General features: G+C 38.7%; 6 protein-coding genes across 11 annotated transcripts in view; 4 read left to right on the forward strand and 2 right to left on the reverse strand.

Moving 5' to 3' along the window:
* Positions 1 to 3,362: 3,362 nt before the first annotated feature.
* LOC121324414 (ADP-ribosylation factor 1-like) lies at positions 3,363 to 10,907 on the forward strand. Its single transcript, XM_041266256.1, has 5 exons — positions 3,363 to 3,467; positions 7,988 to 8,147; positions 8,374 to 8,484; positions 8,732 to 8,856; positions 8,966 to 10,907. Exons 1-5 carry the CDS (start codon positions 3,375 to 3,377, stop codon positions 9,125 to 9,127), a joined length of 651 nt encoding a protein of 216 aa, XP_041122190.1. The 5' UTR covers positions 3,363 to 3,374; the 3' UTR covers positions 9,128 to 10,907.
* An 8,157-nt stretch (positions 10,908 to 19,064) lies between these two features.
* Positions 19,065 to 63,533, reverse strand: LOC121323873 (G patch domain-containing protein 8-like). 5 transcript variants are annotated; one of them, XM_041265179.1, is made up of 9 exons: positions 59,330 to 59,397; positions 56,420 to 56,455; positions 49,673 to 49,745; positions 42,924 to 42,965; positions 39,940 to 40,007; positions 38,771 to 38,857; positions 36,941 to 37,084; positions 27,787 to 27,917; positions 19,065 to 23,584 (listed from the first exon to the last, which is right to left on the reverse strand). In XM_041265179.1, the coding sequence occupies exons 5-9, from the start codon at positions 39,964 to 39,966 to the stop codon at positions 19,942 to 19,944; spliced, it is 4,032 nt and encodes a 1,343-aa protein (XP_041121113.1). In that variant the 5' UTR covers positions 39,967 to 40,007; positions 42,924 to 42,965; positions 49,673 to 49,745; positions 56,420 to 56,455; positions 59,330 to 59,397; the 3' UTR covers positions 19,065 to 19,941. The 5 variants fall into 5 exon arrangements, with proteins under 5 accessions (XP_041121113.1, XP_041121110.1, XP_041121111.1 ...); XM_041265176.1 differs by lacking the exons at positions 42,924 to 42,965; positions 56,420 to 56,455 and adding an exon at positions 63,452 to 63,533 and having other exon boundaries at positions 59,330 to 59,404; XM_041265177.1 differs by lacking the exon at positions 42,924 to 42,965.
* A 4,821-nt stretch (positions 63,534 to 68,354) lies between these two features.
* Positions 68,355 to 72,828, reverse strand: LOC121325042 (60S ribosomal protein L27). The gene is made up of 5 exons (XM_041267345.1): positions 72,725 to 72,828; positions 71,711 to 71,793; positions 71,243 to 71,412; positions 70,200 to 70,310; positions 68,355 to 68,428 (listed from the first exon to the last, which is right to left on the reverse strand). The coding sequence occupies exons 2-5, from the start codon at positions 71,789 to 71,791 to the stop codon at positions 68,380 to 68,382; spliced, it is 411 nt and encodes a 136-aa protein (XP_041123279.1). The 5' UTR covers positions 71,792 to 71,793; positions 72,725 to 72,828; the 3' UTR covers positions 68,355 to 68,379.
* A 2,543-nt stretch (positions 72,829 to 75,371) lies between these two features.
* psme3 (proteasome activator subunit 3) lies at positions 75,372 to 89,882 on the forward strand. Its single transcript, XM_041267147.1, has 11 exons — positions 75,372 to 75,516; positions 78,120 to 78,152; positions 81,682 to 81,744; positions 83,368 to 83,472; positions 84,058 to 84,112; positions 84,967 to 85,085; positions 85,330 to 85,398; positions 85,487 to 85,554; positions 85,753 to 85,807; positions 86,891 to 86,977; positions 88,936 to 89,882. Exons 1-11 carry the CDS (start codon positions 75,475 to 75,477, stop codon positions 89,014 to 89,016), a joined length of 777 nt encoding a protein of 258 aa, XP_041123081.1. The 5' UTR covers positions 75,372 to 75,474; the 3' UTR covers positions 89,017 to 89,882.
* Positions 89,883 to 93,734: 3,852 nt separating this feature from the next.
* nbr1a (NBR1 autophagy cargo receptor a) lies at positions 93,735 to 118,100 on the forward strand. Of its 2 annotated transcripts, XM_041266353.1 has the most exons (19): positions 93,735 to 93,999; positions 98,226 to 98,288; positions 98,839 to 98,857; positions 99,856 to 99,878; positions 100,383 to 100,580; positions 100,918 to 100,995; positions 101,505 to 101,722; positions 102,234 to 102,389; positions 102,781 to 102,984; positions 105,366 to 105,522; positions 107,444 to 107,519; positions 109,311 to 109,421; positions 110,936 to 111,103; positions 111,616 to 111,735; positions 112,470 to 112,860; positions 113,576 to 113,664; positions 115,620 to 115,698; positions 116,470 to 116,569; positions 117,461 to 118,100. In XM_041266353.1, exons 1-19 carry the CDS (start codon positions 93,886 to 93,888, stop codon positions 117,635 to 117,637), a joined length of 2,541 nt encoding a protein of 846 aa, XP_041122287.1. In that variant the 5' UTR covers positions 93,735 to 93,885; the 3' UTR covers positions 117,638 to 118,100. The 2 variants fall into 2 exon arrangements, with proteins under 2 accessions (XP_041122287.1, XP_041122288.1); XM_041266354.1 differs by lacking the exons at positions 115,620 to 115,698; positions 117,461 to 118,100 and having other exon boundaries at positions 116,470 to 116,563.
* Positions 118,101 to 140,945: 22,845 nt separating this feature from the next.
* Positions 140,946 to 144,179, forward strand: part of LOC121324720 (glucose-6-phosphatase catalytic subunit 1-like) — a 6,255-nt gene continuing 3,021 nt past the window's right edge. Inside the window, exons 1-3 of the mRNA XM_041266855.1 lie at positions 140,946 to 141,269; positions 142,722 to 142,831; positions 143,576 to 143,687. Coding sequence (XP_041122789.1) covers positions 141,040 to 141,269; positions 142,722 to 142,831; positions 143,576 to 143,687 — 452 coding nt within the window. The 5' untranslated portion in view covers positions 140,946 to 141,039. The remainder of the gene's footprint in view (positions 141,270 to 142,721; positions 142,832 to 143,575; positions 143,688 to 144,179) is intronic.

The following is a 144,179-nucleotide window of genomic DNA, read 5'->3' on the forward strand; positions in this document are numbered from 1 at the left end:
AAAGAATATTATGAAATGAAAACAGTTTTGTCTTTAACATGAATGCATTTTATGTTTCTTCCTACCAAGAATTACTTATTTGGAATGTTACTGAGTGTGACGATGACCCATGCAGTTGTGGTTTGCAGAACAGAATAAAATCACCCCAGAATAAATGTAATAAAGTATTTATTTTAGAAAAATTACACCGCTAACAAACAAACTTACTGCAATCTGCAAAATGCATTAAGTACCACAAGGGGTTTTCTAATTGGTGTCTGCTGCTACCGCTTCCCTTGCAAAAACGACAATGAACCTCCTTCTCCTAAGATCAGGTAGTCCTATATATATATACCTGGATGGACCAAACTCCTCCCATACACAGAATACGTAGCATATTGTTTGATCTATATTACGTAGGTATGTGTTAGTATACCAGATTTAATATTCAATGTCCAATCTTATTAATAACTAGTTGCTCTATACAGTCCCGACGGCAGCACACTGTCGTTTAGTATTATTCTTTTGTAGACAGTGAAGGAGAAAGATACTGTTTCCCCTCACATCGAGTTAGGGGAAAAAAAAAAACATACTGCTCCGTATCGGCAGATTTATATAGCACCATTTTAAAATGAATTATCCCCCATGTTGTTTATTAGGTTATTATAGTAGACTTCTAGACATCGTGTGCATGTTGTGTATTTATTATATGTGTATATTGCTTGTATATTAATATCTATTATATTTGTTGTATTATAGCATATTCTACATATCACCAGATTTATATAGCACCATTTTAAACATGAAATTAATTATCCCCCATATTGTTTATTGAAGTTATATGATATTGCAATTAATACAGCACCTGCCAATTTCAAGCACGACAGAGTTGTAATTGATAGGAAAACATTTTTATGGCAATTGTGGTCCACAAAGGGGAAACCATCAGCCATGTAATATAATACTATATAATATATTAATAATATCTTTATTTTTATATATCGCCTTTCATAGTGGACCACCATCATTAAGCGCTTTGCTATGTTGCCTGGGTACGAAACATGAGCAATGGTTTCATTGTAATGATACGCAATGCACACAGTGCATCAGACTATTTAAATTCTTACATGATCTTTCCAGAGAGCGTGGACAAAGCCATGCAAGATGAAGAATAACTGCCCTCAGCACTACTGTTCATATTTGTCCTCACCTCTCCAGCCTCAGGTACCCAGTCGTTGCTGTCCCCACCTCTCCAGTCTCAGGGGCAACTGTTTGCTGTCACCACAGGGGGCAATGTTTGCTCACTAAAATCTTTAGTGTTTTTGCAAAGAGGGGGTGATAACCTACCTAGGAATACCTCGATATTTAGTGAGCAAGGCGTCTAAGGAGGTAAATGGGGCAAAACAAGCGGGTAATATGAATATGAAATGATCGACCTGAGTCTTCCCCAACCGTTCCCAAATGCGCTCCACCATCTGAGGGTGGAGTCGCCACTCTGACGGATGCAGACCCTTCCTGGAGAGGAGGTCCGCTGCCCATTTCACCACTCCGGGAATGTGTGTCGCCCGTAGGGACACCAAGTTCCTCTGAGCTTACATCAATAGCCTGAAGGCCATGCGATGCAACCCTGGGGACTCTAGACCACCCTGGTGGTTGACATACGCCACCACTGTCGTGTTCTCCGTCCGGATCAATGCGTGTACTGCTCAGCACTGGGAGAAAGTGGTGGTGAGCAAGGGATACCACTTGCAACTCCAGCATATTTAAGTGCAGGGATGTCCAGCGGTCCAGCCAGGATCCACATACTCCTCTGCCTTCTCAGACCGCTCCCCAACCCAAGTTGGAGGTGTCTGTCGTCACCATTTGGCGGTTCAACACTCCTCCCATTCGCACACCTTTGCGCAGGTGAGAGGTCGTCCTTTGCATTGTTGATGGTGAGGCCCAGCCTCGCCAGATGCTCTATCACAACCACCACTGCTCTCTCTCATGACTGGGAAGAGATCAACCAGTCGTTGAGATAGTTTATTACTCTGATCTCCTGCAGCCACAGGAGAGCCAGGATAGCTTCCATGCACTTTGAAAATGTATGAGGAGCTAGGGAAAGGCCGAAAGGCAAAACACCAAAAATGCCTACTCTAAACACGCGGTCACATACACCTGGTAAGCGCGTACCGGGGGGACACAAGGCTGAAGTTGAAGCAGACAGCAAAAACACGGTAGAAAAATAGTATTGGGGAGTAGTATCACCGAGGTGGGCGGGGCCTATGCAGCCGGCAGGGTCTACCGTGGAGGAGAGCGTGGCTGGAAGAGTCATTCAACAGCAGGGCTACGGCAAGGCCTAGCCCCGTGGAGGAACTCAAAGAAAAAACAGACAACCACTTGCGGATGACTGCACAGGCGGTTGCTCACACACGACAGACATGTAATGAAAAGCGGCCTACCATGCAAGTGAGGTGGCCGCTGAAAGACAGAAAGGCAAAATGGCTTTGTCTTTTCAAAGTGGCAAGCCAGATTTCAGCACGAATGCAAGGGAAATATAATCGACTCGATTCGACTTGAAGCTCTTTTCAATCAACACGCTTAGCTCAACACAGAGGTCTTACCATACCATCTTGAGAAGGAAAAAGAGAAAACGCTTCCTTTACCATCTCCTCGGTTGGCGGGACAAAGTGCATCATCCCAGGAAGGGGCCTATCGGTTGCTCTGGTATAGAGAGCTCAGCAATACCTACCCAATTGACAGGCATATCCCATATGTAATGTCATTGGTGGTCGTCTTCGAATTGAAAGGGAACTTAAACCCCAAGGTTAAAAGAAAACGAGTGTGGGTGAGTGCATAATTCTCTATCTTTTCATACATATTGTTTACCATATAACATTTCAAGCAATATGATTTTAATACTTGTTATGATGGTCTCCGGATAGAATCGCCACCGCAATTAAACAACTGAACACATTTACGCAGGTCACTTGTTGATTTAAGATCAATTAATTTGTGGTTTAGTGGCGGTTAAAAAAAATAAAAAAATAAAAACTGACCTGGCTTAGTGTCCGTAAATTCTGGAGCCAGGTGGCAACCCTGTCCCGTCCTCTCGGTGGGCCTGATCATTGAACACATTTCAGAGTGCTGTGAATGTGCGTTGTAAATACTCCCCACATTTTTTTTTTTTGGGGGGGGGGGGGGGGGCGGTGTTATGAGCGTATTACAGCTGGAACCGGATAAAGGAGAAAGGGCAGGGCTATCTCTGTGATGCGGCAGTCCTGTGGGTTTATGACTAGTGTGCATGTTTTAGACAACACTCAACCAACCTCTTCAACTTTAAAAGCCACGTGATTGGGTACAGTGCAGTGTAGGTGGCACTCTGATTGGCCTGGATTGTGCAATGGGGTGGATGGATGACGCGTCTTCTCCTCTGGCAAGAAATACGCCATTTTGTCGTAAAGGTGAAGAGTAGCTCGAGAGAAAGATCTAGAAGTCTCTTCCCTAAGGTAAATCTAACACCTTCATTTAAGCTGTATTAATATTATTATTATTGGTGTTATATGATATTACAAATTCGCAGCTGCCAATATTGGATATCAAACGTAATCTCTAGGTAAAATGGGTAATGGTGATTTCGGTACCGCAGTAGACGCAGGCACATTGGTATTTACCAGGGGCTGGTAACAGATACTTTCATTTAACGACTTTAACATGTTTTAAAACAAAACGAAACAAAAAACTGCTCAGGGGTGTGAGAATACATTATTTTGTAGTATATATGTTTGTGTTACATATCAGAGTTTTTCTATTTACAAGATAGTTGTAGGCGCTTATTTGTCTTCGAGCAAGCCTTCATTTATAGTGACTGCAGTACTGATTAAAAAAAAAAAAAACACGGATACAACTTAAATACCCCAAAACTGGTTATAAATATAAATAGTTAATGCCATAAAAAGAATACAAGGGTATTATTATAATAGTTGATGGTAGTAAGGCATGTCTAGTTGTATATTTGAAGTGTCCAGGTACAACAAAAAGTACATCCTTTGACAAGAAAACAAAACTCGAATTGTGTGGTTTTAAAAACAATATGAACTACGCTTAATCGTTTCCGCATAGCGGAAGCTGACCAACTACCCTCTGTGGTGTCAATAGTGTATACCTGGCAAGACGGTGGCACTACGTTTTGTATTACAAGCTTGGTACTACAAAGCTCATACCTCAGTAACTCCACCTCAGTGACGAAATCGTCAAGCCCTCAGTGATCTCACCCATAGGAAGTTTTTTTGTTTTTTTTTTTACGGATTCTACTTTCCTCCTGTATTCTCAATATCGTTATGTTTGTATTGTTAAGTCTCAGACACCAACTAAAGTGTAATATGCCAATTTTGTGGGTTTTACAACTAATTAATACATCGTCGTATTTGTAGAACCTAGTCTATCAATTATTTTATGTTTACTGTGAACTAAAATATCACCTAAATTAGCCTCTCTTGAATGCTACAACTGGGGCCTTAAATTTTACTTTTTTTTTTTTCAATTTTTCTTAATTATGTAGAATCCGCAAGTGTTTCCAAACTATCTTAGAAATATTGGGCAAAAGTTTAGAGTAAGTAATTATTAATGATACTCTTGATTTTATTATCTCGATTTAGTCTCTGATTCTTTCTTTGTATTCTATTTTTTTAAGATTTGTTTTTAATACATTTTGTTTTACACAGTCACTTTCTTTAGAGCATATTCTTATTCCTAGACCCTTTAGGGTTGCCCATTTATTGTGTATTGGATGTGCAGAGGACACTTGTAAATCGTGGTGCATGTCAGTAGGTTTACAGTAGAGGTCAGTCTCAATTGAACCTTCAAGTTTTACATTGGTATCTAAAAATTATATTTCTTTGCTTGTTCATCGAAGGTCCGCCTTAATATTACTGTGTTTTTCATTTGCCATTTTATGAAACTGGAAAAGATTCTTCTCCGTGTGTCCAAACCCCGAAAATATCATCTACAAACCAAATGTATTCTAAAGGTCCTCTCTCCGATTTTCTAAGTAATTGATCATCCCATTTCCCCATGTATTTACTGGCAAAATGCATTCCTAATTGTATAATTTTTTTTCTTTTCTGTAGCTGTTAATTTGCAGCACGCACAGAGTGAATTAGATGGGGTATATTCACCCCTGGACAGGTTCCAATTTAACTAAAAAGTCCCTCCCTGCTTGTGCTATTGTTGGTTGTGTCAAGTTTTTATTACAAAAAGGAGTGCTAGGTGGAACCACTCCAATTCATAACATCAATCATTTTCTTTTAATGGGCACTTAAAGTAACTTTATTCTTTTACTACTTTGTGTAATTTAGCATACTTTTAGATTGTGTAGCAACAAAGTCTTTTGTTTATTCATCGTTCTGAATTAAAATCTTTTCTTCAGGAAGTAGTTTTCTTCTATTCAGTAGCTGTGTTTTGTTTTTGGTGTGTGAAGCTGGATTGTTATGGTGATGTTAAGTCTTGCCAGTGATTTTCAGTACGATTGTTTACACACTTAGTTGTTTCCATGTTGTTATGGTTTTTTTTTTTTTTTGAGCATTTTCTGTGCTCAGCAGGAGTTTAAATAACTAGGAAAATGGGTAGGGCATAGTTAAATTTATCTTATTATTTCATCATTATTTCAATGATTGGTTGTTTTGAATGCAAGCACGATTACATCATAACTTCACGAGCGTACCTCCCCTCTTTCTAAAAAATCACTGTAAATCTTACAAAGTACTTTGTTAAAATATTATTTTGTGAAATAAAATTCTCACAGCAGGGGATAAAGTTTAACAGACCAAAAATGGGTTCTTCTAGTTTATAATACACTTAAGTCTTGCATCATTCACAATAGTCCATGAGCTGGCTGGGGTGGACAGTACCCCCTGGAGGGGCAAAAAGACATTTATACAGTTTTTATTCTCTGGGTATGAAAACAAAATCGGCATGATAGCATTTCCAGTTGAGCAGCATTTATATGTAATAACGCTATTATTGTATACCCAAAATCCATTGCATGTCGCCTTTATTCATGGGCAAAGGTTAAGATATAGGTGATACAAAAAGTTTTACTAAAGTTTGGAAACTTATTTTAAACAAATGTATGCATGGCTTTAATATATTAGATCATAAATGTTTCCTGTGATTAATTTCAGTGTGTACTGGTCTCTGGGTATAAAAATAAATTAATATTATCTGAATATGTACAGTCAACTGACATTTCTCACAATATAATTCCTTCATAAATGCATATATTGTCTCTTCAGATAGAGTAGTTTTAGCAGTAGAAATGGGAGGTGATGGTGAACCTAAATGTGACAACGGTTGTGGTTGTGGAGGTGTGGAAGGACCTTGGCCATCCAGAAGGGCAAGACAAGTTTCATTATGTATTAATCACTGCAGCAATGAAGTTTCAAGGACTAATCTCACTTCACCAAGAGACATTGCTTCTTGGAGTACCCTGGTCAAGGCTGATGAAATTTCACTCCTGTTCTTGATATTGCCAAAATTACACCAAAGGATGAAATAGCAAATATTTCATACCACAGAAAGTGCCATAGCTTGTTTTTTACAGAAGGACACAAGAGAACCACTAACACAATGTGTTGTTGTGCTCAGATGAGGCTGTGTGATAGGCTGCAACAGAGAAACTGGACAGCAGAATACTTGCCTTTGTTTCCAGGAGTTAGTGGCTGCAGAAGCTTGTACTATAGATCATGCTGTCGCGATTACAAACACAGTTACAGTCAAATGATGCTGATATAGATGCCGACACTGTACGCCAAAACAGAATATGATGCATAGGAGAAACTGTTCAAATTCATCAGAAATGACTTTGAGTTCTAAAGCTGACAGAACTGACAAGCATGTGCCTTACATGGATGAAGGATGCTGTGATACACGAAGTTAGTCAACCAAAAAGCATGTTCAGAGAAAACTGAAGGCTGAGTTTGAGACTGTCTGTCTACACATTCTTTGTGACCAGAAAAGGAAGATACTGATATATCCAGACAGTTTGTTCGTAGATGATCTGGCGATGGAAAATATGAAATTGAAGGAGACAGCTTCAAAGATGTAGAGAGTCTGACGTTTAATGTAGTGCTCAGGAAAGCTGCCATTCATCTACAAACAGTAATCAAAGATCAGGGTCTGGTAACATTGTGGCCACCACTACCACCATAACTCAGGCAGTTTTTTTACATACCTGGTTGATTGAAGATGTTCCTGCAGTGTCTTCTATTGGGGGAGCAGAAGACACAGAACCCATCAAGTAGTTCAATGCCTTGTGGATTCAGTTGGTCAGGACCTAGTCTACGGTGTAACCTGTGCAAAGCAAAAAACTCTGAAGCATATTTTTTTTGCCTTAATGTTGTACGTATCTTTCTCAAGGGAGCAAAATGTTGGACTTTGTTTTTTGGTGATACATATTGTATATTTAAATCCTGCCGATGCACAGTCCTAAGGGGCGGTCTGCATTGGGACTTCTATGAAAATATGATGTTGTGGTATTCTCGGCTGAGGTCACCAAGACACTGTCCCAAGTTAATATAACATGAATGTATTGGCACCAGGCACAGGGCTTGACCGTCCCTTCTGAGTGCCTTATTAGAGGCAGTAAGAATGTAGCCCTTTTAGAGAGAATGCTGTGCAGTGTGAAACAAGAAACTGCAGTTCACGATTAATAAGAGTTGTATTATGAAGACTACTTGAAAGATGGTGTTCAGTTTTTAGTGGTACAGTGATCTTTGTTGCAGAGAATGTTATTTCTAACCAAGAGATGAGCAGTGATTTGTGCTTTTGGCTGATCGTTTTCAAGCTTGCTGTGATTTTTTTAACATTTTTTATTATTACTATTTTTAAAAATAAATCCAAAATAAAAATGTGAAAATGGCCTATAACTAGAGAACTGTACTCCTTATCATATTTAAAGAGAGTAGCTGATCTAAAAGCAATGGTATTTCAGGTAAAGCTTCTAACCACATTCATTTTGTATCTTTTCCAGGTTCAAACTACAATGGGGAATATAATTGGGAACCTGTTTAAAGGCCTTTTTGGGAAGAAGGAGATGAGAATTCTGATGGTGGGGTTGGATGCAGCCGGAAAAACAACAATCCTTTACAAACTGAAATTGGGAGAGATTGTAACTACTATCCCCACAATAGGTAAGTGGGTAAATAGGTAAAGCCTGTATAGGGACCCATTCAGAATCAGATGCACAAAATACTCAGTTTATTCTGTGATTTTGTAGGATATTTTGTATTTCTGAAAGTGCAGTCTTTTTCGGATTTATTTTTAGGATATCTAGTATGCATTAGCTGTAACATTTTAGGATAGGCAAAAGCTTTTACTTTTTCTGAAACTTTTTTTTTTTTTTTACCTCTTTTGAAGGTTTTAATGTAGAGACAGTCGAATACAAGAACATCAGCTTTACAGTGTGGGATGTAGGCGGTCAAGACAAAATCCGACCTCTCTGGCGCCATTACTTCCAGAACACACAAGGTCAGTGTCCCTGTGCTTTTTTCAGTTTCAGATATGTGCATCAGGAAGTCGGGAAAATGTTTGTTTTCTGAAGAAAGTAGTATAAAAAAATGTATTGGATGATCTTTTGCTTTTAAACATCTGGGTCAAAACTATTCTTTTATTGCTTGTTAAGACCTGAAGTTGTTGTGATTTGTGAAATTACCAAAGAAGTTTAGTGTGTTGTCACAACTCCTCACATTGACTCTACCTCCTGTATTTTGTGCAGGTTTAATTTTCGTGGTTGACAGTAACGACAGGGAGAGAGTAAACGAGGCGAGAGAGGAGTTGACGAGAATGCTTGCAGAGGATGAGCTGCGGGACGCTGTGTTGCTTGTTTTTGCAAACAAACAGGTAGAAATAGACTGCTTTTTACTACCACTTCTGTATTTCTTTTAAAGTGTAGACAATAAAATAACAAATCAAGAACTCCCACCACAAAATCACTGACTTGTTCTTGCAGGACCTCCCCAACGCCATGAACGCTGCTGAGATCACAGACAAGCTGGGGCTGCACTCCCTGCGCCACCGGAACTGGTACATCCAGGCCACCTGCGCCACCAGCGGTGACGGCCTATATGAGGGGCTCGACTGGCTCTCCAACCAACTCAAAAACCAGAAATGATCCATTCCATAGGTCGTGTGAGACGGCAGCACCAGTCCCGGCCCCTCCACCCACCTGGGGCCCTGGCTGGTACAGCCCTGCATATATGTGTGTGTGTGTGTGTCTGCGTGTCTTTGAGCTCTGAGTGGGAGCAGCCCTCATGCACTGTGCCTTACACCTCCTGTGGAAACAGTATTGCGGTTGTCTAAAGAACACTACCTGCCTTTTTGTCTCTAACTATGAGAATTTTTTAACTTGGGCATTGAAATTTACTGGGTGTACTGGCAGTCGGTCAAGAATAGATTTTATTACAACAAACTTGGTGTCCTCTTTCTATGACGATTATGATTGAACAGGGCTGTAGGAAAGAGTGTCTACTAGTTCGTGATTGTAATATAGGGATTAAAAAAAAAAAAGTGTCTGCCATTCCACAACACAGGATTTCAGTAAGGCTGCCTGCAGGACCTGTAGCCATTTTCATTTTCTAACTAGAAATGTTACTTGTGCATAAAAACACTTAGAAGATTGGACATCCTTTTGGGCCCTTTTTATTTTGGTAAAGTAATCTTTTAAAAGCCCCCTTTTTGTCTGACCTATTGGACACTCTTTGTTACAAATGTTTCACTAGATATAGATTTTGGTATTTGTCCATCTATGATCTGTTTTATTGTATTAAACACTAGAATCCAGCAATGTTACATGTAGAAGAACATACAATGAACTGTGCTTGATTATTCTTGACCATAATTTATTAAAGTATAAAAACCTAGAATGATGCTGTTTGGCAAAGGATTGTTTAAAATTCTCATAGTATTTTCAGAAACTATTACCTTTTTTTTTTTTTTTCCTAAACTGCTAAATAGAGAGGTTTGCCAGTTATATGGGGGTGGGACAGAGGAGGGGATTGTAGTTTAAAAAAAAGAAAAGCAGAGTGGGTCACGTATTTAAGGTACAGCTTGCTGAATTCAGGTTGCTGCATTGCATGCCTATAAGCTAGAGATCCTAAAAAATAGTATGGGTGCACAAAGGCCTGGGGATGGAAAGGCCTTTACAGAGAGCTGCTGCCACTCTTGTTTTTGGACAGAATACTTGACTCCCAGATGGGCTTGCTGCTGGGAAGGAAGGTGTACAGTTGCATCTAATTGCAAATCTAACCCATTTTGTCTTGATTTAGGGTAGTTACTGGAATGGGGTGGGGGTTGTGAAACTGACTTTTAATGCAGTGTTTGTGTGTTTCTTGAAACTGCACTGAAAGTCTGGTTTGAGCTGCTGTATGATGGCTTGCAAAAAGTATTGTATTTGCCCCACAATGTTGTTAAAAAATGAAATTGCATACAACAAAGAATGTTGGGCATCAAAGAAGACAATCCAGACATGCTGTACCAATGACTGATAGCACAAAGATTACATTTACATATTACCATTTTGTAATGTACACAAAGGGATTCCAGGGAAGGTGCGCTACAGGAGTAGACATGCATAGGGACATATGGGCACATAATTAGGTAAGCTTGAGCTGCAATGAGGACACGCCTAAACACCAAAAAAGAGCTGAAGGATGTGTTTTGGCCTTTGTTGTGCTGGGAAAATAAGACCTGAATTGGGGCAAATACCCTAAATTGGCAAAATGGCTATTATCAAAAAACAATCGTAACATATGTATCAGCTGTATGGAGAGAATAACTAGTACTCCTGCAGCTTAGAATACAGACTGATCATCTCTTTACAAAACACTTGTCGTAAGTGTCATAAGATGGCAAATATCATCTTCTGTTGCTCAAAGAATACTAGGATTTGTTATGTGTAAAACTGATTTAGGCATGTAGTCAAACATACCCATTGTTATTTTATTTATTAATTGCATTTATGTAGTGTTTTTTATACAAAAGTATTGCAAAGCACTGTACAGTACATGGCAGTTAAAAAAATAACAAACCACATGTATTTGTAAAGCATGTCACACTAGAACTGCCACAATCAGACCATTTAAATAACTTTGTACAGAATCAAAAGCAGCAATTTTAAAGGTATGTTAAAACCCACTATAAAAATAAAAAAGCCATTTTATGAAAGTGTGTTTGTAGTCTCTACTTCAAAACTAATGGTCCCAGGCTCCCTGACAAACTAAGGCAGAGTATTGCATAATTTTGGAGCTCTACAAGAAAAAGTCCTACCTCCTTTGTTGACCCTAGGAATAACCAGCAGCCCCGTATCCTGTTTTAGTCAGAATTCTAGCTGCGGTATTCTGAACAAGGAAAGCGGGATACCACGCGTTTTGGGACACCAGAAAAAGTGCATTACAATAATCAATTCTAGATGAAACAAAGGCATATATTAGTGTCTTTGCATCAGATATGGAAATCATTGACTTGCTATATTTCTCAAATGGTAAAAATATATTTTCCTAATATGAGAGATCAGTTTCAAAGATGACCCCCCAAACTCTTAATTTCTAGTTTGTTTTGATGAGAGACTGCAAGCGTCAAGTTCATGTTGTCCCACATTTACTTTTGGTTGGTTCTGTGAGCCCACTAGCAAACCTATGTTCTTATCTGAATTCAACATTAGAAAATTCTGTGACAGCTAACGGTTGATGTCTCTAAGACAAGTAGCTAATAACACCCAGGGAGCAGAAATTCCTGCTTTTAGGGACAAATATAGCTGGGCAATGGAAGTTCACTCTGTGGATAATGTCACCTAACTAGCATATATAATGAAAACAACAAGGGACATAGAATGGAGCCCTGTTGAACACCACAGACAACTTCTGATAATGCCAATTTTACCTCCCAATAGGGAGACGAACTGAAACCTATCAGAACGATCAGATTTGAACCAGGATAGGACAAGCCCAGACTGTGCTTTCAAGACGATTCAGTAGGATGGAATGGTCTACAGTTTCAAAGGCAGTACTTAGAACTAGAAGAAATAAAATGATGTCACCCGAGTCAGCTTATCAGCAGATCATTCACGACGCTGACAAGGGCCGTCTCGTTGCTATGTGCAGCGCAAAAACCAGACTGAAACTTCTCGAAATATATGACTAAGATTTTAGTGTTTTTAATTGAATTGAGACAACTCTCTAGAACCTTATCTGAGAGTTGTAGGTTGGAGATTGGGGCTATAGATAGTGAGAACTACTTAAGTGCTGAGGGAACTATACCATGTAGCTAGAAACATCCTAGTATTGCATGTGCAGATCTGGAGCAGATGGTGGACTGTTGTACCCACATTGCCTCTGTCCTTTTGGTATTTGGGTTACCAAAAATGTGTGTCAAACCCAGGGTCCTACACATGAACACCATGTCCTTGATGCTGGACTGGATTCAAAACCAGCAAGGTTAAGATGGTTGAGCACTGTACCTGCTGGTTATGATAGTCAGTTCGTGTCTTCACAGCTAGGCCCATTAGTCATCCTGGACTGGGTCAGGTGGTAAGGTAGTGGCTGCCTCTTCTCTTCATAGTACACATGATACTACAGTGCAAAGTTTTATTCAGTTTAGGTGTAGGCAAAAATGTATCCTTATTTCAAGTCATCATTTGCTGAAAGCCCCATCTTGCTGAGCAGAGGTGGGGCAGGGGGCACATTGTGTCTTGATCAATAAAAATATAATTGGGTAGTTCTCATTCCAGATTTCCAATGTAAACCATATTGTATATCTGTGTGTAACAAGGAACTGAAATACCTTGAAACTGCATCCACATGCTTTTCCCAACTTTTAAATCTCCCTTTATCTCAGAATGGCTTGTGTCCATCAGAAGTTGACTTTCACAAAAATAAAATACAAACTTCCCACTGGTTAAGACTATAACCATGCCTTGTTTTTACTGTACTCTTCTAAGCAGGTTTATCCTCTAAGCAATTGGAATACTGATACTGCAGTTCATTTCCAAGAACACCAAAACTGAAGTAAAAATTGTCAAGGATACTAAAGTCAAGTCCTACATATTTGAACTTTATAAACTAGGCAGTATTTCAAATACCCTTGTTAAAATGTGAAGCTTTAAGTTTGAAACCCCTTTCTGTATAAATTGACTTATACAAAACAAGTGTGCAGATATGATTTTTTTTTTCCTTAAAACCTGATCTGATTCTTGGATTTTTAACCATGTTGTAATATGTCTTGGAAATGCACTATAATTAATAAATAGAGATCTCTATTCAATATATTGTTTCTGTAAAATCATTTGTTTCAACTCTTGCAGTTGAATTTCACATTTTTTTTTAATTATACCTAGGGCTTCTGATTTTTGGTTTTAACCGATAAATGATAAAGCACCCTTGATAAAAAAATCTAAAATGAAAGCGGTGTATAGTCAATAATCACCGGAAAAACTGGAAATGGTTACTCGATTCACGTTGACTTCACTGGTTTCCCATGGGGGTAGGACGACCTACTTAAAAAAAAAAAAAACACACTACTACCGTTCTGTGCAGTTGGGCAGGGTCCCACCTTCCTGACTTGTGTCAATCATTGATTTGTTTCAATACTTTACTACTGAGTGGCATCAGATTTAAAATGAGATTACAGTTTCAGTATAAGGCATGTTCGTGTGATTTTAAAGCTATATTTGAGAATTTAAAACAATTGTGGTGAAATGTAAATAAATGCCTAGACACAAAAACCCCAGAAGAATGTGCCCATTACCATATGGATTTTGTTGTTGAAGACAGCAAAGGAAAGAAGGTAAAACTAGTGTGTAAGTACTGTCGAGTTACTACTATTGTGACAAAATAAAACGGTCAAGCATTTTCGAAAAATAACCGACAACAATAATCTCGTGCTACAAAGCACACAAGATACAAAGCACAATGACTTCAGTCCTAGTAAGAGCAAATACAAAACACACTACGATTTCGGGGCTGTTGAAGACCAGATAAGTGTTGATAGTTACATCAGGGTTAGATACAAGTGCAGGTGAAATACAAAATACTACAGATTGGGTTAAGTGCAGGATTAACAGTAAAATAGGGAGCAGATAAATTCAAATTAAAGTGCATTAAAGGCAGAGTGCTATATTGTCCAGAAAGGAAGGGCTGAGTTTTAAAGGTGTTGTCTGAAGAGGTGTGTTTTGAGGAGGTGTCGGAAGGTGGTCAGGGACTGGGCAGTCTTGACATCCGTAGGAAGATTGTTCCACCACTGCGGGTCAAGGGTGGAGTAGGATCTGGAGGCAGGGGAGCATAGAGGAGGTACAGCCAGTCTTCTAGTGCAGGCGGAGTAGAGAGGTCGGGGTCTAGAGGTAGCTGGGTGCAGTCTGGCAAAGGCATCGGTAGGCAAGTACAAGAGTCTCGAAATGGATGTGAGCGGTGATCAGGAGCCAATGGAGTGAGCGGAGCAGTGGAGTAGCGTGGGAGAAACAAGGCAGAGAGAACACCAGGTGAGCAGTGGAGTTCTGGATGAGCTGGAGCGGACGGGTGGCGAACGCATGGAGGCTGTCCAAGGGAGTTGCAGTAGTCTTGACTGGAGAGTACCAAGGCCTGAACTAGGAGTTGCGTGGAGTAGTTGGTGAGGAAGGGTCGGATTCTTTGTATGTTGCTCAGGAAGAAATGGCAGGTGCGTGCTACAGTGGAGATGTGCTGGGATTAGGAGAGGCAGGGGTCCAGGGTTACTCCGAGGTTCTTGGCTGAGGAGGGGGGAGAGAGCATGGTAGATTCCAGAGGAAGAGAGACAGAGATTAAAAGGAGGAGGAAGAGGAGGAGGGCAAGGAGGTCAGATTTAGAGTGGTTGAGTTTGAAGTGATGCAAGTGCATCCAGGAGATATCAGACAGACAGGTAGAGATATGGTAAGGGATGGAGAGGAAGATCTGAGCATCATCGGCATACAAATGGTATGAGAAACCATAGGATGTGATGAGGGCCGGCCCAGGGAGCGGGTGTAAAGAGAACAGGAGGGGACCCGAGACTGATCCTTGGGGGACTCCTGTTGAGAGAGGGTGAGGTGTAGAGGTTGAGCCACACCAGATTGCCTGGTAGGTGTGATCAAAGAGGTAGGAGGAGAACCAGGCCAGAGCAGGACCAGAAATTCCCAGGTCAGCAAGAGAGGATAGGAGAATAGAGTGATCCACAGTGTCAAAGGAACACAGCAGAGTTTTTCCACCCATTTTTTAGCCCTAGCTACTTGTTATTGGGGTTCAGCATGGCAACACACAAAGCAGCCTCGGCTTAGACTTGTAGCATTCCAGTCATTCTGCAATATTGCCCTTGTGATGGCTTTGATACACAATCACTCATACGATAATGGATACATTTCGTACTTGAAAGGGAATGTTAGGTTATTATCATAACCCTGGTTCCTTGAAATAGAAATGTAACCATTAACCTTCAAGGTCACATGATTGCAGCAGGCTTGGAGAAAAAATGATGCGAAGATCTGTGAGCGCCATACTTGTATGCCCTCGGGGGCGGGTTGTGACTGCGGCACAGGCTCTGCAAGCAGCTTTGATATATCTTATTCAGATTTTGTGTCTTTCAGAGGTAAATACCCATACCGTAATGGTTACATTTATTTCAGGGAACCAGGGTTATGATTATAACCTAACATTTTTTTTTCAGTCTGCAAAACCTCTCAGCCAGAACGATCAGCTCTGGACACTGTTGGGCATTGCTGGAATTTCTATTATGGTACCTAGCTAATTAATGGGAGTTTGGGTTTCATCACAGACACCAGCACAATGATGTTCTGCAGGTCCAAGCTGGTGAAATGGAACCTTCAGCTGGTTGTTTTGAAAACAGCAACACAAACTGAAGATCCCTTTACTGGTGCACTTAGAAGTATTATCATTTTTCCAGTTTTTATAGATTTACTTATTTCCACACAGGTTATTTAAATGTTGCACACTGATACAATGTATAATGGCTAGTAGTTTATTTTATAAAGGTGTTATTTGTTAACTAGAGCAGAGGTTCTTAACACTTTTGATTGGAGGACCCCTTTTTAAAAACAGTTTTGAATTGGGGAAACTGAGGAGTAGGGAAATCAAAACTATAAGAAAGGATTCACTACAGTGAACACAGATCTCTATGAGGCAGCATTGTAGTGACAGCAGATGTCTTATTATTAGGAACACCTGTCATTATAAGGAATGCCTGTCTTATTATAAGGAACGTCTTGAGCAAAGTTCTTACTGCACCTTAAAAATGAAGGTCCAAACAAACGAAACCAGGTGCGTAAATCCCCAAATACATGTAGTAGCAGAATTCAAAAAGTATCCGCACGCTGTGATCAGGACAGTGGTGACAAGGAAACCACTACATAATCAAAGTGAAAAAACATTATTTTATTAGACCAAAGAACAAGCAAATAAAGTGCTCATTATTAGGAACACCTGTCTCACCATGGAGCTAGAGGAGGCACTTAATTATTCTCTATAGTTCCTGGAAGCTTGAGCTCAAAAACATTTTTTTATGCTCTATCCAACCCAGGAGATGGACATTACAAGTTCTGTATTCACACACAACAGCACTTTTAAAATCTTGTCAATGTTTGCGACATTGAAAAAAAATTCTAGTTGAAACTTTTGTAATTGGATTACGTTTGTTTTAGTGTTTCTAACATTAAGACTAGGCGGAATGGCCGTGTGCCTGACACTAATTGGCAATTTAATTGCATGAGATCAATGCTTATTCCAGGTTTGCTTACAAGCAAGCAGCAACTCCTGACCCACGTGATGCTTGATGCGAAGGGGGTATACTGCATTGCTGCCACTCCTGTAGTTTCGTTTACTTCTCCTGGCAGTAAGTAGGTCATGTGCTGTCAACCGATAATCACAAGCATTACATTCACCACAAAATCAGAACACACTCCAACATATTTATAAATCTTTTTATTATAAAGGGATTGTATTTTACAGCAATATACTGTCTGTGTATGTGACAAAGTTAAATACAACGGGCCAGTTGCTGTCCTTGTTAGGAATTCCATTCCACTGCATTATTTAGTTACAAGAAGCTGGAAGCAGAACTACTAAAAACCAGTTCTCTTCATTTTAGGTATCCAAACAGATTTTTTTAATTTATAAAAGAGGTCACTGCATCACCATATTGCCAGTTATGCCGTTTCTTTTTTATTTTTACTTAATAAAAATTATTAAAGTATTAATTTATAATGAACCAAAAAAAAATTATAATTATCTGTAAACACAAGCTGCAGGATTTTAAACATACTGAATTTCACTACATTAAAAAAAAAAAAATCACACTTATCTAGAAATGGCTCTTTATATTAGAACTAAACTTAATTTCTTTACTGAGGATTTGAAATTCTAGTGATTAAATGTTTGATATTACAGCAATTCAGGTTCATAATTAAGTCTAAGTATGAATTTAAAAACAAAAATCATGGAACTAATGAGAAACAGTTAGGGAGGAAAAACAGATTTAATAAAAATACATTTTAAATAAAAAAATGAGAACTCTAAGATACTGCATAATGATACTTTCTCAATGATTATAATCAAGTACATTAATTCAGATAAGACATTTAGTGTCCAAAAGCTGCAACAACACTTTCAGAATAAAAAACTATATATATAAAAATATATAAGTTTTTTGTAAGTTAGTTAAAGGATTTATCTAAGCCTTGCACAAGGCACCTTGCTTTCCACAAGCTAAAAACCACAACAGTCTGCAACCAGAAAAATCTGGTGTGTGTGTGTGTGTAATATATATATATATATATATATATATATATATATATATATATATATTGTTCTTGCCCATTCACCCATGCACTAAAAATGTAAAAACAAAATTCAAACCATGTAGATTACTGAATACATCTCAAATGCAAAACTTCTAAACCAAGAAACTTTATAGATTTTTTTTTTAATACATAAAAACTTCTAAAATACATGGGTTCTGATAAAATCTACATGCTAGTACTTTGTTTTGCACTTACCAGAAATTACAAACCCTAACCTTTACAAGTAATTTAAACTACAGCAGACATATTTACATTGAGCCAGACAATGTTAAGAACCAAAATGTAACCCAAACCAGAGTGTTAGTTTGAAAAATAAAATATTGCAGTATTCTGCAATCACGTAACTCAAAAGCAGCATTTCAGTATACAGTTTAGTGCAATTTATTACAATGCAAATGAAAAAAAAAAAAATGCCAAACAAACATTCACAAACTTCCAACAGTCAACCACTGATTAGTTCAATTAAAAAACTCTGGGAGTCGAGGCATTGATATGCAGTTTTCATTTTTTTTCTTCTGCAATTTTAGATACAGCAGCTTAAGTTTAGTTATCAGACAAGCTGCACTCCAGTATTCTTTCAGTGTTAGGGATTGTGAGGGAGACACTTACAATAACTAGTATCAGGCAGCCCAGAGAGGTATCTCAAGGTTAACTAACAGAACAGGTGAAATATGGCCATTGGCAATGAAGAAGGCATGGCTTATCTTTTAATTCCTTTATTTTATATTATATATATATATATATATATATATATATATATATATATATATATATATATATATATATATAATTTTAAAACCACACAGGCTGATTCACAACCATTGCACCAGAGGGTACAAATATTACCATTGAACATGTCTTTTTAGTTTAGTTTCACGTTTACACTTCCACACCAAGTTCTAAGTTAGTAATGGATCTGATGCAGCCAAGAAGTTGTGCACCAAGACAGGAGAATGGAGGGGCTCAATTTGAACATGCAGCTCTGTAATCATGTTTTTATTATTTATGAATCAACATGTAGATGTACAAAGATACTCACATGAATAACTGCCTCCACTCAAAACACACAAAGCATGGTAGTCCATTGTCAAAATTCCAACACTCACTGTTTAGCTCATAACCACGCTTTTAGCTTGTAATTCTTTTGAACACCCCTTTGTTACTCTACTGAAATGCAAGGAAACCTGGTACTTACATTTCATATTTTAAAGCTCAGTCAATTTGAAAAAAGGGAAAACACCACACACACAGAGGATTACAATTTATACACTTCATTTATTCTCAGAGATTCCTCAATCATGTACAAGCTCTTTTAAAAACTCCCAAATCTTTTTTTGCAATAGACAATGCAGGTGAAAAGTAATCAAAATGGTTAATGCATTAACACAATATTCCCGACCTCAAGGCAGAGGGATGAATGAGGTCACCTGTGGGCGCAGTTTCAGCAGGGCACACATGCGGAGGATTGAAGGATCTGGGTTTTACAAAGAAAAGATTGCCTGTCCTTACCGACACACATAGCAAGTCTGCAGTCCCTTCATATGGATGTGAAAAAAACCCCAAAAAACTTTGAGTCTCTGTAAACATGTTTCCTGGCTGTGCGATCACTTCACCCCAGCACAGCCCTTCCTTAACTCTCACCTTTCAGAACCCTTTTCTAGGCCCTGCCCAGAATCCCACAAGTTCAGGAGCTCAAGGACCCTATTGGTTCAGTTTATATGGATGCCCCCCCCCCCCAAACAATTAGGAGGAGCCTAATTGTTTAGCCCCTCCTAACTGCTTAGGGGGGTGCCTTGTGCTTCCTCTCGTGGGTTACGTGATTGTTTCAAAAGTTTAATAAGTGCAATCAATCTGAGCACTCCTCACAGCTTCTAAGATGCCACCTATGGTGAACACAAGCTGTCATGCACGATCATGCTTTGAACTCCTGCACTCAGAAAATATATTTAGACATAAAAGAACCCTGGTTTGATTGATGAGCTGTGCTCTCTTCTTACTGGTAAGAGTTGGGTGTTCTCTACAGTGACAGGGAGGGAGTTCTGATTGAATGGGACTCAATTGACGTGGGCTTAAAGCTAATTCTGCTTGAGCTGAGCCTGGGGGGGCTCTTGCCGTGAGAGAGTTGCCGTCTCTCAGGAGCTATGATTGGGGAGGTGCTGCAGGTCCTGCCCCGAGAAGACGGGGTGCAAGAGGGGGTGAAGGTGCATGGCAGCAGCGGCAGCAGCAGCTGCGGGTCGGGGGGCAAACAGGGTAGGGTAGAGGGCAGTGTGGGGGACATGGTGCAGTGCCAGCTGGGTGTGGTGGATAGCTGAGGCTGGGATGATGTGAATGGGATGGCTGGACAGAAAGGCTGCATGGTGGGCTGGGATAAGAGAGTGGCCAAGCGGGGAGAGGGAGAAGGGGGTTAGGTGGTGCTGGGGGATGTGGTGTACCTGGGCCAGCTGCTGGGGGTGATGGTGGTGGGGGTGCGGGTGCGGGTGGAGGCCGATGGCAGCTGCAGCGGCGGCATGGTGCTGCAGGATGGCATGCTGCACAGTGGTGATGGAGGTAGCTGTAGCTGTGGCTGCTGCAGGCTGCTGGATGTGGATGGGCTGTAGAGCTGGGGCAGGTGCTAGGTTGGCAGCCGCTGGGAAGCTCTTGACTTGCTTGGCAATGAGCTGCTGCTGGATGTGCTGCTGCGCTGCCATCTGAAGCTTGCTGTACTTTTCCATCTCCTCTGGGGTGAAGGTGATAGGCTGGCTCTCCAGGGGTGCCAAAGAGGAGTCCTCTTCTACTTCCGGCTCCTCTTTCTCCAGGGGTTGGGGAGTGTACCCTGGAAAAGGTTGCAGCTCGGGAGGGAAGGGCTCCAGAGGAGTCAGTGTTTTGGCACGGTCCTGGCAGGGCTCAGAGGGATAGGGCTGGAATAGGTGGCCAGGCTCTGGTTCAAACAGGCAGGAAGAGGCTTTGGTGGGCATCCCCTTCTGGGGGGCTTGTCCATTCTCCCCAAGCTGTGGAGGGGGCGGCAGAGGAGGAGGACGGGGGGGGAACTCTCGAATGGGCTCCACAAATACCACCTCCCTAGCAGCCGCATCTGCCTCAGGAATTTCCATCTCTTCTGCCCACTCGGATGCCAGTCTGTCTGATCGGCACATCAGAGGGTTTTTGACCACAGGCAGCTTCCCAAACAAAGGAAAAACAGCCTTGTTCGAGTGTAATGGAGGGAGCTTTGGGCCAAAGTACCCCTGTGGAGGATCCATGAGTTTGATCCCTGCATTCCCAGATGCCGTAGGACCATCTTCTGGTCCCTTGTGGGACTGCACTTTCTCTAGCAGCTGCCTGGGGGTCAGCGAGTTCCTCTCTACTACAGTTTTTGGTTCAGGGTTGGTCAAAGCTGCTCCTCCTCTAGCTGCCGTGTTCCTCTGAAGGGAGGTGGTGGTGGTGCTGCTGCTGCTGCTGCTAGTCCTGGTCTCCTCCCTCCTTGCTGGGGTGCGGGAGGAGCAGTGTGGGGACTGGGAACGGTATATTTTGGAGCGGTTGAAGTCCCTGCGACGCCGTAGCTCAGAAGATGACTCGCGATGCCGGTTCCCCCCCCTGGAGGACCCCTTGGTGGAGCTGGATGACCGGCGGGACCGGCTGCCTGAACTGCAGCTGTAGCTGCTTTGGCTTCGTTTCCAGCTGGGGCTGCGGCTGCTGCTGCAGGAGCTGCGATGGTGGCTGCGCCTCCAATGGCTATCCCGGCCCCTGCTATTGCTGCGTGAACGACTGGACTCTGATGAGGAGTGCTGGCGCCTGTGAGAACGACTGTGTCGGGAGCAGTCAGAGTCAGAGGTAGGAGAGTGTTTGGAATGGCTCCGCTGCCGCGAACGCTCACTGTAGTCACTGTAACTGTCCGAGGAGCTGCGGCCACTGCGTCCGCTGTAGCGACTGCTGCGCTTCGAGGAGCGGCCCGAGCTGCTGGAGTCGGAGCGACTGTGTGACGAGGCTTGCTGGCTGTGGCAACGCCCCCCTCTCCGGGAGGACCTGCTCAGAGAGCATTCAGAGTCCTCCTCACTGTAGTGCTGGTGCTGCCGCGGTGTCCGCGAGCTTGACGATTTCCTGCGGGAGGAGTCACCGTCCTCACTCTCGTCTTCCTCGCTGATCCCATGCTGACTCTGGCTTCTACCCCGACTGGAAGATCGTTTCCACAGGGAAGAGGAGGAAGAGGCCACAGCGACTGGGTCCGATTTGTGTCGCTTGGCATCATTGTGCTCTTCTGAAGAGCTGGTTGTCTCGGAGCTCTTGGCCTGGCTGCCTCTACTGCTCTCCTCGGTTGCTGTCCTTTGGTGATTTCTCTTGCCTCCTCCTGACACCTCTGTAGCCTGAAACCCTTGGCTCTCCCTCTCCTCAGATACCCTACTTTTGCATTTCTTCCGTTTGTGCTTCTTCCTCCTCTTGCATTTCTCATCGGGAGCCTCTTTGCTCTTCCCTACCCCGCTGCCCCTCTCCTTCCGCTTTGACCGCTTGGATGACTTTTTGTGTTTCTTTTTCTTTTTCTGCTTGTGTGACTTCAGCGTTTTGTCTTTCTTTGGGGCTGGGCTTGTTAATGCTGGCTCTGTCTCTCTGTCTCCACTTGCCGCAGCTGTTTGCTCCGGTTTGTTCCCTGTGCCCTCTCCAGTATTCCCCGTTGGCTTCTCAGTCTCCAGTCTGGCTTTTTGGCTCGCAGCTTGCTGCTCTCTAGCATGAACTGGGACAGACTCTTCTACGGCTAACTTTCCCTGGGCATTTTTTTTTCGTGAGAGTTTAAAATCAAAGTAGAGAGGGTTGCAGCTGTAGGAGAGGGAAGGCTGAGCCCGAGTGAACTCCAGCAGCTCTGATGGCCACTGCAGGGTGGTACTCTCATCTTTACTCAGGACTGGAAAGAAAGGGCCAGAGGGCTGACGGGGGCTATCGTTTGCAACAGTCTTGTTGTATTCCACTGGTTGCTTTTCAGAAGAAGTGACTTTTGGGGAGCCCACTTTCTCAGTTACTTTGACCATGTTGGACACTGGCTCTGCAGTAGCTGCTATCTGCCGATTGTGAGAATTGTGTTCCTCTTTATGCTTGCAATCAGTTCGCTTGCTATCTCTTTGCCGAATCTCCTTGGGTTTGATATCCCCTGGTCTGCCTTCCCCCTGTTTGCTGCTCTCCCCTCCACAGCTGCTCTGATCGGAAGCCCTCATGAACAGCAGGAACTGAAAGTTGGGCTTGACCCTGCAGTGCGCTGGTGGGATGTAATGGTAATACTGGGGTTCTTGATGAGAAGCGCCCTCCTCTCTTTTCATCATCATCTTCAGTTTGGAGAGTGTGGAAGCCAGCGCTCCCCCCTCAGAGTCTTGTCGTTCCTCCTCCCCCCCACTGGCTGCCTTAGCCTGGGTGCTCAGAGGGCTGTCTCCGCCAGGGAATTTAGGGGGTACTAAAGGGTCGCATCCACCTTTCTCCTCTTCCTCCTTTTGAGACTCATCTGCCAAAACCTCCTCTCCCAGCTCCTTGAAAACTGATGCTGTGGTCTCCAGCTTCACTGGAACCTTCTTGGCAAAGGAGAAGGAGAATCCCACTTTGGGCTGGGGTGTTGAAGAGTTGTTTTTGATAGGGAGAATGGTAGTTGTGGCTGCCTGCTTGGGTGAAGCCACACTAACAATCTGACCATAGCTGGGGATTCCCTTTTCCTCTGCAGGCACCCCCTCACCGGCTCCAGCCAAGACTGGGCTCCCATCTTCACTGCTCTCCTCATCCACTGCCACTGTGGTGGCTTTGAACATGGGACCACTCCCTGGGGCGCTGCAATACAGACAGACAGACATATCAAACTGTATTGAGTGGGCTGGGTTACAGCAACAGACAAATCAGACTACACTGAGTGGGTTGGGTTATAGTAACAGGCATTGTTTTGAATATTATGGACCACCTATTAAGATATGGGCTGATAATCCCAGGTAGCCATTGCATTTAAAAGCCTAATGCCGTTGTCCAAATATTTTTTTAAATAGAACAGGGAAGGTTCTTTGAGTCCAACTCCTAGTGCTGTTACTGTTCAGATTGGCCATCAGTCATATATTTTACCAGAAACATCTAAGTAACTATTTAGTTTTTCAGAAGCATATGTTTAAAACACCTTGAGGGAGTCGATGTTTCACTTAAATGTTCTGGTAACTTACAGAACACTAGTGGTAGCTTCACAGTATGCAAAATAATGTATTCTCAAGTTTTATCACATTTGGAGGAGTGGTTCTAAAGACATCATTAACCCTTAGCGGTCCATTTAGTCAGTGCTTGTCAAGTCCAATTTATTTTCACATGCGCTGTTTATTTATTTATTTATTTTTTTAAACACTTTTTTTTTTTAAAAGAATAAAACAAGTTTAAAAGGCATTGAATTGCAAAACGACACTAGTACTGCATCTCCAGCTAAGCCCCACCCTTTGTTCGCTGTATTTTCACATACCACTTTATAGGACATAATGACAAATCATCTCCCGATCACTCGTTATATCACCAAACTCCTCAATAAATGTGATCCAAGTCATTATTTTATTACTATAACATCTCAAAAAGCTCTGCAAATGTCTGTGATATTCTTTAAGCACTGGATGCAGAAGCAGCTACCTCCTTTGTTATGTAAGTGATATCTGTTTTGCATTGGGCTATGAGATATGTCCTTTTTTTGGGTTTCATTCAGCTCCTATCAGTCTCACTCGGCCACTGAAAGGTTCTCTCAGCTTTTTCTAGAGAAAACACAACTAGAGACCTGTGCTTTACGACTTTTTGATGAAGTTGGAGAGGGTCCAACATCAGGCTGGAAAGGGAAAATTGTAAAGTCGGACCTGGTCCGACACAGGACCGCAAATGACTAACTTTCATTAACCTAACCAAGAAGAGGCCTGAAGGTCCCTTGATTCCCATATCAATTAGTTGTACAAATTTGTGCCATAAAATGTATGTGGTACACGCTTACAAATGCGCTGGTGCCTCTATTACATCCCCAGTCATCTAGGAGGTGAAAAAAACTTTGGCACTCTGATTAAAAGGGGCGCTTGGGTCAGTCTCCATGGCTGGCCGCTTAGAAGCCACAGTGTAGAAAACCTGAGTCCTGGGCCAAAAAAGGGGCTACTTGGAGCACCTTGGCCCAGTCTAGCCTGATTTTCTCCAGACAAGTGGGAGCAGGGCGAACGGTGGGAAGGCATATAACAGTTGTCTCGGCCACTGCTGTGCCAAGGCATCTACTGCCAGTGGGTCCCCGCCTCCTATTATGGAGAACCAGAGGGGACAGTGGGTTGATTCCTGAGAGGCCAAGAGATCTATCTCTGCTCTCCCAAACCTCTCCCAGATGAGTCTCACCACCCCGGGGTGAAGCCTCCACTCTGAGGTACTGGGAATCTCATCCACCGTGGATCCAAACGTATGCCCTGGTGTAATCGGGGTGTCTAACAGCGGTGCTTTGTCCCTGCCTGGCATGGTGCCTAGGAAAGCCAAAGCTGCCAATGTGCAGCTACCAGAACAGCCAGATTCCTGCCCACAGCTTTAGACTCAAGGAGCAGGTTCTTGTTAACCAGGCACAGCTCATCCAACTGCTGTGGTGAGGGCCTGTGGTTCTCAGAAAGGGACTTCAGTAAATGGCACTGGTAGGCTACCAGAATGCTATTATAATTGCCCAGCCTTGCTTGGAACTCTTTGTTGGGGCAGGAGCTCTAAATTAGGACAAAGCCAGCAATAGAAGCCTCCGCCGTTGGAAAGTGGGCCAGGCCCAGCTATCAAGGAGGCAGTGTGGTCCAGGGGTTAAAGTCCAGGGTTTGTAACCAGAAGGTCACCGGTTCAAATCCCACCACTGCCACTGACTGACTCACTGTGCGAACCTGAGCAAGTCACTTAACCTCCTTGTGCTCCATCCTGTGGATGAGATGTTAAATAAATGTCCTATTGTAAGTCACTCTGCATATAATGCACAGTTCACAGTAAAGTGATTTGTGATGGTGGTCCACTATGAAAGGCGCTATATATAAATAAATATATTATTATTATTATGCTGGGTAATCCCAGCAAGACTGGATTTCAAAAAGAAAATTGGGGTGCACTGTGGGGGGACACGGCAGAGAGATGGTAGGCACATCATAGAAGACAGACTGCCTTGTTACACCTTCTATAGGCCAGGGCACTTGCAAAATTACAGTGGCCCTTTTTATCAGTGGTAGACGCTCTGCTGACAGGGAGAGCTTAACTACAGGGGATGTGCTGTCAGATTCCACCTCCTCAGACGGGAACGTGAGTTCTTCTTCGCTCGGCTCTTCAGGAGACGGCGATGGACAGTACGTCCTCCTGCAGCCAATCGGTAATGGTAGCCCCCTGGGGCCCCCTAGGGGGCAGGAGGAGCTGAAAGTTCCTGCAGTAATTCTGCAAGAAGAGTTCCTTGGTGGGGAAACAGCCCAGGGCTTTTCCATCTGCTCCAAGTCCACGGATCGTTTGGAACAACGACAACTCTTCTTCCTTGGGCATGGGCTTCCTTCCCGGGTGTATCATCCGGTCTCCCTTAACACAGAGCCATGCGGTGAGGACGCAGCTACCTCTCTAACAGACGGTGATGAAGAAAGGAGTGAGGGCTGCAGGTGAGAAGTTTCTCCCAGCGTGAGCTTAGAGAAATGTGCATAAAACCCACAGAAGCTGCTGTTCACCACTGCCTCCTTGGCGTGCTCCCAGGCAGGAAGAGCACATGCCGTGATTGTCCTCAACAGGTAGACTGGCCTTGCATGTCTCACCAGGATAAAACTCAGTCATCATTCAATCAATGCAGTGTACAATATACAGATGTACAGGTGCTGCCTCAATCTGCTTTTAGGTACCGGACCGGTGCCGTGACCACCAGTCGGTAGCAGGCCACGTAGGACTGGGTAGAAACTGGAATGGTTCTGTACCAGGTCAGTGACTAGCACTGGGTCGTTACGATACCGGGTCGGTTCGGGGAATTTAGCACCGGGTAGGCACCTCGTCGGGAACACAGTGGGTCAGTGACCTTGGTACTGTATGGTACGGGTTCACCAATTTGTAGTTACCACAGGTAGCACTATACAGGAATACCCAGCTGTACAAGCCACTGGCAAAAACACTCAGGTCAGTACTCACGAGACAAAGAAACCTGATTATTAGAATTAACTAAGAGCCTTCATAATGGTGATGCTAAAGTTGTCACCAAAACAGCATTGAGCAAGTTTCCTGTGCTGTGCTGCTGTAAGCCCAGCAGCTGCTCTAACTACATGTGTGCCACAGCACCATGTTGTAGACAGGCCTGCGCCTAGACTCTGTAAAAACCGAAAAAACATAATGAGAAAAACACTTCAACAAAATACAGTAATTTAACAATTACATAAATAATATAATATGTCTCATAATATTAGCCAAAACCAAAACGAGAAATAAATCTCTCTAGCCGGAGCTATTGCAACCTGGGGGGAGAGCACAAAGTCAGCCTACTTATGTTGCTTGATCCCTGGGAAGGAGTGACTCAAGCTGCTGGACTCCTGCGGAGCACAAGGCCACAGTGGGGCATAATAAACAGCAGCAATTATTTTTAGGTCTGTGACTGCAGTGCTTTTGTGCCCTCGGGGGCGGGCCATGACTGTCACAGTCTCTATGAGCAGCTTTACTATATCTTACTCAGGTTTCGGGTCTTTAGGGGGTAAGCACCCATATGGTAATGTTTGTATTTTGTATTTGAAAGGGAACACACTTATTCTTCATTCAAGAACTAATTTGGTCAACCACAATAAGTTATGTTGTGTTTTTGGTCTTGTACCATGATTCAAACCCCCATTATGATATGATATCCTGCAAATAGATCATCACAATTCATCAATACACAATGAATCGTTACATCCCCAATTCTGGTGATTTCTCATAAACTTATTAAAATCTATCTATCTATCTAACACAATACCCTAATAGTGTCTATGAGAAATCAGTAAATGAAAGACAATGATGCAGCAGTTTCTTACCAATCCTGCTGCTTCCTCTGCTCTGCCAGCTCATGCAGTCGCCTCAGTGCTTTCTCCTGCTTCTTCTCATCTCGACGCAACTTCGAGGAAACATTTCGGGCAAATTCACGTTGCTTCAGTTCCTTCAGTCTCTGTACAGAGAGGGAGAGAGAGAGTCAGTGAGGGTTCCATCTCGGTCACAGCTCTCTCTACACAAACTCCCCTGCGCATGTCACTGAATTTCCAGGACTGGGTAATGTGTGTAAAGGTCCTCTAATAGACAGTCTATCTCTAAATAGAGGTTGAAAAGGCTACCTGCTACTACTATGGTGCAGTACAGTGAATCTGACAGGTGAGGCCAGGATGGATTTTAACACAACTGTTCATTTGTATTGTATTATAAATTAAAACATGTAGAACTTGGTTTTACTTGTTTAGATTGAACTAAAAAGCACACAGTGCCTACAGTGTTATGTATACCCGGTATTTATTTTCCTTACTATATTAATATAAAGGAAAATAAAATTCTAAACTTACATGCAAAAATATAGTAAAACAAAATACAGCTGTACGATTATATTGTGGCAAATCAGATTTTTTTAAAAGCTTCTTTTTTCCCCTCCTTGACCCCCAAACGTCACGCCACAAAAAAATGATCAATGTGATGAGGCAGTAAAGCACTCTGCATTCCGCTCATCTTCCTCAGAATCTCTTCATTTTTGACCTGTACCCTTCCACAGCGTTGGTACACACCCGTCAATACAGTGACACAGCTCCCATTGCACCGAGCTGACTATACCTGGCCCAGCAATCGGTCCAAATCTCGGACCCAGGCAGCACTTGCTAATGATTACGTCCAGTCTTCGCAGTCCCTTTCTCAACATACACGATCACTCCACGCCAAACACTAACATCACAGATGCAGACCTTCTAAGGCACTTTATAAACTTCCTCTTCGTAATCACCGACTCATCTATTTGAACAACATGTTGAACTTCTCCAAAACGATTTGGTTCCTGTAGGGTAGGGGTTCCCAACATACAGCCCACTGCCTCCTTAGTCTGGCCTGTAATCATTTTAAAATTATGTATGAAAACCAGACAACCTGAAAGCATATATTACACTTGTTCTGTAACTACTCAACACAGCTATGTTGTCTCTCATAATACAAAACACAGGATACAATGCCCTTTATTGTTCCCAAATCGACACTGATTCTATATACCAAAACGTACACCTTGTTCATATTGACGTTCCTTGCGTGCGTCATAGTGCACGTCTCAGAAGCGGGAACTGAGTGCAAGGTGTTTAGTGGCTGTGATTCCCCCCCACACACAAAAAAACAAACTACTAGCAAAAATCTGAAATCTGATCTGAAAGAAGAAAGGATTTGTTTTGGACAATATATACTGGGTGAGTGAATTCACAAATATGTCTCCGTCAAGCCAGATACTGGGGGAAAAGAAAGATTGATCGTGTGCACTGGCAGTTTAACCCAGAGAGGACAGAAAAATACTTGTCTTGTCTGCTCTGAATGCCTAAAGAATCCCACTTCTGTCGTCACTGAGACAAAACATGCAAACTTCAAAGATTTGCTGGGAGAATTGCAGTTAATAAGCCAGCAGGGTGTTTTGCCTTTCCAGAATGACCACGTAGCGACATGCAGTAGACATGTGTGACAATAGCTATGATCAGCTAAAAAAATGTAATGTTTTAGTGTGCTTCTCAGCAGCTCTTGACAAAAGCACCGATGCCAGTGACATGGCAACTTTTTATTTTAATTTCCATTGTAAATTAAAATGCAGCAGATGGTCAGTGGCCAGGGGCAGCTCCTCCAATGTCCGCTGGGGTGGCCTGTGATTCACGGCAGGTTCTGTACAAGTGTCGACTGGTAAGCCACCGGGTAGCTAGAGCTTCTGCCGCATCAGCAGCCCTGGGAATGGCCGGGGCCGTCTTGGGGTGTCCCCAAGTTGATTGGACCTCATGCAGAAAGTCCGGGTGGACAGGGTATATTGAAATCTTTCTGGAGGGAACGGAGAACTGGTCAAAAATGGAGCGCTTCGGCTCTGACTCCTCAGGCCACAGTGGCTCTTTCAACCGAACACCTGGTCAGCACTGCACCGGCCTCACAAAAGGAGCGATCCTGGAATGCCTATTGAGCATGCTCAGTCCCAAGACATCACACGCATTGATCGTGCTTATCCTCTCAAGGGATGCACTTCCTGCAGGTCATGCAAGAATGGAACCCAGGCATCGTTGCAGCAATATAGTTATGCCTACAGGTGGTAACACAGTACAGTACGGTGCATTGGTGGTACTGGCAGGGCCTAAGCAAACTGCGCGTGACCAAGGCAGCAACACAGGAATGCAATTCAAGAACCTGAAAGCGCCTGTTTACAGTTCTCTCCCACTGACAAGCCTTCACAAACCGGTGCCGAAGCTGCCCGCTATTAAGGCATTGGGAAGAAGAGCAAAGATCTCTAACTAGAACTCACAAATTAGTCTGTGCAGCCTGAGGTCTAAACATAGTGCCAGTCCAGGAGCACTAGTGTGCAAGCGAGTCTAAGACCAGACCTTTGCAACTGCTTGAGCAGTGAGCCGCCTGGCTGGAGGACTGCTTTAAAACTTAGAGACTTTTATCAGCAAAAAGAGTCTGGGTCTGCTGTACACCTAAAGCACAGTATCCAAAAAGAGACTGCCCTGCTACCTGCGTAACTAAAGATTCAGCGAAATGGACAGAGAGGACGGGAGCTATTTGGACTGAAGACTTTGTTGCAGCTGTTTCTGGATCCTATTGGGGATTGAAGACTTTGTTGCTGAGAGGTAAGCCTCACACTTAAAAGATAGAGTTCCAAACCAGCCAACCAAAAGTCTAATCTTCAAGGAACCACTGAGTATAATTCCAGTTGCATGTTCCTTTCATGGAACTAAATTAATTGTAACACATTTGCATAGAATTGAACTATTAATCGTTTAGTTTGCACACCTTGCTTGTAAAACAAATTTTAGTGAAAATGAAGTAACTAGAAGTAAATCTACCTCATATTGTTGTATGAAGAATTTACTTTAAAAGTAGACTTGCTTATTGAAATCATGCCATTAGTAAGCTTAAGGTGATATAGTCAAAGATTGTCTGCTTGTGTGTGTGTGCATTAGCAAGCTACTAGATACGTCTCAGCTTGCACACTGTTGCTAAGTGCTGTGGGCATGTGTGCGAGTGAGCAAGCCTTATCACATTTCACTTGGCTGCCAGCTACTTAGCACAGTATGAGAGCCTTGACTTGTGTTTCTGTAAGTAGAAATTAAGAGATTTCTTGACTTTTCTGATTTCTGTATAATAATTGTGTACTTAATAAAACTAGTGTTATTAAACATCCCTTGTGTTTAGTGTGTTCATAGTAAATCCTCGATCTTTGTAACATGTCAATTAAATATTAATAAGAACTAATCAACCCAGATAAACTCTGAGTTATCAATTACAGAATTGTTCTTACAGTTAAATGTACGTAAACCATGTATACAAATTGAAATGTATTCAATACTGCCCTTCCTTGTGAGCAAATCCTCTACCAACTAACATTAAAAAAAAAAAAAAAAAAAAAAAAACACACAACATGTAATTAAACAAGTTAATCCACAAGCTGCTCCCTCTAATGTAAAACAGACATTTGCTTATACTCGGATACATTTTCTAAAGATTTCACTGTTACTTAGCACTGTCAATGGACACTTGGTATAAAAAACCCTGTAACTGGACTCAAAGAAGGGATATGCCCCGGCACCAAAAATGCACTGACTGCCTGCCCACCGCACCCTCTACTGTACTGCAATCAAGCAAAATAATTGACACAGTTGCTGAATAAGCCATTGTCATGTTCCAGCTCCCATATCTGCCATTTTATGCACTGTTAACAGTTATACAGGAACAAATACTATAGAATGATATTTCACAGTAAATAATTCAGAACTGTGAAGAACGGTGTTCACAGTCTCATAGTGCACTTGCAGTAGGTATCTGTGGTAACCGACCAATTCAGCTCTTGCTTTCTGAGAAGTAATACCAAATAATAAATATTAAACTTCCCACCCATTCTGATTACTGGCAAAACAAGCAGATTTCTCAGTTCTAATCCTGGCACTGCAATACAGCTGTGCTCACCTAGAACTGGATCTCAAACCATTGCATTGGTGCTTTTTAAGCTCCAGCAAGCGTAATCTCTTCCATTGTATTAAGTCACTGCTTTTGCATGCTGGGGAAAACAGACACCACACAAAATAAGACAGGGAAGCTGCATATTAGCTTGAAACTACATTTAATGGTAGATGTTTAAAGATACTGTACATAAAGAAAAGAAAAACGTGAGATCTTTGTAATACAGTACAAATCCTAGGAATTATAGGACTTTTGCTCCTTATCACCCTTCTTACCAGCATAGAAAATATACATTTAAAGCAACAGCAATGGGGTGGTCTTTGCAGGCTGATCTTGAGTCTTCACAAAGGGGCATTACAAGTGGTCTTTGGCTAGTCTTTACTGACATTGGTAAGTGGCTGGATGTTTTAATGTTTTAAAGCCAGGGTTCTTAAACCTTCCAACAGAGCAGAGCTTTTTGAAGAAACTCCCTTTCCCACTCCCACACAGCCCTTACCTGCTGAAAACCAGTGAAACCCAGTGACCGTACTTCTCTGCATGCTAGCCTTGCTGTGCTTAAGTGGTTTCAGAAAACAGGGTTATTATGCTTTGCAGCAACAAGCAGCAGGTTACAATGTTACAAAGCCACAGGACTCTACTACACCTGTCACTAAGTGTAAGGCAGGGGTTGGATGAAGGGGACTCTAAGGCGGGCCAGTGGGAGCAACACAGGAAGACAAGATTAGCTGATGCAAATGCGAAACTCCAGGGAAGCTACAGGGGGCACAAAACAACGTTCATATAGCAGGTGATCAAAAACACACACATTAGGAAGGGGGTCACTATGCAACTACATGCCACTTGTAGGGTTAAATTGGCCTGTAAAAACCATAAGCTGTATTAGAAAAAGAAGAATAATCGTTCTTTTAGAACAAATGGTTTAGTTTGGCACAATGCTGTTTACACTAACTGATGTTAATGTTCAAAATGAGAAACAAACACCTGGAGAGTGGATATTATTAATTTGCCATATGGATCTATTTTTTTTTTTTTTTAAATTAACAGGCATTTTATCCCTTTAAAAAAACAGGGAGTTACAGACTGCAGTAAACACCCTTGGATATCCTTAATAAAATGTGACACTTTGTGAAGTGCAGAATGGTTCTGTGCATCCTTGTGAGAGAGCCCAAGTAAAACAGCCCTCTGCAAAGTGGACATTGCTTTGAATCCTTGCGAGACAGCCCAAGTACCACAGCCCTCTGCAAAGTGGACACTGCTTTGAATCCTTGTGAGACAGCCCAAGTACCACAGCCCTCTGCAAAGTGGACATTGCTTTGAAAGGGTGCAATGGCATCAAATGTGAACAAGGGATTCAAATCACACAAGCACAAATAAATGTAAAACACTCATTCACTACATGAAGTGGACAGGAGGGAGGCAGACAAACATAATACAGCCACAGAAAGGAGTAGATAGAAACTCACTCTGGTGATCTGGACGCCCACATTTTAGAAGGTTTTGCTGGCAATACATCAGCTGAAAATGTTAACATTGCAAAAAAATAAATAAATAAAAACAAATAAATAAATTATTAATTAATTAAAAAAATAAAGGAAAAAAATAAGAGTGGAAAAAGAGAAAAAATAAAATTAAGCATTACATGGCAAGCTGTTCCAGTGTTCTCGCACGCAATCTACACAGACCGTTACCCAGAATGGAGAGGGCAGGGGGAGGACAAGCAGGAAAGGGGAGGTACAGGTATAATGACGAGTATTGAGTAGAAGTTGGCTCCGGACTCCTGCCAATGCTCTCACTGACTCACCATTCTAGCAAATATCCTTGGAATTATAATCCAGGCCATGCTGACAATTCTACTTGTGGAGCTGCAGTCGAGGTATTTTCAATCTTTAGGAAGCCATTGCCCATGTGTAATGATGGTAATTCCAATGATCCTTTGCTAACATCTCACTGGCAATTTATTTTTTCTGGCGCTAACGTGGGCATTAACTTTTGTGTTCCCTAGTACCTTTATGCACCACTAACTCATGGCTCATGCCAAGTATTACACTGAGCTGCATGGATAACGACTGCAGTGGGTTTATTCAAGATCCCGTGGAAAGGAATATTGTTTAGATGAAAGACATTTTATACACCATCTGTATCAGTAACTGAGCTAACAGCGTGACTCCATTCATAAATTTGAGCAGGTCTTCTTTACAAGACCGCTGGACACCCGATTGAGGCCATTCACATGGTAAATACATAAGCAGAGGCAAATCAGCGTCAGACCGTGGTAACAATTCCATTGCATTGTTAACAAACTGGCTTTAACCTCCATGCAGCATGCATATAACCTTTACAGAACAGTCACGACTGTGAAAGCAAGCAACCACAGCATACTATGTAAAGATGCAAGCAATATGCAAAGAAAGAGTGAAATGAAGGGGAAACTTGCAAGGTGTGACATTTTTTATTTTATTTTCTCATTCTTAAATGCATTGGGTCAATGGCTGGATTGCTATACATGCATGTACTGTTCAATAACTACTGATACTACATGTAGATGGGTAGTGAGCAGTTTCAATTGAATTTATTTCAACACAGTGATTATTGAGATTCTGATAATGCAAGTACAAACATAAACATACACTGTAAAGTTGATTAACTCTACACAAATTAGTGCAAGGCTTACTGTTCTGTTCACCAGAGAAAAATCTGCCAAGTTGTGCAACTAAACGTCTGACCGGTTGTAAACAGTCATAATTTAATGCCTTAGTAAAATAAAAGGTTAACATGTTATAAAATGGTTTATTTTGTGGTCTAAATTATATCACAATCACACCCAGGAGATGGGTATGCTGCAACAGATGGACAAACTGGGCTGAAGCAAAAAACAGCAGGTGGAAGAGAGCTGTGCGCTGGTGACTGCACGGCAGACAGTCCAGTGGCTGGCTAGGTGAAAGGAGTTATGATGGGCTGGAGCATGCTGAAATGCATAGTCCTCCTTAATACAGACCAGAGTAGTAGTTCACATACTAAGAGAGACCACTAAAAGCATAGGGATGTGTTGAAGGATGCCTAACGCAAGCCTCAGTTGAATAACTAAGTGTCAAATCTCTCCCATGGAGCTGGATCTACAGTAAACCGTGTCTAGTTGCTAGAATCAAGCCCAAAACATATCAGACAAAAATAAGCCCCCCTGTAAAAACGAAATTGAACTACTTAAAACGTGGTGTGTAGCACCAGGGAAAATGCCCCACATGGCATACAGGTCTAATTCACCCTCCAGCTGTAACTTCCCCAAAAAATTTATTAAAATATTAATCCCCCCTCACAAGACCACCAAAAATCGATTCTCCTCCATCCTAAACAAGGTGCTATACAGTGACATCATCAGTGGCCGTGGAATGTTCCAGAAGAATGCGTTAGCTGACCAGTTGTAATAAGTGTAGTGAAATGATTACCTTCCACATACATACCATATGTACCAAGGTCACGAAAGAAAAGCTAAAGGAAATACATCCGTCACTGTGCTGCGATACCTGATAGCTATTAACCCCCCCCCTTGGCTTTGCATATGCACAGAGCATTCAATCAGTGTGCTGTTGTTCACTATGACACCTCTCCTTTACTGCAATAGAAACTGTTAATAGATACCTGGTAATCAGGAGAGGCACACAGGCCACTGGAAGACCACAAGCATGATGGGGCTTTCATTTCAACTAGAAAACAAGCAGGGCCTTCAGCTAATGCACACAATTCATTTGAACAGTTTATCCTGAAACCCTTTTATCCTAGATAACCAAAACGCTATAGTTGGAGTATATCTTTAATATAGGTCACCTGTATCCCAAATGCAAATACCTTCTTATGTTGGAAGTACCAAAAGGAATTGATAAGTTGTATCTTGATTTGTTCAAGTATTTCCAAGTTTCATAACAGGTTGGGTTACAGGAAACATGGATATACCAAATCAGGGGTGTGCCATTTTTGAAAAAAAAAAAAAAAAACTTCGTCTCAGATTCCTTCTTAAAAATGTACTTGTACCCTCCCCGTCACACAAAACACACACACACAAAAAAGTAGAATATAACTTGGAGGATTCTGGTTTTACTTAACAGTGAACACAATCAATCAATTAGTGATTAACAGCGGCAGATCTAGTCTTGTATCCTGACTGATTCACTAATTTCTTCAAGATACCCAAAAGGTTCCCTCTGACCCCACTTCACCTCAACAAATGTAGAACATAGGAAATGTTCCTTTCAGTGCAGTTTGGAACACATTTGCTTGTAACATTCTGAGACAGACAGAATGATTCTTGGTGGTAAATCTCCTTCCTGACCTGTAAGGGCGCTAAGTAATGGGAACAGCGTACTCTAGACTACTTGGCCTGACACTTCGTTCCGAGGGTTAAAAGGAAGTCGGTCATGTAGAAAAGAGACGGAGCTTCGGTACACTAACCCGGAAGGGAAATGATGTGGCAGCTGCGGATTGGAGGAGCGGCTACAATTGAGTATCGCTCATCCTTGTTAGACAGCTTTTTGGGCCTTCCAGTCCTGGCTTTTTCAATTACAGATGATGTTTCTCTGTACTTGTTGATTATGCTTCGGATACCACACCTTGAAAATCGAGTGATGCAAACTATTTCACTCAATGTTTTTCCTTCTTTATGCAAGTCAAGGTTGTCATAATAGTAGAAAACACTAGTGGAGGCTTTGAGTAAATTGTTAATGCTCATAAAAATAGAAAAATGCAACATGTCTAAGACTTTTGCACAGCAGTGTACACAATAAATAATAATTGACTCGAAGAGCCGAGCAGCAAGGAAGATAGCGTGAACTTAGCCGCAGAAAGAGACTGAATCCTGGGGAAGGGGCAGGAGAGCTGCCTGCTTTGCAGACCAAAAGAAAAATGGCACTGATCCCTATGCGACAGTCGTGGATAAGCACTGATCCAGTATATTGAGAGGGGTTAGCGTCTGTCGCCCTGCCAGCCCTGGACACACATGGTTTGTTAAGGCCTGTGCTATGAGCTCCCTACCTGCTTGTGTGCGTGGTCATAGGAGTTAATGTGGTTGTCGAACTCCTGGTGCTTTTGGTACTGCTTGTCACACAGCTCGCAGTAGAAATTTGCTCTCAGATCTTCCAGAGCTTTGGCGATTGCCTTCTCCTTCTCGGCATAGTCCTTTGGAAACAGACAGATAAAGCACATTTTAACTGACAGCGAATGCTTCTTCACGTTCATTTCTAACCATGTTTTGGAAGAACAATTTGTAATCGAAACCAGTAGGGAACCAATCCTGTTAAGATTTGCGATTTGTTCATATTCCGATTGCAACCTATCCCATGCTAAAAACCTGCCCCCTGTGAGTGTTTACTGATGGGTATGGATCTATGCAGCAGTCTTCAAAGTAACAGAGAAAGTCAAGAGTGTTGTGCTAGAATTACAAATGCTGTATCGACGAGCTACAATGCCTTTAGATGTCTGACAATTATTTTCTAAAGTAAGACAGCAAGAAAGAAAGGTAAAGAAAGTAATGTTTGGGATACTCCGGGTACACAACTAATTTGTGTGATCATTTAAAAGGGAGAAAAACAGATAGGCCTGGAAATGACTACATTTTGTAAAATAAAAGCTAATTTACAGCACCAGTTGCACTGTGTAATTCACAGTACCGGTTGCACTGTGCAATTTACAGGCGGCACGGTGGTTAGCGCTGGATCCTGGGTTTGATTCTGGCCTAGGGGTCTGTCTGTGTGGAGTTTGCATGTTCTCCCTGTGTCTGAGTGGGTTTTCCCCAGGTACTCAGGTTTCCTCCCACAGTCCAAAGACATGCTGTTCAGGTTCATTAGTCATTCTAAAGTGCCCTGTGTGTGAGTGTTTGTGTGTGTGTGTGGTGCCCTACAATGGACTGGTGTCCCATCCAGGGTGTAGTCCTGCCTTGCGCCCTGTGTCTGCCGGGTTAGGCTCTGGCTCACCGCGACCCTGTAAAGGATTAAGCAGTTAACGATAACGGATGGATGTGTAATTACAGTACCGGTTGCACTGTGTAATTTACAGTACAGGTTGCATTGTGTAATTGACAGCACCAGTTGCACTGTGTTGCTGTATTAGAATAGTAAGCACATCCTTTCTAGCCCAATCTAACTGTCTCTGTTGCTTCTCCAGCTATACTTCTGTTTGCCAAATAAACTACACAACGCAAAAAAAGATAACACAAATAACTACCAAAATAGTACTGTCAAATACAAGCCAGGCAGTGCACGATGGTAAGTAAATGCAGTTTACAACTGGAATGACAACCTCTTTTTTTGTAGTTAAAATGAACACAAGCGCAGGCTTAAATATAAGCAGGAGTTTATTTAATTTTACAAAGCAGGGCAGTTATTTATTGCAAAGATATATTTGTGCATTTGCTTGAGGTTTGTACTGCAAATGATGGCAGTGCACACACGAGTGATCAAAATAAATCTGACTTATGAGTTAATTAACAATCTGATTAACAAAGTGTCATCCAGCTATATAAACAGACTTCACATTTTATGGTTTTAAGACTCATGAAATTATTAAAACATCTAGTGAACTAGTGGTGTGAGGTCTGGAAGTATTAAAAGAATAATCTCTGTTTTGATCAACTGTACTGGTATAAGCAACAAGCTCTAAGGTCTGGACTATTATTACAAATCCTCTTTTCTGTGCTTTTCTGCTGTATTGTTGGTTTTACATATATGCTTGGTACCATTTCGTACTTGTCCCAATAAATATGTTGGGGAGGAAAAAATGTATGTGAAACGTGACCCAGTGGTTCCAAACTCTACATAGAGCTACAATCAGCACCTGAAAAGCTCAATGCTGCAAGGAAAGCTCTACCTTGTATTTCTGTCTCAGCTCCTCTGTATCCTCCTTCTCCACCTCCAGAGCTCGCCTCCTCTCTGTCACATCCTCTGCATAGTCCAGCTGGAACAGTGAGAACACACGCTCAGGGCATCGCTTACTGAGAGCATTCACTGCACAACTGCTGTACTGCCCGGACCTTCTGAAGCGTTCGGGTTATTACACAGGGAGATTTAGCACTGTGGGTAACTAAGCCTTTACTAATCTGGAAAGCACTACCACCAAGCTGTTCAGATTTCATACAAAACATTTTTAGCTTCTCCAAGTTTGGTTAACCGGGAATGCACAATCGCAAGCACCTTGCAAATAAAACACAGGGTTTCACCAACACTTCACAGAACTGCGACACTGCCAATTTTCACCAGAAACCTGCGACTGCCAGATAGCAGATAAGTAGAAATTTTCATCGCAGATCCTAGTTTAGGACATACCATGGCGCTGATACTACTAGCTTGCTGTGGACCTGTAATAATAAAATATTATATAGCGCCTTTCATAGTGGACCACAATCACAAAGCGCTTTACAGAGGCAGGCTGTGAACTGTGCATTATACGCAGAGTCACTTATAATAGGACATTCATTTAACATCTCATCCGCAGGATGAAGCACAAGGAGGTTAATTGACTTGCTCAGGGTCACACAGTGAGTCAGTCAGTGGGATTTAAACTGGAGACCTGCTTGACACAAGCCCTGGACTTTAACCACTGGACCACTCTGCCTCCACACTACACTATGCTTTCCCCTGTAGCCACCTCCATGTTATTGCTACAAGGTCATTTTGTAATATTTACAGGTAGAAAACTATTGGAAACCTTATTAGAAGACAATAAGCCAATTTTCATATTCTTAATTCTTAATTTCAAAGCTTGAATAACTAAACAAATACTTTACTAAACACATGGCATTTGCCATTTCATCCCTATTATTCACAACTGAATTATACCAATTAGGTAAATTTCCGGCACCAACAGTTGTGATTAGACAGTACTGAAACACATATTAACCTCTTGCTCATTCCAAGCCCTTGGCACTGTGGTTTCAAGCCATATTTAAATGTTCCAAAATCCTACAGTATTACACTCACCACAACTGTGCTACTAAACACTGCCCTCTGCAGGCGATGCTGAAGCAGTGCAGCCCTTACCTCCATTTCCATTCTCCCCATTCCCATGACATCATACTTGAGGATAATCGGGACAGGGTCCGTCCTGCCTGTAAAAGGGAAACAGAGAGAGGGGAGTGAGGGCAGGGAAGAGTGAGCTCAGTGCATACTTTGCACAGTAGGTTGTTAGAGATCTTGCCTTGGAATGCAGAGGCCAGAAAGCTACAGTGAACCAAACACAAGCCATTCTCACAGCTTACAACTGTTTGTTTTTATTCAATCAAATTAAAATGTGTTTTTTTTTTTTTATTATTTAATTCTGCTATTAAATCTTTGTATGAAGGCGGTAGCACGAAAACAAGCCCAAAATTAGAGTTTTAAAATGTATAGCAGGCTGCAATCAATCAGATAATAGAATTTCCCCAAGTGTATAGTACAGCACAGGACTGTATCGGTTGGCCCAATCCTCAGAAACCTGCAATCTAAGAATTAGTTTATGAGGACAATAAATATAAAGGCAGTTTAACAGGGAGAGAGCAATTTGGAAAGAGCCGGACTAAAGTCTTAAGCAACATGCATTAACTAGTGCGGATGGCGGCGTTTATGGCTGCAAAAATAAACACTAGGTGAACACACAATGAGGATGACGAGAACAACAACAACAACGAGGATTCTTTACTTTCTTTTTCCTTTACTATTTACGGCTCAACTACACAAGGTGGCGATGTTCCTGTACGACAGCTAGTTTCAACGCTTTGTTAGCAAGCTGTGAAAAGGACAAGTGGAGAAAAAATTCACTTAAAAAAATAAAATAAATAAAGAATCAGACTATGTTGGAGATTGATACATACTGTTTGATTCACTCATAACCAGCCAAACAAAGCAAAGAGTGGAGACAAGCACTTTACTACGACAGCGGTTTCACATCACGGCCTACAGACTCACCGCGATGGGAGAGCAGAGCTTATACTTACCTGGATTTGAATGAGGAGGGGGGGGGGAATGGTGGGAGGGCTCCTTAAACAAAAGGCACAACACATAGCTGCTGCTGCCAGGTATGTTTAATTAAAACTGATCAAGTTTGTCGGTGCGTTTCGATTCCCTTTGTTTTTATGCCCTTGTGCAAAAGCCAATTATTGTTTAAACCAGAAAGGGGCTACGAATTAATACCTAGAACTAAGATAAAGGTTAAAAAGAAAAAATCTTTTACATAAGAAAATGTGAGGAGTTTTATTTATTTATTTTTTTACGGTTTCACCCAATGGTCTTCTAACTGAAGTTAAAGCAGGCAGTAATTCTGCGGCTCTGCAGGGGGCTTGCATTTTACTGTTTGTTAAACGGTCAAAACACGACCAATAAAACTTTGTTTGTGATGGGCTGACTCTCTAACTAAACTGAATTAGATCTGTGATTAATACAATTAAATTTCTAGCCCAGAGTCAGGCTTTTTTTTTTGTTCTTTGGCAGGTGGATGGGTTAGTGGCTACAGCCCAATGATATGATTAGAATAGCTTCATTCCAGGGCTGCTGTACTGAACTGTATCATTGTTTGAAATGATGACCTCCACAGCAGTTTCTCCGAGCCAGCTGACCTTCCTCGGTGAGGTGTGGAATTGCATACCTCTGTGGCACTGTGTGACCTGGCTGAAACAAACCTGTGGGGAGTGTGCGACTTGGGGCATCTGTGATATAGGAGAGGGTCTGTTTCATAAAAAACACCAGCTCTCCAATAATCATTCAAAAACTCTGCTTTCCTAAATTCTGTGTGCCCTAAGAATCCACGATTACAAAACTTCCTTTAAAGAGTAAGTAGCAGGGTCCAGAAAAATATAGCGTTACATATCCCCACGTGTTGCTACAACCGTTTAAATAACATGTCATTTTTCTTTTCACTAACATCCTGACAACTTTTTACACTTAAACCTTTAAAGTCTGTTTCAAAGCTCTTTTCAGGTAAATGCTTACCCGTGTCCACCTTTTAAAGACATTCTATTTTCCCTATTGGTGAATTATCAAACAAAATAAAAGCATAAATAAATGTAAACAGACCTGTGAAATGTCCCCTTGTACTGGACACAGCACTCTTTCTTTAGTAGAAATATTTCTGATCTTCGATGCAGCTGGCGTCTTTCATTAAATACATTTTAAACAAATTGTGCAGCTCTAGTCTAGTCTATGCAGTGTGTTCAATCATTTACTGGAAGCAAACTAAACCATCTGCCAGGTTCCTAAATGTAGTGTAATAAAGCACATTTTTAAGACTATAAAAAAAAAGTGTGTTTACAGGGGACGGGAATTTTTACAGGGGACTATGTATTATAAGGTAAATTTAACAGAAAACGTGAAATCTGAGGGGGGTTGGGGGGAGCCTTACCTATAGTTACTGCTGTATGAGCACCAACAGTTACATTTCTACTAAATATTTCTGACGTTTAAAACGTCAGCCAACCAAACGTACAGAATTTTGTCTGAATGATTAAACTATTAAAACACCCCTATTTTATGCTCATATAAGCAGAATCCCACAATGTATACATATCTATATCAGTGTAACAGAGCCCTCATATCCAATAATTCTTATCAAGCCAGTGGATTGGGTTGGTTGTCCAGATTAAGACAGATGTTTTCCACCTCCTTGCTCACAATCACAGCTGCGAAGGTCAGTACCCAGCAGTTTGCCTCAATTACTTTATCTGTTTCTATACTTTTTGCAGTAGCAAGTGCCAGTGCTCCTTGTAATGGGGGAAGGGGAAGGGGAAATCAGATTTGGACAGTATTAGATTTTTACGGTTGAACTGATTCGCAGTTTCAAAAACACAAAAGAGAAATATCCCTCCTAGCATTACCAATTCAAATGGAAAAGGATCAGACAAGTGTGCATTAAATAAATTAACCAGAAAAATAAAATAAGACCAAGCAGAATGAAGGCTAAAACAGAGATAGAACTTAAGCTTATTTTACTGGTGCACTGATGACATTAAAAAAAAAAAAAATTAAATTACAAATCTGGGAAAAATAAAAATTACCACTAAGTTTACCATCACCACAACATGGCCAGGATCATAACGCTGCAAAAAAGAAATACCAATTGGTTAAATCAGAAACAAATCAGGAACAAAGGCGAGCTGTGAGGGCCAGGCAGTAGGGTCTCCTTTCTGCACTGACAGAAAAAAAACAAACAAACAAAAAAGCAGGAACTAAGAAAATGCACTGGAGTCCAAGAAAGAAGCATTGGCTGAAAATTCAGAAACAAAGCTGACATTCTCTCGCTGTGACTAGTTAGTCAGCCTGCCATCAATGAGGCTACGGGTCTGTAAACGAGACAATCGTGCAGTTTTTGTACAATATTACTTGTTTTGGGAGATGTATAAGTGTCTTCTGCTTTTGACTGACTGATGACTGCACAATTGAACCTTGTGTCAAAATACTGCTACATCATGCCTTGACAAGGGCATATTACCTCTTTCAGACTATGACAGGATGACTAATTAAATAGTTGGGCACATATATTAGTATAAATGACTGATTGCTTATTTACTCTCCACTGCAGGCTAGTGGGCCTATGGGGATAGCAGCACCAAATAAGGTTCGCCAGATTTAAACATATGTCAAGTAACACATTCTCCTGAAAATGACAAAACACAAAATGTGCAGTATGAAAAAGTACCATGACTTACATTCAAGTATGCGCATGTTAAAATGCATGTGTGACACACTTACAAAGATACAGACGATGCCACAGGCACAGCCATTTATCCTTGATAACTTGTGCTAAAGGCATGAAGCTCTTGCAAATTTGCATACCCATTTTGGACAAGCCTATATCATATCAAACGGCTAAACTAATGTTCAACAACAAATGTTACACAACTATGGCTTTTAAAACAGCTACAGGACAAATACATCACTTTTCTGTGTGCCGCTGCAGAGATCAATTTCACGTCTTTTTGCGGTCATATTTCAGTAACATTTTGTAAGATTTGCATTGTACAAAGCCACATGGACTTTTATTATCGCTGAATACAACATGTCATAATGTTTCTAAACAGTGGACTTAGACGCACCCTTCAGCAACGGAACGTTCCACTGCTACACATTCTCCTATTGAAAGTTTTCTAATTATTTTTTTAGAAGCGCATTCCATCTATACATTTAGATGATTAGCACCCTCTGTCTGTAGTCATTAGTCATTTTTTTCCCCCATAATTCCTGCTTTTCCCGTTTCCCCAATATATTCCATTATTATCTTTTCTCTTTTACGTCTCCCTTCCTCTTTCCCTTTTCCCAACAAGCTACTAATGCTTAGGTCATATATCCTCATATTCATCAGCTTCCTCTTCAAGTTCATTCTTTGTTCTTCAGATTTCTCACATTCTATTACATTATGCTCAACCGTGTCTGGAATTTCACACTTCTCACATAAACCACAGATATATCTAATCTAAATACATGACCATTCAAAGTAGTATAGCCCGGCGATGCAGCATTTGACAAGATGCACAAAACGAATGGTGCATGGTCAGTGGTTTTTCAAAAACTGAAGCAGGAAGTGAGTTTTAGAAGCACTTATACACTTATTGCTGGGTCTCGTCGGGCAACAAGGCTCTATGCTGTGTGACTTTCAACATTAAGTTTTGCGTGTTTGCCATAAATATGTCAACAGTGGAATTTTCTAAAAAAGATGTGCTTGTTTATTTTATGACAATCATCGCAGATTACATGCTGTGCAGCTCATACTAGAAGTCTTATCCTACTTCACCACAGGCAGAACTATGAAGGGAATACACAGCTCAACGAGTTACAGAAAAGCCCTCTCTGACTTCCACAGCAGACCTTCCGTACACTGCAGCAAGACATTTCATTTCAAAAGGTAACACGACAGCTGATCACTTTTATCACAACACTGTTACCCTGTATAGTACCCTATTTATAAAGAAGAGGGTGCATTTGGCAGGACACAGTGTACAGAGATCTTTAATGCAGGGTTTTACTGCTTGCCAAGATTTTAAATCTGACCTTTTCGTACAGTTACCTTTTTATGGGAAATGTTCTTTTAGCATACACGTGCCAAAGACCACATTTCACTTTACTCTTTCAGAGACAATGTCCAGATATATTAAATAAAAAAATACATATTTTCTTATTTTACATTTTCTAATTCATCTGGCAGTGAAAGAGTTGACAGCAAGCTTTGCTAAATCCCTAAGGAGTCTTGTGGTATTTCAATGACGGCAACGCAAATGATGAAGGCATGCACTGAAGCAGTTTGACAAGAACAAGCTTTCACCAGCAGGCTTAGTCTCCTCACATCAATCCAGCTCAGGAGAGAGGCAACCAGTTCAGCAACCCACACCACTAAAGCAATTAGCGGGATGCAGGCCTGCTGCTTGACGATTCAGGGCTTTTCAAACACTCATCAGATCATAACATACTACGAATTTATGACAGGATGTGCAACAAACACTGGAACTAATTGTGTGCTTGGGATGGGGAAGGGAAGAACTGCATGTTATAATGCATTACTGAATTTGAGTCACATATTCAAGTTTCTTTTTTTTTTGTTTTATTTTTCTTTCATTCAATTCTTCATCTAGGCTAGGCACTTCCTTCAATCAATGCAGTAATTACACTGATGGCAAGGCTCGACTTCACCCACCAATGAAGAATGAAAAACAAATTGAATGCCACTAAAAAAAGGATCTGCAGGTCACCGGTGGCACAGAGCATTTTTATACATAAAGTGCCCGTGGCAGTGTGCCTGGTGCACTGGCATACATTCCTGAAATACCCAGTTTAATTAAAGAGAAGGTCACTACAAGCCTCCTACACAGAGCTAGGAGCTACATGCATGCAAACATTATCTAAAAACAAACAGCCGCCTGTAGGTAAGTTTACGATCGTTGGATGCAACGCTTCCCCTTTAAGGTGAAGCCACTTAATTGCAACAGTTTCTATGAAAGCAGACCATGAACTCGTCCTGCAGTGGATTTCATAAGGCACAACCTCAGAAGAATATGAAGAAGCCCTTGCCATCAAACAAGACATATAGAATATCTGAACATATTTCGTTCTCTGAAGAATGGCAGCAGGGAAGGTAGGTATGCAGCCCAGAGCACACTTTTTGAAAATACAAGGAGGTACTGACCTTGACAATTTTATCAAAAGTGGCAATGTGTACACAAACAAGCATGCACTGCATTATTGCTCCGCTCCCACACACAGACAAAAGCATGGTTACGAATTCATGGGAGTACATGTTCATATTCAATGAACTTATTTTAAAACAAGCAGAGAAATGTTTACAGCAGAAATAAGCAATTTTCTTACCATGTCTGAAAATTTTTAAATTGGAAAACCATTAAAGTAAATCCATTAAATATGAAACTGATGTACAGTGCTACCTCGTTATAATGAAACCAGTTATAGTGCGGAAACGGTTATAAATAGGGCTGTAACTCAACTAAATAAATTTGATTGTTTAATTTATGGGCATTAATTGGTTAAATCGGTAAATTAATTTGCGCACATTTTTACAAAGGTAACGATCTTACAGCAGCTGTCCTGCATAGTAATACTAAAAAATCTATATAAAAAAAAAAGCCCAGTGGGAATTTGGTCTTTTTAAAAGCATTTTTATTATTATTTTTATTTCATTAAATGTAATACACTTTCACAGTAAAACCGTCCTTTCAGGCCACTGTCACATACTTAAAAACACAAGACAGGTGAGCTGCATTTCCATCGTCAGGAGTTTAATCTCTCATTACAGCTTCAGACTTAGCTTCCTGCACTTTGTTTTTATTCGATCTGAATCTTGTTAGAGGTACCTGAGAATACTGTCGCTATCGACACGTGATTGCTTAGCATGCTGTTGTAGTCAGAAATCAGAGAAAGTAATTCCACATAATTACCTCTATTTAAGGAACTGGTGCCTTCATCGTGCCTCTGAAAGCCAGTTCTTGCTTGCCAATGTGAAAAATAGAATCAATAGTGAAAGTGTTTAAGAACCTCACGATTTTTTCTTGCTTGCTCATTATGTTGTATTTTATGTTTGCAATTCTGTTTATCCATTTGAACATCAATCCAGGTTTGTCCAAAAGTTTTGAGCGTAACAGTGGCTCGCAAGTGACTTTGGGAAGTTTTTGTGCTGACTTTGATAGACATCCTAGATTGCTGCAGCCAGTGCGGTTCCATATCGCCTTTCCTGTACTGAACAAAAGACAGTTCCAGCAGTAATCTTTTTTTAATTGACAGCTACCGGTAAGCCACAGATACCTTTTCATAATTTGAATTTTGGAAGTGGTGAGTATCTCTCTTCTCTTCCTGTGTCAGTTCGGATATTTGTGGTTTAAACCTCCTTTTTCAACCATTTTTCTGAGAAAGTTTTCCTTGAAAATGTAATCATAACCAAATCGCCTACAATGTCTCCGTTGTCTGATGACACTTTTTAATTTGTAAAAAGCAATTCTAAACTTTTCTTCCAAGTTCAATGTAATTCTCAGTAACGGTCTCTATATTAGCAATATCGCGCAAAATTCAGTTATTCTTACACTGCGCACCCTAGCATATTTATGTCCCACTTCTGCTCACTAATGATTGGACAGCTGTATAACAAGGAGCAGATTTCTGACTCTCAGTCTACATTCCTTAAATCATTCCATCTATTTGCCTATTCATTTTAACTCCACACTGGACACAGCGATTCTCTGTAGCTAAAATGTTTGATCCTTACTAGGCTGTTTCTGACACAGAACTGAAACAGCTCATTTTGATTGTATAATTAACACACACACTTTATATATGTGTATGTATGTACGTATGTTAAACACACTACACCCACAGTAGACAGACAGGGTCCTATTCTGTTGCAGGGCAGGTGCATATGTAGGGAAATAAAAGCCATCAAGTCAGAATGACATGGCTGTGCTGCTTCCGTTTTCCTATAAAACCAGATGGTCTCATCCACTGCTACAGAAGAGAGTATTCAGCTATCAGGTCATGTTTTATGTCATAAGTGCCAAGTACAATCCAAATGCAAGGAGCTAGATGGGTTGAAACTGACACAAAAGCTAGACTATAATCTTGTGCATTTAAAAGTCTTTGCTCTACTTGTTAGTGGAATAGAAGGCTAGTATTGTGATAGCAGTCAAGCTGTTCCTATGTCCCTCGCAAGCTACAGTACTTCCAGGACAATTGTGCTGCAGGATTTACTGCTGTTAACAGAAAAAGCACTTCAACTGGTCAGGCTTTCCAGTGAAACTAATGGAAAGAGAGAACAAAAAGACATGGCTTTTTGATGTGCCAGTTCTGGGGGTTCTTTTTGGTGTTAAACTAATTGTAGCTAATAAAAATGCTGTTTTACTCTGCCATGCACATCGATTGAATATATAGGTCTCAAATTTGCACTTTTGAAAGAAACACATTAACAAACATGTACATTCCATTTAAAACACCTGATACTACGATTGATTTAATACATCTCTATGAGCTGTGCTTTTAGATTGTATTTCTTGGGTCATTTTGCATGGCGGATAAAATTGTCCCCACCCCTTTACTGGTTTTATGCTTGTCAATAAGCAATCATCAGGTTCCCCTATTGAATGACATGCTTTCAGCCAGTAACAATTTGATCCAGAACACATTGCTGGGGTGAACTGACAAAGGAAGTAAAGCAGTAACAGGCATTCTAGAACTCCAGGCATGCAAACTGAGAACTTTCTTTAACCTAATGCAGTGCCACATGTCTGTTTTAAAATGAACATACATTTTTGCTATGTGTATTTCTTTCAAAACTGCACATTTGAGACCTATGTAGCTAATGGGCGTGTTTACGGAATTAATTACTTTAACTGGGAATGTATTTGTCTTTCTTCAGATTTGGACAATATGACAGAGCTGGGTCAGCAAAACACACTGCATTTGACAGATTCAAACCCAGACCCCCTAAAACATGGTTGACTCACATGATCTGAGACAATGACTCGAACCCTGGACTCCAGATGCATTCTCTACCATACCCTACCCAGTCTCTAAGCAATAGGCACCTTTATTCGTTACAACTTGGAATTTAATGCAGAACCTACAATAGCTACAGCTTTAAAAAAATCAATAAACGTACAGTCGGCACTGCTTTATCGAGTGACACGCTGGGAGAAGTGACACGCTCCTGAATAAGCGGCTGTCCCAATTAAACGAGACATTTGAGATGACCTTAGTCACACTTTTTTTGTTTATAAATGAATAGAAAAATGGAATTACATCACATTATGATTAAATGTTAAATACATCATAAAATCTGAGTTTTTTTTATTGCTAAACGAATGAACCGCTGTTTTTTATTTTGACGTGAAATAAAAAATGAAATCCCACCTCTCCTTGTGATAAGGTATCTGAGATGTTGGTACTTTCTTTGCAACAGTAGCCTGAGACTCCTGCTTCTTCAAGGAGTTCAACAAAGTTTACGCAAGTCACAGCGTAATCACGCACTCACTGCACTGTGCGCGAACCTGTCTTCCTCTGAAAAAGCGATCGCCATTCATCATTTGAAAATACTGTATCCCAATTAATTAAAATCATGTCCCAAATAAAACAAATAGCATTAGGAAGAACTGTCTCCCAGAATTATATCCCATGAAAGCAGAAATCCTGTTTATCAGTATCCCGATTAGGCAGCGCCGACTGTATAAAAAAAGATAGATGTTTGACAGATGGATAGATGTTGAAGAGGAAAGACAGGAACATAAATATAAACACAGACAAGACAGATACAACTTACCTTGCATCGTTTTTCCCAGTCCCTGTCCCAGCTTCCAGCCATGTTTCTGGAGTAACCGGTGTCCGACATTATCCTGACGGACAGAACAGAGAAGAAAAACCAAAAATATTCCAATAATAAAAGCACCCTTCCCCTGCAGATGTCAAAATTATCACAAGATGAGGAACAGGTACATAGTTACTATGGAGAATACACAAATGCATGTCAGAAAGTGCTAGAGGAAAGGGCTGGGGATTGGAAGGGGCTATCTCCCCTGATCTCGTTCATGGTATGATTCAGCCAGACAGTGCATAATATTTAAAGAGAAAACATAGCAAAGTTAGGTGGTGGGCATTGAAATGTGTCGAATATTTAACACCATATCTAGGTAGTAGATGTTTTAAATCTATTACACTACATAAACATTGTACATAAGTGTAGTGATACCAATCATCTGAAAGAGCATTACATTACAGCAGGCAACAGAAGAGGCATTACATTCTACTTTAGGAGTTTGGTGTATGCTTGAGTGTGAGTGGCTTCTGTTAACCTCGAAATTTACCAAGTAAAATGCATGGCTGCCCCACCACTATGAAAAAACAAACAATCATAGCAAGTTATACCAGGCTGGATTCAACTGGGTTCTGAACGCTAGCATGCAGCCGTTTGTTAAAAAACGAACTATAAAAAAAAACAAAAAATTGTGAAGTTAGTCAAAAACAAAATACATTAAAAAAAAAGTAAAATGAAAGAAAAAAACAATAAAACCATTCAAAAAAACATCAATAAAATGATGATCTTAACGTGTTATCTAACAGAAGAGTTACGGTTAGGATGGAACAGGCACAGCCATAGCTTAGACAGCAAGAACTATTAGTGCATGTAGGGGAAATCAGCAAGCAGAATGTCTCATGTCTCCTTAGCGTCTGAATGCATTCTAATGTATAAACAGCTACTGACTACACAGAACTGCAACCTGCCTTCCCTCTCCTTATACTTACCCTGCCCGACCCACACTTGTAAACAGGAAATCTTTATGCATTGGCATACGATTTGAAGAACTCCATTTCAGATGGGGGGCTCTTCTCTGAAACATGGGGCTAATCACTGTTCTGCGTACTGCCTCTCAAAAATGCAACAAATTTCCAATGAAAAAAACTTGTAATTGAACAAAACAAGCAATTTACCGCAGAAACAGAATTTGACACAATTAGGGGTTTTCAATATCCAAGTTTGACAGAGAGCGAATAAATCAGAATGAACAATCTCCCTCCCGACCTCGGAGGGCTCTGTGTAACAGGAACAGGGTGCCCTGTACTGGATGGTTTGGCAGTTCATTCCAGGGTCAATCGGAAGCCAGCCATCCAGGCAAGGGGCGGAACCACAATACCAGAAGTCATCGCCTAAATGCAGAGGGCGATGTGTCAATCACGGAGTGGAGGATACATGACTGGCCGTGCCACCGAAAGAGGGCGTGACAGTATTTAGGGGAAGTGGTCGAGCTATCTGTTCCTTCGTTGTGGTTACTGAAAGGACTCGTTTTGGAAACGGAAGTAATTATTGTGAGTGTTTTCATGTTATGTTTGTTTGATTGTGCTGTTTGTCTTTTTGTGACTGTTACACAGCTAACACAAACCAGGAGCTGTAGCTTCTAGCCAGCACCAAAACCTGAACCCCACTGCACCACTGTTTCACAAACTGTTGTCTTTCACCCCACCTGCACTCGAGCACTCACTGTCTGCAGAAGTAACCGTGTCTGTGTTTGGTGTTGTTATAAAGTGTCGTATTATTTTGGGATTGAAACCCTTGTTTTGCATGGAACAATACACATGGCTGTGTAGAGCCCATGCTTATTATTTAAGTGTTGTTGACATGCAGCCCAGCCAAATAAAGGAGCTGTTTTATTGAACTTTCTTGTGTGTGTTATTTCTGTGCACTGCAACCCACTGTCACACCAAGTGATCAAACAGCTCTTGAGATTTGGGGGCCTGCTTTTCAATAGGATCGATATGGGACGATTTTGGCTAACAACTGGAGTTTCTAAGGGGCTTGTAGGACAGCTTTAAAGTCAATAAAAAACCCCAATACTAATCCGAACGGATTGTGAACATCTTGAAATACTAAAAGAAACTGAATACATTCATGCCAAACACTTAAGACTTTCTCAATGCCTTCAGATTCCCTGAAGAGAAAGACTAGTCAAAACTTTTGGTCATTGTATTTAATACTTGTTTTTTTTTGTTTTTTTATATATTTCTAAATTTAGCAAGTGTTTTATCATTGCAGATGACTGTGAACATGGTTTTCACCAAACCATTATTCTATTTTTATTGTGCTCAGACATTACTCATCTTTCCAACCAAGTTGTCAACTTCTGAATGCTAAATCAGCCCACTACTACAACAGTGGCAGTGTTGAAAAGAAGCCTATAATACATGCACAGCTATGTGTGTGCGTTGCCTGTGATGCCTGTTTTCCATTTGCAGATGAACAGCTCAAGCAGTCATGTAAAATTGGTACTGACATGCAAATGAAGGATACTGTACCTCAGGGTACAAAGCAAGCATTTTTCACTTGCATGTTAATGTGTGGGCTTCTTTCCCAGTTTGTTTGGGGGCCTGAACTTTTACTCTAGCTAATACAGTATATGGTTTTCCATTTCAAGAAACTGCCTAAAAAGATCTAATTCAACCCGATTGCTAGTAAATGCATAACAAAGTACTGTAGGGGTAGAATAAATTCTAATTTGAGTCGAAAGTAAAGGAATAAACAGTCGAAGAGGTCAAGTCACTACTTTCAGATGTTTCTTAAATCACGTATTTGATATGTATTTTATAAAATATGTTTAACACTGCTGTTTGTGCACTACATTTTAATAAATGTATATGTTAATGGATTACAACCACAACTGCACCTCCTGCCATCTGAAAGCACACACACTACACAAACTAGCTCACAGTCACTTTCCTATTCGACTATTCAGTGCTAGCCCTACTGTAGCGAACTGTACTGTAAATACAACAGGGCAGAAAAGCACAGCACAGCACACAACAGGCTACCAGGGGACTGTTTGGATAACAGAGGTGTTGGATAATCGAGGTTCAGCTGGAACTGGTTTACATGCAAGTCCCACAAATGTCAAAATCTGAAGTGTGGAAACGTGGTTACAATTTGCAATCCCTCTATTATGGCTAACTGAGGCCGCCTGCACAGTTCAGATCTTCAGCTATCGCTGCACATCTGTCTTCTTTAATTAAATCCATGTTTAATTTTGTTAATTTAAAAAAAAAATAATAATTACCACCAAGTGGTACAGAGGAATTGTTGCGCTGGTGCCAGACTTCAACCTAGAATAGAAATACCAGCAAGTGTTTATTATGAATGTGTTCTGCATTCATAATAAATCAATAAAATATATTGTACAGTACATTTATTCTCAAAGAAATGTAGCTGAGACAGGAGGATGAGACATTGTGCAGGCTTTGCAGTATAAATTAATGCACCAAAATAAAAGACAGATGAAGCAGTACGCTGTTTTCAATAGCTATGCAAACAGAGCGAAAGCATTTCCATACAAACCTGGCTTTAAAAACTGGGCTGTCAAAAGAACAGTTAAATGTAACACTGTGTAAGAAACTGTCCAATCACTAAATGTAGTTCAGCTTTGGGATTAAATGGGGTTAAATCTATCACGTGCATAGCCATTCCCTAATTAGATCATTTAGAGCTAACTGGGGGAATGGCCAGTTAGATTGGAGTGAGTTTTTGAACTGTGTAGTGAATGCCAATGCCCAGCTTACACATATTTATTGTATTTTTTTTTTTTTTTTTTTTTTTTATTTGTATTCATTTTCCAATTTTTCTCCCAATTTTTGGATTGTCCAATTATTATTCAAGCTGGTTCACCACTGCAGCCTCTGACCTAACTCAGGAGAGGCTAAGACGAGGATGAGCACTCATGGTACATTTATATTGGATAGAACAAATACCAATATTTCTGCGAGTTATGAGCACAATATCTACTACATTTCTAAAGTTCCTCTGTGCATCGGGAAATATGACCGAGTAATTCCCAGGTCACTGCTGGCAATACTCTGCTTTAATCAATCCGGGAGCTGTTTCACAAAGCACTTAAAGACAGCAAGCTAGGAAAAATACATCTTAGCAGTCTGTTAGATAAAAAAAAAATGTTCAAGACAGAACAGTATGTTTTTGCAAAAATCAGCTCATCTGGACTTGGATAACTAAAAGATAAAAAGTTTATTTCAAGGAACGTAGGTTGCAGTAGCTCTTTGGTGATCGGTTCTATTATTTTGCTACTTTCCACAGGGACTAATTTCCAAGTTGTAGGAGTGCTCTCTAGTCTGTGCTACACTGCTCCCATACCACTGATTGCAGAGGTTCCTGAGTGGACTGTACCTGAGGCTGCCCACAATACACCAGATACAGGGTGACAGGAACTGAATGCTACCCAGTTATGCATGCAAGGCAGAGCAACAGAAACAGGTCCCCAAAAACACAAACTGCTAGCTGGCTACAGATTACACACAATGAGTGGCTGTAAAAGAGGCCAAGCTGTATCGCTACTGCATACAGCTCCTTGAAGAGAAATATTTAGCCCAAGCCGGCCAGCTGCTGTGAAATGTCATTTTAGCGACCCTATCGTGTTGCTCTGCAGGCCCCAGGGAGAACTGACGGTTATCTCTGTGACCACCTGTCTTCTAGTAACACATGGCTCGGATTCTAACTGCACCCACCCCCCACCTTTATATCTGTCCCACATGTTGTTTCCACTTACCATTGCTCGATGGTGAAAATTGGCACTGAAAATCATCATGTATTCCACCTACCTACAATATATTATCTACTTGTCTCTTTCTTGTATCTAGGTTTTTATGTTCACTCTTTGTGTGTTTCGAGGTTATTACGGTTTTCTGCTAGGACTTTCAAAATGCTCATATGGAGACTGTGTCATATATACAGCACGGATATTTGTGCTGTTCGTGTTGGACCATACTCCATGTACCATCACGGTGTCTAGACAACACGCTATTAAATTTCACTTAAAATAACACAGATGAACAAAACAAATGAAATGCCTTTCCCAGCAATCTTAAAAAAATAATTAAAAGAAGTGCACTTAAATAAAAGAAATAAAGAATAAGTGGGCAGGAGGTGGCAGTCAGAGGAGCCAGGAGCTTGGATAATGCTTTCAGCTGTCAAGGGTAATCTTCCACTGAATTGCACAGTGTGTTTTCAAATTTTAAGTCTTGAGCTGTATGCTGGAGAGAACCCTTCAGCACATCTCAATAGATAATATTGCAGGAGACACCTAGTCCACGTGGCAAATCAGGCCAGCTTCCTTCTTGTTCTCCTCAGGTTTTAAGCAATTGGTCTTTCATGCTTATTACAGGTCTGAATGTTTTACAGTGTAATGGATGGCTGCGTTTATGGGTAAGGAGGTGTACCTGACTGTTAAACCCCAAATTCATCTGTAGCCAGTTATAATTCAGTTTTTCTGAACCCACACATATAACCGGGCCTTAAAATCAAAATTCTAAAGCCAAATTATCCCCTGATAATATCTAAGACTTGAACACTGGAATTACTTAATGTGAAACTAAGGGCAGTATCTCGCTGAATGTATTCAATTAGTGGACTAACCCATGGCTGACAGGTTTCCATCGAGGTGACCCCCCAAGATAGAGAGTGACAGGAGAGATCCTAAAACATCTCTTTTGGCAAACAAGGGTATTTCAAATATTATTCTCTCTTTCACAGAGACGCTGCAGATTCTTCCCATGTCGTTCTGTGGATGTTTTGGAAAGGTTTCACTCTCGATCAAATCTTCTACCTCTTAGTTCCCGGGCTGAGGCTGTGTGCACTACTACACTTACTAGATGAAAATCAGTCAAAGGTTCTCTCTATTGAATTTTGAAGAGTTTTTTTTTTCCCATTTGAAATTGAAGTTGACTTGCTGTTCATTTATTTGTGATGGTGTAAGCAAATTGCCATCAACCACGCTTACTGCTTTGACCTTGCATCTAGTTTGCTTTATAAGGAAAATGGATTTATATCAAAGCATAAGGTTTTTTCATGGTGATTTGGCTGCAACAGCAAACCTAAAACCAAGCCAATAATGTAAATGTTGTCTCTCCAAAGAGTCTGTTAAAAATCACACTCACTTGGCTAATTGGAGTTGAAAACAAGCATATGAGCACCCTCAGGATTCTGTCAAAAAGTTTAACACATTCACAGTAGATATTCCATGAATCTTGAGGAATTTTACTACTGTACCATTAACTATACAATTGGGATTTCATTTAAAGAAAGGACACTGCAGTAATCAGCAGCCAGTAGGTTTAAAAGCTGCAAACTTTAAATCATCTAAAAATTAGGAGTCTTTCCACTTAATTTCCAAAACTTTAGGATTAAAACACAATCAGCAAAATTCTACCACTCGTCTAACATTGAAACATTTGAATTATTAAAAAAAAAAAAGGCCCTCATTGTGGAAACAAATTTATTTTTCTTCCTACAAATTTAATTTTAATTCTTTTTTGTGGAAGGCTGGCGTCAAAGAGAATATCTTCCTGCAATATTATCTACATGCCTCGTCACAAAAAGCAATTCCAGTTGCACAAGCACCATGCCAGCACAGCATGACAGAGGGTGCTGAACACCGTATCACTGTGTCAGAAGAAAGGACAGAGAGAAGCTTTACAAGAAACCCTAAGAGGAATATAAATCAGAGCGTGCAATACAAACCAGGTCACGGCTGCTTAGCTAAATGGGGCCAATTTTCTGCAGGAGAGAAATGTCGAACACCCCAAGTTGTGTACAATATTGGTAATTTCTGAAAGCACTCGCACACAAACATATAAAAACACACACATACTCTTGTCCCTCACACTGGAGTGAAACTTGTACTGGGACCTTTACAATTTCAACTGGTTGTGGAAGTTACAATTAACGTAGTCTTGGAAAAAAAAATCTTGCAAAATATTTTATTAATAAAAATAATAATCATTTGTGAGTAACAGTATTCACTCATCTCTCAGTCTTTGCAAATTTGATTACTATTAGCAACATGTGATCAGTTATATAAATCAATAACTTAAATGTTTTGATTATCAAAAATTACACCCATAATTGTATGCATTTATTTTAATTATTTATTCATTTTATTTAGTGATTTTTAATACCCAAAATTAGATGCCTTATACATATATTTTAGAGATGAAGCAGTATACAGTGCAGCACAAATGGGGTAAGAGATTAAAAGGACAAGCAGGGTTTGCAATACAAATGAACAAAGCAATATTTACTCTGATTGCCACAAGAAATTGTAGTGCTAGGGGTGTAACGATTGATCATGTACCAATCATGTGTATCGAACCATTCTTTACATGACATATCGATTCGTAATAGAGGTATGTACTGTTTGTATCATGATACAAAATCAAAAGTACCACATAGCTCATAGTAGTTGACCAAATGGTTCTTAAATTAAGAATACATGCCGTCCCTAAGCCATTTAATTTGTCTTTTAACAAAATGGTCCATCATTTAAATGACTTATTATGCACCATAGAAGTAGACCATCAAGACCATCACATGATTCGTGACCTGCACATTAAGTGTATCGTTACAGCCCTAAGAAACACTGCTGCAGCCATAGGAACACTAACTTCACTGTGTAATTTCATCTATGCTTCTTCCCTTCCTGGCTTTGCCAGTAATCACTAAAATGTCTTAAGAAACAATGATATACTGTATATTTGTCCCCATTCACTCTGAAGGTCTTCATTACCACTGGGGTAAATGGTTCACTTTGTGTTTCATGGTTAATCTACTTATGTGGCTTAAACTCTAGGACACCTGAAGCAAGAAAATTCTTCCAAATTCTCAGCACGATTCAGAGACTGGATATCCAAATACTAATATATTGCAGTGAACATTTTAAAAGGGGGGCTATATTCTTTCTGAGCTTAATTATTGCTGTTTAAAATCAGCAGTCAACAGATAAAAACAAATATATAAAAAATGGACTTTGGCCAGTTTTTTTTTTACAATATTATAAATATCATAATGTTTTAATTTCATTCAGTAATTCGACTGGTTCTTTCTGGTTCTATGTAATAAAAGACCCCAAGAGCTTCTCAATTCAAAATAGCAATCATTGTTTTACTGTAGTATGCTTTTTCTTGAATATTGACAGTTACCAATACTCAAAGCAATAGTTTGTTTAGTCTGCACTGTATCATTTTACAATATGACATCAAAGCTGGTGCACAGTTGCATGCAAAGTTAACCCTTTGCGGTCCTATGCTGGACCAGGTCCGACATTCCAATTTTTCCTTTCTTGTCCGACATCATCAAAAAGACATCAAGCACAGGTCTCGAATCATTTTTTTTTTTTTTTTTTTTTTTTTTTTTTGGAAAAAGCCGTGAAAACCTTTCAATCACTGAGTGAGACCGATAGGAGCCGAAAAACAAAAAAACATAGACATAAAACAAACAAGACAGCTGATTCTGCATCAAGCGCTCAAAGAATATCAAGACATTTGCAGAGCTTTTTGAGATGTTATAGTATTAAAATAATGACTTGAATCGCATTATTGAGGGGTTTGATGATAAAATGAGTGATCAGGAGAGGATTTATCAGTATGCATAACTATGAAGAGGTATGTGATAAATACAGCGAACAAGGGGTGGTATGAGGCTGGAGGTACAGTACTGAGTGTCCTGTTGATATGCAGTGCCTTTTAAACCTGTTTTACTGTGAAAAATATTTTAAACAGCGCGTGTAAAATAAACAGCTTTTTATAAAAAAAAAAAAAAGAAGCTTGCATTGCACCAGCACCAAATGCATGTGAGTGACATGTAATGTGTGATTTACAGTACTCACACATTGTCAAATAGTTTGCTAACAGGCAGAAAAAAAAACCAAAAAAAAAAACATACATTGCGTGAACCCGGCTGGCAAACCTTCCCTTCCTTCCCTGGCTAGCGAACGAACCTTCGAACACAGCCCAAATTATTTATTTTTTATTTGTGTGTGTGTATATATATACATATTTTTTTTAAACTATCAAAAAGGTAATGCCTCAAAAAAATCTATGTCTGTACTCAGAAATACTTTGAAAAGTTTGGTTGGAGATACAAATCCATTTGAATTCCATTATTTACTGGGTCCACTGAAACATACTTGTAATTGACTGAATTAAACAACCAGGAATGCATCAGACTGCCTCAAGTGTCCCGTCTGGATGACAGCGTGCATGTGTACGTGTGCCTGCTATGAATTTGCAAAGACTTGCCAATGGACATGATGTACATCTGTAATCCATCCATTGAATTGTAACAGTTCACAGTACATTATCCACTCCTCACAGTCAAACAACAGTATAAACATCTTAATTTTAACGGCAATATAAAAGAAAAAAAAAAACAAACACACAAAACAAAACCCACTAAAAATAAAAGGACTTTAAAACCTTTTTTTTTTTAAATCATTTTTTTTTAAATAAAAGATGTTTAGAACTAAGTGAATTTAAGTGAATTGTATAACTGTACAGCGCATGTCTCCTATTCCTCGCTGTGCTCCCATCCATTCCCACACATTTGTAGCCAGCCTGCTCCCAGTGTGTGTGTGTGAGAAATTCAGTGCCTTACCGATTCTATGGGTTTATCCAGCGAGGCCTGCTCGAGTTCCAGCTGCCCCTCCTCATACTGATCGAAGTGATTTCCCTGTGGTTAAAGAGGAATACATGAGTAAGAGACATGTCAAGAATAAACAGACAGCTACTAGATCCTTTGTGTTTTAGTACCAACCCCTGTCACTGGAGAACACTGTTTATGGATGACAGTTCACAAGCACACAGAGCATCCCTTATAAAAGCTTCCCATTATGTATTTATTTTATTTATTTTTTAATTGTAGAGTGACCAATTATTTTTTATTATTTTCCTCCCAATTTGGGATGTCCAATTCTGTTTTTTCTCCTCACCGCAGCGAGTCCCCACACAGCACAGACGTTCTGAGGGCGTGTGAGCGTCCTCTGATCTCACAAGCCTAAAGCCTGAACCGCTTTTACACAGAGCAATCCAGAGCAGAGGTGGGCGGGGCTACCGATCACAGAGAACAGCGACCAGCCCTGCCTCTTACCCACTCTGAATGTGCTCAGTGTCAGTAGGGTTCGCTGTTGCACGATAAGAAGCAATCCCTGCCAGTTTCCCATCCCTCACCCCAACAGCGTCAGAGCAAATGTGGCACCTCCTTCAGAGTCCCCAGCAAAGTTCGGCCTATTTGCACAGCCTGGATGCCATTATGTTTAAAATATGCTTTACCTTATTTTGTTGTGTTTTACAATGCTTACCAATGAATTAAAATCTTTTCAATAAGCTTTACTACACTTTGCTTGGCTTTTACTATGGGAAACTTTTATAAGGAATGTTCATCACCACGTGGATAGAGTCAAGGAATCTCAGTGTGGCCACATCTATCGCTGGATATAAATCTGATTGAACAGTTTTGGTACTTGATGGACGTCAACCTTTATGGAAACATTTGACCCAGCAGTGTAAAGATGTCCTTCGAAAATTATAGATCAAAATACCCCAGGAGAGGACGTCTGATGTTTTACACAATACTAAAGGACTGTCTGCAGGGTAATAACTAATACTAGTGATGTTACATAACAAGCACTTCACATCATTATGTTCTGGTTGTTTATTAAAGTACAGAATTAAAAAAAAATTGTATACATGATGTAAAAATCATTGGGATATTTTCTAATACAGCAGGTTTTCAGAAAACATTTTTATTAACAGAAAGTCCTGTGCTCAAAATCTTCAAGACCCAGATGGTCCAGAGCTTCACCAGGTCTGCCACAGTGTTCGAAAGGATTTGCGCTGGCACTAACTTCTATGCGGACTGAAGTCCTGCGTTATTTTCAGTTAGCAAAATGGTACCCGGAAAGCTTTGCTGTCTATTAATCTACATGAACTGGCAGTTGAAGACTTCAGTATAGAGGAGGCAGGGCACTTATGTCAAGCGCAGTATCACTATACTCAAGTACAGCAAAAAAACTTTTAAAAGCTTAGATAAAGCCAAGAAAACCTTTCAATGGCCGAGTGAGACTGATAGCAGCCAAATTAAGCGAAAAAAACAGGGGCATATCCGAGCAATACAGATAGCCCCGTGCAACACAGAGATAACACGGGCACAAACAAAGGAGATAGCTGCTTCCGCATCCAGCGCGCAAAGAATATCACAGACATTTGCAGAGCTTTTTGAGAAGTTATAGTAATAAAATAATGACTTGGGTCGCATTATTTAGTAGTTTGGAGATTAAATGAGTGATCAGGAAATGATTTATCAGTATGCACGACTATGAAGAGGTATGTGATAAACACAGCAAACAAGGGGTGGGGCAGGGCTGGAGATACAGTACTGAGTGTCCTGTTGATATGCAGTACATTTTAAACCTGTTTTACCTTGAAAAAAATTACTTTTAAAACAGTGAGTGTAAAATAAACAGCTTGTGTGAAAATAAATTGGACAATTTGAGATTTCAATTTTATCTTTACAAATATATTTGCACACCTTACCTGTGCTCTTACAGGTCTGAATGTCCTGCAATGTGTCTATGATCTGTTTATGTCTACTATGTACCAAAATGTCAGCTAAATTTGCATCCCTTCTAAAAGCCACAATCTGCACTTCTGGAAATATTTTCTCTTAATTATTAAGTATACGTAAATGCTTCCAAGCTATTTTTTAAATGTTGGGTAATAATTTAGAATATGTCATTATGAATGGTACTCTTTTAACCTTCTTTTTCCTTTTATTATGTTCAAGTAGTTCATTTCTATTGAGTTTGTCAACTTTTCTCAATTCTCTCTCAATAATCTGTTCTGTGTATCCTCTTAAGAACTATTTTTAATTTCTCTTTTATAGTCATTTTCATCAGAACAGATTCTTTTTATATACTGTACTACCTCAATTTGTCGGCTCAGCGTTTATTTTAAATTGATCAAAATTACTGCGGCTCTTAAACGATGACGCCTTTATTAATACTATGCTTTAAAATTCGAGCTGTTAGCTGAATCATACAGTACAAGAATTACTTTAACTCAATCTAAGCTTTGCGCTTTTGGTATTCACAGCCTTTAAATCAACAGCTTCAGCACTAGTCTGTAACAAACCAGTTTCTAGTCAGATAACGCCCTCTAGTGGTTAACAAATGGGCATATCGCATTGTCTTTAGTTTTACCGCAAAGTACCGAGACATATTTGGACATTTTTATTGCCGACTATGGCGACCAACTGTAATATATGAAACCTGTATGTCAACAACATATACATCCCCAGTCACAGTTGAAATTACAAAACTGGAGCAATCAGTACCATGAAAATGCTACTGCCATGACCTACAGTATGTGCAATGAAATCTTAACAAATATCCATCCCTTTTGGACAATCATATGGCCTCGAGTCTTCATTTAGACTTTAATCAGAAGCCATAACTTAAGTAGGTAATCCTGACCTAGACTCAGATCCCCTCAAAAACATCTTGCAAGGAATGTTCAAACCTCATTATTGGATAAGCGTTCTCTTGGTATATGTAAATGTAATTGTGACATATATATGGACTGACTGACAGGTGTTCAGTATATCCTCAGATATGCCGAATGTCTCTGGTTGAGCAGCTGTTATAAATACACACCTCCACTACACCATGTGCCATGGATATAGGTTTAAGAACCTGGCAAAGCACTGCTCCTAAGATAATTTCATCACCTTTAGTTAAGTACAGAATATGCTCCTTGAACTGGCCATCACGTCCCGCCTATGTCTTGCGGAATCGTTATGCAAAGCCACATGGCAGTGGTAAATAACCTGGCTTTGCACAAGTCAGCATGTTCTGGGGAAAATACACTGATCTGCATTACATGCATCCGCACTGGAAAGGGCAAACGCAATGCCATTTGCGTAAAACAGCTGCTGCCCCTCCATGTGTTAACTCCCTTCGAAAGAAAGACTCCCGACGTGAATGAGTGCGAGTGGAAACCACAACGGCTGGTTCAAAAAATGGCGTACATATCATGAACGGGCTTGTGGAGTGCTGTAACGGTAAACGGAGTGTCGAAAGTTAACTTCTTGTAGATGTAAACATTTAACACTTATATTACAGTTAAGAAAAAGACTCAGATAAAACAGTTTGCCATGCCAAAAAAAAAAATCTCCAAGAGTACATTCACGTTTCCTTGTTTTTGCACAGTGCATAACAAAGTCAAAGCATCCGAGTGCGTGTACCGTAGCCAGCAGTCAGGGTTTGGCTGTGGATATTTTGTAACGCATAAACACAGATTGAGACAGTAAATACATAAACTGTATACAAATACATAATGTTATCAAAATCCCCGGTATTACAATTCCCGCATGACCGTAGTTTCGATGCCCTTGCACTAGTATACAGTTCTATAGCAATGTTCAATTCACTTCTTCACCAAAAAAAACAAGGAAGCTATTGGCACTGCTTGATCACTCTGCTTTAATAACAAAGCAACGACAATGATGCAAAAAAATAGTGACAGAGACACTCCACGGAAGAATTACTGCCTGCGTGCATACTGAATGAACCTCCTTCATAAAGCTCGCACAAGCCACACACTCAACCGGCTGTATATAACCAGTATAGTTAAACAATATTTTGCTTTGCATTCGTACCAATGTCTGCCCCTGCTCGAGAGCTTGTATAACATTCGGTTCTGTTTTTTAGCAAGGTTTTACCTGGAAATCACGATCCTCGTTGAAGCGTGAGAACCTGTCAGCCATTTTCCTGCCGCAACTCTATCTCATCTCTCTGCTCAGCCTGTCTCTACTGCCGAGGAAACGCCCACTCCAGGCAGAGACCACACGTCAACCAATCGGAAAACTCGGATTCCAGTGATTGATTGAAATGTTGTCCAGTAAACCTCCTCATCTGTCTCATTTACAGACCATTACGACGAAGACAGCACACAATAATCGACATTTAACACTTTATATATGTATGTATTATATAATGTATTATATGAATTCAGAGATCACAGACTTACCACGGTATGCACTTGCCAATATATAGATGCGTTCTTGTAGCACAGATTTCCGCAATTCTGCACAGAATCCCGTTCTGCAAGGGATACTGCGTGCCGTCACATAGCTCCACCCTCAAAAATCTGTGCAGATCCAGCGCAGTTTTGAAAAGCAGCTGCGAGTATGAACCAAAAAGGCAAAGCAGAGATGAGTGACCAGCCAGTCTTAATTGAAATAGCTACTAAAGCTACCCTCTTATTAGTGGAGGGGAACGATATGTTATCTTTATACAAAGAAGGGTGAACAGCCTTGTCAACGCTATATTAAATACATGGTAAGACTTATAAATAAGTGTTCATATGTAATTAATGATGAATTGCAGACACGGAATTAAATTATTAGAATTAAAAGTCTATTCATCATGAATTCCTATTTTACCAGCTGATAAATTAGTTTAGACGTAATTTATCATGAATTATAGACACTTATTGTAAAGTGTTACCCACATGAATAAATGAATTAATCAATATAAAATAGTAATTAATAGTACATTAAACATAATGTACTAATCCATCATAAGCAATGTATACTGTTACAATAAAGTTAATGTTTAACAATTACATCAAACTGACTATAACGTTATAGTCTGACAATCGTTTAAAAAAGAAAATGAAGTTATAATGGACTGCAAATAAATGCAATCCCCATATGTGATACAGTGTGATCAATTAAATAATTCAATGTAATTACGTTTCCTTATATACATCAAATAACTAGAATAAGCAATTAATTATGCAACTAGAGCATAAATAGGTGATGTTGCTGGTAGAAGAGGACTGCCAAATTGAATACTTTTGGGATATGGCTGCTTTTCAGGCATTTTGTATCAAAGCTGCCAAAAGGCCCATCTGTGGAGTGAAGGGAGACAAAACTGAACCAGATAAGTCCAGACCAATAAGCCTGACTTCTATTATATGTAAACTTATGGAAACTATAATGAGATCCAAAATGGAAAATTATCTATATGGTAACAGTATCCTGTGAGACAGTCGGCGTGGTTTTAGGAAAGGGAGATCGTGTCTAACTAACCTGCTTGATTTTTTTGAGGATGCAACATCCACAATGAATAATTGCAAAGCATATGACATGGTTTATTTAGATTTCCAGAAAGCTTTTGACAAAGTCCCACATAAAAAATTAATTCTCAAACTGAACGCAGTAGGCGTTTATGTTGACTCAGAAATGTCTTCATCTAGACAATGTGGGGAAGCTATAAAAAAGGCCAACAAGATGCTCGGATATATTGTGAAAAGGGTTGAATTTAAATCAAGGGAAGTAATGTTAAAACTTTACAATGCATCAGTAAGACCTCATCTAGAATATTGTGTTCAGTTCAGTTCACCTCGCTCAAAAAAGAAACAAGGACCAGGGGTCACAAATGGAGATTAAATAATGGGGCATTCAGAACAGAAAAATTTTATAATACACAGATAATTATGGGAGTCTGGAACCAACTCTCCTGTAATGTTATTGAAGCTGACACCCTGGGATCCTTCAAGAAGCTGCTTGATGAGACTCTGGGATCAATAAGGTACTAACACCAAAATAGCAAGATGGGCCGAATGGCCTCCTCTTGTTTGTAAACTTTCTTATGTTCTTATGAGTGACATCCTCGGTCCCACCTCACCAAAGTAATAAAGTCACTGCGCGGAGATCTCAGCCTCTTTTGCCTTTCACAGACAGGTAGATAAGGTGGATGAGTATTAAACTAATCTTTTCCAGTTGTGATTGACTCTTCAGAGCTCCTTCAAGTTTTTTGTGAGTTTCCTTAAAATTAATTACTGGAAGTTGGCTTGCCACTTCCCTGGAATCAAAAACTCAGCAACTGAGGGCTGAGCTAACAATATGCAACTACATTCGTTAAAAAAAAAAACTTCAACAGCCTACAATGACTAGCGATTGTAGGCTGCTACAATCCTGGTCGGGCCGCTGGACATCCATGGATACAAATGCACTAGAGCTGACAGCAATCCACTTCAATCTGCAACAAACATGTCTTTGTCCGCATGGACAGCATCAGTGGTTGCATACGTGAACCACCAGGGAGGGCTTCGGTCCCCGGGATTTACCGCATAGCCTTTCGGCTGCTGATCTGGGCACAGAGGCACCTACTGTCCCTCCGGGCTGTACATCTCCAGGGAGTGGTGAACTGGGCAGCGGACCTCCTCTCCATGGAGGGTCCTCACCCTGTCAGAATGGCGACTGCACCCTCAGGTGGTGCAATGCATTTGGCAACACTTCAGGGAAGCACAGGTCGACCTCTTTGCCATGGCAGAGACTACCTACTCATTGCCCCCTGTGGTTCTCCCTCTGCAAGATCTACTAGAGGCAGGTAAATCCCCCTCTACATTGAAAGTGTACCTAGCAGCCATATCGGCTTGCCATGTTCCCATGACTCTGTATCCCCGGGCGCACATACACTGGCAGTTACATCCTCCTATAAAGAACGTCCTCCCTGAAAGGAGTCTAGACCTGTTACTGGAGGCTCTCACGAAGGCCCCACTTGAATCAATCAGTGGAACTAGAGGCTTTCCATCCCCCTCCCATCCCGGAGGAGTCAGATAGGAGATTAAATTCCCCCTGCCCAGTTCGGGCAGTGAGATGCTATGTGGATAGAACAAGAGCGCTGCGTCCTGTGCGGGATAGGAGTGTTGGGGAAGGGATGGAGTGGATGCATTATATTAAAGATCTGAGTATTAGGGGAACGCTGGAGCAATGGAAGCTCTTGATGAGAGCAATTGCTGAGTTAAACAGTAAACTAAATCAACTTTTGCATGCTGCAATAGTGAGCAGATCTGAAGAGGGTGCCAAGACTTGCTGTAGTGAGGAGTAATTAACAGCAGAGGTGAGATCTCCTGACTAGGCAGAGATCTGAGGGTGTAACGATGAAATGCTGTCAGTAGCGTGCAGTGGCTTTCTATAGAGCCGAGATCTGCTGAATGCAGCGGAAATTGGAAATTTGAGAGTTAAGGCAAATTTTTGGCTTTGATATGTAGCAAAAAAAGTTGAGTCAGCAGGGGTCTGAGAATCCCTCGCGTGAGACACTGCAGGAATTAATAGAAAGTTTGGAGTGTGCGGGATTCGCAGTGATAGCAAACCAGTTTAAATTATGTAGAGCTTGTGGTGTTATGCTGCAGTCTAGAGGTTATGATTAGAACTGTAACTATTGGCTTCAGTGAAGCAGGGTAGCATATATTTGGTTATTGAGATTAAAATCCTTGTCTATGTATAAAACATTTGCTTTATAATAGTTATGTGATGTATATAAATAAGTTAACATAGGTCTACTAGAGGAGCCTGCATTATTTAGATGTCAAAATTCGGCAAGTTGAACTTGCTGTCACGTTGGAAAAGTGCACCAGCAGGAGCCAGAAGATTGCAATAGTGAGGCACAGGTTCATAGTGCCAGTTAAAGCTGCCTGGTCACCATGGCAACTCACCACTCCCAGTAGTCACTCCATGAGGCGTTGCCGTGGTAACCATGGTCTGTGAAGCACCAGTGGAAGAGTTGCAGTGTCATTGGAGCCAGTCTTTCTTTTAGTTATATGGCACCTAAATTATGGAACAACTTGCCAATCACAATTAGAGAAGCCCCTTCAATCAATGTCTTCAAGTACAGACTAAAAACCAATTTCTATAGCCTGGCAATTTCATCCATATTGTTCCTATTTTTTTTTGTGTTATCTAGATTAAAATCCTATTTTTATAATACTTTATATTCTGTTTTTTATGTTTACTGTTGTTCAGAAATACGTATTGTTTTTGCCTTTGTAAATGTCAATTTTACTTTTCTATCACAGAATTGTCAAATGCGACAAGCATTTCGTTTTACAGAAGTTTATGACTTACTGAAAAAAAGTTAACTCCAAGAAGATACTGTTACAGATCTACTGATTTTTTTGATTTTATGCAGGGCAGCCACTATAAGATTGTTACCGTTATTTTTTTTTAATCAAGCGACAGCCCTAATAATTTAATTTAGGCTCCGAATTTGTTTGTTTGTTCAATGAATTGCAACTTCTTGTTCAAGTCACATACAGCTGTAGGTCAAACCATCTAGAAGTTTGCCAACTGTGAATTAATCCCAAATACCAAGTTATGTTATATTTAATAATCCAAGTGTGACGACACATGACAAGCACTAATTTAAATCCCCAGAATGATGCTCAAACAGAACATCCCACTAAGTTTCTTCAAGTGGATATGCGGTTCCCCATATATACATAACTTAGAGGGATGTCCACCGTCACCATTGTCCTTGTCTGGAATATGCATCCCAGGAGGATGCAACATAGTATTACATATACACTTCTGCAGGGAGAGATCCCACCTCCAAATATACTCGCAAGTTAGTTTTGGATCGGAACAGAAACTATAACATATTTGGAGGTGCAAGAGCCACCAATGTTTTGAATCAGCGTGGAAAACACAAATATAGGAACCTGCAGAAAAACAATTACCCTTTTCATGCATATTCAACAAGAGATAGAAACAAAGATGTTCACATTTCAATATTCTGCAAACTGCAACCCTTTCTCATTGAAGACAGACCAGTGGGTGGATTGTACACATTTATTGTAAGTTTAGAATCTAAGCTTCTGGAAGAACCATTTGTTCTTGCCGGTCTTGTATCTGCAGAGGGGGAAAAAAAAAAAAAGATTCCATCAAGATTATTATTTATTGGCAGACACCTTTATTCAAGGTGACATACAGGTTACAAGACAGTAAAGTACTACAATGCAAGACTATTTAAACAGTAGTTTACAGTAAGTAAATACTACCAAGTACAATATGAACTAGGATGCAACAATGATTACAGAAAGCTCTATCTACAAAGACACACACACACACACATATATATATATATATATATATATATATATATATATATATATATATATATATATATATCCATAGGGAGTAAAGAACATGTTGTGTAGGCCTTACTTTACACCAGTGAATTAACTACAAAACAAAAGGATGCCAAATAGCAGTTCAAGCTACGACCCTCACCATTTTGGTTCTCATTTACTACATTCCTGTGACAAAGAGCAAATGAATCTGAATCAACAATTTCCCTCTTGACCTGTGAGGGCACTGTACAGCAGGAATTGCATGCCCCGCACTGAATGGTTGGGCAGTACATTCCAGGGGCAGTCAGAAGCCAGCCATTCAGGAAAGGGATAGCATCACGATACCAGGAGTCACTGCCCTGAATGTCATAAATTGGAGGAGACGTGATTGAACTAGGTATCAGAGGAGGCGGGGCTGAGGGTACTTTAGGGGGGACATGACGCTGTAATCGGTTCTTTTGCTGTGGTTGACGGGAGGCAACAAGGACTGTGGGATTGTGAGTGTTTCCTGTTTTGTTTTTTTTGTACGTGACTAATTGTTGCTGTTTGTTCTTGATAGACGGCTAAAGAGTTAGTGAGCTGTCACTTGTGGCCAGCACACAAACTCAGAGTACACAGAGCACCATTGGCAACCTGCACCCCACTGCACCAAGAGCACGCACTGTGTTGAAAGTGTGTGCACTTCTGTTTGTGTCTTTTACGTTCTGGACTGTAACCCTCCTTTTACGCAATACACATTGTTGTGAAGAGCCCGTGCGTATTATTATTTAGTGTTCTTGACATGCAACACAGCGGAAATAAAGCTTGGAATTGTGAACCATCTTGTGTTTGTCGTTGTCTGGAGCACCTGCATCCCCTTTCACTGTGCACTGCAAGCCACACGTTCACAATTCCAGTCACAACAAAAACATATATAATATATACAATCTATATAAAAATCACCACACATTTCCAGCAGGTTAGGCACCGTTTAAACAAGGCATTTCAGAATGATGTTCTTGCCTTTTTTTCTGTCCCATGAGATTTTGACTCCCTCTCAAGCAGCACGTTTGACGCTTTGCAGAAAGACCACTGCATGCACATAATCTGGTTTGTTTACTTTTTGCTGCCTAAAATTTTTAAATAGAGGCTCGAGCTGCTGTGATAATCCTGTTTTTTTTAAATATATTTAATATCTCGCAGATTTTTAATTTACCATTTCTTAAACTAAAAGCCAACCTTGAACAGATGTATAAATAGTTTATGCCCAGAAGACTGAAAACTGGCAAAATTGGTTGACTAGTTCCATGCAGGCAAAAAGACATAAATTGCACTACACAATGTGTTAATCCCATTTAAGAAAAGCAGTACCTGTGCTATGAACAATTTAGTGTTACCAACACAATGTAATATCTAGGATTTCTAATGGGAATATTTTTTTCATGGACTCTCAGAACCCAAGGGTAAAAGTACATTTGGTGTAAACTTGCTGCCAGTTCATACTGCATAAACACAAGCCATTCACGAATCAACCCACAAAACTACTGAAACTCAAATCCATTTACACTCACCTCTCTTCGAACTTGACCTTGGCTTCACGTCTGGCTTTGCGTTTCAGGGCTGGGTCCCTAAACACATCCTTGTTGACAACGGTCTTGTCCATAGGGATATCGACAGAGTATCTACAAACACACAGAAAAAGAAGATTGTTTAGCAGAAATATCAAGAGACCAGGTTAGGGATGCAACGGTATACCATTTTTACGGTAAATCACAATATAAACTGGTTCAGTTTTCAAAACTGGCATTTTTCTATACCATGATTACCGAGTTCACACGGTTTAAGGTGATATGCAGGGTTCTCGCCAGCGCTGTTGAGCGTAACGGGCCACTGTGTTGTTATCTGGAAAAATGGTGCTGTAAATCAGGCCGCTACGCTGTGTTTTCAGTTTGAAAACACCACCATTAGCCTTTCACTTTGAGCTGCTAAACAAGAGATTAAATAAGTACACATCATGGTTTAGAGAATACATAATATCGTTAAAAATAAAGATCATTACTTTCTCTTAATTTCATTTTTATCTGTGCATTTCTAAGTCGTCCTGCATACTCCCTATGACCTTTAGAAGTACCCCCGGTTGAAAATCCATCTTAACTATAGGATGCTGTTATAGAAGGTATGACTTATCCAATTTGAGCAAATTTGGTTTGCATTCAATTCATTTCTCCTGCCCTGACATTCCAGCAGTAACTGTATACATATGCATTCAGATCCATTGGGTATTGGGAACCTAAATCCTCAACACTTGCAAGGTTTTACAAAAACCTGTATTCTGTCAAGACACCATATAATTCATACCACATTTACAAATACTACAATACCTTTGTGAGCAAGCAGACTTAGTTGAAACAATGAGTTTCCAGTATTTCTAAAAACACCATAACAATGTCTTTGAACACTAGATGGGTAGAAGTCCAAGATGGAGATCTCCAGCTGAAGAACTTCAAACTAGTCTAGGTATGCCAACGTATAGAAATTACACAAACTACCTTGAGGTACAAGAGCATGTTGAAAATGTTTAGAGCTGTATTTGTACTGCTGAATCGTTACTAACCTGGTTGGCATCAGGTGGTTGTAATTGTAGACCTTCACGAAGGCCTTGATCTTGGACCTCTTGGCAACCTTCTTCTTGCCCATTGTGGCTGTCACTTTGCGTGGGTAACGGTCAATACCAGCAACCAGGGCGTGGCTGTACGGCCTGTCAGAGGTGCCATCATCAATGTTCTATCAAGCAAAGGCAGAACAGATTAATTAGTCACATTGTTTACACCCTCCCCTATGTAATCGGGACATGACAATCACTATTAAACAGAGATCAATGGTTACCAGATCTGGAACTGGTGAGGTTTACTCTTCTTAAAGATATGCTCATTTAAATTTCCTATTAAAATCCTGCATTATGGCTAACGGTCAACCACTTCTGACTTCTCTTATCTTCAATACACCACCATGCAAAAAAGCACGTCTGTAATTTCTTATGCCAAAAGTTACTATTACAGTCAGGTAGTAAATTGGTCTGTACCTTTACAATAACTGCCTTGCGTCCAGCATAGCGTCCGGCCAGGACCATTACCACTTTTCCGGGTTTCATAAATTTACCCATCTCTGCAAGAAAAGTGTGTTAACATGAAGACATTTAAATAAATTAACAGCCTTTTTTTCTTAATTTCAGGTCAGCACTGTTTCACAAAGAAACTCATTTGGCTCTTGGAATTGCTTTGATGTAAAAAAATAAATAAATAACAAAACACACACACACACACACATTAGTGCACTTGGCTACTTAGAGGCACCTTTATAAGACAGTAGTTAAAAGTTGTCCATACTGCATGGCAAACTAATACACACTACATGGTTCTAAAATGTAAATCTTAAAAAGCAGTAGTGTTTTAACTTGGTAGAATTACTGCAAAATATCCTCGAAAGACCAAATCAGGCCTGCTGTAAAACTATGTAAACACAACACGTTCTTTACTATAAAACAACACAATCTCAACTCGGAAAAGTTCATCTTTAGTCCCGATACAGTATTATATATGTTAACGCAATTATTTATGAGACAACACAGTCCATGCCTTGACTTCAACTGCATTGGCTGACACAAACGTTACTTTATATATATAAATATAGCAAGTGTATATTACATTATAGCTACTTCCTAAAACACAACACACTTTTTGTAAATAGTACTCTCAAGTACAGTTACAATGTAAGACTTACTCGCTTTCTGTACGAAGATTTAAACGCAACATTTACCGTAGTTCGTCTATGTTGATATGTACAGCGTGTTAATGTTACCTGTAACAAATAACACACTACTAAATTAGGTTTAAATATACGCTACCATATCCCACAAACCCAGTGCCTACCTTAGCTGTATTGCGTCTTTATTATCTTAACACGACCAGTACAACTCCAAATATAGATTTCACTTTATTATTAAGTATACGTATTAATCACAAAGCGTGTGTTTTTCAGGGTATTTCTCTGAATTATCGCTGATGGAGAGGGATTACAGTCACAGAAAGCTACTCACTCTTCTTTCCCAATGGCCGCCGCTGACAATAAAGAAAGAAGAAAGGGGTTCGGCTGACCTTTCACACCTTGGTGACGTCGTGCCTCTTCCGCCTGCAGGATTGAGCGCTTTGAGGTCGCGGCTGCTGTTCGCGAAACGCAGACTTTCATAAATCTGCGCAGATCCTGCGCAAAACCTGCCCAAGTTCGCAGTCTGCGTGACCTCATCCGGAAAAACGTCACAAAGTCACGCATCGACGGGCTTCTCGTGTACTGCGCTGGAGCAGATTGAGAGTGAGTATCCTGACAGGAGATATTCGAAGGTACCAGCAAATGTTCCTGTCAAGACATTGCACTCTGATTGGTTATGTTATTGTTAGTAAAACAATGAATAATCCTCTCCCAACACCGAAACCTAAGGTCAGTGTACTATACTGCAGCCATTACACATTTATTATAATTTTCTAGTAAGTTAATAAAGCTCAAATGCTGCCATCAAATAAGCCCTATTTGAAGAGATACACCAAGATGAAGAGCATCCGACACTGAAGTAGATGCACTTTCTGAATAGCGTTATAGATGTCCTGGAAGTCTATGGGCTCAGATTGTGGAAAAATGTGGACTTCCAAGCAGAAAAAGATTTGTTTTTTATCTGACCTATGGAGACGTTCAAAACATACTCCACAAGGTGAGCACTGTAAAAGAGGAATCAGTAATGTAAATACTAATTATTCTGAACACCATGTAAAGATAAATAATAAGCTTTATAGTTGAACTGAGTGACTGAAAGTACAAACAGCTGGCCATTGCCCAGTATACCTGTTCCAGGAAGATTTATTAACACTGAGTGAAGTGTACACCATACTGACCAATTTGGACACAACCAAAGTCACACATTTACCTCGCATTAACCCAAGACATGATGCAGTTTATGTGTAAACCAAGGAACACGTAACTTACCTCTTTCAACAAAAGCACTACGAGCCAAAACTAGATTGAGTCATGATGAGCGCTATGCAATTTGTGAAACTATAGTGCACACAGATGGCTTCATATGGGATTATGTGTTGGTGCCTGATTTGGTTGTAACAGCAGGTTTACCACAAATTATAGTAAATTATTGATGTATCATCTAAAGTTCCCCTAATGCTTTCATATCACACTACATTCAAGCTTGGAAAGTAAGTCACAAGATGAGTACAAAATGCAGTTACAGCATTTCTGTCCGACATGGAGCTAGGTATTCTTAGAGTACTATCAATGAAAAAAAGTGTCAGGTACCTTTTGGAAACATTACATGTGTACTGCCCAACTAGTGGGGTAACTACAAACACCAGTGAAAACTTAAATGTTGTTCTGAAATGCCTAACCAACATATAGGGGAGGTACATTGATTGCCATTGGGTCACTTAGTCCTCTAAAAATGAGGTGTAATTGTTTTGGGGACTTTATTTTATCTAATAGGGCAAAAGCTTCTGAGCTAGGTGTAAAGCAATAGACCTGGTTTATATACAAACTTTGTGTAGTTTAGATAGTCTTCTGGTTAAAGGATTCATGATATTAAAAAAAAATATATGAAGACAACATTTTGTTGTAATAAAAATACATACATTTACATCATAAAAAGAGAACAAATGATAAATGATATGCTTAGATGTCCAATAAAGAATATCTTCCTTCTACAATGCCCATCTCGTCTCCTGTACCGCAGCTCTCCAAACCAGATCCATCACTGTCCATCAACTGAAGGTTGATTTTCATTTCGAGTCGCCTTTTCTTTCCTACAATTCAAGTACCATATCTTCAATACGGGCTTTTTTATTGCAAGGGGAAACCCCCCCCCCCAAAAAAAAACAGTTGTTCTAATATACAGCAATTAAACCGAACAAGCGGTACAGAACATGCACACAAATGTTAGGTTCACATTATAAACAAAGATCGGGTGTAAGTAATTTTGGGATTTAAAGAACAATCCAGAGTATTCTTAAAGTTGTCTAGGTTTTGTTTGAAAAGCCTGAAGGAAGGGTTACTGTTTGTGCATTCTGATTTATGAATATTACATTTTCCCAATAGAATAATACAGTTAATGCAACCCAAGCTTGCGATACGATACGTCATTTTAAAGCTCCAAGGTTCCTGCTGTATACAGCTTGCAAGGGTGACCAGAATACTGCCTGATTAAATCGCCTTTAATGCTAAGACCACAGGGGTTTTTCCCATTAGCTTTGCCACACACTACTGCAGAATTATAGCGAGCCCCCCCCCCCCATATCCCTCAAATTAACCTTGTAAAAACAGACGTAAGAAATCAACTATCTACAGATATTTTGGCTCGAATTCTGACTATCAAGTCTGTTATTAAAAATAGCACTAGCTTCAGACCAACGACGCAAATGATCCAGTCTACAAACCATAAGAAGTAAATAACTAAAAGAAATGTAAGTAGACAAAATAGCCTATTTTATTGTTTCTGATTTTTTTTTTTAAATGTATTATGATGTCAGCAAAACAAACAAACAGCGTTAGTAAAACAAAGGCCACTTCATGTCACTAACAAAATTACACAGTTGGCAACCAAAACACCTAACATGGCTAATCCACGTGGTTGTCGGAGTACCTTTTCAGCAGCAGTCGCAGATCTTAAGCGTCATTTCTTGTTTCCACATTGGTAGCGTGTAGCTGTGAATAGCAGCCGAGTCTAGAGATCCGCATAGTGCAGACGTTTTGCTTGTAATACTTTCACAATACTCTACCTTTTTGTCTGCAACTAGAATGTCTTATCTTCTCAAGGTGGATAATGCAATCAAGACAAAGGTAAGGAAGACATCAGCACGGCCCCTATGCAAAGAATAGTTTCAGCTTAACAATTAGCTGACAAAAACAAGGCCTGTGTACTGCTAAGTAGTACTACAGCTTTAGAGGTTTCCCGCCGTAGGATTTCCAATAAGTTCTGTCCGTACAGCTAATTACGAGGTTGTTCTGGTTATATATATATATATATATATTTTGTTTTATTTATTCGTCTTTTGTTGCTAACTTGTCTCGCAGTCTAATGCTCGACCCCCTGGCCAACTATCACCTCTGTGAATTTTAGACCAGGATAATTGTCTGTACGGGGTGAGAATTAACCCAGGCTAAAGCTGACGGGGGTTAGAATTCGCCTTGTCTTAAGTAAGTAAGTAAAGTTAGCCCGGTGTGAGTGTTTAATCTGTGACATCGGCAATCCAGAGGCTAGCATGTGGGCAGTCTCCAACACACGCTTGTTGAAGCCGGGAATTGTTATATTGACTACCTAAAGCAAATTCTGTCAAGCGCACGGGTTCATTTTGTATTGACGGTTTCAGCAGCTTTCAAAAAAGCAGAACACTTTATACTTCTCGTTAGGTGGTTACACTTGGAAATTCAGTTACCAAACGTGTGAGTCAAATGTCAATTAATGTTGTGAAAAAAAAAATGGTGCTAGCTAGCAGTACTTAACATTTTAATAGAAAACCAAAAGTACCTACGTTCTAGTAATGCATACATTTAAAGTTTTAAAACGGGCTAAAATTTGGGAATATACTATACAAGTACATTGACAGGTTAGAGTTGGTTGGTGTGGAAGGCCATCTGGTTCAAAACGCACACACACAGAATACGCATTGATTTGGACCAATCGGAATACGTAAAATAATACTTGATCTAAATAAATTTAAATTGAGGGTGGGTTTTGACCGCAACAGAACCGGGTTCAGCGACCTATTGACCAAGAACCCTTGAACGTGACGAGTGACCACAACGCAAGAACGGAACCGGTCATTAAAAATGGCGGAGGTTGAAAAAGTAGCTGCAGCAGTTCTGAGTATTACTGATGAACCAACAGGTTGGTCGATATGGAGCATTATAGTATAAGGGTAAAAAATCAAACAGTTACTTCATTTGTCAATTCATAAGTTAATTCTTAAATTGGTCAGTTCATAAGTTAATTCTTATTTATAAATTAATTTGAGTTATTGTCAATTCTTGCAGTAAATCGTAAATGTGCTGTTTGCCAATTGAACTTTCAATTTAATTTGGCAATTGAACTTTTTAAAGCCTATGTTTGATCATTGTCAATCACACAAGTGGGCGTCTACAATCGATAGTGCTGCCAGTGGTTGTTTATGCCTTAGTGATGTTGCTGGGTTCCTAGCAGTGGCCTAACTTTGGTTTCAAAAGTGGGGGGAGGGGGCTGGAGGACAGGTTCTGTAGCTGGGACATGCATGGAGATTATTCTGTCTGAAATAATACATGTTACACAAGTATAACAAAGCATTGACTCAGTTGTGTCTAATTAAAAGATCCAAACACATACCTGCAGCAATCATTAAAAAAAAAATACATTGCTGGCACAGTGTTGTCATGAGTGATGAGTTTGGCAAATAACTGTATTAAGTTGCTTCTGAGTCATGGAATTCCGAAGCCATGACTTTAGTCTTTGAAGAGCTTGAACCTCTGCTCCGATTGAGCCTGGATCCAGGATCAGATCCCTTACTGGCCACTGAGGCAGCGTAAAAACATCGAGGGTTTCCTCACAATTGAAATACTTAAGATAAATACAGTTTTGTATTAGAATACTGCTTGTATGTATTGGTGTAAGAAGTGTGTGTGTGTGTTTTTTTTTTTTTTTTTTTTTATATATAAAGTATTTTCAGCCTCCATCCACTTAAAATATACAGATGCGCACCACCTGAAAGTTGGTTGGCAGCGTGTCAGTTAATATATTGCTACTGGTTAACAGATAGCCGCTCCCTGAATGAAAATATTAATAGAAAATCTATATCCGCAGCATAGCGGTACCCTATATATAACCTGCTTTTTTTTGCCCCGTTTACCACCTTAGATGCTTTGCTCACTAAATATCGAGGTATCCCTAGGTAGGTTATCACCCCCCTCTTTTTAATGAGCAAGCCGTAGCCCACGAGCAGCAGCACCCCCAAATATAGCCCTTTATAACCAATACAGAATGCATGGTGGCACCTCTTTGGATGCCCCATGTACCCCCTTAGACACCTTGCTCACTAAATATCGAGGTATCCCTAGATATCACCCCCTCTTTGCAAAACTACTAAAGATTTTATTGAGCAAGCCGTACCTCACAAGCAGCAGATGAAAAAAAAAATATATAGAAACAGGTTCTATTTTAGCGACACGAAATTCTCAGAGGCATCACTCGCTGCTGGTGTGGATACTTCCATTTGACTGCAGTGACTTCTTCTAAATTATTCTTTAAGGAAAAGTTGAACTGAACCAGGAGTCGGGGACACTGATTACTGGAGTTAATGAGTGGATTTCAAAACCTTGAATACTACACTGAATCTATGTGCTTGTATTTAGTTTGCTGATCTAGTTACTGCTGTTCAAAAATGGATTATTAATCTGCCCTTTATTTTTTACAGGTTGATGCTTTCAGAGAACGAATTACTGGTGAAGTAAGTAAAAGAAAATATTTATTTTTCGTATGCTAAGCCAAATAATCATATAATTTCTTTAACAGCGCACAATATGTATGTTAAACGTCCACTATTGAAGGTTTCAGTGGTACGAGCTGCTGTTGCTTGTCACAATGTGTTGGACAGATTTCTGGGTTTGAACTGGTCATGACTGGTTGTTACTGGAGTTGTACTTTGTGGTGGTGTTTTTTTTTTGCAAGCACTGACATTCCAGACACTGCGTTCAGGGACAATTTCATGGGAATCCACTGTAATGCCCCTTGTGCAGTCACCTGGATCCATCAGTTTTCCCACATTGTTGCTGAATAGTTGCACACAACTCTCACACCAAGCTGGTTCCCGACTCATCCCACAACTATGCCTGCATATTTGGAGTCAGTAGCAGCTAGCGAGTTCAGTTTTGTTAATCTTTGCATATGCCAACTGGTAATCACTTTAGTAAAGATGTCCAGTACAGACTGAAATGCCACTTACAGTGGGCAGGAAGCAGTCATACACATGGCATTAAATAAACAGGACACAGTTTTCCAATGTTGTATGATATTACAGTGTTACTGTAGATAAGAGTAAAGCCAAGATGATGCTGATTGCAAGAGTACGTATTTACAGAAAATATGTTTTACACCTCCCTTGACTTCTCCTGCCTGTCTCCATTTAGTGAAATTTCAGTCTGTACTACACCCAGCATGGCTGGGATCCTACCAGAGATTGCTGACAATATAAACCAAGCAAAATACTGAACTTTGCAAGATCAAGGTATACCCATTACAACGGCTTCAGCATTTTCTGTTAACTAGTAAATACCCATCTGACGGTTTCAAAAGCTAGTTTACTGGCAGAGACTGAATCCACTGTCAGTTTGACTGGCAGCAAAAGGTCTGTGATGGGCAGCTTGAAACACTGACTGTTACTAATGAGTGTGCCTCTAGCGTGCCTCTAGACCAGTGTTGTGCAAAGTGGAGGGGGCGACTATGACTAAAGGGGCAGTTCTGTAAAAATGTGTGTTGTATTTTTTTCTATAAAGAATATAACATTTTAAATACATAAATGACAGCTGATTAGTCCAAGTTCTTACCTTTTCAAATGAGCCGTTCGCGATCACTGTAGGACTTTTGGAACTGGAGAAATGATGTTTGAAGTGGCGAGTGTCGGTGAAACTGCAGTGAACAGAGCCGAAGTGTTGGCTTCCATGTATGCAATGAAACTTGTAAAAATGGTTCGACTACTCCCTGCATCCTCTGCGCACGTCCCTGGTAGCAACTCACTAATCTGTATCGGAGCATCTTGCCTGTTGACTCTCAGCCAAGAATTCGGACAAGTAAAACACATGCTCACATATCATGGTTTTAAGACCTTGGATGAGGCCTTCAGGGTTTTTATTAATAACTATTCTGACATCTTTCCTGCTTTCGCAAAACTTGCAACAATTACTTGTGTACCAGCAGGGTTTTTGCTGTCAGAACAAGGCAGATCATGCAATCACTCTCGTTCACGTGAGGATCATCTAAAACATGACCATTTCATGGGAAGTTATTGAATTAAGACTGATTTGGAAAGCGCACAAATCATTTTTTGACTTGGGTGCGAAAAGGACAATTTTTAAAGCACTTTTAGACGGCAAAACTGTAAATAGTTATGATGTTGACAGCTACCCACAGAGACACTGGTACATGTTCCAACACACTGATTTTTACATTTTTGAATGGGGGATTTTCAAAAGAAAACATTTCATAGTAAGCTTGTCTTTGTCTATTTCTAATACTATTATTTATACTGTGTGCTGTTTTGTGTGTTAACACAAATCTGAAATAGTTACACTGGAAAATAATGTAACTATGTTGATACAATATGTAAAAACGCAGATGTTGAGATGGTGTGCCTTTTACAGATGCACATTTTTTAAAGGCTAGCGCGACCTCTGCATCTCTAAATGTTCATGGTAATTAGTTGTGTTACCGGAGTATCCCAAACATTACTTTCTTTACCTTTCTTTCTTGCTGTCTTACTTTAGAAAGTAATTGTCAGACATCGAAAGGCATTGTAGCTCAGTCGATACAGCATTTGTAATTCTAGCACAACGCTCTTAACTCCTGCACAGATTCAATCCCATCAGTAAACGCTCGCAGGGGACGGGGCAGAGAGGAGAAGGTGAGCTCAATCGCATGCAGATTCAGTTAGACCTGAGGGAATCGCGCATTTTCCAAGGTGCTCTTGCATATCTGCAACTTTCAGAGCAGGGAAAATCCCGAAGAGATACTTTGACACCAAGCTACTGTATTTTTCACCAAATTTAGAATGCTTGAGACGTATTCAGTGTGTGTATGCGGTAGCTGTCCTTACAAAGGTACCACCAAGTGTTCCTGTCAGGACACTGCACTCTGGTTATGTTATTGATAATAAAACAATGAATAATCCTCTCCCAACACCAAAACCCTAAACCTAGGGTCAGTGTCCTATACTGCAGCCATTATGCATCTAAAGTAGTTCTTGTGAATAAACATTTTTGTTACTTTAAAAAAAAAAAAAGTGCAGAGGTGCTATCAGTACTGACCATATGTTTGTCAATAAAAAACTTAAGTAAAAATGAGTTAAAATAGTTAGTGGCATTTGAGTAAGTCATAAGAGTACTTCTATTAAATATGGATGTTATAAGTTGTTTAACTGGTAAATGACTGGATATTTAAACAGTTCACAGTAGATTTACAGTCTTGGTTAACGCCATTCACAAAACATGTACATGGATTAGCCAATTTTTGTTTAATCATTGTGATTGTGTAGATCAGTTAAATGGTCATAGCTGATTTTTTTTGGCTTTTTGCACATTTAACATGTTTTGTGTAGATGACAGTTTAAAGACAATAACAAGTTATCATTTGCAATAAGTACACCCGATGTTTTCATTTTTGAACGTCCTACTTTTTTCTCTTGATATCTGGTAACCCTTAAATACATGTACAGTGTGAGAAACTGATAGAAATTTGGTCAGACACCAAAAAAGCAAGCCAAACTGGACAAAACTCACAAAAAATAGTAAAATTACTTATGCCTACAGTAGGAGAACAGGGCAGTATTGCGTAACTGAATACTGTACAACAAATTCATTAAATTATCTGTTTGTTAAAAAGTGAAATATGTAGTCTAAAACATACCACTAAAAACCAGAGATGCCTCGCAGGATATTGTAAACAGGCCAGATATAAGTGAACAGAGGGCACTTTCAAACTGCACTGTGAACACAAACGAACTCGGTCCTGGAAAAAAGAAGGGAAAAGGACCCAAAGAAACCAACTTTAGCTGGCTTCCAAATGAACTCTGTCCCTTTGCTTGCAGATAAATGTGAACAGGAAGCAAATTGGTACATTGTTTTCAACAAAACAAACCAGACCATGAGTGCAGCCTTAAACACCATCTGAAAGATGCAATCAAAATGAAGACTCTTAACAATGTTTTCCCTGAACATGTACAAGTTATTGCATCTTTTACTAATCTGTGTTTTCATTTTTGATAGGCAGAGGACTTGGTGGCAAATTTCTTTCCAAAGAAATTATTGGAACTAGATAATTTTCTGAAGGTTGGTATGTCGCTAATTTTATTTTTCTCGACTTTAGTTCATCTCAGTTTAAGGGATGTGCATTATGAAAATTGTAATTAAGAGTAAAGAAAAAAGTGGGCATACATTAATTGCAGAAAGTGTGGTTATTTTATTTATTTCGTTTTTTAGCTCCATTTGACTACAATGAAGCATGGTGGTAAAAAAAAAAAAAGGAAGTTAAAGCCACATTCTTAAACACTTATTAAATGTTTAGAGGATTGAACTGCCTTCAGTTAGTAGTATTGTGTAAATAGGGATTGAATTTTTTTATTTTTATTATTTGTTCGGGGGGGGGTGTTCAGTTTTTATTTGGCAAAACCATTTATTAAAAATAGACTCGAACGCATCAATTTTCAGTTTCAATAATACATTGCAAGTACGTCTTACTAATATATATACAAACATTAACTTACTGTGTTGAAGTGAGGATGTCCACATTGAGATTCAGGAGAACTCTGGATGTATTTTGAATTGTGAGAAATGTTTAGTTTTACGCCCCATTTCCGCCCGCGCATCTGCCCGCTGTAATATTGGTGTTCGAATAATGTGAAGAAGTAACTCTTGTATCAGTAATTCAGCTGGATGCAGACAGATTCCAATGTTAGTGGTATTATTTATTATTATTGTTTATTATAGCAACTCGCCCATTATACGCATTGTTTCCAACCTCCCACCTCAGCTCAATTCCTGGTTTATCAATACAGCTTATTGAATGCAAGACCCTTCAATAACTGTATACAGCAATTAGCAGGCAAACCCTAATGCATGAACGAGATTCAAGTTAACAGGAGAGTTTAAGCAATTTATTTATTAGCCTTAACAGTATTTTGTATTTTACTAATTGCAGTAATGATTTATTTTAATATTGATTTATTTTAATATTTTACACACAATATATGTTAACTTAAATTTAAAGTAATTACTGGTCCTGACTTTATTGGTCCTAAACAACAACAGAAGTAGTCATCCAATGCTAAGTTGTTTTTTTTTTCAGCCCGCTACACAAAACTAACTGGTGGTCAGTAGCAAGTCTTTGCACACTTTTTTTAATCAGTTATAAAAATATATATATTTTAAATGGGTATTTTTTTGGTTATCGGTTAAAGCCGAAAACTTCAAGCCCTATATGTAAATGATCAAGAGCCAAGAGTTCGATGTTAAATAATTTGTCCCTCCCCTGTTGTAGCTCCATGCACATCTCCTAATAGTAACCCTACAGACTCGTGTGTGACTTACTCATGCAGTGGTAAGTGTGAACAGTTCAGAGCAGATTTAACTGGAGACTATACATCCTAAAGATTTGTAAAAATCTCAGCCATTTATGCTCTTAGTTTATTCATTTCCCTGATCTGCATTTAACATTGTTTTGATCCCTTGGGAGAAAACTGGACATTTTAGTTTGTTAGTCACTTCTTGGGGTCTTTGGAAATATAGCAGCTTGTAAAGTAAAGCGCATAATCTTCTGTAAAATTCAGCAGCAGTGTGTAATGGATTGGACTGCATTGCCAGTCTTTACACACTAAAATAGGATCAATTAAGGTTTGCGTGTATTTGTTTCCAGTATTAATTTTTCTGTATTTTTCTGTATCTTACTGTTTGTAGGAGCCTATCTTAAACATTGTGGAATTAAAAGATATCCATTCAGAAATAAACTTGACGGTGCCAGACCCAATCTTGCTCACAAACAGTCATGATGCATTGGAACATGTAAGTTTTAATTTAATGCACTTTTATATAGTAGAAGTAATTGGGGGTATTTAGACTATAGGAAAATTAATGGTTGTCTCAAATCTTAAAGAATCACACTTCATAGGAAAACCCTGTAATTTGAGTGCAGCAGTATTTGTTCACATGGAACTGCCATTAGATTGTAGTATTGTTTGCTGGAATTTATGGAAGTGTTGTGTAATCACTTGATTCAGAGGGGAAGAGCTCCATCTCCCAGCACCCTTTGCAAGCAACAAACTGTCTGTCTCAGTGATTGCATCCACATATGTAAAAACGTCTAACTTGGTTTCTTATGACTGTGATTCCATGACTCCTGCACTATTTAGATGCAAGCTAAAAACTATTTTGTGGGACACGTGCATTGCATTTTTTTAAAGTAGCATTTGCTTACAAAGTAAGACAAGCGCAGGTCTATAGCATTGCATTAAAGTTATGATGTACTAGATTAGTTAAGTAGGGCCACAAGGTTGTTAAATTGTGAAACATAAAGGCCTAGCTTCAAAGCAAGTAATGTATTCTAGAACATCTTAGGATTTACTTTTAAACGTATAATTAATTTTGCAGCAAAATGCCAAAAAGAGAAAGCTGGATGATGATGCAGGTGATGGAAATTGTCAAGGTAAGCCCCCCTCCATTTAAAATTGTATGTGCTGACTTAAGTCTTCTCAATATAAAAGGAACTTGAAACTAGCTAATTGGTTGATGCCAGTAAGTACTAGGTTGTTTGACAGATCTGCAAAAGCAATAAAGGTAACGGAAGTATGCAACTAGCACTAATGATGATATTCTGGCTTACTCCTTCATAAATTGTCAACACATCACTACCAGAGATAGGCTAATTCATTAAATTACTTAATGTGTTTGCAAATAATGTTGCAGCTGTTCACTGGCATGCTGCTGTATCAGGTTAAAAGCAGTGGTCACTACTAGATGCATGCTAGATCGTAGTTAGTATCGGATGGCTCGTCAGGCCTTCCTTTCATTCTTCTCAGGCAAGGACAGATCCACTTACCTTGCACCTAATGCTGTAATAGAACTTCTTTGGTGAACAGGTGTTAAATCTGAGCAATCGAGCCAAACTGATTACTGTAGGAATTCCTTTTGATTTTAGGTAATAGACTCATAGTTGTAGTAAAATTTACACAAGCCTGTTTCCTCGCCTTTCTGGCATGGAAAGGTAAATGCCACAAAACCTTGATTCTCAAGATCTAGCCTAGCTCATATTCAAGGCTTGTTGCACTAATGAAGGCAGTATCTTGGGAGTTGTACACCTGAATTTGATCGCACTTTGCATTTACATTTGTTACAAGAAGTTAGGGAATGTACTATCCATGTAAATCATGTCACAGTTAATACTTTTGGGCATGCTGATTTATAACCTTTGTGGGAGGTGTGTTGCTAACATACATTTTCTGCTTTGAAAGGTGTACTTTTCTACTGTTTTGTGTCTTGCTAATGGCTTTCTCTACACAGTGGCAGGTACCAAGGTATTTGTGATGCCCAATGGGATGATGAGGAGTAATAAGCAGCTGGTGGACCTTATAGAAAAAGTGAAGCCAGAGATCAGGACTCTTATAGAAAAATGCAATACAGTAAGTCATTGCTTTGAAAATCTTGAAATGTGTTTTTGATTTTTTAAATAACAATAACTTACTCCTTTCTAGAGAACCGCTTATCCAGTTGTGATTTCTGTAGCACAAGAGCATCAGAATCCGGGGGTATATTGAGGCCTCTGTTTGCACATGTAGAAACTTTTACATGCATATAGTGGATGTTGGATGTCAGGGTTTACTTTTTAGTGATACTGGTGTAATTTGGTAAAACATTTTCTTTCAGGTTAAAATGTGGGTTCAGCTGTTAATTCCAAGAATAGAAGATGGCAACAACTTTGGTGTATCTATTCAGGTAAAAATAGAAATTAAATGAGTTCAAATTTAGCAATCGCTACATTTAAGTTCCGCATTTATAATATACAATGCAATCTAACCAACAGGAAGAGACTGTAGCGGAGCTCCGGACTGTTGAGGGGGAGGCGGCTTCCTATCTGGACCAGATTTCAAGGTATGTATTTACTGAAGAAAGTGTTACTGTAGTGCTTTACACTTGGGGTGGATGGTGATAAAGATCCTCCATATACAATGTAAATATTTGGACATACAGCCAAGCATTTCCCAAGGGGATCCATGTAATAGATAATGAGTTTTTAACTTTATTTTTAAAATATACATGGTTTCTCATCTTTTTTTGTTTTACCCCTAGATACTACATCACAAGAGCAAAACTGGTGTCCAAAATAGCTAAATATCCACATGTGGTAAGTTTTTATATGTACGATTGGTGAGCTTGTGTAACTCGTAACATAAATCAGAAAGAACACCATGCGACTGCAAAACGCAGTAAATGCTGTGTCTGTCAAATGCAACGGTAAATTGGTGAGTGAGGGAGAATCTAGGGGGGCTGTTGGACCATAATACAATTTTCAACTGTGGATGATAATCCTGATTTTTATCTTGAATGTTTAGCTTTCAATTGCACCTTTCCCCCAAGTTAGCAGTTACTTTTTTCTCGTAGTTGGTAGTGGCTGGCAAGTTCACAATACAGACACTAAACCACTGTCTGCCGTGGTGGTCCCTGCAAATACTGCGTCATTGCTTTGCCAGTATGTAATGGGTGTATCTGTCAGTATTGGGGTTGTATTACCTGCTCAGTGTGACCACCATTCGTCAATTGTACTGCAAAAAAGTTAAACAGCTCTTAATGTTCTTATTATGTTCAGAATTTAGGTACATCTGTTATGTTGTGGGTCATATTGACCCGATGCAATTTCAAACTAATTTAAACAGCCTTAAATTGATTAAATGTTTTTATTTGCAAAGGTGTTACTCTTTTATGCTCTTTTAGTCCAGGAGCTGTGATAAAACTTCTTTGACTGCCTACCTGGGAGCTCCTCATTTTGAATTGTCTTTACCAGTGAGATGCTGTTGCAATACTTACTGAGAATTAGGCTCTGCCTTGTAGAAATATATTGTTTGTTATTTTGTTTAGGTTGTTTTATTCCTGCACACAAATTTACACAGATAAATGCCACGGGTCATAATGACCTGAAACATCTTATTTGTATACATGACATGTCCTAAAAAAATAAATAAAATAAACATCTCAGAGGTTCTTTTTCTGTGTATGTTCATGACCCCAACTTAGGAAAAGTCATAAAATATTATACAGAAAATGAAAAGAAAAATAGCATTTAAGCTAATTGGACACTGGAGTCGGGTCAGATAGACCCGAAACCTAATAGGAGGGTTAAGTATGGCATCCTTTGATTTGTCTATGCATAGCTCTCCCATAGCAGTAGTAACTGAGTCCAAACAAAAAATAGTTGTGATCTCCCATACAGGAGGACTACCGGTGCACGGTGACGGAAATTGACGAAAAAGAGTACATCAGCCTGAAAATCATTGTGTCCGAACTGAGGAATCAATACGTGAGTGACTTTGTTTTCCTTTGGATTTTGTTCCTGCATGGGATTCTTGACAGTTTTTTTGCACTAGGATTATTTGTTTATTGTTCCATTCAGAGATTTAATAGATTTTATTTCTTTAAGGTGGGTGGGTTACTGGTGCAGACTTTCTAATATAACCTCGAATTGAATTTTAGTAAAATGCTATTAAGTTTTAGTAACCAGTGGTGATGAATATATTACTTAAAATGCCATGTCTAATCAGTAACACATTATTCCACACATATAGAAAATTACCAAACAATGTTAGAAGCATTTGAGTGCAAAAATGATTTTGCTAATCTAAAGTAATAGTGTTTGCTGAAATGTTTGTCAAACGGGTCACTCCATACCAACTCAACCAGGGCCGTTGCCCAACTGTCTCAGATTTTGCTAGAAAAATTCACCTGGGGGGTTTCGGGCCTGCTGAGTTCAGAAATGCAAATTTATTTATTATTATTATTATTATTAGTATTATTATTTCCCCTTTGAGCTGTGACCTGGCAAAGGTCAACCTAAAGTGATAAAGTGACCCTGATCATAAAAAATCACCTGGGCTCAACTCAGACGCTACTATTACATGGCATGAAGTTAAGGTCATGAAGGGCAAGGCAATGTTGCCTTCACAGGCACCAAGGTAGTTCTAGGGGGCAGAAAGAAAATATAAATTCAACCCATGGTAACCAAAGCAATTTCATAAAACAACAAAAAATAAAGAGCCTATTATGGTGATGAATTCGTATTTCAAACAAACACAAATCAGTGTTTTCTGAGTGATTGGCAACTTGCCAAAAGTGAGTTAGAACATAAGAACGTAGAGAAGTTTACAAACTAAACAATATTCTAGATGGGGTCTTACTAATGCATTGTAAAGTTTTAACAGATTTCCTTGATTTAATTCACTTCACTATATATCCGAGCATCCTGTTGGCCTTTTTTTTAGCTTCCCCACATTGTCTAAACATTTCTGAGTCAACTTAAACTCCTAGGTCGTTTTCATAGATGCCGCCTTCAATTTCAGTATTTCCCATGTGATATTTATAATGCACATTTTTTATTGCTTGCATGCAGTACCTTACAGTTTTCTCTATTAAATGTCATTTGCCATGTGTCTGCCCAGTTCTGAATGCTGTCTAGATCCTTTTGAATGACCTTTGCTGCTGCTTTTATTTATTTATTTTTTAAATGTAGTAGTCTCTCTTTTTTTTTTTTTTACCCCAGTTTTCTCACCAATTTAGTGTGCCAAATTATTATGTGTATCCTCGGCTCACCGCTCACAGTTAGACCCGATCTCCCTTTTATAAACCTGACTGTCTCCTAGGATACTGTTAATAGTAATTTTCCATTTTAGATGTTATAGTTAAATTAGAAGTAAGGCATATTGGTCTGTATTAACCTGGTTCGGTTTTGTTTCCCTTTTTGTGGATCAGTATTACTTTTGCAATTCTCCAGTCTGTTGGTACAACCCCTGTGTCAAGAGACTGTTGCATGATCTTGGTTAGCGGTTTGTAAATAACTTCTTTCATTTCTTTGAGTACTATTGGGAGGATCTCATCCTGCCAGGGGATTTGTTTATTTGTTAGTTGGGTGCGCCTGGTTTTTTTTTCTCAAGCCCTTTTTATTATGAGTCGGACAAGGTGCTACACATGATGGTAGCGTCTAAGTTGAGCCCATGGTGATTTCTGGTCAGGCTCACTTTTCACTTTAGGTTGACCTTGGCCAGGTCACAGCTCAAAGGGGAAATAAATAAATAAATAAATAAAGATTAGCATTTCCTGAAAACCCCCAGGTGAATTTTTCTGGCAAAATCTGAAACAGTCAACAAAATGCCCTTTTTCTGGAATGACCCAAATTCTTTTTGTAGTCTTGCCTTGAAATATAATCCTCATTGCCATCTTGAAATGGTCTAACATTCTTTCCTTTTTGTATTCATTCATACACAGGTAACACTGCATGACATGATTCTCAAAAATATTGAGAAGATCAAGAGACCCAGAAGCAGCAATGCAGAGACCCTTTATTAGGAAAGAACTTTTTTATTTTAATTTTTTTTTAAAGGGAATCCAAGTACTGTTATCATAGCTGAAGACCATGATTGCCTTGGGTTTGTTTCCGAGCAAATGGACTGTCAAGATTGGAATAACTGGCTGGAATTGTAAAGCATACGATACTTCAAGCTTCTATGTTAGTATGAAAAAAGAAACTTATTTTTTTTATGTTTTTGTGATGTGTTGCAATTTTAAACCTCAGGTATTCTTTCTTGAGAATGCTTACTTCATACGGAAGAATGTCTTCTACGAACCAAGATAAGAACCATTAGTATGCTTCATGTTAAGTGCTATAAAGACTTGTTTCTCTTTCTCTCTGTAACAGGTCTTCAGTTACAATGATACCTTTTTATAGCGCTTGTAATTTAGAGATTGGGACTTCAATTGTGCTGAACTGGACCAATTTTACAAACTACCCATTTCTCAAATAATTTCATTACTTTTGGTTCCCTTTTAAAATCCTGCTTTTTTTTTTTTTTTTTTTTTTTTAAAGCATGTTTTTGAAAACAATATGTTCAATACCTTTATTACTTGGTTTCAGTTCTGTTGCAATTTTCGGATTTATCTCAGACGACTTTGTTCCAGAGAGAAGAATTTGAAGATGTGTAGCACATTGTATAGTTTTACAACAGGTTTTCAGATCTTTAGTATTCTGTAACCAAGAAATGGTCTACAGTATATTTAAAGTGAGGTGCCTCCTGTTTGACTTATCAAAGCACCACTGTTTTGCATTGGTCGAAGTAAATATAAAGAGTAAGCGGCTGTCCAAATTAAACAAGAGGCATTTGAGACTACCATAGTCACACTTTTATGTTTATAAAAGAAAGGAATGACATCACGTTATGATTAAATGTTAAATACATCATTTAAAATGAGTCCATTGTTTGTTTTTTATTCTTACATGAAAAGAAAAAGAATGAAATCCCATCTTCTCACAATGCGAGTCACCTACGATGATTATACGCCAATCTTCTTTGTCGCAGCAGCCTGAAACTCCAGCTGCTTCAAGAGTTTAAAGCGGTTTATGCAATGTATGCAAGCCACAGCGGAATCACTGCACTGTGCTATACAAACCTGTCTTGCTCTGAAAAGCTGTATCCCAATTTAATGAAGTCACATCTCAATTAAACAACATAATAGCATTAGGAAGAACCGTCTCAGAGTTGTATCTCAATAAACTGCTTTAACAGTATCCCGACTAGGTGGCACCAAGCTGTATGTATTATAGTTTTGGCGGCAAAATTGTTTTTGCTGACATTGCAGAGCAAAGTTTTAACTGTCTAACAACAAAACTGCGTCTTTTTTTTTGTGTTGGAAATCTATAGATGCAGTCAGAAAAGTGAGACAGTACTGTTCACAGTCCACACTGTGTTTGTTTTTTTGTGTAACGTTTTTAGGTAGTTTTTTGTGATGTTTGCAATCAACCTCACTGTTGGTTCTTTTCCGCTGTTGGGTTTTCAGTTGCTGTCTGAGAAACCTAACCCAGTGGCAAACCGATGTATTTCTTATCTATTTATTTTGATACAATCCAGTTATTTTAATCTTTGCTGCAAGAATGGATTAATAAATTTACCCACACTGATTTGTTACTTTTAGGTTTGTTTATAATTTAGCAAATTGCTTGGCTTCCACTTTTCATTATGTATTATGACTGGTAACAAAGTGACTGGGAACTTTTTTTTTGACGGACTAATTCAAAGCTGGACCTCCTTTTTGTAATTTTAGAAATGGTCAGCTTCCAGATCCTCTCTATTGGAGAATGAAGCTATATTGGTAACATATTTGTGAGAAGCGGAGTGAGCCTGGAGAGAACAGAAACAAAAATAGTTAGGTTATTATCATAACCCTGGTTCCCTGAAATAGAAATGTAACCATTACCTCACAGGTATTTATCTTTTAATACTGTCTAACCTGAATAGATATTCCAAAGCTGCACGTAGTGCCAGTGACATAGTTGTGCCTGCCCCCAAGGGCGTAAGACTGCTGACAAAAAACATCATTTTTCTCCCAAGATTGCTGCAATAAGACACAGCAACCTTGAACGTCAACCCTTTGCGGACCTGTGTTGTACCAGGTCCAACATTACAAAAGATCCTCAAAAAGATGTCAAGCACAGGTCTCTAGTCGTTTTTTTCTCCGGGGGGAAAAAAAGCTGAGAAAAACTTTCAATGGCTGAGTCAGACCGATAGGAGCCGAATGAAACAGAAAAAAAAAAAAAAAAAAAAAAAAACTGCCTCTCTCATAGCCCCATGGACTACAGAGGTAACACGGACATAAACAAAGGAGATAGCTGCCTCTGCATCCAGTGCTCAAAGAATATCAGACATTTGCAGAGCTTTTTGAGATGTTATAGTAATAAAATAATGACTTGGATCGCATTATTGAGCGTTTAGTGATAAAACAAGACATACATGTGGTATACATAAGCTTATGGCTTGTTAAATAAGTTAGTAAAAGTTTTCATTTGCATATGCTCCGTATAACATTAAAAAGCCCATCACGGGCAGAGACTTGCAGAACTGTAGTTTGTGAGTAGTCATTAGTTTCCTCCTCTCTAGATTAGTTAACTTTACAAGCCTATTGTTATTTATTTTTTTATCTCAACAGAAACCTACTGGACAATTTTTTGGGACGCAAGGCACCTGAAATAAGAAAAAACAAGACAAAATGTCAAACAGATGAAAACTACTGTTTATTTTAAAAAGTAATGGAAGATAAAGAAATCTTATGAATGGTTTATCTTAAATGAAGTAATTCACATTCAGAAACAAATTCCGTAATACTTAAGCCATATAAGATTTTATAAATCACTTTCCTTTCTGTTGCAGACCGATTAGCACTTAGATCGCAATTTAGACTGTCCAAGCAGCATCCCACAACACCATTCACCTCCTTTAAAATTGTAACACTGTGGGGCAGTAAAGCACTTTCCATGACACAGCTGTAAAATAGAAACATTTATTTATTACAACTGACTGAGTCATGCAACCTCACAATTAATTTAAAAAAGAAGGGTTGTATTGAGGTATTTCTTGGTACCAAAGAAGGAATGGTGGCCTTCACCCCATCCTAGACCTGAAACACCTCAACAGGTTCTTGAGGGAGAAAAGGTTCCAGATGGTCACACATCGCCACATCCTCTAGTCTGTTTGGCTGGGCGACTGGTTTACAACAGTGGACCTGAAGGGTGTGTATTTTCAAGTTCTTATCCGTCCAGTGCACAGGAATGATCTCTGCTTTGCCTTCCAGGGAAGCGTCTTCAAGTTCTCGTGCTGCCATTTGGCCTCTCCTTAGCCGCTAGCACGTTTTCAAAGTGCATGGATGCCATCCTAGCTCCTTTGCGGCTGCAAGGGATCAGGGTGGTGAATTATCTGGACAACTGGCTGATTTGTTCCCTGTGTCTGTCTTCTGTTTTATATTGATTTACCACAGCAATAACTTCATAAAAGCACAGTCCATGTACAATGCAATACTTGCCTGCCAATTGTGAAACAGCCACAAAACATGGCATTGCATGGTGGTGTGTGCCTGCAGGGGTTGCATTGTGGTGTGTGCGTACAGGGGTTGCATGGTGGTGTGTGCGTGCAAGGGTTGCGTGTTGCATGTGTGGGTGAATTGGGGTGCAGGTTTGGCACGAAAGATGGGGATGGGGATTGGGGAAGACGAGTGTGTGAAAGAAGGTTGTGTTCGTGAGATAACGAGATAGTAAAAGAAAAACTACTACAATCACTTATTTTCACTTTTGACTCCCAGTCCCCTTTCCCTCACTTTATGATTTTATCTTGTGATTATTTAATTATTGTCAAAATAAACAGCCTTCATCTACTCATGGTTGCAGTCTCATTTCTGTCCCAAAAAGAACCCGAAACGAACGCCACAATATATTGATGGACATTACATAAGCAAATGAGATGTCCTTTTTTTAGAATAATATGTTTCTTCTCTAAAATCTGTTTTAATATTTGCCTTTAATAAAGGGAAACGACTGCTTTAATGAATTTTCATGTCTCTATTTCAGAGCAATGTAGTTTCTTCATTGTAATAAAGAAATATATATTTTTTTTAACATTTACATTTTATTTCTGTTTCTTCATAAAAAAGAATGTTTTCCGGGGAGAGTAAAAAATACATTCATTTTGATTCCTGTATTAAGGGTTACTCTTAAATGAATTCACGATCCAGTTTAGCACGTAAATGAAAACAGGGGCAGTTTATATGTAAAACTGTGTTAGAGATAAACTATCCTATAACAAAACTCTCTATAATAGTGATATGTTTTGACATATATATATATAATATATATATATATATAATATATATTATAGTATATATATATATATATATATAATATCAGCGCGCGTTTGCTAAGATCTATGCCATTTGAAAGAAAAAAGTACACCACCACAGAAAGCCAATCGTTTTACATGTGCAAACACGTATTGTCATATAAAGTAATACCCCCGTTTGTTTATTGGAAGGTCCAAAACAATATAAGCCTTGGAGACAAAAATGTGTCACCCCTCCCTTTTGTTTAGGGGGTCGGGACTTTATGTTCATATATACATTAAATAACCTATATGTCCATTTAAAAAATATTGTACATGCCCGCTATTGTGTGTTATTTACACTTTAAATAAACACACAGACGCATGCGCATATGTCAAATTAACATTTGTACGCGGTCACGTGGGTCAAGTGTAAACAGAAAGAAAGGAAAAGCTTCCGACTCGGTTAATTAAGGGGATAACAGAGTGGCTTTATAACTACGTACTGCGTACAAACAGACACGTTTCCCAAAGAAATAAAACGGGGTAGGCGATTTATATGAGTTTTTTATTTTAAAAAATGAAGACAACCATGGATTTCCCGATTAATGTAAAGGTGAATTACAATGGAAAGACAGAGAGTTTCCTTGTTTCGGATTCCGAGAGAACACCCTGGGAGTGCGTTGAAGGCAGGGTGAGTTACGCTGTAGTTTTAATCAGGGTTTTCTTAACAGGAGCCTCGGAGCCAAATACCAAATACAAAACGAGCGCACAATCGGTTTGAATTAAGTAATGTATATCCAATAGCTCTATTTACGTTAACCAGCAATTTAGATATTCTTTTTATTGTTCGACATCACTACACATCAGGGTCGGTCGATCTGAATGTTTCAACAATTAGGCTTTCTGTATTATTATTATTATTATTATTATTATTATTATTATTATTACATTTTAAAAACGTTCTTTTAGAAATTGGGCCTAACATTGAAAGTAGCATAAACCGGAAAGGATAACACAGCAGGCAAGGCAAAGTCAATTGGTCAAATAAAAAGGTGTCTTGCCTCGTCACAGTAGTACCTGTCATGTCGGGGCAGTACGACTAAACATCTTTATGTATTTTGAAAACTAGCTATATCTTTGTGTGTGTCTGTTTATATAACGCTACATTTTTCAATAATTGGACAAATTGAGTTAATATTATTTCGGATGCACCTGCTACAATATCTGTTTATTAATAGTTTTACTCACGCCTTAAAGTCTATTACAGACTTGCTTGTACACTACAGTGATTATTTGTGTAAATTATGCTAGTTTGGTAAAAATGCTCAATACGTGAACACAGCCATTTAGAAAAAACAAACAAACAAAAAGAACAAAAAAACATACTTATTCAGTACTAATGTTGCTAGTTTATAGTATTCATTAATTCATAATTCATGTTGTCTTAAAAATTTAAACGAAAGTTTCCACAGTCTTTAACTTTTTCAGAATAGTACCTTTTGTTAGCCAACAAAACTAGGCAATCAATACTTTGCATCGACGAAAGCAACCAATCCTGTACCTGCAACTGCCGAGTCAGCTCTGGAGCTCAGACACGCACATTTTAATCACAAACCGAGACAAAGACTGCCCTGTTAGACACTTAAGTAATATTGCTGTATTCAGATATTTGACACTGTTCAGATAAACTATAAGCAGCCCTGACACAAAACGTTATTTGTTTAATAGTTTTTTTCCCTTCTAATTATGTGTGTAATCTTTATGAATATTTTCGTGACTATTTTCCTAAATCCTCTCAGTGGAATCATCTACCTGACAAATCATTACAAGTTCAAGGTAAATATAGGTTGCAGCGTGTTTTTTTTTTTTTTTTTTTAAAGAAAATAATGAGAAAAATAATTTTATAATTAAGGCTGAGGCGATGCATCGATTTATCATTATATGAAATGTTGCTGGTTTTCGCCATGTTAAGGTGCATAAAACTTTTAAAGTAGATTTCACATTTGACCAAGGCCTTTTGAAGAAAACGGCAACATTAGCAAATTATGACAATACGTAGTTAATATGATTTTTTTTTTTCTTCTGAGCACTGTCCCGTTCGTTGGCGTTACATATAACATTACAACATAAAATATTATCAAAAAACAGCAATATAGTACAGTAAACAAACCACCGGCATTTTTTTTAACATGGCAAAAACCAGCAACATTTCATACTCTTGCATTAACTCTCCAAATAATTTTTTTTGCCTAACTGCCTATATAGCACATTTTACATTACTCGTGCTCATAACCCACATTATATCCCGTGGATCTATACATGTAAACATAAAGACGCACAGGGGTGGACACAGTGCTTTGTTACACCATTCGGAGACTAACTTCCTATTTCAACAATTTAAACTGCAGTCAAACACTCAGTCCAGTGTTGCTGCGGCCGGGATTGAAGTACTGTGTGCCGAAAGGCTCAAGACACAGAAGTGCGATTAACGCACGTTAAAATAATTACTCTCCCAAAAAATTAACGCGTTAATCGCGATTGACAGCACTAATATATAATCGAAGGATGATTCAAAGTAGGAGGCAGGTATGTATGTATAAAATAATCCAGGCTCTACGCTAACTTTTTTTGATAGGAGCACAGGAGCTCCTAAATTAAAAAAAAAAAAAAATGGAGCACACTGAAAGACTGTATATTTGTATGTTTATATTAATCTACACAATTAACATTTTTTAAAAACTTTGCACAAGAGTGCAAAAACAGAGAACAGTTACATATTTTTCATATACATCTAATAATGAATAACTAAATCAAAACATTTAACATAAGTATTCAATGTTGTGTTTGTTAATGTAAATATCTATAGGTTATATAAAGAGCACCCTCTCGCCTTTAGAGAACCTCACTAAAATGCTTCAGGAGGGTATCCACTTATTCCACTCTGTAGTCCATAAACTGGTCATAAGTTTCAGGCCATGTGACATGGTTGAACACCTTGAAGCAATCCACAGCACTGGATGCCTGTTCAGCGGGACGGTCTTTATCAAGCAAGCTGCCAAAGTGGGACCTAAGCTTGTCAACAGCAATGGTGATGGCTGCTGTGATGTGGGTTTTCAGTGTGTGATGACTCTGGTCATCTGGGTTCAAACCAGAGACATCCGGTTCTTGTACAGTGCTTTGGGTTTGAGAAAAGCACTCTATAAATAAAATGTATTATTATGTACAGACATTTTAAATGGATAAAGGTAACATAGCATAAATTGCACTATTGAAACAGTTTTGAAAAATCCCTGTAAATATGTGCTAATTTATTTTTGTCTGATTACTATCCCTAATCCTAGCAAACCTGAAATGTGACCTTCTCTGAATCAGGCTGATCCTGAATGCATGCCAGGAACTTGTTTAGCATGCCACATCGCTTTGGTCTTCTGTTTTCCAGTGACGACATGGTCCTCTGCAGCTCAGAGATGGCTTGGGGAAGGATAAGGTCATTTTTCTGAAGGGTGCAGCTAAGGGTTCGTAGTTCATGAAAGATGTCAGCCAAGAAGTGGCTGAATGCACAGAAGTGTGCACTCTCCATTTCACGCATTATCTAAGGGGCAAGAGTTACAAATACATAGAAACATTTCCTCAGTAAGGAACCTTTAAAATCATATTTAAATTACACTAATTATATTTTATTGTAATATTCCATATTTTGACATATATTTATAGCAACTAGAAACGGGGTACCTTTTTTGCTCGCCCCTCAATGTCAGGATTGCTGGGTGCTGAAGTCAAGTGATCCATGTGATGGTGAGTCACGCTATATTGGCCACTGTCATGAGCAAGGTCACCACTTTTGCCTGGCCGGAGAAACACATCCAGGGCTCTCTGGATGTGTGGAACCCAGTGTGCGCCCTTGACACTGGATGGGCTGCACGGGAACATCAAGCTGTTCTCCCAAAGCATACAGCTGCCTTTTTGATTTTGGGCTAAAATGGTACGTCCTCCATACCAGATGGAGGAGGCTGTACACTTTAGCTACCATTGGAGAGTCACCAGCTCCAGTCTAACAATACAAAATATAACTGAATAGCAAACGCCCAGAGTTTTAGTGTGTGGGTTCTCTTGTGAATTTACATTAAAAAAAATGTAAATTATTTGCCAAAGTAATGTCTTTTTATTTTAAGTTACAATTTATTTTAAAAGATAGAAATGTTATAGGTGACAGGTTTAAAAAAAAAAAAAATAAAAAAACATGCACGTGGGATTCACAAACAGTTATTTACATATTTATAGTTCAAAACATCAAATTGACTCACATGGCGGTTGCAGTATTAATGCTAACTGGCAACAGGAGACTTCAAACTGGGTTCTAATTTGATGCATCGATTCACCAGTATGTAATCAAAGCTCGGGAAATTGATCAATCGATGCACTGATTAACTGTTGCACCCCTATTATCCAATTGTCATAAAACCTTGTATAATCATAATTAAGCATAATTGATTGATAATGTCAGATTCTGGAGATATAGGGTCTGTTTGTTTGTCCTTTCATCCACCTGTCCTTTGTCACTTGCATTTTTGCATATATCTGGATAAAAAGTTAACAACTTGTCATGAAGCTTGGTGCATTTTATTCTGTAGTATTCTGTACATAACACTGATACATGGTCATCCACTTTCTCATCATATTGATAGCTCTAATTGTCAGATTCCCAGTTCAAATCCCACCCATATCTCAGATTTGCTTGGAGAATACTCTATTTGGGGCAAACCACTTCTGATGTAAACGTTTTTAATCTTGTTGTCTTGAAAGGTATGTTTTTCTATTTTTCATGAAAACAAATGAAGAAATCCGTGAGTAATGGTTGCTTTGTATACATGTACACCTCTTTAAAAACTGAAATACTGTATATCGTTTGGTTTTCAGGTGAAAATTTCTTTTGGTTTGAACAATGTGCAGGTGAAATATTTTGATGAGGAAAATGAGGAGGTGAGTATAATTGATTTGGGAGTTCTGTTATGACTCTTTTTGTATTATGTACTGTTGGCATCCTTTTACTTTTTTTTTTCTTCTTAATATTTTGTAGCTTTAGCAGTCAAATCTTAGCTATAACCCAGTGGTGCACAGTGAGGGTCATTGTAGCCCAGATGTGTTACAGCCATTCCCTTAATTGCTTGATTGAAACAATTGAATCAGTTAATTATTTGATGAGGAAGAACACCGGAGTTGTGCACACCTGTTCGTTGAATTTTTTCAAATTAGTTTAATTAGATCTAGGTCAGCTCATATGCAATATAAGAATAGCACATTATATATTAATGTTTGCTGCTGACCACTATCTCGAGTTAAAGTAAATAAATCAAAATATACATTTGGGCCTATATAAAATGGCAGTAACATGTACTGTGTAATGCAAATAGAAGGCTATGTTTTGCCATATGCCGGTTTACCCAAAAATATAGCCTATGTAAAGCAAAGTAACCTGATGCCAAGGCGATTTAAAGCTTATTTTAATTTGTACTTTTTTGTTATTTTACAGGTTTCAATTAACAGTCAAGGTAAGTAATCTGTAAAACCTAACCATCCTTGAAGATATTTATATTAAAAAAACAAAAACACTTTTTTGTGTGTTGCTAATTTATTCAGATGTATAAACATTGCATTACAGATTGCAATATCATACTAATGTAGGTATCTTTAAGCCTTCTGGCAAATATCCAAGGTTTAGCAAATAAACTATGTTCAGTGTAGAGTACAGTATTGTATTATGTACCATGCTTACTGTAACTTGCCAGTGATGGCTTCTGAATAGTCCCACTTAAGACACCAATTTAAAACATTAATGTACAGCTATGGCCAACGGTTTTGCATCACCACTTTGTAGTTTTTCCATATACTTAATAAAAAAACTGAAATTGAAAAATGTGACATTTCAAAATCCAACATGAAATACTGTACTACTGTTATGGCTTGCCTTACAGGATCATTTTGTAGTTTCTTCAATTACATGATGTTAAATGAAAGATCTAAATTATCCCACCAAACCGTATTTATAATATAACAAAACTATCTTTTACATGGGTAGGCCTCAGTCCTGCCACATGTTCATATAGTTTTTTTTTTTCTTTTTAATTGTCTCAATCTTAAAATTCGAAGTGATGCAAAACTTTTGGCCCAGCTGTAGTAGAAACCCTGCTGTGCTATTTAGTTCAATATGCATCTCTGAAGGACCTGTGATTGATTTTTAAAAGTAAAACTTGGGGCCATGAGCCCCTGCTGCTGTGCTGTCTCTGCCTGCGTTCAAAGCAATATAACGGCTTTTATTACATTTTAAAAAACTAACGAATATCAGAACGAATATTTAAATTATGAGCGAATATCCGAACATGAAAATCCTGTGTTTGTCCCAGCACTAGTCATAATGCTTTCTTTCATGTTTCATGCAAGTTTTACTGAACAGTCTATAGGGTTTACAACCCAAGTTATACTATTGCTATTGCTTCAGCTTTTACTAAATACTACTAAGCTTTATCTATATATGTATTTTCTTTTATAGAGGAATATGAAGAAGCAATAAAGGTATTGTATTTTTCAAAACATTAATACTAAAGAACAGTATGGTCCTGTTTGCATTATAGACAGGTTGTCAGCTCTCATATTGTGACTACTTAAAGATCTATACATAGTCAATTCTCATTTTATACGAATTTCAAGGGACCAGCAGAAAATGCACTTATTCGTAATAGGGTTATCAGGAATTATCAGGCATAAATTTCTTACCAGTTAACTTCTTGAGTGGACAAGTTGAATGAACATAGCTTAAATACGAACCCTCATATACATACACATTTAAAACATATCTATATTCTGTATGCTAAACTAAAATGGACATCTTGTTAGTTAAGTGCTTATACTGGTCAGTTTAAAGACTAGGGTTAAAAACCAGTAAAACTATGCAAAATGGAGAGGGGCATGGGGGTAGCTGGAAATATATACAGTATCAACAGCAAGGGTTTGGAAGACATCAGTGATATTTACAGTTTAAGGTTGTTTATTTTGGTATGTTGTCCTTATTATTTTCAGAGTGCAGTTAAACTAGGGAATCAACTCCATATGAATGCGTATGAGATAAAAGGGCCTGTGGCAAGACGAGTGTGTGAGAGTGGGACAGTAAAAAGAGACTTTGAAGTCCTCAAGACTGGGAAGAAGGCAATTCAGAACTACTCTTTGCTCGCAAAAGCTGATGGACATAAAATGATGCCTACCCAAGACAAGGAAATGGTAACAAACCCCCCCTCTAGTATCTTTACACTAAAGTATTGGATTAAGCTTCCTGGTAGGGAATTTTCTTTCCATACCTTCTAAAACAAAACCATGTGAGATTTAGGGCCCTATTCACAAAGTTTTTTTTTTTTTTTTTTTTTTTTTTTTTTTTTAAAGCCACCACATAAGTTAGATAATGTACCTGAAGTCCCGTACCTCTCCAACTGCATTCTAGTTTGTGTATACGTGTTGGATCATTGAAAATAGTATGTATATTTGTACATTCAGGTTAATATGTAACGATGCTACAGTTTCACTGGCCTACGTATTGATCTTGCTCATTTCATTTTGATAGACGATGAGAAATGACATCCAGTTGAACAAAGACGATCAACAGAATCCTCCACTTTGGTTTACTACTTATATGGAAACGGTATGTACACCAGGTTAGAATGTATTCATATTTTCAAATGAGTTAATACTAATAACTTGATACTTGCTTATGTGTTAATATAGTGATTTTCTTCTGTACTATAATGGCTGCATTTTTAAAATTGTTTTTGAAGTATACTCTGTAATTCTCTTGGTCAAGTTTAAGCTTTGGTATCGTGCAGAAAAAAGTAATTTTTAAGCTAAAAAATTACAATTTTACAAAAATCAGTTATCCAGACTACACATTTTGAGATAGTGTCTTCACATTCGGCACACAGTCTCAAATCAACCTTTTGTTTTTTTTCTCTCCTTTTTTTTTTTTAGAGCGATACATAATAAAGTAATACTTTTTCCACTTTACAAGCACGATTCATTTATTTGATGCATCATTTTTTGTTTAAGTTGTTTATTTCTGGTTTTGGTATCTTTATTTGGTAACTAGCTTGGTATGTTGAAATGAGAAGAGTAACCTTGGAATAATCTTTGCAGTTAATTTTTAAATATATTCAGTTCAAGGATCAGGTGGTAAAGGAAGCCGTAGAGAAGATCTGTCATGAATTCACAGAGAGGTTCAGCATACAGCCCCTGCAACAGGGTTCCTCTAATGAACCAGCAGGGGTGGGAATCGAAGTCCCAGAAATGAGCTCCATATCAGCCAATGCCAGCGACTGGCTCATAGTCTGTAGCAGCTGCCAGAACAAGATTACAGGAATTTGCTACCAGTGCAGGTCAGTTGTTGTTACTCACCCACCAAAATACAGCAATGATTTGTTGTTCTTTTGTACTACAATATGTGTGTGTGTGTGTGTGTGTGTGTGTGTGTGTGTGTGTGTATATATATATATATATATATATATATATATATATATATATATATATATATATATATATATATATACACACACACACACACGGTCAATAAGGACACTGGACATTGCTGGTTACTTATTCAAGCAACTCCTTTATTCACTTGTGTTTTACTGGCTGTTACAGTATTTGATACTTCAGGTGCTTTTAGCCTCTGAATAAATTTAATGTTTTACACACACATTTTGTCCCAGTTCAATAACTTTTTCAAATACTTTGTTTCCTTTTTCTTGTCTTGTTAAAGCTTTGCATCAATTGGAAAGCAACAGTATTCATTGCTTACAACATGCATGCAATTGCAGTCCTCTTTGATTTTGTCTGCTTGACTGTTCATTTGTTTGATGCTTGACTGTTCATTTTGTTTCCTAACAGTGTGTGCCCATCCTGCACTTTGTGTGAATTGTGTGAGTCATGTAACTATGAACATGATCCTGCCCATTCCTTAATAAAGTTCAGCACTCTGTTCAGCACACCAGCACCAAACCATTTGTCTGGAAACAGACTACCAGCTGCTGGAGACCATGCAAGGTAAAAAAAATAAAAATAAGTAGATAGCAGTGACCAAACATGATTTTTTTTGGAAAAGTGTTTTTATAATTTTACAAACTATCCAGCAGTTAAAAATACACAAACGAAAACAGTGAAAAACGGGCAGAAATAGGGGTTAAACACAAAAGCACAATTCTTCTGCTGCATACAAAAACTTCATGTCAGCCAATGACAAAAGCAATGGAGAATGCTCTGTCTCGCACTGATGAACAGCTGTTGGGTCTCCTGAAAGCAGCAGGACACCCTGGCCGACCTAATCCTCCCCATGTTTTGGCCCAATGCTTTTCCGGTGATTGATAGATAATTGCTAAATATGATTCACTAATTTAGTGCAGCAGAGTATTCAGGGTATTTCCTTATTTTTTTTCAGGTTGCAGAAACGGATAGACAACAGTATCAGGAAAGCTGAAAAGCAAAGACTTCAAGCAGAAAAGAGACGGCTCAAGACTGAGGTGAAAGAGATAAAGGAGCAACTGAAAATGTATCGACAGGGTCTTCACTGGAACGATTGGAATGATGCTGTTTCAGATACTACAGTACTCGAGTCAATGGGAACCAAGCCAAGCACTAGAATGTAAGATTAGAAATACACAACCCTTGAGGCATGGTATATTATATAGAAATTAAGTCTTTTGAATGGTTACTAGTTCTGTTAAAACCCAGCCAAAGTAGAGCTACCAGTCTGGGTTATTACAACTGCCTTATTGACTAGTGTTACTAAAATGACCTAAGTTATTATTATTACTCTAGTCTGCAGTAACTCCCTTTAGGTCTTTATATTACTGTTTAATTGATGCAGGAAAAGATAGAGGGTACTAAGGAAGGGTATGAACCTGAATGCTGGCACCTGATCATTTTATTAACATATTTCAGGGTAGTTCTGAAAACCTGGACTTCACTCGCAACTTTAGCTTGGATGTTCAACACCAGGTGCACCCTTGTTGGGTCACTTAATCAAAGCAATGTGTGTAGGCTGAATTCCGACAGCCTGCTTTCCTAATTGCAGCTTGTTAATTGTTGTTCTGCTGATAGAACAGACCATGTCAGATCATTTCAGGTGTAGGTGAAAGTGTGTAGTTTCCCCACCCCACTTAATTACATTTAAAATTGTACTAGCTCAAGAGCACACACACTAATATATATATATATATATATATATATATATATATATATATATATATATATATATATATATAGACAGACAGAGGTATGTTCTTTGTCAACAGGGATATTTCCAGCTGCTTTTAAAACTGCCCTGTTGAAACCCGTTAATTTAGATAGGTCTGTAATTACTCAGTATTGAACTATATCAAAGCTTCCTTTTTTAGCTAAGGTTCTGAAAAGGTGGTATTTAAGCAAATTAATAGTTTCCTCAATAGTAATACTATTCTGGAAAGATTTGTCAGGGTTTCGTTCAAATTGTAGCACAGAGCAAATTATTTTATGCGTGCATATTCAAATGCTGTATCTATTTTAGTCCTTTTAGACCCGAGTTTTGCTTTCGATGCTGTGGATCTTGTCTCTTGGCTCCGTTCTCGGACCTATGTTGTTTTCCCTTATATATTTTGCCATTAAGTGAGGTTATTTGTAAAAATGGAGTGAACTTTCACTTATGCTGATGACGCATAACTCTATATCTCTCTTAAACCAGGTGATGCCAATGCTACTGCAGTTTTATTTGAGTGTCTTGCTGATATTAAAAGTTGGATGTCTCAAATTTTCCTGCAATTAACCCTTTGCTGCATATGCAGAATGACCATATTTGGTCATGAATCTGAACACTTTGTGTTTAGGCGCTTCTAGTTTTGGAACCTGTTTATGTGATGTGTTGATTAGCACTCTTGGAATTGTAGAACAGGAAATACAGAACTTCGAGTCCTCTGTGCAGTCAGTTGTAATGGCTCCGTCAGTGACTCATCCTTGTAATCAAAATGTTCCATGTCCCACCACCCTAGCCCTGAACCAATGGTATGATGACTCAACCCATAGTCATGGCTACGACCCAAACACAAAAAAAACAGAACAAACAAGATTGCTGGTTGGACGGCTAAGATATTTGTTTTATCATCAGTCAAATATGATCTATTTTAAAGCCAGCAAGGGGTTAAACTGAGATAAGACATATAGGGTCTCAGAAACAGATAGTTGACAAAAATAGATTTGGATAACCTGACTTCAAATTTGAAATCCAAGGTGAGAAACATGGGGGTTATATTTGATTCTGAGCTAAGCTCTGAATCTCATATTAAACAAATCAAATGTCTTTATCATCTGGCTGGATGTAGGATTTGGTCAGTGATCTTAAAGAGAATATTGGGTTTATCGTGTCCCATAGTTATAATTTCATAGAAGTACTTCACCCAGGCAGCAACAAGCGCACACCTGTAGCTATGGAGATGGTCGGTCCAGATCTCTCTCTGAACCGTCAGTCCAGGTGACCTCCACTTGCGCTCAAGCTTGCGGCAGGCAGATTTAATCAATCAGGTTTGAGGGTTTGCCATGGGCAGTTTCAATCTTTCTTGAATATTCTGGTTGTAAACGGGGCAAGGGTGTGGGTATTCTGGGTGGTCTAGAGCTGGTCCAGTTTACATGTTATCAAAATTCACTTCAATCTACCACAGCTGTAAACATATTAGAAAATTAATTACTTCAACCAGCTGATGTAACTACATCAGCAAATTAGCATTTAAATTTCCTTACCAATCACTATTTTGTTTCGTCCTGTCTAACTTCAAACCGCATCAGAATCCATGTACCAAGCAAGTCAAGTTGCTTGAACAATTAATTATTTTTTTAATTATTTCCTTTAGTGTACATGTTTATTTTCTGTTTTTAATGTATTTTCTTTGTAAAGCGCTTTGAGCTGGTTTTAGCATGAAAGGCGCTATATAAATAGATTATTATTATTATTATTATTATTACAGTACCTTCAATGAAAGTGTATTCTTATTTTAGGAGCCCGAAGCTGGCGTGTAACTCCATCGTTCCCACCATGAGTGCTGCGTTTCTGGATGAGAATCTACCCGACGAGACTTGCATTCAGCCTGGTACTAAATTTATCAAGCACTGGACAAAGAACACTGGCAATGTGAACTGTATGTTGGAAACAAAGGTACTACTTTGGAATTCAACTTTTTTCTGCTGTAGTGATGCAACTTTGCATGGATATTTGTCAAACCAGACCATTTTTATATATATGTTATGGACCGTTCAGTTGCCATAATACCCGGGCAGTTTGCGAAGTGCCCAGCTGCAGTGAGCAGATGCCGAATTAGCTTTGAATTTTATGTAATTTAAGCATCTGCCTGGGCAGTTCGTCAGCTGCTCATAGCCACCTGGACTGATGGCGAAGAAAGGCTTTTAACGTGCTGTAATGCCCGGGCAGTTGGCAAAGTACCCATCTGCGGCGGGCAGATGCCGAATTAGCTTCTAATTTTGTCATTTTAATTATAATTGAATATATAATTAAGGCTGTCACTCGATTTAAACATTTTGATTGCTTATTTATTTATTTTATTTATTTGTCTTAGAGTACACATTGCTTGCTTGCCGAGGGGTGTTCTCTTAGCCGGAGAGTACTGTATTATATTTTTGGTAAAGTAGCAGCAGTCAGGTTTAATAGAAGCCATTTGTTTGCTTGTCTAATTTGCAATCTGAAAAAAAAAAAAAAATTGTGTGGATGTGTGTTGTGAACTTGATCATTCCTGGCTGTTTTAAGGGACAGCTATGCAGGAAAGGAGCACGTTTTTACCATGTTGATTGTCTCCCATGATACTGTTACCATATAGGTAATTTTCCATTTTGGATCTTATTATAGTTTCCATAAGTTTACATATAATAGAAGTCGGGCTTATTGGTCTGTAGTTACCTGATTCGGTTTTGTCTCCCGGTTTTTGTGGATCGGTATTACGTTTGCAATTTTCCATTGTGATGGTACAACCCTTGCTCAAGAGACTGTGTTGCATGATCTTCATTTCTTTGAGTACTATTGGGAGGATCTCATTCGCCCCAGGGGATTTGTTTATTTTAAGACCTCCTAGTCCCTTTAACACTTCTGCATCCTGTTACGCTAAAGTTATTTAAAACTAGACAGTAACAGGTCGACATTTGAGGCATGTTGTCCTTATCCTCCTTTGTAAAAACTTTTGAAAAGTAATCATTTAATTTGTTGTGTTTTTCTCTTCATCTATAATTTTGCCAGTTGTATCTCTGAGACATTTTACTTCCTCCTTGAATGTTCTTTTGTCAGCGTGAGTGCTCTTGGTGAAAGTGATGATTTACAGGTTTATACGTGCACAATAGTAAAGTGGAGTCTGGGTTTAATTACTGGCTGTTTACCTACAGCTCCCGGATATTAGCCTTCTATTAAATGTAACAGTTTAATAGAGAAACAAAACGATAAACACAAATCCTGGTTTCTTTATAACACAGTACTTCTTCACTGGTCTTTTTGTAACTATAACAAAGGAACAGATTGCTTTGCCACATCCCATGATGTACCCTCAATCAGGTAGCGAGTGCAGGCACGGATCCTTCAATCCAGAACTGACACATTGCCTACCGTATTAAGGTGATGACTATTGGTATTGTGACTCCGCCCCCTTTCTGGATGGCTGACTTCCAACTGACCCAGGAATGAACTGCCAAACCATCCAGTACGGGGCACACTGTTCCTGTTACACAGCGCCCTCAAAGGTCAGGAGGGAGACTGTTGACTAGGATTCATTCTCTCTCTGTCACACCTATCAAAATCTTGTCAGATCTGTGGACTTGCCCAGAGTGAATGTAATTGACAGGAAGGGACATACTGTTTACACAGTTGCGTGTGCCAGTTTTTCTATTTTTATTTGTTCAATATTAATAACATTAAAGCACTACAGAACTCTACATTTGTTAAGCTTTAGTACTCGATATTAGCTTCAGAAAACTCTGCTACATCCTTTATGCTTTAGGCTGAAGTTAATGCAGCTCAATTATGGGAAATCTTGATTCTGGTGTTGAAGAGGTTCAAGTTTTTTCTGCTTTTCTTTCAGGACCTGCTGTCTTTTGAACTGCTGGATGTCAACATTGTGCAGGGGTTGGAGCGAGTACCACATAACACACCTGTCGGTAAGCTCAACACACCCAGAAGTCAAGAAACCCCTTTTTTTTGTCGTGATACATTAATTTTAGTGGAAATTTAACAATACTAGATTAAGATTTCTAGTACGGTTGTCAAGCAATTTATTTATTATTTTTTTTAATCTCAGTTAATCTTGGTTTTAATTGCATATTTAATTGATACAATTACTGCATCCATCTGATTCAAGTTTGTTTTATTTCTGATGCTATTGTAATGTTGGAATATATTTTCTATTTTGACCAGGTTACAGTATTTGCACTGTACAGATTATTTTATTAGTTATTAGTGTAGAATTAGTACAGCAAAAATGATTAGTTGGAACTCTGTTTTGTACTGCAAAGCTATTGCTACTTTAGCTTTTAACTGGAAGACCTTACCCACTGTGACGTGGCTGCTGAACTATGGAGAGTTTGGTGGTTTCTTGGGACGAGGGGTACTTTTGAGCAAGTTTGATTGAGCTCTGTATTCTGATGCTGTAACTAAAAGCAAAACATGTGCCAAGGAAATAAAGAATATTGAACAGAGAAATCCCGTTTGGACTTTGTTTATATACATCACAAACCCGGCCAACTCCTCCTGAAGAGAGCACATAAACTTTACCGGCCTACATTATTATTATTATTATTACTATTATTATTATTATTACTATTCAGCCAGCATAAAACCTGTTTTCCTATTTCTGGCTTCTTTTTATATTACAATCCACCATTGTTAAATAGTTTGAACCAACTGTTAAATCACAGTGGAGTCAGTTTATTACTCACCTTACTGCATTTACAATGAGCAATTACCTTTACACATAAACTGATGTTTTTCGTAGCTGTTTTAAATAATAATTTTAAATTCTCTTTTTTTTTTAAACTTAAAATTGCCTAAATAAAACAAAACATTCACTGAGTAACGGTTATATCCTCAGTAATTGTAAATAATATTGTTTAAAAATAAAGGTGGGTATTGAAATAAAACAAAGCTACAATGTTAATGAGTCTGCAGTCAGTAGCTATCCAACAGCGCTGGTTCTACTTCTGGTATGGTACTTGGCTTGATTTCATTGGTTTACAGTGATCCTAAATTTCTAAGAGTGCTCTGTCAAATCCTACGGGTTTCATTTGTTGTATTGTTGTTGTCTTTAGCAGAAAAACTTCTAGAGTGTATTTTGAGAATTGAAAAAGCATGTTAGCACACAGGTGGTACAGCAGACTAGATGCACTTCTGTGATACTGGAATTCTCTTTGACAGTAGATACAAGTAGTAAACCTCTTTCTATCCAGCTGTGAGAACATTTTTATAAAATAAACGTTCCATTCAAGTCGTTCAGTTTGAGTGCTTTGCTACATAATGCGGTTCTGTGACTAATTTTATATTCAAATGATGACTACACTCATTCAATCCTGACATGCATTAAAATGTGCCATAGGAAATTAATTACAGTATGCTAATGAATCTCCCAAAAAATGAATGCATTAATCTACTTAACAGCAATTTATTTGACAGCCCTAATTTCTAGTGATAGCAGGAATAGTACCTAAAAAAAGTATACAAAATTACATTTTTATATAGCATCTTTCACAGCCAAAGCACTTGCAATAGGAACTGTTAAAACAAAAAAGGGCACTGGTTAAAACAGTCTAAAAAAATATATGTAAAAACCTTGCAAAACTGAGGTCATGCTTTGTTATATGACAACTTAATAAATAGGTATTAGGTCAACACATTCCAGAGCCTTGGAAAATACAACTTTTTCAAGATTGATATTCCTGTGTTTTATGTTGTTGTAGACATGACCCCCTGCATGTCCCCCCTGCCCCATGAAGAACCCCTTTTGGAGAAACCAGGACTGTGCCAGATTGAGGAGGAGACTGAAGGAAGTGGATTGAAGGCACTTCTTGGTAAGACAGTTAATCAAAATAGACAGTTAGTAATTAAGTAGATATCTATTACACTTGTAACAAAGCAGGCCGGTTTAATAACGTATGGCATCACCATAAGATTAATTGTTGTCATCCTGTGGATTATAATAGTTGAGGATTCTTGAGGGTTATTGTTTCTTGATTAGATCTTATTTTTATTTGTGGAGATTGCTTTATACAAGGTTCATACAGGTCATGGAATTTCTGGAAAGTCGGGAAAATAACATGTCTTCCAAACCTTGAAAGTCAGGGAATTTTCATGAATTCTAGTTCTGGTCATGGAATGTCACGGAAAATCAAATAGGGGCCTAGCGTGCTACAGAATTTACATGCAGTATAGTTATAATGGGCTTCGGATTCAAACGGTGTCTTTATGCCTTTTGATCTTGAAGTCTGTTATTTCACACTATTAATGTTATGTGACTTTTCCCAGCATACAGTAGTTAGAATGAAGTCAAAATATCTAACATTAATTGGTTTCAGTCTTCAAAACAGTTTGTTGACAATTAAAAAAAAAAAAAAAAAAAAAAAAATCGGTGTGCATTATCAGCATCGCACAAGAACTGTTAAGCACTATACAACTGAAGGAGACGTTAACATTAGCGCAGTCACTACAGTGATAGAAAGGGGGTGATTGAACCATCTAAATGTTTAAGATGTGGTTTTTTTTGTTTGTTTTAACATAATTTTAATATTTTATTTAGTTGTATAATGTGTAATATTTTCATATTTAGTTTGTTTCTTCATATTTGGTGTTGCTTGTTTTTTCCCCCTAAACATGTCTAAGCTGTAAAAAGAGATACTGTGTAGGATATGACTATTCCAATTATCACGAAAAATAAGATTTTAAATAGATTGGGTGACTCGTTTTTCTAAAAAAAATAAAAATGCCATATATAACCGATAATGCCCAAATTTTGCTGAGACTGAAACTGGTTAAAAATAAACACCCGAATCCCTTGTTATAATGAGCTCAAAAGCATGTTAATAATAATTGCCATATAACATTTCAAAACAAATTCATAATGTTGCAGCCAGTTTCATCCTGGATGGAACATGAAACATGAAATATATTAAACAAATCAAAACAATGTTGATGTTTATAGTAGCAACTACTCCTAATTCAAACTAATATTATGCTTGGTTACTGTAAGGTTTCAAATAAATCTCATTTAAAACACACTGTAAAATTCCAGATTGGTATATGAATTTGTTCTGTGTGGTGAAGTATTACTGGATGTAATATTTGTTGTAAATGAATTAATAAGCAGTAGGCAAAGGGTTTAACTATCTGTAGGTTCAACATGTTTCAAATCAGAATTGTAAGGTAAAGCTACAAGAAACCAAGTCAAGTAGACAAATATGCACTCAGTATATACTGTAGAGGCACAAGCCTAAAAGGTCTTCTTGACTTAGTTTCTTATAGTTTTACCACTTTAAAAGGTTGGGCACCACCTGACTTCATTTTCTTGTAATGGGCCTGATGTTTACAGATGTTACACTGGGGAAGAAAAATACAGAGAGCCCTCCTGTTGTGGAGGATGGGGAGGAGGACATCAGCGGGACCCAGTTTGTTTGCGAGACAGTAATTCGCTCCCTTACGTTAGAAGAGGCACCTGATCACAAACCACCGAGATGGAGCAAACCTGGATCTCCAAAGAGTGAGTGGAGAACCTTAGTTACATCTCGCCTTCCCAATTTAGTTTGTGAATGTGTTCCCTGTGTTCAATAGGTGAATCCCACTTAGGCAATTGTTGATAATTGATCTCATAACCTAATAGTCACATACTATGAAATTGTTATACAGTCACAGTAGTGTTCAATGGAACTACGTCTGTGTTTACAACACTGCCCCAGGATGCAGGCACAGAGCCAGCAGACAGATGTGTACGCTCCATAGAGTACAATGCAGCAGTCCTACTGGAGGTAGTGTTATATTAAATTTTTATGTAGTATTAGAAACAATTATTTGGTTTTACAGTTTTTTATGTACATATACCTGTTTACATGTGTTTCTTTTGAAATGCATAATTTGATTGTTTGTGAAAATAAAGTTTATTGCAATTTGGCTATGATGATACAAGTGTGAAGGATGTGTATTTTAGTTTGACATCTGAAAAGGAACAGATACAGTTGATGGTATTTTGAATCAAGTTTTCTGTATTTCCAACAGCCTCTTTGCAGGGAGAGCAGAATGTATTTTTTTCAAATGACAGAAATGAAACCAGTGGAAAAACAAGCCTGCTGTCTACAGATGTGGAAAGAAAGAAACCTAACGAGCAGACACAGCCAGGTATGTGAAGCTAAATTCAAGATTCTGGTTTTTGAGCCACAAACCGTAACGTGCTTAATATCCTGTTTTAAATGTTCACTGTCATTTTTCTATTTTTTTTGCTTAGACCATAATTTGCCTTACTAAGTATCTGTGGCAGTGTGCCCCGCCCGTGAGTGTGTTGCATGTGGTGTGTTAATGTTGATGTGTAGGTGTTGGTGCACGGGATATAAGTGCATCTGTGTAGCACGAGTGATTTAAAATATATAGTTGTATTTGGGCATGGAGATTGCACTATTAATTCATGTGCATTTAAAGTATTTTAATAGTATGTGATCACAGGATTGCACAAATTAGTTAACGTGCCGTTTTATTTGTCCTGTCTGTTTCGGCCAACGTGCCATTTTCTTTTACAAAGTGTTTTTGTCAGTTTTAAACTTTTTATTTGCAATAAATCAGTGCAAGCAAGCGCCTTCACCATATCACTCGCAGTGCTGTGTGTGTTTCTTCTGGGTCCGACCTCACCGCTCAGGCTAGCTTGCCACACTATCCCAGAAAAACTTTAAGCACAGCAACCAGAGGACACAAAAATTTAGTCGTCGGGATCCTATATGACCCAACATAACAGTTTTGGGATCAATCTGTTACTAGAAGCTAGAAAAGCATATGACCTCCTCTTGTTCGTAAATCTTATCTTATCTGCCTTTAACCTACTGCACCTCTTAACTGATCTGTGTCTCCCTTTTTCCATTCAGAGGAGAGTATGGAAGCGGTCGTTGAGAGTTTCTGTCTGGACCAGGTCCTTGATAAGGATGTTGAGGGGCAGAAGCAGCAGGACGATAATAAAGATGAGGTGCAGAGTCAGGGCTCATCCACCTCCTCAGAGGGTTACATCATCATCCTGCCAGACTGCTTCGACACCAGCCGGCCCCTGGGGGAGTCCATGTACAGCTCAACCCTGTCTCCTCCTGAGATTGATGCTGGCATAGAGACTGACACGGAGCTGGAGTGCTGGACCACCGAGGGAAAAGAGCAGGTACCCATGCACCCAGGCATCAATGACATGCTCTGCACCTCCCAAACACTGGATACTGTGACATTGACCCCGGAGGTGGTGTCCTGCCCAACACCCACTCGAACACAAAGGTATGTACTGGGAGTTCAATCACTTAGGGGGAATTCAGCAGCTGTTGGGGGCTGTGAAACCAGCCGTACATGTTTCACTTTACTGAACACAGAATTTTAGGAAGGAGCCTAATTACTGTTGAACAATACTTTGAACTACACTATAACATGGTGGCAGGATAAATGGACTATTAAATTGACAAATTAAAAATAAAAAAACATGATCTACAGGAAAAAGTGTTACAGGTAAGAAGTTATTAACCATTAAATATTTTCCTTAGTAGGAGTTTCATCCCAGTTTCTTTACCAGTGCTTTAACTGTCAGGAAGAGTAAGAAGCATGGAGATACTATTCTGGTACAAGAGGATTAAACACTATAATCTGTTTCACAAGGTTGAGAGAAGTTTGAACAAAGTGCTAATTACCTTACTGGCTTTTTATAGTTCCAGTTACAGAACTGTAATATCAAAACTGTTTTACTACTTTGAGGTACCATATTTGTTCCTAAATATATGCATGTATTTCTTGTACTTCTTAAGATGCACTGGTTATTGGAGAACTCATGCTTTTTGTCAATTTGTTGCTTGTGATAAGTGGCACTTAAAGCATTTGACTGTCTTTTTTTTTCCCTATGGGGATAACCCCTAAACATCAACTTGCTTCTGTCTTTCGATACGATTGAGAACCACTGTGCTTAGTCCTGAGATCTTGCACTAACGGAAGTTTTGTTTTTCAGAGAAGACATCTGCCCTCAGAAGACAGAGCATGCAATAAGAGAAATGCCTATAAATGAAGTTTATCAGCCACGTCAGAATAGTATTGAAGGTATGTCGTACTGACAGAAAAAATTGCTGTGGCAGAGCAAAGCTCTGCCCTTTTTAAATTGGTAGGGATGGGGTTAATTTTCCCTACCTGCATGGGTTTATTATGTTCAGGTGGCTGGGGTTGATTAATTGATTAGGTTAATTAATAATCAATCAGCACCCAGCCACCTGACATAAAAGGAGGCCTCTGCTTCTCATTTGGGAGGAGGGAGCTGAGGAAGCAGGTTGGTGGTTTTTGGTGTGTGATTTTTTTTAATTTTGATAAATCCAGTGAAGGCATTGCCCAGCCTGGAAATTGTTATTTTTGTTAGTTTTGCTTTTTGTCTTTCTTTTTGTGTTTAAATCGCTTTGTTTTGGCCCTTGTGCCCTTTTTATTTTTGTTTATTTATAATAAAATAATAATTTTTTTGAACTACAGACTGCCTCTGGGCCTCTATCCACTCGCCAGCCTGCCACAATTGCAGTGTGTAAAAATCTGTTATAACAACTCTTTTGTAACAACTGCTGTACTGGTTCCCTTTCATGAACAAAATGTAACCATTACCTAAAGGGATGTAACCTTTTATAGCCCGAATTACCTACACACTTATATCAAAGCTACTCCTTGAAGAGCCCCGTTAATCGTACATTAAATACTACAAATCCCATACCCCCCCAATTTTCACTGATTTATCGGTGCGATGGCTATTCGTTTCCAGACAGTTTGTGATAGGTTGTGATTGGAGAAGTTTCAAAAGAAAACCGCAATGAACAAAATTCAGATATGTCAGGGTCTTTACAAGCAATGGCAATGGTAAAATATATATATATTATATATATACACACGTGAAAAGGCGTTGGCAACAATTTTATATCGACTCCTGAAGAGTCGAAAAATGGCACTGAGCCTTTTGTAGGAGGCTGTGTGATCCAGTGGTTAAAGAAACAGGCTTGCAACCATGAGGTACCTGGTTCAAATCCCAGCTCAGCCACTGACTCACTGTGTGTGACCCCGAGCAAGCCACTTAACCTTGTGTTCCGTCTTTTGGGTGAGATGTTCTTGTAAGTGACTCTGCAGCTGATGAATAGTTCAAACACCCTAGTCTCATATCTTGTAAAGCACTTTGTGATGGTGGTCTACTATGGAAATAAGTAAAAGATGATTATTATTATTCTTGGGCGCGGAGACAACATCTGACGAATATGGGGCTCTTAAAGGAGCAACTTTGATATAAGTGTGCAGGTAACCACAGTTATGATAGTAACCTAATGATTTGTTTCTTAAAGGAAAGACACTCGATATTTATTTATTACAATATGCATATACTTAAAATATAGGTAAACTTTAATAAACTAAAGACTGATTATTACAAAGTCTACTTTGAATTCAATAGTGTTAAAAATCTAACTTTTGTTGACTGTTTCCTTTTTATTTCAACATAAATGAAACAGACCTTCCAGGCAATATAGCAGACTAGGTATAGAAGTATCATAGGTTTCTTAGAAGAGGTCTCTTTGACCCTTTTGTAGTTGTGTTACCAAAAATGCCTTAATTAAGTCTTGCACTATGACAATTGCTACTCATTTCTGCTTTTACCCTGTTTTATAGCTGGTGGAACAGTCACAAAGGTTACTTAATTTAATCTGTGAGTCATAGGCTGTTACAGAATAAAATATAGCTACAAAGTATAGTTATATATTAAAATGGATTGCACACTACAGTGGGCAAGAAAGGCACTGCAGTGCTAACCAACATCTATTTTACTTACTGTAGCATTGTCATCACTAGTGTCCTTTTTTGTGTTGAAGATCTTTTTGTTTCTTTGCTTGTGTTTCATACTTTTTTAGTGGACATAATAAAGGTAAACTATGGAAGTGTAGCTTTTTATATACAGTTGATTGTGATACTGGGACAGTGTAGCCTTTAAAGTGGGTCAGGTCTAAAGTGAGATGATGATTTAATACTTTCTGTTCTAGTGTCCAATTCTGTGCAACATCAGTCAGTGGGACCCTCTAGAGTTATGAATTTAAGAAAAAAGTGTAAGCAAGATAACAGGTACTACTCTTTTTGTTATGAATCTATTCCCCATTCCAGGTTGTCCGAACCAAGAATTATCAACATTATAAGTGAAAAGGGTGCATATTGCAAACAGCACCGCCATAATCTTAAACTCAGAGGATCTTAGAGCTTTGCTGGTCACTTTAAGCGCTATCCGAAAGCTGGCCGAAGATATCGTCTTGTAGGGGGTTTAGTTGTTTTGTTTTTTATTCAATTGGAATTTTACTCAGTTCTGTACAAATATATAAAACTTGCTTACTATCTAGATTCAGTTTCTCTTACAGAGAAATTACAAACAAGCAGGTAAATTACAGTGAGAAAAAAAAAAAACAGAAATCAAATATTCAGAGGTATTATTTTTCATTAAGAAAAATAACTGCATCACACTCAACTACCCTTCTTTCTCCTTTTCTTGTCCTGCCCCATAGCAACTAATACACACCACTGATTTGCTAGTACAGTACTCCCCTGACCTTCCAACTCCCGCCTGATAGGCTCCCTCAAAACACAAGAGTTATTGCTGCAGATCGGAGGTATTTCTGATACACGCCGCCCACAAATAAACTCACCCCTCAGTTAAGTGCTGCAGCCATTTTTAACAATTCAAAATAAACACTGTGGCTCTAATTCAAAGTAATACGGTATATAACATTGAACAGCATGTACTTTAAGATGTGATGTGGGATTGTTCTAAATTAAGTTTGCTTTACTGATGTAATCTTGTGGTGTGTAAATGTATGAAACTGAGCATCTTTTCTGTGTTTCCAGGCACAACCGAGGTATAGCAGGGGGGCTGGTCAAAGGAGCACTGTCTGTAGCTGCCTCTGCCTACAAGGCACTCTTCACTGACCAGCTAGCACTACCACAGGTGAGATTTTTTTGTTCTGAATATTTTTTTTATTTGATCTATTAAACCATTTTAGCTGTTTTGTTTTATATTTGTCTACTTTTGGGATGTAATTGTTTTGCACCTCCTAGTACTACATTTTTAAAAAATAGCCATCCTTACTCTGGATGTATTCTCTGTTTTACTCCAATCTACTTCTGTTAGTCTCTGTTTCATTCCTTCATAGCTTGCATTTTTAAAATTGTAAACCTTAGCTTTAGTCGTTACTTTTTGGGTTTTAAAAAGCACTTCAAATGAGACCACGTTGTGATCTGAGGTTGCCAATGGTTCTCTGACCTCTGTTGTAGTTATTCTGTCTTCGTTATTTGAAAAGACTAAATCAAGGCATGCCTCTCTTCTAGTTGGTGCCTTGACAAATTGCATTAGGAAGCGGTCATTTGTCATTTCTACCATTTCAATTTCAGCTGTCGTGCTCCCCACTGGGTTTTCCCATTTTGTATGGGGGAAGTTGAAATCCCCCATTAGTATGGCTTCTCCATTGCTACACTCATTTCTAATCTCACTGTATAACATATTATTTAGCTTGGTATGTAAATTTGGCAGTCTACAGCATGCCCCTATTATGCCCTTTTAAAAAAAAAAATTTCCATACTTTGTGTCCACAAGCGGTATTTATTTATTGTTGTTAACTAGATTTTATTGTACATTTTTCTGCGATGAAAACCTTATTTTCTTCCTGAGTAAAATGTAGATCGGAAAGCAAGTTAGGAAATTGTTCTGTAATACAGCCCCAGGACTGGTATGGATCTCATATTCCAGAGATGAGTATCACTGACGTAAAGAGAGATGAAAATGTCAGGTATTGCAGCTACGTAGGGTCAGAAAAACCCTAAACATTTTCTTTGTTTTCAGCAACCGGTTGACTCTGGGAATCAGAGCGCAACCATGATGGATGTCTTGTCGGAGATGGGGTTTGTTGACAGACAGCTAAACCAGCGACTACTGAAGAAACACAACTACAGCATGATAGATGTGGTGAATGAACTGGTGCAAATGAGCAACAACGACTGGTATTCGTCTCATTACTGATTCCACGCATCTTTAACAGCAGATTCTGGGGGTGGAGAGAACGCAATAGTAAAGCACATTTAATTCACTTGCATTTTCATTTGGGACGATTCTCTTGGTTGAAAACAGTGAGATATGGAATTAGGGTGCACACATTTTGGGCACCCTAAATCTGCTAGAGTGTTGAGCACCTGACGGGGATCATAGTTATAACTTGTATACGTATATTTCTAGCACACAGCACGCGTGTACTGTGAAACCTTTCTATACACTCTTGCAAATCCCTAATAAATGCCTGCAGTAAGTGGAAGTTACATATAAAGTTCCATATAAAATAAAATGGACAGGCTTTCCAATGAAGTATCCAATACAGAGTGTAGTAAAGATTTGTATTTTCGTAATTGGCGTACCGTATGTAGACTAATTTATTTTTGCATTAATCCGCTACATAGGGAAAACATTCCACCCTCGTGTTACCCTTGATTTGCCCTTCACGGGATTATATATATATATATATAATATATATATATATATATATATATATAATATATATAAAAAAAAAGTATATCACAAAACTATAACCTTAGGCATATAGCCATTGAAGTTCGCTTTGCGTTCTGAATTTTCAGTTCCAGCAAAATGCTGAGCTTTTAGTTTTATCTGTCATAACTTGACTGAGGCTGTGATTCTGTTTCATTGATAATGTAAAAAGGCAGCTCCTTATTTTTAATTAAAACCCAACGCAAACAGCTAGTGAAGTTAAATTGATGTAATTAAATGTAATTAAGGTTATAACATTTTTGCAGTGAGTCATTAAGAAGCATTGATAAGAACATTATCAATGAAGCAGAATCATAGTCTCATTAAGTTAAGGGAGAAAAAACAGATCAATGCATAAGAAACTGAGTCAGCTGAATATAACTTTTTAAAAGGACATCACGGGACCAAAAAATAAACGAAGACCCTATGTATAACCTCCTACTGCTACAAGTGCAGCAAGGTTATACCTATAAGTGCTCATGGAATCCCAACTGTAAAAAAAAAAGTGTGCAAAAAGCTAAACCATAGAATAATGTAATAAACAATAGACACCAAGAGATTCTGATATATTTTTGTGTACAGTTGAACATGATCATGGTACACTGCAACTGTAAACAGTGGTAAACACAGTGAATATTATAAAGATTTAAAACAAATATTTCTGGCAAGCACAGTACAGGCCACAAGCAAGAAGTCAGCCAGCCTACCTTGACTTGTGTATTCAAGGTTTACCTTGTTTTGCAGAGAGGAATAGTAATGAAAAAGATTTATTTTTAAGGGCTCAGTTTGCAATAAACTTGATGTGATGAAGACTGAGACAATTTTTAAGGATTAGCAGGCATCACTGAATAGAAACAGGTGTAACTTCTCTGTTCTTTTTCTTTTGGAGCTGAGGTAAATGTAGTTTTTTACTTCTGTTTTTAGTAGGACCTGAATGTGTAGTCTTTTGCTATTTTTTTTATAGCGAATTGCAAGACTATAACGAAACCATGATCATAGAGACCTTACTACAGAATAAATATGTCTGATGATAAAGATCTTTTTCAATTATATTTGTTTAGTCAGTATCTTAAAGGAATAATAAGAGTATATACCCTTAATTCTATTTGAAATAGAATATTGCCCTTCTCGATTTAAAGAAAACAAACTGTTTATGCTATTGATACATTTATGTAACCGTAGGTAAGGAAGTCTAAAGCCCCTTTCGCACTGGCTACCTGGGTCACAGTCCTGCTTAGTGTGAAACCACGTACCTGGGTCGTACCAGTGACCCACCTCAGGATGTGGGTCGACACGGTTTGACTCGGGTTGAGCGAGACAAAGTGTATGATGACCGTTCGTGAGCCAACGCAATAGCAGACAGCCACGCTTGCTTGAACGTTTCACTTACACAAGGAACATTTCTGTTTATTCTGTTTAGACATATTTTTGTTGATTTTGAGACGCACCATGAGCCATATTGTAGTGTGGATGTAGAAACATTTGCTGTAATCAACATTTGGGCCGATGGTTCAATCCAGAGCAGCTTGGATGGAAGCATCAGTAACAAGCTGCTCCCGGGGCATTGGTACTCTTATTGTGCACTTGCGTCTGTCATCCAGCTCAACTGTGCTTTATCAGAAGCAGTGTGAAATCATGTACCCAACCCGCATGACACCAGGACCTGACCCGGGTAAGTTCTGACCCAGGTAGAGCAGGCCAGTGTGAAAGGGGCGTAAGGTGCATGATTTCCTGTACTAGCCATAACAGAAACTGTAGATGTTTGTAGCAGTTACTCATTTGTCACTAGAAGGTTTAAATAACTTACATTATCTTGTTTTTCCCCACCGCTTAAAATAAACATGAGGTGAGGTAATATTTGTTTATGATGCCTTTACTGGAAATGAGCACACGCTAACTTTGAGTTACAGTTCCAGAGAGTGCTCGGGGTGGGTCTGTTTGTTTCTATCGTACATCTTTGCATGATATAATCGGGATACTGCATAGGACAAATTGCGTTATGGTCTTTGTATGTTATATAGGATAAGCACTTTACAGATATATAAATGTGATGTAAAAAAATGTGTTGCCTAAATGATTTAATAAAAAGTTATTACAGTATTTCTGTGTAGTGTCCTAATTCATGGTCCATGTTGTAACACGTCTTGCTGTGACAAGGGGATGCTTTTTTTTTCTTGTTACCAACATATTTCCAGCTTTCAATTCTTTTAATGTATGCAACTACAATATATTAGAAAATCCTTCAGTATTATCAGTCAATCAGATTACAGCTATAGCGTCACTGCATCACCTGTGAATCAAATTCAGAATTAATCATTTTTAATTTTGACTTACTGTATTTTTACCTGCTTAACTAAAATGGGCTATTCTTATTAAAGGGTTTTACTTGTGACATGGTAATAATATTGTAGGTTTTTTAAGCTCTGCTTCTTGCTGCATTTTTTGGTAGCCCTTACAGAAAATCTTTTTGGAGTACTATTAAATACTAGCATATTACCCTTGTAAACAAGTAACAGACAATTTACATTATCAATGGCAACACAATGCATATTCCTTTTTCTAGATGTGGGATAAATATTGCCCTGTGTGTGGTCCTGATGTGGTGTAATTCCAGTACATATGGAACCATGTTATTATATCCCTAAGACTTCTGGAACAATGTTCTCTGGACAAACGAGTCAAAGGTAGAACTTTTTGGCCTCAATGAGAAACGTTATGTTTGGCGAAAACCAAACACTGTGTTCGAACAGAAGAACTTCATCCCAACTGTCAAGTATGGTGGTGGGAGTGTGATGATTTGGGGCTGCTTTGCTGCTTCAGGACCTGGACGGCTTGCCATCATTGACACAACCATGAATTCTGCATTGTATCAGAAGATTCTAGAGGAGAATGTCAGGACATCCGTCTGTGAGCTGAAGCTGAACCGATAGTGGGTCATGCAGCAAGACAATGATCCTAAACATAAAAGCAAATCTACAAAAGAATGGCTGCAGAAGAAATTTCGCATTTTAGAATGGCTTAGTCAAAGTCCGGACCTAAACCCTATTGAAACGTTGTGGCAGGACCTGAAGCGAGCTGTCCTTCAAGGAAGATAAATATTGGGATAACTATTGCCCCGTGTGTGGTCTGATGGGTGTCATTCCGGTATATATGGAACTATATCATATATGTTAATATATCATGGTCCACAGCGATCCTACCAAACGGTTCCATTGCCAATCCCTCATACCATTGCATTTGCCGTTATAGTACCCCTCATTAATAAGGGGTGTGCAGTGCCTCTATTCAACGGGGCATAATTCACTTATTGAATTTATACAGTACCAACTTTTTTTTTGTTTTTTGTTAAATCCGATTACATTTCATTTCATGTTTTAAATTAATGAACTAGCTCCCCATATATAACAAGTTACTTTGTTTTAAGAGTATAGTGCACAGGCTCAAATATGGAATATTTGTTAGTAAAACATGCGCCATGCACTGACAAAAGCTTGCGCGTAAATAATTAGATTTGACTTCAAATGAGACACAAAGGGGTTCTGAATTTATAACAAAGCAAAGAAAACCTGTTAAATAGAAATAGTTTAGAATTTAGGTGCTCAGTATCACTGGGCTTTACAGAACTCATTGGAAGAAGGTTTATTTTTCAGACTTGTTTAATCAGCGTTATATGAAGAGAAAGAGCTCAGAGCAAATTGAAGACTTACAGTACATTCTTGCACACCTATCCTGGAATTCCAAGTATGTGACAGAAACCATGCATGGTTGGAGACATTTCTACCATCAAGCACCTACACAACTAAGAGGTTAACATTCACAAGAACCAAGTCAAGTAGACAGACTCTTCCGCTAGTGCCTTTATCACAGTAGATGCTAAAAATGTTTCATAGCTGTTGGATGATCTTCACCACTGCTGGGCGTACTGCATTGCCTGAAAGAGAAAAATAAATATCCATGTGACAGTGTGCAGTGGCACTGACAAACATACAGACAGTTACCCAATTTCAATATAAAAATATATCTAGTTTTAAGATGGTAAGTCATTATCAATTTGTATTTTAAAAATTACCAGGTGGTACGACATTTTATTAATGCGTTCCTGTTTACATTTTCAACCGTCCATGGAAAAATACCTTATTCTCTACCTAACTAATGCACAACCATCATATTTTGAAATGTGATTGTGAATCAAGTGCACGGCAATCACGTGGTTTCAACGAGTGTTGTTTGTGCATTATGTAGGTAGTGTGGATAGGATATATACATTTAAAAACATGACTGGTTTTGCATGACTTCCTTTACGTAAGACTAGTGGTAACAGGGCTTTGCAACACCAGACAACAGTTCTTATTTTTAAAATGAAAAAACATAAATTAGGCATTAAGATTTAACAGGAGTAAAATATCTTAAATTGTAGGCAATATCAGAAGCTGATATTACTCACGGAATATCTGTTCTCCATTTTTGCACTGTACTGGTTGTGACAGCGTGGTTGACAGTTACACTGAATTCTAGATGTCTCTGCTGAAGCAAACCAGAAAAGGGGCACTGTGGTTCAAAGTCATAAACCATTTACAATAGTGCAAAGATTGGAACTTTTATTTTTAAAGGAAAAATGAACTGATTATTTTATAGGTCTGGAAAGAAACAGCTCTGCATGTGGGACATCCTAAATGAACCTCCTGGATTATTTATTTAAATAATGTATTTGGAACAGATATTGCAGTGGTCCTGATACAGTGGCACACTGATACTGATGTATAACAGTATACCAATTATACAATATAATTTAATGAATTACCGGCAGTTTAATTATTCATATTAGTGAGATATCATTGACAAGTCAAAATATGACAATATTACCATTGTGGTTCCATTCTGCCCTTCTGCTATCATTGCACCTTAGCACAGAACAGTTGCATTGCCATTGTCCAGAGGCAATTATTATTACACTTCTCTTACATATTTAACAGACATCAATTATATGCTTGAGTTATCAGTTATTATTAAAAATACCTTGTGTAGTTTTTATTAAGTAGTAATTCCAAACATAACACTGTACATTCCATGGAGGTGTGGAGAACAAAAGCTGAAAATATCACATATTCACATGTATTTTTGTAGTTTAAGATATTCTAATTTTTTTGTAAAGTAAATTTAGTTTAGCTTATTGGGCATGCTACGCTCAGGCTGCTACTCTGATCACAAATGTCTAGGTGCTACGCTTCCACAGATATGCCTGAAAATGTGTTTTTTGTACAATAGAGATGAAAGGGACAGGTGGTGGGCTCATATTTTACCCTGTAACTGGGAAGTCTTAGTACCTGCTACTTTTGCTGTGGGTGTCGCTGAATGGTGAAAGAGAGACAGAGGGATGCAGTTGACAATGCCACTCAGGCGTCCAGGTTTTATTCAAATAAACATAAAATTGCAGTGACAGTTGGTCGCCATTAGGGTACCAGCAATGACAGCCCTAGTGCAGGAGGACATACACAGACATGTTCCCACCAGGTAAGCTCCTGGGGAGCGAGTGACTTTTAACATGCCAAGCTGAAACAGTTGTCAATAGCAATTTAACGGAGAGGGGGATTTCCCCTCATCAAACAGGTCCTGCAAAAATTGCAGTATAAACGTCATGGGAAAGATTGTGGGGTCAAGCCCCACGTCTGAAAAATGCCCCACTTGTACCCATACTGGGAACGCGTGGACGCAGCTCTGGCATTCTGCAGGGTGTCTATAACCCTGTTGGAAAATCCCAGATGGCTCAAATGTTGCTGTTCAGGGACCAGACCCAGAACCGTAGGTTTGATGGGGTGGGATGCCTGTCCACTTCGGACAGCCAATGGTGCCAAACTTAATGCAGCATGCAAACGGTGTTTGGTACCTAAATGCCAATCAATCGAATCTTTAGCGTATGGTGTTTCTTTGCCTATGATACTGTCAATGATTGGTATGTATAGAGTTTATTGTATCTTAACATAAAATAAACTTGATTATACTGTGTTTGTATTTTAGAAGTATTAGCAATAAAAAAAAGTATCTCTGCAAGCTTTCATGCATGAAAATGTGTTTAAATCTCACGATATCGCGATAAGAAATTATTTCCAATTGTGATATCAAATCAAAATATTGGTGCCCATCACTAGTTCATTTATCTTGAATTCTGTAACTTATTTTTTTACTGTCAATCATCTGATGAGGGTGTTATTAAAGGTAGAACGCAGGAGGCTTTGCAGAGTGAAGACTGATGGCTATTAATTTAAAACATAATGACTGGATCTTGAGAAGCAGCAAGTACATAACATGATCTAGTTTAGCTTGTAATGCTGGTTTGTGCACATCCAATTCAATAGAATTCTACTACCCCTAGGCACCGAGAGGTAAGGTAGCAAGTGACAAAACTAGACAATGACTTTTCTCAAAGTACATACCTGGAGGTTGATGCTTCTCATGATTTTGCATTGTGTGCCCATCACTTGCACTTGGCTGCATTGAAGCCCTTTCCATCTGCGGGAGGGACAGTGATTAGTCTTTTGATGCAGATTGGCAGGTTAAGAACTATGCCCTACATTATTCATTGATGGGGAGCCTAGCTAGACCGGCCAAGCGCTGCCACATTTGCGTGACAAATTTCAAAATGAAAGCGCTTTGCTGTTGCAGTGAAATTTCCATAATCTATGTCAATCTCCCAAGGAAATCTATAGTGCTTAGTACAGTCAATGGGTAATATACAAGGCTATATATACCTATTGCTCAAGCTCATGAGATTTGTTGATTAAGAAATGAAGGCACAATCCTTTTTCATTCTGTGCATGTATAGCAAGATCGTTCTTTCAATAATTAATTCTGCTATTCTGTGTATTACATATATAAAATATAAAATAATGATTGGAAAAATCTTTCACCTATTAAAAAGCAGCCAGCAAGAATTGTTTGTAACTGTGTAATAAGGTTGGTTTAAATTTGCTATGTATTTGTTTTATTTAAGTCTATGTATCATTGCTAATATTAACTTTACACCATCTACATTTTCATCATGTTTAATTGTTATCTGTTTTATATCCTATTGTATGAGTTATTTATCATCCTCTACTGTTGTTTCTGCTTAGATCATTTTTACTCAGATTACTTACTAACCACTGGGTATGCTTCTGAAAAGACTCCTGAAAGCTGACGCTCTAAAATTAGGTGATTTGAAAAATGACCACCTGGGTGTGCAGCTGTAATTTTTTATCCTTTTGTTGTTGAAAAATGACATTAGTTAAACAATTTATCTAAGATACAGTAATAGAGAATCACACAAACACACATAATGTTAAGCAGGTAGAAATTAATTGTCTGAAAATGTAACTGGATAAAGCACTCTTTTAAGATCAACTCTTTAACTGTTGCATCAAACCTAACCAAAATATTTTGGTCTTCCAAGCACAGCCATGTGGTCAGGAAAATTAAACCCAAGGCTTTTAACAAACATACTAGAATACAATGCATTTCAAATTAATGCATTCTAAGTGATTTTTGTGCATTTCTGCCTCCAATGTCTACTTTTCTAACATGATTACGTTGGCAGACAGGCATTACATGACAGGTCTGTGTGAGACGGCAGCTATACAGTGATCAACAACACAGTGATCAATTACACTGATATCCCCCTTGAACCTCTGAGAGACCAAAACCTTGCAGATTGAGACATATCAAGACAGACTCTTAATAAAACTCTGTGCAAACACAATTTTGCCACTTACATGGGCTGCCTCCTATATGGTTTATAACTTCTATGTTTGATCTTATGTGTATTGGGTGTCTAGTTTCACTGTCTGAATATTATATTACCGTACCTGTTTGTGCATCATAGCCATCCTCCTGTCCATTACAGATTGTCTGCGGCGAGCTTCCCAGTGCAAGGCTGACATTTCAAACCACCATCTGCAACAGTTTTATATTTCACAAAATGAGACTGATACAGGCCCAGTAATCCAATATCAGTGCCTTTGTTCTTAATGCCTGATAATGACTAACCTGAAAAAAAGACAACAGTGCTCTCCTTTGTATAGGGAGAAGTGTACAGACCTGTTAAGCACATATTTATTGTGACAGTATTTAATATAAAGTGAACTATAATACTGTAAATTGCTACTTGAATTTCTTAAAAGCTAGTACTCGCAATTATGTTCTTATTTCATACAATGGAGGTGCATTTTGTAACCATTAAAACAGTTATTATTTATTTATGTTAATGATTCAAAACTGGTTGGGAATAAACCTTACCACATCAAAAGCATTGTTAATGTCATGCAAACACACCAATAATAAAGAGACAGACAGAGAGGGTAGGCAGACAGCCAAAGTGTTACAATTAACAAAGTAATGTTGCTTTTGATTTAATTTGTCCCTTATGAAAGAAGCACGATAATTGCCCCCTGTGGTACTATGCATTTATCATAGTTTACCGTGGTCAGCAAGGGAGGAACAGCCGGTGCAGACAGTGCATTTGCACTGGGGCACACACAGTGATTCTTCATTTAATAATCTGTTTATTCACTCATTTATTCATTCATTCTAAGGGGCCCGGCGTGTTCTCCTTTCTGCAGTTCTGACAGGGTCTCAGGAGTCGATGCGAAATTAAAATACGTCACACAGGTGCAACACGGTCAACTGTACTCCACAGGAGTGAGCGAGTGAAGACCGCTTGAATCCCATTTGCGATTTTACGTGTATTTAGTGTACAGTGTATTTTAAATTGTAAATATATGCCTCTAAAACACAAAAGTGGAGTACAAAAGTGTAAATTGAAGGGGGACCACAAAAAACCTGCACCTGGGCTCATCTTTCTGTTCCTCCGCCAGTGATCATGATGTGTCATATTTTTTATGCTTCACCATACCTCTGTGGTTTTCAATGTTTACATATGCTACCATGCTTTCAGTGCTGTATACTGTGCTAGGTTTTTACTATGGTAAACATGTATAAGGGGTGTTTCAGAAAAAACAAACTTTTATTTAATGTAAGACAATCTACTACTGTACGTTGTTCATACGTTTCACTAAACCGTGTTTTCCTTAATTAACATATTTTCTACATTTTTTATAAGCATAGATAGAAGGATAATGGATACACAGTTGCGGGGTCAATGGTAGCTCAGGACTAAAGCGTAACCATAGCGACTCTTATGCTAATTCTACATGTCGTGTCTGATGACCGTATTTATGATTTTATGCTGCCACTGGTAAACTATGACGAGGTTGTAGCAGTATTTCACCATACAAGCCTACTTTTTTTTTTTTAACCAAAAAAATTACAATAGACGAACTCAACCGTAACATTTTTTTTAAGTAATCGAGAATATAAAAATGATATGTGAAGGAATTAAAATTGTACAACTTACAAAAAAAAAAAATGTCTGGATGACAGCAGGTGTGTGGATGACGCGGTGGTGAAGTTCTGAAGTTTTACTTCTTGAAAAAAAGAAAAAGCAATGATCACTCCGTTTCTCTTGATGAGCAATGTAGGCGTCAGTCGTGAAACACCACCAGGTACTTTGAAGGCTGCAGGTTGCTAAGCAAGTGGACGCGCGCAGTCGGAGAAACAAACGAGTAACCAACCAGCTGATTAGGTCACACTGAACACGCGCGCACACAATTCATACAGACTTGTAACAACACACGACACTTGGATTAACATTGGTTCAGGGTAGATAGCAAATGTAATTTTTTGAAGGTACAACATATAGGGCTACGACGTAAATAGGTTTCGTAGCCATATATTTTTCTTCTAATTAGTTAATGATTCATCTTTTGTTCCTGTCTGTGGTAAAATATGAGTGATGTGCATGCGCAGCAGTTGTTGGCTGCATTACAATTATTTACTAATGTTTTCGACAGGACGGTATGATTTCTTTGTGATGTGTATAGTCAGCTATGGTCTGTTTTCATTAAAAAGACGTCTTTGACGTGTTCTTTAATACGCAGCTTATCACAATGACCTTGAGCAACCTGCTGAGTTTTTTCTTGGTTAAAAACAAGCCTTTTTTTGTTAATACAAGCCTACATGATATAACTCACAGCTAAAACAGTACACTATTCATTAGTCTAACGAACTAATGGTTAGTGTGTTAACTATGCAACCGACCTGTTATATAACGATTGTGCTGATCTCTGTTAATGCAGGCAGGCACGCACATCACCCAGGGTGAGGCAATCCACACGCGGGCGGAGGGCGGGGGCGAACCCGAGACCTCTCGCACTAAAGCATAGCGCCGATACTGCTGTATGAGATCCACCTCTCCCTGAATTACCAGCCTGGATTTGAAATGTCTGCGGGAAACTGAGGCACTGTCCCCTGTCACCGCGGTCGGATTGGTGCGTAAAGTCTGGTTCGACTTCATCTGGCACGGCTAGCACGCGAGGGTGTCCGACAACTAACAAAAACATATTTTGAGATCCAAAAGGATGAAAACAGATGAGGACACAAACTCATCTCAAAATTCGGCTTCAACGCAACTGCTCCTGCCTTCCTCTGTGTCATTTGAAACTCTGCCCATCATCATCAACGTATGCGCAGTCCTCTAGTTTCTAGTGAGATGCCACTTTCGATGCAAACCGACATATGCAATTTATCTTTAGTAAGTGAACAATACATTAAATGAAATTACATTTTGGACTATAGTACACTGCGGATATATATATATATATATATATATATATATATATATATATATATATATATATATATATATATACATAAAGTTTCTGTTTTTGTCTTAATTTAAAATGTGTTTTCATTATATTTCTTCCCACAAATGACAAGTAGCCATGTTATAAGTGGTATAAACCATTTCGGGCAGTGTGGTTCTAATGATATATACCACTTCTGGCTTATGCCTCAGGCCTTATCACCACCCCAGGTGTGGTATATATCATGGGAACCGCACTGCCTGTTGTGGTTTATACCTTAGATAGTTTATTTGTATTCTAGATATGTTTATGTTGTTCCAGACATAGAACATATGCAAAGTTAAATCCCAGTTTATCAATTGGCTGGTTGAGTTGGAAAACATACTCCCACAACTGCAGCTGAGCTTCATTTATAATGCATCTTCCATGGTACAAACACTGGATTTTACCTGGGGATAGCCGTTCCATGAGGAGGATGTGAAAAAGTGGTTGTTCTGCAGTTTTGTGGCTCCAATTGAGTGTCAGAATTTTGTATTAAATATGGAGCATTTGGAGTCCAAGATGGCCAACACAAGAAGCACATTCTCAAGATCCAGTTTCTATACAGCTATGCTTTAAAACATCTCCAGATCCCCATAATCAGGTTAACAATTGTACCTTGTACATTAGGATTGATTCCCTATTGGAATGTGATACATTGTAGAGTATTTTTTTATACTTTTTTTAACACCCCATAAATATCTATCCATCAGATATTAATTTCCCATTTATATAGCAGCCCAGTTGTTGGCAAATACCATATTTATTTTGGTGTTCCCTTTGCTAGCTTTTACTGAGTATACTACAGTAAACATTCATGAAGGATAAGATTCAAGAATGAGAATATACTGCAGTATATATTGTGTTTTATTATATTCAATACATTAGAATGAACTGCCTGTATTGATTGGAACATATGAGTTCATATTCCTGATCTAAAAAAAGACTTTTTATTTTGTTATTAATACAAACATATATATCAGCATCTCTTGTTAGTTAAAAAAAAAAGTAAGCCTGTGCTCCAATGCTGAAAAAACAAACAAAAAAAAACAAAAAAAAAACTGGCAATGCTCTTTTTACTGCAGTCTTTACCAGCAGGCAGTCTTTACCAATATGTTTGAATAATTCATTGCCAACATGACTTGACTGCAGGGAACCAGGAAGACACTATATGCATATGCATTAAGATTGTTAAAGAGGAACAGTTCACCCTGTCACACCCCTTTTTACCATGGTATTTTTGCAGTTTTCCCATGCTTTTCCCATGGTTATACTATACACTTACCATAGCTCACCCTGGTTTGCCATGTTTATTAATATGCTTTACCATACCCAGCCATTTGTTACAATGCTTACCTATGCTTTACCATGCTTTTACTATGGTAAACTTTTATGAGACACACTCCTAGGAATATGGCATGTGCAATATTTAGCTTTATTCCACATTCCAGTTTAAAATCACTTTGTATATTGTTTCAGCCATTATAAAGAGCGGTCTACACATCTTCTCTCTAAACTGGTACAAAATTATGACCATAAACTGTCATGTCAAACATTCTGCCCCCAGTGGCTATAAGAAATACTACTACTGTTGTATTTCTTACTGATAAGAAGATAAGAAAGATTACAAATGAGAGGAGGCCATTCAGCCCATCTTGCTCATTTGGCTGTTAGTAGCTTATCCAAGAATCTCATCAAGCAGCTTGTTGAAGGACCCCAGGGTGTCGGCTTCAACAACATTACTGGGGAGTTAGTTCCCGATTCCCACAATTCTTTGTGTAAAAAAGTGCCTCCCATTTTCTATTCTGAATGCCCCTTTATCTAATCTCCACTTGTGACCCCTGGTCCTTGTTTCCTTTTTCAGGTCCAAAAAGTCCCTTGTGTCGACATTGTCAATTCCTTTTAGAATTTTGAATGCTTGAATCAGATCGCCACATAGTCTTCTTTGTTCAAGACTGAATAGATTCAATTCTTTTAGCCTGTCTGCTTATGACATGCCTTTTAAACCCAGAATAATTCTGGTTGCTCTTCTTTTCACTCTTTCTAGATCAGAACTGAACACAGTATTCTAGATGAGGTCTTACTAATGCATTGTAAAAGTTTTAACATGACTTCCCTTGCATCCACTAGGATGTTGTGGGAAGTGCTGCAACTTGCTCTTGTGTACTTGCAAGCTGTGAACACGCATCAGTCTGAGCATTGGCACGCTGGCTGTTCACACTCATAAAGCTGTAATAATAAAAAAAAAATTACAATTAAACATCTTTGACAAGTGTTGAGGAAATTCATGCAGAGATATAGGAGACAGGACAGTATTTTATTAATGGGAGAGTATTCTTGAACAATGGTTGTAAGTTGTTGTTTTTTTAACAGACCCACAGAGTTTAGATATTGTGCATCTCCACTTTAAAATGCTATAGATTACAGGAAACAAGCTGCAATTCACCTTTTTAAAAAAATTAATAAATAATGCTGTTTGAGTAATAAATGGTCACTGTGCACATCTTATCAGAATGGAGCTTGTTTGCCAATTAAAGGCTGGTACTGTTTGTGCAGGGGTTTAAAAAAATAACCGAAACACTAGATATAACACTATAAATAGGGTATAGGGTCCCACTGGCCAACCAGCATGGAATAAATTCAATGTGACAAGACGGCAAGGCTTTTAAATTATTCTGAAAGGATATATTACCATTTCTGAATGATTATCACCAGTAACTCCTTCATGGAAAATCTTAAAGAAAGACTCATTTTTTTAGACTGTTCCTTGTGTAATTTGGGAAGCCTTACATGCTTAAGAACACAGGTACATAGAACGAATGAGGATTGGCCAATCAAAGCTCTTCCAGTTCCTAATAGCTGATTGATCCTAGAATTTTGTTCTTAAAGGATCCCAATGATTCAGCAGCAACAATCTGGCTTGGTAACCTATTCTATACACTCACCACTTTCTCTGTCTCCTACCATCTCTCCTAAGGCTGTCACTCAACATCTGACTATGCCCTCTGCTCCTGGTCTCTGTGCTGCCTTAAAATATTGGATAGGGTTAACTTTGTCAACTCCCTATAGGGGAACTTCAATCAAGTCTCCCTTAAGCCTTCTTTATTCTAGGCTAAATAGATTCAGTTTCTTATCCTTTTAGCCCTGGTGCTTTTGTAGTTCAAAGACCAGAACTGAATGCAAGTGTATTATACAACTTCATCATAACCTCCTTCTGTTTTGTATTCTACATTTTTGATTATATAACCCAAGCATTCTGTTTGCCTTTGTAAGTTGCTTCCCCACTGTTTGGTTGCTGTCAGCAATGAATCTATTACAACATCAATAACCTTCTCATACTGGCCTCTTCTAGTTCTATAGCAGCCATTTTAAATTTGAATAGTATTTTTGTGACTAGTGTAAGGCTGATGGATTGATTAAATATTTTATTAAATATTTTTAACATTTTTTTTAACCCTATGCAGATACTTCCCTGTGCTCTTTTTTAGTTTTGATGCGTTGCAGATATCTTGATGGACCTGTTAAACCGCTACTATGAGTACTGCTTAGTCTGAACAACCTTTGTGATGAACTGGCCCTGAACTTCCACTATCTCTGAACTTTAACCACTTTTCCACTGGCAAGTCTGAACCTGGGGCCCTTATGTACGCATGCTTTTCCACTGGCTATTCGTTGAGAACTAAACCATGAAACTCTGGCCTCACAGCACATCTGGAGCTAAGCAGGGACAGGTTTTTTTTCATGATTTTCGTCATTACATTGCGTCAATCAGTCAGTACACTCGAAGAGCATTGAACAACATGGCATTCTATTCTTTGCACAATCAGCTCCTCATTACATTTCAGTTGTATTCAGTATTATATGAAGAACAAAAACGAAGAAAAATATAACCACTGGATCTGCCATTCTCAACTCAAATACAGCACTTCTTAATATGCATCATCTACACCTGACTTGACACGTTCATTGCAGGTGATGTCAGTTGCATGGCTCAGGCTATGCAGTGGAAAAACAATCAGACTCCTAAGCCGCACTGGGCTGGCTCAGCATGGCCCGGCATGGCTTGGTTGTACAGTAGAAAATAGGTATTTGCCTTCCAGGGTCTTATCCCAGTCAATGTTTTGCAGGCTCAGTCTCATTCCTTCAATGAAAAATAAATATGCAAATGTCTTGAATTAATATTTAAATAATGTATTTAATAGTAAGAAATGTTATAGCAAACATTTTCTTTAAAAATTTTCTTTAAAAATTTCTTTAGCCTAATGTACCAGATATCATGTTTAAAAATGAGAATACATGTTTTCTTAAATGTGTTTCTTTCAAAACTGCACATTTCAGAGCTATATAATGAATGGATGTACATTGGTGGAGAAAATGTATGGAACTATTCTGTCAGTTAAAATTACTTCATGAATTAAAAAATAATCTACATATATTTTGCTAAATGAATGTGCCTTTCAAAAAATCGTTATTGGAGAAAGCTTTTTTTGTGACAAATCTGTTCAGATATTTATTGTCCAGCCTCTGTTACAGTATATAATATCTGTTTAAAGTGCATTCTGCCTACAGTATGTGTAGGATATGGAGTACAGTACAGGTAATGAACCCCCATAGGAATCCTCCAGATTGTGCTGTGCTCAATTTTACTGTACCAGACCTCTCGAGTACAGTGCGTTCTCAACTATCCGACCCCTGGACTGAAGTAAACAAGAAAAACTGTGACAAACAGACAGGTTAATATGTAACAATAGTACTTTACAAATGAATTAATCAGTCTTTGCCTTGGGTCTTCAGAAAAAATAAAATAACTCTGGCTCTATGCCAGAATCCCGGAGTTTCCCAGAATGTGCAAAGTGGCTGGTCTTTGCTAGGGATTTCACAGTGAGCATTGCATTGTCTCTCATAATGGTATGGGTTAGGGAGTCAGAATCAGGGACTGTTCCTTCTCATCCTGCCATAGCAAACCCATCAGGCCAGCTCAGTAAGCTTCAATCAGACACATGCAGGGCTGAGCTTTGAATTTATTGGTTGGTAGCTTACAGACTGCATTCTGGTGGTGGAATCGGGGGGAAGCCCCTCTCCTGTGCAGTTATGAAGATTGCTGCAGTGAGGAAACATATTGGACATTACAAATTGGGGAGTGTGACAAGGATGGCTAAGTGATGACGTCAGGTCAGAATGCAGGCAAAAAATGAACACATTACTGCAGGGCAAAAAGACACTGCGGTGCTGTTTACTTAAATAACAAAAAGAAAATAAATACTTAAACAAAACACACAGAGCAAAAATAAAAAGGCAAACAAAAACAGGTCTCACACACAAAACTGACTACAGGTCAGGCTGTGCAATTGTCTTCACTGTTACCATAGGAAACTGAAACAAAACCTTTCTCCTCTCGCTCTCCCATACTCTCCTCTGTACACCCACCAAGAGTTCAAAAAACTGCAGGCTTTTATGCAGTTAACCATCCCTGATTAGAAACAAATTAATCACTTAATGCAGGAGATGGCTACCTTCTGCACAAGGTTTTTAATTATACACTGGCAGAGGACAAGCTGCCTAATCTCTCCTCTGCCAGAAACAAAACAATAACACAACACGGCTACGCCATCATATATTTAACAAATAAATCATAATACAAACACAAAATAATAAACTGCACAGGGGCCGAGGGGTACCCCATCTAAAATAAACAAATACATGTACAGGGCTCAGTAAACATAACACCATAATGTAACACTCGCTTGCTCAGAGGAGCTACAAGACACAGGGTTATATTTTCAATATGCAGTGTGACTATGCCAGTTCAGTGCGATAAAGCACAGAACAATATTTGATAAATGATCAGGTTACTTTTATTCAGATACAGAATAGTCAAAAGATACATACAAAAGCAATGAGAACATTTTTATTGGACAGCACAGTTCAAAGGAGCAGCAACCACATTGTTAACATATATAAGTTGTCAATTACAGACTACTAACAGGATGGCTATCCAGTTTGCAAGAGACATGTGCTATTTATATTCAGGTGAGAATGTAAATTATTCAATTTAGTCAATACCCCATAAGGCATAAAAGGTGAACAGGATGGAGAAGCGGCTAAAAAGCAATTATGAGGTGTTTAATCAAAATATAAAACGTGCACTAATCAAATCAAAATGTAAAATTCTAAAAATAAAACACACACATAAATATGGGGAAGATAACATGAGCATTATTGACCCTGTTCTGATAACTCTTTTTGTATTGCATATGTTTAGTCAATGTTCAGCTGTAACATACCAGCCAATCCACGGATTAAAACTGCAAAAATTCTCTGGAGTTTTTTGAGACACATTATGCAATCCTAAGGAGATGAACAAATATATTTTAAATGAAGGACAACCTGACATGGAAAACACAGATATGCACTATGTGGGATGCTATAAACATTAAATCATAAAATTCCAACATCACGCCAGATGGGAACACATGCAAAATGAGACTAATATAAAGTGAATGTTCTTGATCAGAGCTATTTTGGGATAAAATAGCCATATAGCTGACCAAGGAGTTTATAAAGTGATTGTAACTAACAAAATAATTCCAAAATTATTGATCGGAATGCAAAATTAGGAGATGAGTAGACCTGTGGCCGGGAGAGGGGGGCTGAAAACTAATTTTTAAACGTTCCCAATGAACCTGCATAGAATGGTGTGCTGTTTGTTGTCTGTGTAGCTCTGTCTGCGTCAGGAAATCAGATTGCATGGTTACAAGATTGAGAAATACATTTGGATAAGGACTCAAATTTGGTTTCTCTGAACACCAGTCACAACTATCATGTGTGTTCTTGTTATCTTAAATATATATTACAACAAAGAATTTGAACAATGTGTTGTCTTTCGTTGACGAGAGCTGCTTGCTCTTTATATTCTACATTTTCTTTACTGTATTTTTATTATGGTAAATTACTGTACTTATTTAGACACTGGGGGAAACATAACATATGTTCATTGCAGTTCACAAAAAAACAAAAAACAAAAACTGTAACCTCTTCACTTCCTTTTTAGCTTAGTTATTGAGCTTATTGCTTCATTTAAATAGCTTTCTTTATGTTAAGTTTTCAGGGCATTTTGTTAATGCACGTCTATTTTTGTTTTTTGCTATTCTACATTTTTTTTAATGCAACTGTTCATTTTAACCATTTTTTTACACAACAGTACTCACATCATAACTGTCGCATGAAAACACAGTGTAATAATCCAGCACCTCTGCACTTCAACATTTGTGTATCAGCTGACAAGTGTTCAGCTGATATCCCATCATGCCTTTCATATCACCTTACAGTACAATAATATGACAAAAAATTGTCTGAATGATAATACCCCAAAATAATCTTAACATTTTTAATAAAGTAGCTGGCGCAAATCTGGTATTAGGTAGTGGATTTCTTCTTTGCACTCTTTCTAGAGCAGCAATATCCTTTTTGTAGCGAGGTGACCAGAACTGAACACAGTATTACAGATGAGGTCTTACTAATGCATTGTAAAGTTTTAACATTACTTCCCTTGATTTAAATTCAACACTTTTCACTATATATCTGAGCATCTTGTTGGCCTTTTTTATAGCATTGTTTAGATGAAGATATTTCTGAGTCATCATAAAATCCTAGGTCTGTTCCATAGATTCCTTCTTCAATTTCAGTATCTCCCATATGATATTTATAATGCACTTTTCTCTATTAAATGTCATTTGCCATGTGTCTTCCCAGTCTAAATGTTGTCTAGGTCATTTTGAATGATCTTTTTTGCTGCAATGGTGTTTGCCACTCCTATTTTTGTGTCTCTACAAATTTAACAAGTTTGCTTACTATATCAGAATCTAAGTCATTAATGTAGATTAGGCATAGCAGTGGACCTAATCCTTATGGTAACCACTGGTTACCTCCTCGCTCCATTTTGAGGTTTCTCCTCTAATCAGTACTTTCTGTTTTCTACATGTTAACCACTCTAATCCATGTGCATGCATTTCCTTGAATCCCTACTGCATTCAGTTTGAGAATTAACCTTTTATCCAGCACTTTGTCAAAAGCTTTCTAGAAATCTAAATAAATGTCATATGCTTTGCAATTACGCATTGTCGATGTTGCATCCTCAAAAAATCAAACAGGTTAGTTAGACACAATCTCTCTTTCCAAAAACCATGCTGACTGTCTCCCAGGACACTGTTACCATATAGGTAGTTTTCCATTTTAGATCTTATTATAGTTTCAATGAGTTTACATATAATAGAAGTCAGGCTTATTGGTCTGTAGTTACCTGGTTCGGCTTTGTTTCTCTTTTTGTGGATCGATATTACGTTTGCAATTCTCCAGTTTGTCGGTACAACCCCTGTGTCAAGAGACTGTTGCATGATCTTGGTTAGCAGTTTGTAAATAACTTCTTTCATTTATTTGAGTGCTATTTGTTTTTTTTAAGAGCACCTAGTCCCTTTAACACTTCTGGCGCTGTTATACTAAAGTTATTTTAAACTGGATAGGAACAAGTCGACATGTGGGGCATGTTGTCCGTATCTTCCTTTGTAAAAACTTGTGAAAAGTAATCAATTAATACATTTCTCTTCGTCTATTATTAGGAATTGGTTTTAGCCCCTTAGCACTGTTAATTTCTGTCTCTCTCATGGCCTTTCTAACTTCCTTTTTGACTTGCGTTTGCAGTTCCAAGTACTCTTTGTGTACTTTGATTTTGGTCCCTTATAAACACTTTATAAAGTGTTTTTTATCTTTATTTTATCTATATTTTTTTTAATTGAAACTATTATTACTATTATTACTATTAAACCATTTTGGCCATTTTGTTTTAGATTTAGATTTGTCTACTTTTGAGATTTATTTGTTTTGTTCCTCTAGTACATTTTTAAAAAACAGCCATCCTTTTTCCGTGGAATTTTTCTCTATTTTACTCCAGTCTACTTCTGTTAGTCTCTGTTTCATACCTTCATAGTTTGCCTTTCTAAACTTGTAAACCTTGGCTTTAGTGATTACTTTTGGGGGTTTAAAAAGCACTTCAAATGAGATCATGTTGTGGTCTGGGTTTGCCAATGGTTCTATGACTTCTGTTTTAGTTATTCTGTTTTTGTTATTTGAAAAGACTAAATCGACTAGCAAGACTGGGCTTGTTTCCAGGGCACAGTAGCTTGGCAATGTTAGTGAGTGAACAGAGTGAGCACAGTGGCATCAGTCCAGCTGAAAACTATGAGTGGTGAGGCAACCGGGGCATTTCAATAGTGTTTATAGTAAAATTACTATAAAATTATTTTTTCCCACAAATAATATCTACCCGCTTAATGGAGACTACAGTTTGAGGGCAGGAACTGTCCAAATAAACTGTTCACATGTGAGGGAAGCAGACAGACAGACAGATAAGTAGGTTAAATGTCCTTTAGATTTGACATCATTAACACTATTTCCAGTCTTGTCTTATCAATGATTTACTGCTTTTCTGCAATAGCTGACCTGAAATGATCCCTGTGATGACCTGGTGGGGGAAATGGGCAGCCACAAACACTCTGGACATGCAGACGAGGAGCAAGACGCCACAGAACAGAGACCAGAGCACCACTCTGGCACAGGAGCAGACAGTCAGCCAGCTACTGAAGAGATCCACAAGTTTGTCTCTATGAACAGTTTCATCATTGTACACTTATTTGGGTTTTAAAAAATGCTTTTGGTGGATACAGCTGTTTGATGTTAATAAAAGACAACACTGAACAATGCAATATAAACTCCCAAAACGTGTGGTATCCTGCTTGCAGCTTGTTAAAAATACCACTAGAATTCTGACTAAAACCAAGAAACTTGAACATATTACCTCTGTTTTGGCCTCTTTACACTGGCTCCCTGTGCAGTACTGAAATTATTTTAAGATTTTGCTGTTAACTTACAAAGCCCTGAATGGATTAGCACATATTTATTTGCAGGAGTTACTGACCCTGTATCTTCCAAACTGCACTCTGAGATCACAGGATGTGGGGCTGCTGGTTATTCCTAGGGTCGACACAAGCAACATGGGAGGTAGAGCTCCTAAATTATGGAATGCTCTGCTTGTTGTTTGTCAAGGGAGCGGGACTGTTACAGTTTTCAATTCAAGACTAAAAATGCACTTTTATAAAATGGCTTTCTTATCTTAGTGGGTTTTAATGTAACTTTAAAACTGCTGCTTTTGTAGTTTGTGTATACTGTTACTAAAATCTGTTATTGAATTGGTCTGATTGTGGCAGTTGTATGTGTGACATGCTATACAAATGTATTGTGGGTTTTTTTTTTTTCTGCTATGTACTGCACAGTGCTTTGTGATACTTTTGTCATAAATAAATATCTAAAAACACATTTAAAAATGTATTATTATCTGCAGCAGTTATTGTAGATTTTTTACTTGTCTTCCATGAGTTCCCTTTGCTACAGCTTCGGACACCTAACTGTCCTCGCAGTCCATTATGACTGCTGCAACAGACATTAATACTTAACTGTATTCCTTTGTAAATGGTTAGAAATTATCTAAAAGGATACACTTGTGAAAACGTGTTGTGTTTGTTTGTTTGTTTTGTCTAAAGTAAACTGTTTGTTTGTTATTAGACTACTAACACGATCCGGAGCAGTAGCCAAAGGCCAACATCAAACCTGGACACCAGCACTTTCCTTCTTTCATGGATAACGACATTTTGCACCACGAGCACCAGTTCACTCACTAAAGTGTATGGTTTTTGTGTTAAGTGTGGGTGTATAAAGGACGGGACTTTTTGGTTACTGGTCAAACCTGGGGATTATAAATAAAGTGATACACACCGCTGTATCACTTTACTCCATTATTGTTTACTGTTGTTTGCAGTCAGGCTCTGGACAAAATACAACTAATAAACACCCTTGCACCTGTATATCGTTGTGCCTGTTTCTTCTGCACCGCTGTATTGCCTTCTCCTGCACACACAGGTAGGTAGCATGATTTCCATCACAGCTCTGCAAGAGCACCCCAATCCTAACCTGAACATCCACTAGATGCCATGCAGTCCAGGGTCTTTCTCACACAGAGACTACCACTACATTATGTATTGCACTGCACATATGGTGTATGAATGTTGTTTATTGAAAAAACACTCAGTTGGCTCCATGGTAATCATTTATCTGTTGACCTTAAATGCGAGTCCGTGCTGCACGTCACAAACACTGTCTTTGCCCAAACCCCTAACCGAGTCACTGTAATGATTTACCTTTTATTTCTGGAATAACAGATAAACAGGTGTTTAAAAATAACTGATTGAAATTCCCTTTACCCTAATAACTTTCGAAACCTTTTTTTTTTTTTTTACATATGTCCCAATATTTAGCCCCATGTGAGGCTGTGTGGTCCAGCACTTAAAGAAATGGGCTTGTAACCATGAGATCCCTGGTTCAAATCCTAGCTCAAATCACTTAACCTCCTGTGCTCTGTCTTTCAGGTGAGATGTTGTTGTAAGTGACAATGCAAAAGTTCACACACCCTAGTCTCTTATCTCATAAAGCACTTTGTGATGGTGGTCCACTATGAAAGTTGCTATAGAAAGATGATTATTATTAGCATGTCCAAGACTATATGCTAAAAACAGTTTATGTATGTTAAGAATAGCCTAGAATATTCAAAGCATCAACATTTACATTTTCTTCTGAATGAAAAAAACACCAAATAAAATTCAAATGAGGAACAACTTAAGACAAGCGAATAAATCATATGGCTGGTTTGTTTATATCATGTTTGATGCTCTTTTTCTTTTTCAAAAATGTGCACTAATGACTATTTGGAGTAAATTGCATTAGGAATCTACCCCATATTGTATTTCCACAAGAGAGTTTGATATATCCCAGTGCCAGCAATGGGTTAATTCGATAAGGGCTGGGTCTGCTGTTTGTGGACTGAGGTGTTTTTCTGTTCTCTTCTAAAAACATGTTTGTGTCAGTCCTTCTGATGTAACTTTCCGTTCAACCACACTGGCTCAAGTTCTCAAGTCCAAAGAGCAATACGTGTTCATGCACTGCACCTGTGGTCCAGACAGTATATAACTGTATAGGGATAGCAGTGCTTGCACAGTGCAGTTGGGGACTCAGACAACCCTTACATGCACACAGTTCATATCTCACGGAAACAGTCTACTGAAAAGGATGGACATTGGCATGGACTTGCTCCACAGCTCTGGAGTGAGCATGGTGCAGTACCTCCAAACCCACTACAGAGACTCCCAGAGCTGGTTCCTGTTCGTCTCCTTCGCCGCAGACCTCAGAAACACATTCTTCGTCTTCTTCCCCATTTGGTTCCACTTGAGCGAGTCGGTGGGAGTCAAACTCATCTGGGTGGCCGTCATTGGGGACTGGCTCAACCTGGTCTTCAAGTGGTAAGTAGTGGAGATGCCACCACTGAGAGACTTGGACGCCTTTACCTGAATGATGAATTGCTTTTAAATTAAACCTTTCTGTTAAAGTAGATCATAAATACACTAATAGAAAACAATAAACTAGATACATCTAATACTTCCATTTCAACAGAGTTTGAGGCATTTAAGCTTAATTTTATTTCAGCTAGCTTAATTAGGCACATTTGAAGTTGATTAATCACACTACATCCCATTTCTACAGGTTACTTAATATTAAAGATCACAGGTAAACTTAGAATAGCTCGAACTGCTACGCAAAGGGAGTCTTAAATTATACCCTGTACATATTATCAACACTTAAATGGGATACAGTATAATATAATCAATGGAGGGGCTGAACATTAATCCAGCTATGTGAGCTTCCTTGCATATTTCTGCTCTAAAAAGTACCATCCTTTCTCTCTGGTGGTGAGGAAGAAGTCACTGTGTCAATTCTTTCCTTTGTCTACTCTAACACTCTATTATCAGTTCCATTTATAAAGTAATTGCATAGGGGCTGTTTGAATGATTACAATGTCCAAATAGCACGAGGTCCAACGGCTTTTATTTTTTGCACAACACCAGAATGCTTTCCAGTCATTGATGAGGCTCCATCAGTGACGTCATAAAATCATTAAATTATCGTCTGACCTTGTTGTTGTCTTGAGCTCCTTGCAAAACAAAAAGTCTTCCTTTATTCCCTTATTCCACACATACCGAACATAGGCAAGTAAATGGGGCATTTTAGAAATGCTTGTGGATTCATCGAGTTGTGTAGCAAAATCATTGTCACACAGCTGATCAGTTCTTCTGACATAAAAGCGATCTGTCGTTTGACAGTGTCATTTAACATTTATATGTTTACCAGTTCCTTGGCCTTCTGCTTTCCTTTACAATTTCAAAGGCACACAGATTATCAACTTTTCTGCACCACTATGTACAATGCACTACAAGCTTTTTAACTGCGGTAGATGTGGATTTCATTACGGCTTTAGTACCAAGCAGTTCCTTAGACTTTTGTTCCAAAAAATGAATGTTGTTTGTTTTTATATATTTCATGCTTGGTAATTAAATGTCTCTGTAATTTGGAGGGTTTTAAACATTCATTGGACAGTACTTGTGCACAAATTACACACTGTGGCTGAGATATATCTCCACTTCCAGTACAAATAAAACCGAAATTCAAGTAGCTGTCTTTGTATGTCCTTAATTTTGCAGCTCCTAAACATAGCACATTAACACAGGTTCTTTAACAAAATACTATAATTATTCCAAGATAGACATTTATTCATGAAAACACAGACTATATCCTCAAGTGTTTTTCACTTTTTAGAACAAAATGATGCTGTTGACACTTGGGAGTAAAAATATCAGAACGTTTCCCCTTCTGTCTATTTTCTAACGTTTCCGTTCTCCCTGTTTGTTTCTTGACAGGATTCTTTTTGGACAGAGGCCCTACTGGTGGGTTCATGAGACCCCCTACTACAGCAACACTTCAGTGCCTCACATTGAGCAGTTCCCAGTCACCTGTGAAACCGGACCAGGTGAGCATTAAAAACAACAGACAAAAAAAACCCACTAATGAAATGTCCCCTTGTGGTCAATGAGTAGAAAGCTGTTATTCTATTATATAATCCCTTATTACTAACAGTACATTATTATTCCTTAAATAATAACAGTACATTTTATTCTTTAAAAAGCATGTCGTATGCAGACAGGCTAAAATAATGGAATCTATTCAGTCTTAAACAAAGATTCAAGTATTCCAAATTCTAAAAGGTATTGACAATGTCGACCCAAGGGACTTTTTCAACTTGAAAATGATGAAACAAGGACCAGGGGTCACAAATGGAGATTAGATAAAGGGGCATTCAGAACAGAAAATGGGCACTTTTTCTACACAGAGAATTGTGGGAGTCTGGAACCAACTCCCTGATAATGTTATTGAAGCTGACACCCTGGGATCCATCAAGAAGCTGCTTGATGAGATTCTGGGATCAATAAGCTACTAACAACCACCGAGCAAGATGGGCCGAATGGCCTCCTCTCGTTTGTAACCTTTCTTATGTTCCTTGTGTACATTATTACTAGACTGCAGATCAGTACAGCAATCAAAGATAACTTTTGAATATGCCCAGTGAAGTGTTCCTAGTTATGCATGTGTATTGTATTGATCCCTTATACTGAAGAGCAGTTAGGCAAGTAGTGCTGCTGTTCATTAGCTACTGTATCAGTATCTGAACCTTCTACCAGTGCAGTATCTTAAACATGTGCTTGTTGTATTGCAGGCAGTCCCTCTGGTCACGCCATGGGTGCAGCTGGTGTTTACTACGTCATGGTCACCTCCATTCTAACCATTGTGCTTCACAAAAACAAGCCCTCAAACACAATCAAAAACTGGTAAGGTCTCTTCAAATTTCAAGATTGTTTATCGATTATCGAAATCTTCAAACACTCAATCATAAGTTACAATGGAAAACTAAGTTTACAAATGTCTTGACTTATAGTGCTTAAACATGCCAGGGGACTCAGGTTTAAGAGATGTTGTTGTAGTATGAAAATACAAATTTTGAATGAATGGTCAGACAACTAAAAAGTAATTGTCTAAAAAGTAGGCCATTATCTTTAGATCTTTGTAAATCTAAAGAATCTAAAGATCTAAAGAATTAAATATATTTAATTAAAAATACTCTTTTGTGAAACAACTTTTCCTAAGTTATAAATTCACACAATGCAGTACCAAAATAAATCACACACGTACAATAATTATCATTCCAATGAACTAATTAGATTTTAATCCACTTCCATAATGACAAATTACTTAATTTTTAGTGATTTAAGTAAGGTTTTTAATGCATTATATTTTCAATGTTTGTAAAGTTACGATTTCAC

Source organism: Polyodon spathula, chromosome 12 (genome assembly GCF_017654505.1).
Source record: "Polyodon spathula isolate WHYD16114869_AA chromosome 12, ASM1765450v1, whole genome shotgun sequence".
Lineage (NCBI taxonomy): Eukaryota > Metazoa > Chordata > Actinopteri > Acipenseriformes > Polyodontidae > Polyodon > Polyodon spathula.

Bases quoted from the DNA above. Each gene is read 5' to 3' on its own strand.
- LOC121324414 (XM_041266256.1), top strand. From the start codon at position 3,375: ATGACGCGTCTTCTCCTCTGGCAAGAAATACGCCATTTTGTCGTAAAG. The intron at 3,468-7,987 runs GTAAATCTAACA...TATCTTTTCCAG, and splicing joins CTAGAAGTCTCTTCCCTAAG to GTTCAAACTACAATGGGGAA. The intron at 8,148-8,373 runs GTAAGTGGGTAA...CCTCTTTTGAAG, and splicing joins AACTACTATCCCCACAATAG to GTTTTAATGTAGAGACAGTC.
- LOC121323873 (XM_041265176.1), bottom strand. From the start codon at position 63,496: ATGGCTGACAGGTTCTCACGCTTCAACGAGGATCGTGATTTCCAG. The intron at 59,405-63,451 runs GTAAAACCTTGC...CTTTAACCACAG, and splicing joins ACGAGGATCGTGATTTCCAG to GGAAATCACTTCGATCAGTA. The intron at 38,858-39,939 runs GTAAGGGCTGCA...TCACTGTTCCAG, and splicing joins TGGGGAGAATGGAAATGGAG to CTGGACTATGCAGAGGATGT.
- LOC121325042 (XM_041267345.1), bottom strand. From the start codon at position 71,791: ATGGGTAAATTTATGAAACCCGGAAAAGTGGTAATGGTCCTGGCCGGA. The intron at 71,413-71,710 runs GTACAGACCAAT...TTTGCTTGATAG, and splicing joins GCAAGGCAGTTATTGTAAAG to AACATTGATGATGGCACCTC. The intron at 70,311-71,242 runs GTTAGTAACGAT...GTGTGTTTGTAG, and splicing joins AACCACCTGATGCCAACCAG to ATACTCTGTCGATATCCCTA.
- psme3 (XM_041267147.1), top strand. From the start codon at position 75,475: ATGTCTTATCTTCTCAAGGTGGATAATGCAATCAAGACAAAG. The intron at 78,153-81,681 runs GTAAGTAAAAGA...CATTTTTGATAG, and splicing joins GAGAACGAATTACTGGTGAA to GCAGAGGACTTGGTGGCAAA. The intron at 84,113-84,966 runs GTAAGCCCCCCT...TTCTCTACACAG, and splicing joins AGGTGATGGAAATTGTCAAG to TGGCAGGTACCAAGGTATTT.
- nbr1a (XM_041266353.1), top strand. From the start codon at position 93,886: ATGAAGACAACCATGGATTTCCCGATTAATGTAAAGGTGAATTACAAT. The intron at 94,000-98,225 runs GTGAGTTACGCT...TTTGGTTTTCAG, and splicing joins GGGAGTGCGTTGAAGGCAGG to GTGAAAATTTCTTTTGGTTT. The intron at 113,665-115,619 runs GTATGTCGTACT...TTTCTGTTCTAG, and splicing joins ACGTCAGAATAGTATTGAAG to TGTCCAATTCTGTGCAACAT.